Source organism: Gadus chalcogrammus, chromosome 3 (genome assembly GCF_026213295.1).
Source record: "Gadus chalcogrammus isolate NIFS_2021 chromosome 3, NIFS_Gcha_1.0, whole genome shotgun sequence".
In the NCBI taxonomy this organism is placed as follows: Eukaryota; Metazoa; Chordata; class Actinopteri; order Gadiformes; family Gadidae; genus Gadus; species Gadus chalcogrammus.
Genome location: NC_079414.1, coordinates 6,289,184 through 6,433,362, shown reverse-complemented (window position 1 = coordinate 6,433,362; position 144,179 = coordinate 6,289,184). Strand labels below are relative to the sequence as shown.

The 144,179-nt window shown below is 44.8% G+C and overlaps 3 protein-coding genes across 3 annotated transcripts; 2 read left to right on the top strand and 1 right to left on the bottom strand.

Annotated features, from left to right (window-relative positions):
* The first annotated feature begins 65,512 nt into the window (after window positions 1-65,512).
* On the top strand, window positions 65,513-67,648 carry LOC130380016 (uncharacterized). The gene is made up of 5 exons (XM_056587199.1): window positions 65,513-65,812; window positions 65,907-65,960; window positions 66,098-66,175; window positions 66,312-66,662; window positions 66,758-67,648. The coding sequence occupies exons 1-5, from the start codon at window positions 65,800-65,802 to the stop codon at window positions 67,552-67,554; spliced, it is 1,293 nt and encodes a 430-aa protein (XP_056443174.1). The 5' UTR covers window positions 65,513-65,799; the 3' UTR covers window positions 67,555-67,648.
* An 11,935-nt stretch (window positions 67,649-79,583) lies between these two features.
* Window positions 79,584-81,337, bottom strand: LOC130377376 (uncharacterized). Its single transcript, XM_056584479.1, has 2 exons — window positions 80,476-81,337; window positions 79,584-80,254 (listed from the first exon to the last, which is right to left on the bottom strand). The coding sequence occupies exons 1-2, from the start codon at window positions 81,326-81,328 to the stop codon at window positions 79,584-79,586; spliced, it is 1,524 nt and encodes a 507-aa protein (XP_056440454.1). The 5' UTR covers window positions 81,329-81,337.
* A 1,473-nt stretch (window positions 81,338-82,810) lies between these two features.
* On the top strand, window positions 82,811-137,798 carry LOC130378555 (E3 ubiquitin-protein ligase SMURF2-like). Its single transcript, XM_056585297.1, has 12 exons — window positions 82,811-82,821; window positions 83,299-83,516; window positions 86,909-86,992; window positions 88,575-88,734; window positions 98,114-98,318; window positions 104,557-104,660; window positions 104,736-104,850; window positions 106,266-106,444; window positions 136,518-136,655; window positions 136,740-136,860; window positions 137,241-137,454; window positions 137,773-137,798. Exons 1-12 carry the CDS (start codon window positions 82,811-82,813, stop codon window positions 137,796-137,798), a joined length of 1,575 nt encoding a protein of 524 aa, XP_056441272.1.
* The last annotated feature ends 6,381 nt before the right edge of the window (window positions 137,799-144,179 follow it).

Below are 144,179 nucleotides of genomic sequence, written 5' to 3'. Positions count from 1 at the left end.
CTGCTTCCTAAGCCTAGGAATTACAACACTCGCTAACCACCACCAATGTGTAGCACCCACCTGGGTGATGCGCAGGGGCGGACTGGGGGAAAAAAGTGGCCCGGGAGTTTCTGTCAGACCGGCCCACTCAATACACGGCGCGCGGCCCACTAAGTACACGCCGCGTTGCCCACTCAATGGATCGCTCGTATCGAACAGTCAGTGGCCTTCTGGGAAAAATACCCATACACTTAACATTATTTTGGATGATTACAAAGAAATTACATCATATATGTATGTTTGTTTTTTAATAACATTTGGATCCACCAATTTGCCTGGATGGACACATGGAATAAAATGATTATTGGCTATTGTAACACTCCAAGGTAGGTATAGTTTGCTAGATGAATATGCTTAACTCTTGGCTAGTATCAGATGGTTATACAAGTATAACTACAAAGCCTTAAGGAATGAATGTCAGCAGAGAAAGACCACACAATAAAGAAACTGGAATCAGAGGGTAGAATTAGCATGAACAATATATTAGAAATGAACAGAACAGAACATACGATGGGGTGTGAACATCAGTGGTATCAGTAGTGTTGCATGCTGGGTGTGTGATTGTTTGTGTGTGTAGGGGTGCTGAAGGTGCATAACAAAACAGTAAGTTACATAACGACGTTCCCGAAATTCAGCCGTGGTGCAGAGTTATAGCCACTCCGAGCCAGTCGCACATTGAGCTTCCCCCAAATGCGCTGTTTTGGTGGCTGTAGCTATAATGCAAATGAGGAGGAGCGAGGCGGGTCAAGGAGGAGGGTGGGGGTGTGGCCCTGAGCAGCTTGCAGCCACCATGCGCTCTGTTTACAGTGGATGTATCGCAATGGCGAGGCTCACACAGCCTTTAGCCGTGTTCTGTAAATATTCTAGAACACACGGGAGTCCTGGAGCTCTATATCAAAATATTATCATATAGCCTACATAGATATCTATATCATATAATATTATAACGGCCAAAAGATGTGTGAGCCGATATTATGAATCTCAAACGACCGCGTTGGGTTCTCCGACGTTCCTGGTTCTTCAACGTCCTCATCAATGTGAAGTAGACTGAACCACGACAAGGAGGAGAAAGGGATCGTTGCCGGGCAGCGCTTAGGCACCTCCGCCTCCGGCGGTGGTCCCTCAGCGGGTCTCAAGCTGGAGACATTCGCCGCAAACAATCCCTTTCTCCTCATGGGTTGAGCGCATGCGTAGAACTGGGTGCCGCGTTGCGTGTATGTATGCAAATCCAAATTCTCTACCTCAATCCGCACAGCTGAGAACACTTCGGCTGTGTAAGAACCAATTTAGAGGTGTTTATTAATAAGGTGGAGATCTTTTCTTACTTTGGACTTCCGAAGTCTGTAAAACACATATTAGAAGACACTAAAAAAAAAATTGAAAAATAGTCACCATGAGTGTGAAGACCGATTGCGAGTAGCAGTATAAAAGTCAGTCAGTGCGACTGTGATTAGATAGGTATAGCTCTTGGAGAAAATTACGCTTGTGCCGCTGTGATAACCATTGTAGGGCTGATGCGATGATGGGCGTGGGCCGGTACATAATAGTATTTTGGGCCATCGGCCCACCGGGGATGTCCCCGGTATTCCCGATGGCCAGTCCGCCCCTGGTGATGCGGCAACCATTATGTTCCAAAACACTCACCACACACAAGCTTGAGGTGGAGAGTGAGGATCTGAATAAGTCAATTAGAGTGAGGGGATGATTAGGGGGCCAGGTTGGGAATTTAGCCAGGACACTGGGGAACCCCCTACTCTTTGCAATAAGTGCCATGGGATCTTTAATGACCACAGTGAGTCGTGACCTCGGTTTAATGTCTCATCCGAAGGTTAAAGTTTAACTCTGTTAGATTTGAATTGTAATGTAAATTTTAATTTTTACATCTCTTCTCTATCTTTTGTCTCCCTGTGTGTTAGCTAATGGATGAACTCCGGCGGATCCTCGATCAAGGGAACCCCCACTTCCTACCTGAACTAAATACCCGGCGGGCAACCTTTTTTGAGAGGGCACAGTTTTATGGCGTTTTCAAGAAGGTCATGAGGCCTCCACTGTTGGACAAAGGTTATTACAGAACATAACAATTGAGAATCCCACAGAAGTATTAATGTTTGTTTAATAACTGGCTGCAGAAAAACTACTTTTTTAAAAATTACTTTTTTGTCTTGTTTTTTAACAGCACAGCAGTCAATCGCCCTGATGAAGGCATTGCCAGACTTATTTCCATCACCTGTGGCTCCACCCAAGAAGTTGGGACATGCAAGTGAGGCTTTGCTTCACATCCTTAAGGTAAGAAAATGTATATGCATAAGAATTTTCACATTTACTTTACCATACAATACAAAAAGTGCATTGTGGTATTTCTTTTTCTTTTTGTGTTTGTCAGCCTACAGAAGACCCCAACACCTTTCTACGAGCAAGACCACTCTCCAGCCCGGTCGTTGTTGTCAGTGAAACTAACTGCATACTATCTATTGGAACCACCCCTGTGTTGACTTTCCCAAAAGAGGATATCGATGCTAGCGTAATGTATCTCATGGCATGCATCTTTCACCTTACATATCCCAAGTGCGTTGCCACACTCATGTCTGTGCTGCAGACCGAGGTTCTCCTGGATGCCATCCACGACCAGGACATGACTTCCTCATATAGGAAGGCTATAGGCGAGTGGAAGAAATTCTTAGCTTAAAGTGGAAATGAGAGTGGATAATCTTGTTTTGGTTTGTTTTGAGGCTGTGGCTTTTTTTTTTTTTTGCCTTACGTGTTTTTTACTTTTTAGTTTGCTGTTAAGTTCAGCTGCATGACCTTCCCAAAAAAGGATATTGATGTTAGCACAATGTAAAATGGCATGCATTATCTTTCACCTTAGATATCGTAAGTGTGCACACTTCTGTCTGCGCAAGTTCTCTTGGATACTATCCACAGCCAGGACATGACTTCCTCATGTAGATAGATGCATGTTTTTCACTTTTTAGTTTGCTCTTTAAAAAATCTTCATTGAAGATCATGCGCCGAGCTGGAGTGTTTATTTGGAAAAATCTGATGAGTTTTTACATATCTCCATTTCAAGTCAAAGAGTACTGTCGGTACGGAAAAAAACTGTTTGGTTTTACCTAGCTCAGCCAGCAGCTAACGCAGACAGGCAGCTACAGTGCTAAACTCTGGGGGCATGTACATGGAGGCTGCCATGCCCCCAGAGTGAGGAGCTGTAGCTGCCTGTCTGTGTTAGCTGCTGGCTGATGCAACTCGAGCTAGGTAAGACCAAACCGTTTTGTTTTTTTTGTATTGACAGTACTCTGTGACTTGAAATGGAGATCTATGTAAAAACTCGTCGGATTTCTCCAATAAAACAGTCCAGCTCGGCACATGATCTTCAAAACGTATTATTACAGGAAAAATCGGACGATTTTTCATATAGTTCTCCGTTTTGAGGTCAAGGAGTACTGTCGGTACGAAAGCCCCCCAAAAACAATCTGTTTTACCTAGCAAGAGTTGCATGTACATGGAAGCTGCCATGCCCCCAGAGTGAAGAGCTGTAGCTGCCTGTCTGTGTTAGCTGCTGGCTGATGCAACTCTTGCTAGGTAAAACCGATTGTTTTTGGGGGGCTTTCTTACCGACAGTACTCCTTGACCTCAAAACGGAGAACTATATGAAAAATCGTCACATTTTTCCTGTAATGGTAAGTTCAGGCTTTTACTGTTTCTACTGTAAAGGAAAAGTTGTACTTGAAAGGCAATAAAGACTTTGAAAAAAAATTCAGATTCATGTATTTGTTTACCTGTACCAAGCCTGATAAATGTTTTTTCTCCCTTAAGTGTTAGGGAATTTACTCTTATTTAAAGAATTTTACAGTAGCATTGGATACTAAATTTATGTGATTTTGTTCTACATACTAGAATAAATAATTCTTAAATTGTTCTCATTATCTAGGCGAATATACTTGATTGCAGTGTATGTTGCCTAACATAAGTCCTTGTTTGGAGCTGATAATACTAGCATATGTTGAATAAAAGGTATATTTTCCTATATATCAAGAAAACTATTCTTAAATTTGGTTTGCTTATCTAGACAAATGTACTTGTTTGAAGTTTGGCTGTACTGACTTTAAGATATATTTACTTGCATGAAACCTTATTTGAAGATGATGGCACTAGCATATGCTGATTTTAAGCACATTGTCCTACATATTGAGAAAATAATTCTTAAATATTTTCCTTGAACCAATACAAATCTACTTGTTATTAGTCTAAACACACTAGTTTTAAGATATCCCTGGGTTTTTAAGGCTAGATATATTCACTTGTTTTTAAAAATCTTGTTAAGTCAAATCTTCCTGTTCTGTTGGAAGATAATTTTGCTTATTTTAAGTAATATATTCCTCATTTTATTACTTTTTTTTCTTATTTTTTAAAGCCGACTTTTTGCAGTGTGGTCAATGCACCAATCGCCAAGCTTTCCATTGCTGCCCCAGACCAGTACAAGGAAGCTTTGAAAACGTATACCCATTCCACAAAATTGAAAGCATTTGCGGAACACTGTGCCTTGACAATTCTAGGCGATGTAGAAATAGTTGACGCAGTCAACACGCTTAAAGCCAGTGGTAAGCTGCTACCACTGAAAAAGAAATAATTGCATTTTGTATTATGCTTTACATGTGTTCCTGTAAAGTAATTTTTACATTTTCTGTACAATACCACTGTTCATATTTTATCTGTATTTTTTTGTTGTGTGTTCTTTGTTGAAAAGAAGAATTTATGTAGTTTAAAATAAATATTTGTACGTTTTCAGCACTTCAGCACATAGCTTCTTTCCCTTTTCTTAAAATAATATTTTGTTTTAACTTGTGTCTCTTTGGTATCTGCTAGCCAATAATTTATAAATACTTTGTAAAGCATAGCAAGTCCTCACTTTAGATGGGCTCACACCATGTAGTCAACTAATCCGTAGTAACTCATGAGTTAATCATGAATTGAAGTGTTGTTAAGTGCTTGTTAAAGATGCAGTAACACTAACTATCCGTAGGCATAGTTCTGAAGGCATGTCCAAATATAATAATACATATTTGTGTCCAGGTTATGTTTGCAATTCATTTATAAATGCTTTGTAAAGCATAGAAAGTGCTCACTTTAGATGGGCTCACACCATGTAGTCAAATAATCCGTAGTAACTCATGAATTAATCATGGATAACCTAATTGGTAAGTATTTGTAACATATGTATTAACACCCCAGCTATTAGTTGAGGCCTATTTCTAAATCATAACATTTTTTTTAAGGCATGAACAAATGTAGGTCTAGATAGTCTGTTAATCATCAACTTCCAGGTTTTAACCGGCCTTATACATTCCTAAGTACCTAGGCAAGGCAAGGCAAGGCAAGTTAACTTTATTTATATAGCACTTTTCATACACAAGGCAGACTCAAAGTGCTTCACATATAAACATTGTTATGCATTAAAATAAAATAATAGATAAGTAAAAGAAAACATATGCAAAGAAATGAGTAAAATAGAAAGTTAAAAAGGCTTTTTAGTAAGTAAAATTGAAAGTGCAATGTATTTAAGAAAGTGAGAAAATTAAATCGAAAGTAATTTAAGATCAGATCAACAGTCTGGAACCCAAGTCGGGACTACAACCCGACCTAAAGGACAATATTCTAGGACTCTAACCCAGCTTCTAGGACTCTAGCACAGCAACCTTTCTCTCTGGTATCAGATCATGTATTTTTCTGGTAAAAATAGAAAATAAAGGGAAAGTTAAAAAGGCATTTTAGTAAAATAAAGGTAAAGTATTTAAGATTTAGCAGAAAGCTAAAGCAAACATAAAAGTCTTCAATCTTGTTTTGAAGGTGCTCAGAGTTGGGGCAAGTCTTAAATCCTCAGGGAGTTTATTCCAGCTATTTGTTGCATAGTAACTAAATCCTGCTTTCCCATGTTTCGTGTTTACTCTGGGGATAATTAACAGATTGGTCTCAGAAGATCTTAGTGTTCTAGAAGGCTTATGTAGTGGAAGCATATCAGTTAAATATTTTGGGCCTAAACCATGTAGGGATTTATAGGTTAGCAACATGATTTTAAAATCAATTCTCTGACCTACAGGAAGCCAATGTAACGATTTAAGAATTGGTGTAATGTGTTCAAATTGTTTGGTCTTTGTTAAAACTCTAGCAGCAGCATTCTGAACAAGCTGAAGCTTCCTTAGAGTTTGTTTTGGGAGACCTGTAAGGAGACCATTGCAGTAATCAAGCTTACTAGTGATAAAGGCATGTACAAGTTTTTGCAAGTCTTCTGTGGACATGAGCCCTCTAAGTCTTGCTACATTTTTAAGGTGATAATATGCAGATTTTGTAACTGATTTGATGTGACTTTCGAAATGTAAATCAGAATCCATGATAACCCCTAGGTTTCTGGCTTTGATTGAGGTTTTCAGGGACAGAGAGTGAAGGTGTTGGGTTACTTTAAGCCTTTCCGTTTTAGCACCAAATACAATTATCTCTGTTTTATCCTCATTTAGCTGAAGGAAATTTCGGCACATCCAGTCTTTCACTTGCTCAATGCACTGGCACAGCAGATCTATGGGCCGATAGTCATTTGGTGATAGCGATACATAGATTTGCGTGTCATCAGCATAGCAATGATGGTCAATATTGTTATTATGCATGATTTGCCCTAGTGGGAGCATGTAGATGTTGAATAAAGAGGGTCCTAAGATCGAACCTTGTGGGACTCCACACATCACGTTGGTTGATTCTGATACAAAGTCGCCGATGGAAACAAAGTAGTTCCTATTTTGTAGGTAGGATCTGAACCAATTTAAGACTGTGCCTGAAAGCCCCACCCAGTTTTCTAACCTGTCCAAAAGTATTGCACAGTCTACAGTGTCGAATGCAGCACTGAGGTCTAGTAGCATTAGTATTGAGGTTTTGCCAGAGTCTGTGTTAAGACGGATGTCGTTTACAACTTTAATGAGGGCGGTCTCAGTGCTGTGCAGGGGTCGAAATCCTGATTGGAAGGTGTCATAACAACCAGTTGATGCCAGGAAGTGATTAAGTTGCTGGAGGACAACTTTCTCAATGATTTTACTTATGAAGGGCAGATTTGATATTGGTCTGTAGTTGTTAATAATAGAGGTATCTAGGCTCCGCTTTTTTAAAAGGGGTTTAATAACTGCAGTTTTCAGGGCTTTTGGGAAGTTGCCTGACTGGAGAGAGTTGTTAACTATCTGCAATATGTCTATTGCTAGGCAGTCAAAAACATTCTTAAAGAGGTTGGTAGGTAAAGAATCAAGGCAACAGGTGGATGGCTTTAGTTGTGTAACAGTTTCCACAAGAGTTTTAGAGTCAATAACATTAAAGCATGCCATCCCTGCCACGTTACTTTTGCCTGAACAGGGTGGTAGTCCAACATTTTTGTTTGAAGTGGAGATATTGATGGCGTGTCTGATGCCTTCAATTTTATCAGTATAAAAAGCTGCAAACTCATTGCATTTCTGCGTGGAATGGAGATCAGGTGGAATTTGTGTTGGGGGGTTGGTCAGTCGGTCAACAGTTGCAAACAGGGTTTTTGCATTATTAGTGTTGGTTTTAATGATATTGGAGAAAAATGTTTCTCTAGCACTTTTTAAGCCTGAATTGTAGGCACGGAGGCTCTCTTTGTAGATATCATGGTGAATATGAAGTTTTGTTTTACGCCAGATGCGTTCAACCTTCCTGCATTCTTTTTTCTGTGCTGTTACAGAGGCAGCTTTCCTCCAGGGTGCCTTTTGCTTTCCAGAAATCGTTTTAACCTTATAAGGTGCAATGACATCCATGATTTTCAAAATTTTCAAATTAATATTTTCTACAAGATCATCAGCAGAACATGGGTTGAGAGGTGGTAGTAAGGAGATGGCCTTTCTAAAAAGTACATACGATTCTTCATTGATATACCGTTTTTTGACAGTATTTGATTTTGTCTGTATGTCGGGAATAAAAGATATATTAAAGAAAACACAAAAGTGGTCAGACAAGGAAGGATCAGTCACAGAGAGATCAGAAACATTGAGGCCCTTTGTGATAACCAGGTCTAGAGTGTGGCCCTTACAATGAGTAGTCTCTTTCACATGTTGGGACAGTTCAAATGTGTCCAAAATGGTAAAAAGTTTTTTTGCACACTTGTCATTCAAATCATCAGTATGAAAATTGAAGTCACCAGTTATAACTAGACAATCAAAGTCTGTGGAGATGCTAGACAATAATTCTGTGAATTCATCGAAAAAATTTGCAGAGTATGTGGGTGGCCTGTAAATAATTAATAGGAGAACTCTGGGGGAGCATTTCAATACAGCACAAAGGTATTCGAATGATGGAAAATCACCAAATAACATCTGTTTCCCCTGAAAATCATTTTTAAATATAACAGCAACCCCTCCACCTCTTTTTCCAGATCTACATGCATCAAAAAAGTTATAGTTGGGAGGAGCTGTCTATCAGAACGGTTGCACTGTTATTTTGTTCCAGCCATGTTTCAGTTAAAAACATAAAATCCAGTTTAGAGGTGGTAATAAAATCATTAACTAAAAATGATTTGTTATTAAGAGACCTAACATTAAGTAGACCCATCCTGATGGTGTTGTTGATAGGCTTTAAGGTTGTTTTTGGTTTGGAGGAAATATGTATGAGATTTGTGAGGTTAGCAGTGTGTCTAAGTTTCCCTTTGTTTACTCTCTTAGTGGTTACAGCAGGAATGCAAAAGTTGCCATGTTTTGACATAGGCAACCTTGGGTTCAGCAGATTATGCGAAACGTCCTTTATACTTTGTCTACGGCTGAACCCTTTTTTGTCTCAGTAATACTCAGGACTACTATCAGTACAGGGGGCGGGGGGCTGGGGCGCCCTCCGCTTTGGTGTTATCAGCCTGTGGGAATGACCTGGCGATGCTATCATTGACACAGATGCAAGTTTGATGCCTACATATTCCTGTTTCTTAAATTCAGCTGGAAAATCGCAAAGGGAGGAGACAGTGGAGCTGGAGTTGTTGTGGCTATGGGAGAGATGAGGAGGGGGGTGGCCGTTCCTCGCCAAGCCAGCATCAGCGATGGGGAGGGCACGGTGTCCATGGTGTCGGGCAGGCTGTTGTCTCTCTTCAAGGTCTTTGGTCTGTAATGCAGAGGAGGGGGGTGGGCGTTCCTCGTCAAGCCAGCATCAGCGATTGGGGAAGGCACAGTGTTGATGGCGTCGGGCGGGCTGTTGTCTCTCTTCAAGGTCTGTGGGCTGTCTGCTATCTGTGTGTCAGATAGTGGCAGAGTAGATGTGTGGGGGAGGCTGTAGTCTCGCTTCTTCTCAACCTGTGCTCTGATTGTGGCCTGTGCGTCAGACCATGGCAAGATTGTGGCCTGTGCGTAAAGCGAGAAGAGAAGATTGTCCCTCAACAGTTTTGAGCCTAACCTGTTTGGGTGTAGGCCATCTGCCCTGAAAAGATATTTGCGCCCCCAGAATAAGTTGAAATTGTCAATAAAGCCCCTTCCTCTTTCATTGCAGACTCTGGAAAGCCATGTATTCAGTGCAAGTAGACGACTGAATCTGTTTATTCCCCTGTCAACTGCTGGTATGGGTCCACTGATGAATGAGTTGATGTGTATTTTGTCCAGTGTATCCAATAGATCAGTGTAATCCCTCTTCAGAAGTTCTGACTGTTCTCTTTGAATATCATTAAATCCTGCATGCACAATAATCTGTGAGATTTTGGGGTTTTCCAATTTGATTTTGGCTAGTTTATGGTTGATTTCACTAACCATTCCATATGGGAAGTTGCATGTTTTGATCTTCTTACCGGTTATATCCTTGATGGTTGAGTCTCCTATAATCAGAGTGTCTGGTTCATCTGCTTCCTCTGAGATGGGCCCTTGTTGGATGGTGGCAGACACATGCGCAGCCCGCCTCCGTGGCGACTGGTTGTTCCATGTCTGTCCGTACCGTCTGTCCGGACACATTTCAGGGGTGCACAGGTGGCCGAGGCATGCGCAGCTCGCCTCCATGGCGACTGGTTCATGTTCCGTCTCTGTCCGCACTGTCCGTCCGGACGCATCTCGGGGCTCAGGGGTGCATGGGTGGCAGGCTCGTTCGTGGACTCTTGAAGTGGCAGGAACCGGTTCTTCAGTGGCAGGGTTAATTTCAGTGACGGGCTAATCCGGCTGATAACTTTAGCTTTGGGTAGTTTAGCATTTGGCGTTGAGTGATCTTGTTGATTCACTTTGGTATGTTGTTTTGGCTGTTTCTGTCTCTTTCTTGTCCAGCTTCGGGAAGGATACAGTGTAGCTTTGATCATCTTGCTGTATCTAGATAATATCTTGTATCTTGCTGTGACCTAGATAATAATGGTAAAATTACTTTTTTAGAAGGCTTATTTACTATGAACAAACCATTTATAACTGTGTGAAAAAATGCTTTACTAATGATACGTCATGTATGAACAATAAATAACTAATGGTGAACAAACCATTATTTAATAGTTTTTTAGAAGGCTTATTTACTATGAACAAACGCATTTATAACTGTGTGAAGAAATGCTTTACTAATGATACGTTATGTATGAACAATAAATAACTAATGGTGAACAAACCATTACCTAATAGGTAACGAATGCTTAATAAATGATGAATTGTGTGTAGTTATTAGGGGTGTAACGGTACACGTATTTGAACCGAACCGTCACGGTACAGGCACTTCGGTGCGGTTACAGAGGTGTACCGCGGTCCGTAAATGTGGCGTACATAGCGTTAATATGGCGAATGTAAAGGCTTGTTTTGCGGTGCGGAACTTAAAACTTGAAGTCGGAGTTCCCCCCGGACCGTTTAGCCTTATTAGGCTCGGCTCGCACGTGCGCGAACTCAGCGTAGTAGCAGTAGCAGAGCGTGATCGCGACTGTGTGTGGATTGATGTCTACTAGCGAACTGACAGCGAACTGCATGGCGAGCGACAACAGAAAACCGGAGCTTGAAGATGCCCCCCTGTAATTTAAATCCCAAGTGTGGGAGAACTTTGGATTCCAGGTTAATTATCACAATGGGGAAAGACGAGTGGACAAGTCGAAAGCCGTGTGCAGACATTGTTCAACAGCGATCGTCTATGCAAATGGAAACACATCGAACATGCACAAAATTTTCGCCCCCGGTACAATTTTAACGTGACAGCACCATCCAGGTGTTACTGTCACCGCTGCAAAATTAAAAAAAGTTGTTCAAACCGTTCAAACCCAGCTCCCTACACTATTTAATCAAGCCCTACACCTGTCTGGGAATTCAGAACGGGCAAATGCCATCACCAGGTCTATTGGTGTTTTCATTGCCTCTGACCTACGAGAGGCAATGAAAACACCAATAGATTATAAAATACATAAACTGTAATTTAAGTTAAGGCTGCAGTTGCACTTTTATTTATTTAATGATTGATATTTATATTTATGAGAACTTCAGAGCTTTAGAGAGCTGCAGGAATATTTTCTTTAAACCCTTAAGGCGGCTGCATGCTTCAGCGTTGGTGTTACGTTGTTGCGCAAAATTTACTCAAAGCAATTCATGCTCCCTTTTAGGTTGCGCGTGTTGCCAAGCAATTTACCGCCAGAACAGTAGGTGGAGTAATATGTGGAGGAAAGTTTTTCGTTGAAGACGACCTCGAGAATGACGTCTTTGTCTGTGGGAGTCGTTGGTTTGTTTATGTGCCAGATCGTGTTCTCCCCATACACAGTGAATGATGGCAACAGACAGAGGAACAGGGGTGATGAAGTTGTTGATCATTGGGGTTGTATAAATGTGCATATCTCTCTACATTTTAAAACGACATAATGTGTTGGCAGCAAAGTTAACTTCACTTCAGGTTAATGCTTTTGTATATGAGCCTGCCGGGTGATACTCCAGACAGGAAGTAGTAACCAGACCAGCAAACCAATCACAGCCTTGCAGGCTGGGCGGCTCGCGTAAAAGCTTACGTAAAAAATGACGCAAGTCTAGAAAAATCACCCGACGCACGCAAGACGTGAGAAGTCGCGCAAGGGGGGCGCAAGGGCGCGCAAGGGCCTCTTGCGCTTGCGCTTACGCTTACGTAACCGAGCATAAACCAGCCTTTAAAGTTTACATACTCTTTGTTTACATACCAGCTTAAAGAGCCTAGAGTCTAGACTGAGCATTAACACTGGATTTTTCATTCATTTTATGTTAGGGTTATTGGAGAATTGCAGCAGTATTTTTTTTATATTTGTTACACATTTTATTTGTATGTTTCATACTGACAGCTAAAACTTGTGTTTAATTCGTTACTAATTAAACTTATGTTCGTTCTGTCAAACAATCCGTTTTTTCACCATAACTATGAACCGAACCGTCCTGTACCGTACCGTGACTTCAAAACCGAGGTACGTACCGAACCGTGACTGTTGTGTACCGTTACACCCCTAGTAGTTATTATAAAGTGTTACCAAAGGTTTTTACTGTGGGAGGTTCGGTGTAAGTTATAGCCCAAAACGCGTCTTCAGAACATTCCATTGGCCAACAAGAAATGTGCATTTTGCCGGCACAACGCGAAGCATGTGTTCAAAACGCTACCGTGAACCTGTGGATATAAAGGTTTTGATTGTGGGAGGTTCGGTGTGGGAGTTATATCCCCAAACGCGTTTTCAGATCATTCCTTTGGCCAATTAGGAGAAAAACTATTTCCTCGTTCCCCTACTGGCGAAATTTTGTAGAAGATATACAATTTCCTCGTTTATTGCGCAGCCCTAATTGCGAAATTTTCCGAAATTTCTATCGAACGACATTAAGGGTAGCACCAACATGTGTGTAAAATTTGGACTCGAAGTGTAACGTAGCTAATAAACAAATATTCAAAACGCTACCGTTTCGTCATCGACGGTCGAGGCAAAATAGTTTTCTATTATAGATTAGATTTCTTTTCGTGTGCGTCTGAAGATGTTGTGTGCAAAGTTTGGTGGCGATTGGTCAAAAAAAGTGGAAGTAGGGAAAAGGCAGTTTAGCGGTTTTCGAGATTTTGCGAAAAAAATTAATAGACGCAAATGGGCGTGGCCTACGGTTGGACTGTGGGAGGTTCGGTGTCCGCACAGACCTGGATCTAGTCATGCAATTGGCGTGTCTGCACCATTTACGGTTTGGGCTGTGGTACCACTTTGAAGGAGGTAAGTATAATAAACACTACAAAAACAATAGGGATCCAACCTGTTGGCTTGGACCCCTAAAAACACTACAAAAACAATAGGGATCCAACCTGTTGGCTTGGACCCCTAAAAACACTACAAAAACAATAGGGATCCAACCTGTTGGCTTGGACCCCTAAATACTGTTCATGTAATGGTATAGTTAGGTCTGGGACCTGCGTAGCTAAAAAAACTGTTTTGGAAATAGTAATGAACGTGTCCGGGACATGTATAGCTATAAAATAAGTAAAGATAAAACTGGGTTTTACCTTACTTCACTTTGCTAAGACATATGCACGTTTGATGTGGTATGCAAAAGGTGGCGCAATAGGATGTTGTGCAGAGAATAAGGCGTATGCACGTTTGATGTGGTATGCGATGTACATAGGAGTGAATCAAAGTGTGGACAACATCAAATGCGAGCAATAGGTAGAATAAATGAAGATTAGGTCATCCAATATACATAGTTAGTGCAGGACAATCGGGTAGTATGATGAAGGCAACTGTTATTATGAGATACGGTTAACACAGAAGTGATATTGAACATGCACATTTTAACATTGTTATTTCCCTTTTACATCTTTTTGGTTATAGCAACTTGTTTGCACTACGGCGTTGTTAGGTTTGGTTGTCATTCAATGCGCATGGCTGAAGCAATGCGCAAGGAGGGATGTAGTGTGAAATTAAATCAAAGTAGATACTGTAAAACAATTAAAATTAGAATTAATGGAAATATGTTTTTGAACAACTAACTGCTGTACATGAGTTTGTATTTCTGCAATAGAAACAAAAGTTCCAGAACCAGAGGCAGACACACCCGGAGCCTACAAACTACCACCGCCGAGCAAGGACTAACAGTCACATGAGGAGATCAAATAACAGCAGGATTTGAATCGGTTCTGTTTTGGTTGTCCACCATTAGAAAAATATTGTTTGTATAAATAACATATCATAATCAGCAACAGTTCGTAAAGTTTTCCACGAATAAGGTTAAAGGAATATATAAGGTATGGATATGTTATTGACAGAGCAAGGAGAGGTGTATGCGATGACAGACACACAGAGCTGCAAACTTGTCGCTTTTCGGCGACAATCGCCGTTTTCTTGGTCAATTTGGTAATATACGTGGATCGTGTAGAACCGGAGAGTTTTCTTTTGGGGGGGGGGGGGGGGGTCCAGAATTGCAAACAATTATTGGATCATTCTTATAATTGACATTTCTGGGCCAATCGGAATCTCAGCACTTGCTTCAGAATCTTTCTTATAATTGACATTTCTCTGAGCCAATCGGAATCTTGAAGCACACAGCGCCAACTGAGCTCGCCATTGGATGAGAGGGTCGCCTGGCTACCGCGCAAATCAGATGGAAAGTTTTCTCTTTTTTGAAGGAACTATCATCGAGGTAAGTCAAGCTTTTTGGAGCAAAAACAACCGCTATTTGTTTGATTCAATTAACGTTAGCTACTGCTTTTTTTATGTGATATAATTTACAATAATAGGCCTATTACTGCACGAACGTAGACCTTGCATAATGTTAGTAATTTCTAGTGGTGCAACGGATCACGGATTAGGCCCATTCACACCATACGGTAAATACGGATACCTTTTTATATATATATTGTATTTAACGATTTATACTTATATTATACTATATACCTGACCTTTTTATTTTAATGTTCTCCTGCTTTGGCAAGGAGTAGACCTATTAACGCTCACCAACCCGCAAATCGGCGGGTTGGTGAGCGGTGTCACATGTCAGCTCTGCGTAGGCCTACACTTTTTCCGCCTTCTTTGGCTAATTTCGGATGACACAAAGCAAAATCATCTCCTCTACAAATGACATCTTTGCGATTGGGACGAATTTCAAATATAAATATAGCTGCGAGCAGCAATGTGGGTGTCAAGCATAATCGGACTCGGTAGGCTAATTCTGCCGGATGGACGCAATCGGCCAGGGGGCTACATGACGACCGCCTCGGAAATCGGCAATACCGACAGCCGGTGGGATGAGTAAATGGGAAAAGGACCCCACCTAGAGGTAAGGGCACAATGCAGTCTGCCTGACAGAACAAATGTCACAAATACGTAGGGGTATTCGGAACAATATCCCTAAAAGAGACACAATGTAAAGAAGCATCCGTTCTGGAGGTTGTTCGTGAAGCATCTAATCCAGTGGGAAGCATTTAATTCAGTGGGAATTGCAGTTTATATTGTAGGTGGGCGGAATGGTAAATATAGTCATTGTTGCATTATACATTAAGTACCGCTTATCGCCACACGAGTGCAGTGTCTACCCATTAATGAGCGCCGTCATGTTTGATTGGTTGTCACGGCCAAACGGTTTTGAATTTGAGAAAGCTGTTTGATCCACTGTTTGAGCTGTCAAGTTTGATTGGCTGTCACGGCCAAACGGTTTTGAATTTGAGAAAGCGGTTTGATACATTTGTTCAGCTTGGTCGGAAGATCATATATGCCAAGTTCTATGAAGATTGGACATTGTAGTATTCTCGTGCAGTGTGTTGTAACCCTGACTTAACACCGAGTTAAACCGTAGCCAATGAAGACAGAGTCGTAGTAAGGTTGACCATTTACTGTCAAAATTCCTCATTAACAGACGGTGAAAACTGCAAATAAAAGAATACAAAAATATTGAATGTACATTTGACTAAACAGCATGTTGTACATAGTTGTTAATAATAATATAAACTGTCTAACACTGCATGAAGACATTCTGATGCCAGTTGCATTGATTTGAGTTTGTACACAATTGCTAACCAAAACGTTTTTAACAACACATCAAACATTATTTTTAACTAAATCCACTCTAATATATTATCTTAAACATGTCTTGCATTGATTAAACAAACTTACGGCATTGCCTCTTAGATGCTTTCATGTGGAGGCTAGCGGATTACAATCAGAAGATGCACATGTCTGCCATTCCTTCTACAGAGGGAAGATTTTTAACAGGAAATGACGTCACAGGAAGTGACTAAACCGGAAGTGACATAATCACAAACCTAAAACGGCAAAATAATATGAATTTATACATTGGCTTATTTTAACTGTAAAGTAATTATTCACATCCGTTTTTACATATAAATATTTAAGAAATCAATGTAAGAATATTAAATGAGTGCCAGGAGAGACAACACAGACATAATTTGTGGCCTGTGGAAATTTTCAACAGATTTACAACTTTCAACATGGCGGCCAAGTTCTGATGCAATGAGAAATAATTCATAAGCTACATAAGGAGGTCTGGAGGTATCCTCAGACATTAAAAATAAGTTTGAAATGTACTCATGTGAAGAGAGAGAAGTTAAAACACGTCTTCATTAATTATAGCGCCCCCTATAGGTCAATGGTCACCAAATTCATTGAGTGTCCCCCTGATGATGTTATGGGTCTATGTATCAAGTTTGGTTATGATATGTCAAAGGGCTGCTGAGATATTGGCGTGTTTCCGGTTTGGCGTCTTCGCGGTCGAATATCATTGGCTGTCGCGGATATTTCTGCAAGAAATAATATACTAGCTATACGGGGAGGTCTGATAGTATCACTAGACATTGAAAATAAGTTTTAAATGTACTCATGTGAAGAGAGAGGAGTCAAAACACATCGACATTAATAACAGCGCCCCCTAGAAGTCAAATCTCACCAGATTCATTCAGTGTCACCTTTATGGGGTCATGGGTCTATGTACCAAGGTTGGTTATATGTCAAAGGGCTGCTGAGATATTGGCTTACATCCGGTTTTGAATTGAAATTGAATTGAAAAAGTTTTTATTTCAAACAAGTAAATAATAATAAAAAATAATAATAATAAACAATCAAATAAATGAAACAAGTGGACAGTTACAATAAAGTAATGTTTACACACAATGAAAACCACAAAAGAAGAAACTGTCTTACACTTGCTTTACCTGTTCGAAAAGGGGTGAGAAGAAGAAAACTTATTTAATCTCACCCCTTCTTCCTAATTTATTTATCTATAATGATTAGCTTCCTTATATAATAATCATCAAAAAATAATTGTATATTAATATACATTAGTTTACAATATGATACAATTCATTACTACCTGCGTATTTATCTAATAATATTGTCAAGTTATCTTTTAATAATATCTAATTCAACATTCAATATTCTAAAGTGATTGTCCAATATATACATACATGAAAACATATACACTATGTTAGACACCTTCTTCATCCCTTTACCTTGTAAAAATCAATTCTTTGTATTTTATTTTAAACTGATTAATGTTTGGACATTCCTTGATCTCCCCACTCAAACTGTTCCACAGTCTTACACCACATATTGAAATACAAAACATTTTCCTGGTCGTACGGACGCTGTTCACTTTGAAATTTAATTTTCCCCTTAAATTATAACCCCCCCTCACGATCACTGAATAATTTTTGTATGTTTAAGGGTAATATGTTGATTTTAGCCTTAAACATTATCTGTGTGGTTTGAAATTCCACCAGATCTGTGAATTTTAATAATTTTGACCGTATGAATAGTGGGTTAGTGTGATTCAGATATCTCACATTGTGAATAATGCGAATGGCTTTTTTTTGGAGAATAGTAAGTGAATGTAATGAAGTTTTGTACGTGTTGCCCCAGACTTCCGTACAGTAATTGAGGTATGGTAAGACTAGTGAACAGTAGAGAATACGGAGTGATTTTTGATCTAGAACCAATTTTACTTTGTTTAATACATAAATGCTTCTTGATAGTTTTGATTGTACGTGTGTAATGTGTGATTTCCAACTGAATCGTTCGTCGATTATAATCCCAAGAAATTTATTTTCGTAAACTCTTTCAATTTCAACTCCATTTATATTTATATGTATTTCTGTGTTTTTTCTGCAGTTACCAAATAACATTAATTTTGTTTTGCTTAAGTTTAATGATAGTTTGTTTGTATCAAACCATGTAGGGCTATCAAACCATTTGGCTTTGCCGCCAAATTTGATTGACTTTAGCGGGCAAATGGTTTTGAATTTGAAAAATCTATTCAATGTTTTTTATCAAGCATGGCCGGGAGATCATGTTTGCCAAGATTCGAGTTGATTGGCCAAGATTTGTGATAGGAGTAGCATTTTGAAGGTTTTTGACATAAACCAAGATGGCGGAAATATACGTCATGGCGCAATGACGTCATAGGGTGTGCCGAAGTAGGCTTGGTTCAAGGAATCCAATGATACCTGATTTGTGAATATTGGTCAAATGGGTCGAAAGTTATGAACATGAATGCATGTGCAACTTTGACCTATTGGTGGCGCTAGAGCTGTTGGGCTAGTGATCTGAGATTGGCTGGGGGGGCTGTCCTGAACCAGTGTGCCAAATTTCACAACTTTTCACCAAGCGGTTCTATGGGCTGCCATTGACTCCCATGGCAGCGTAATAATAATAAATATAGCTGCGAGCAGCAATGTGGGTGTCAAGCATAATGGGACTCGGTAAGCTAATTCTGCCGGGCGGACGTAATCGGCCAGGGGGCTACATGACGACCGTCTCGGTAATCGGCAATACCGACAGCCGGTGGGATGAGCATTATGTGGGAAAATGACCCCACCTAGAGGTAAGGGCGCAATACAGTCTGCCTGACAGAACAAATGTCACAAATACATAGGGGTATTCGGAACAATATCCCCAAAAGAGACACAATGTAAACAAGCATCCGTTCTGGAGGTGGTTCGTGAAGCATCTAATCCAGTGGGAATTGCAGTTTATATAGTAGGTGGGCGGAATGGTAAATATAGTCATTGTTGCATTATACATTAAGTACCGCTTGTCGCCACACGAGTGCAGTGTCTACCCATTAATGAGCGCCACACGAGTGCAGTGTCTACCCATTAATGAGCAACGTCAAGTTTGATTGGCTGTCACGGCCAAACGGTTTTGAATTTGAGAAAGCTGTTTAATGCATTTGTTCAACTTGGTCTGAAGATCATATTTGCCAAGTTTCATGAAGATTGGACATAATTTGTGGCCTGTGGAAAATTAAAACTGATTTTGACAACTTTCAACATGGCGGCCAAGTTCTGATGTTGCAATGAGAAATAATTCATAGGCGATATGGGGAGGTCCGACAGTATCATCCGACATTGAAAATAAGCTTGAAATGTACTCATGTGAAGAGAGGGGAGTTAAAACACGTCTTCATTAATTATAGCGCCCTCTAGAGGTCAATGGTCACCAAATTCATTGAGTGTCCCCATGATGATGTTATGGGTCTATATATCAAGTTTGGTTATGATATGTCAAAGGGCTGCAGAGATATTGGCGTGTTTCCGGTTTGGCGGCTTCGCGGTCGAATATCATTGGCTGTCGCGGATATTTCTGCAAGAAATAATGTGCTAGCCATACGGGGAGGTCTTATAGTATCACCAGACATTAATAATACGTTTGAAATGTACTCATGTGAAGAGAGAGGAGTCAAAACACATCGACATTAATAACAGCGCCCCCTAGAGGTCAAAGGTCACCAAATTCATTTAGTGTCACCTTTATGGGGTCATAGGTCTACCTACCAAGGTTGGTTATGATATGTCAAAGGGCTGCTGAGATATGGGCTTACATCCGGTTTGGCGGCTTAGCCGCCAAATTTGATTGACTTTAGCGGGCAAATGGTTTTGAATTTGAAAAATCTATTCGATGTTTTTTATCAAGCATGGCCGGGAGATCATGTTTGCCAAGTTTCGAGATGTTTGGACAAGATTTGTGATAGTAGTAGCATTTGGATGGTTTTTTACATAAACCAAGATGGCGGAAATATACCTCATGGCGCAATGACGTCATAGGGTGTGTTGAACTGGGCTTGGTTCAAGGAATCCAATGATACCTGGTTTGTGAATATTGGTCGAATGGGTCAAAAGTTATGAACATGAATGCATGTCCAACTTTGACCTGTTGGTGGCGCTAGAGCTTTTGGGCTAGCGACCTGAGATTGGGTTAATGGGCTAATGGGGCTGTCTTGAACCAGTGTGCCAAATTTCACAACTTTTCGCCAAGCGGTTCTAAGGGCTGCCATTGACTCCCATTGAAGGATAATAATAATAAATATAGCTGCGAGCAGCAATGTGGGTGTCAAGCATAATCGGACTCGGTAGGCTTATTCTGCCGGATGGACGCAATCGGCCAGGGGGCTACATGACGACCGCCTCGGAAATCGGCAATACCGACAGCCGGTGGGATGAGTAAATGGGAAAAGGACCCCACCTAGAGGTAAGGGGGCAATGCAGTCTGCCTGACAGAACAAATGTCACAAATACATAGGGGTATTCGGAACAATATCAACAAAATAATTTACAAGATATATGGGGAGGTCTGACAGTATCATTAAACATTGATAATAAGTTTGAAATGTACTCATGTGAAGAGAGAGGAGTTAAAACACGTCTTCATTAATTATAGCGCCCCCTAGAGGTCAATGGTCACCAAATTCATTGAGTGTCCCCATAATGATGTTATGGGTCTATGTATCAAGTTTGGTTATGATTTGTCCAAGGGATACTGAGATATTGGCGTTTTTCCAGTTTGGCGGCTTCGCGGTTGAATATCATTGGCTGTCGCGGATATTTGTGCAAGTTATAATATACTAGCTATACGGGGAGGTCTGATAGTATCACCAGACATTGAAAATAAGTTGTAAATGTACTCATGTGAAGAGAAAGAGGTCAAAACACATGGACATTAATAACAGCGCCCCCTACAGGTCAAAGGTCACCAAATTAAATCAGTGTCACCTTTATGAGGCCATGGGTCTATATACCAAGTCTGGTTATGATATGTCAAAGGGATGCTGAGAAATCGGCTCACTTCCTGTTTGGCGGCCTCGCCGCCAAATTTGATTGGCTTTAGCGGGCAAACGGTTTTGAATTTGACAAATCTATTCGATGTTTTTCATCAAGGATGGCCAGAAGATCATGTGTGCCAAGTTTCAAGATGATTGGACAAGATTTGTGATAGGAGTAGCATTTTGAAGGTTTTTGACATAAACCAAGATGGCGGACATTTACGTCATGGCGCAATGACGTCATAGGGTTTGTTGAACTGGGCTTGGTTCAAGGAATCCAATGATACCTGGTTTGTGAAAATTGGTCGAATAGGTCAAAAGTTATGAACATGAATGCATGCCCAACTTTGACCTGTTGGTGGCGCTAGAGCTGTTGGGCTAGCGACCTTAGATTGGCTTAATGGGCTAATGGGGCAGTCCTGAACAAGTGTGCCAAATTTCACAACTTTTCGCCAAGCGGTTCTATGGGCTGCCATTGACTCCAATGGCAGCATAATAATAATAATAAATATAGCTGCGAGCAGCAATGTGGGTGTCAAGCATAATGGGACTCGGTAGGCTAATTCTGCCGGATGGACGTAATCGGCCAGGGGGCTACATGACGACCGTCTCGGAAAATCGGCAATACCGACAGCCGGTGGGATGAGGAAATGGGAAAAGGACCCCACCTAGAGGTAAGGGCGCAATACAGTCTGCCTGACAGAACAAATGTCACAAATACATAGGGGTATTCGGAACAATATTCCTAAAAGAGACACAATGTAAACAAGCACCCGTTCTGGAGGTGGTTCGTGAAGCATCTAATCCATCGGGAATTGAAGTTTATATTGTAAATCGGCGTAATGGTAAATATAGTCATTGTTGTAGTATACATTAAGTACCGCTTGTCGCCACACAAGTGCAGTGTCTACCCATTAATCAGCGTCGTCAAGTTTGATTGGCTGTCACGGCCAAACGGTTATGAATTTGAGAAAGCGGTTTGATACATTTGTTCAGCTTGGTCGGAAGATCATATATGCCAAGTTCTATGAAGATTGGACATTGTAGTGTTCTCGTGCAGTGTGTTGTAACCCTGACTTAACACCGAGTTAAACCGTAGCCAATGAAGACAGAGTCGTAGTAAGGTTGACCATTTACTGTCACAATTCCTCATGAACAGACGGTGAAAACTGCAAGTAAAAGAATACAAAAATACTGAATGTACATTTGACTAAACAGCATGTTGTACATAGTTGTAAATAATAATATAAACTGTCTAACACTGCATGAAGACATTCTGATGCCAATTGCATTGATTTTAGTTTGTACACAATTGCTAACCAAAACGTTTTTAACAACACATCAAACATTATTTTTAACTAAATCCACTCTAATATATTATCTTAAACATGTCTTGCATTGATTAAACAAATTTACGGCATTGCCTCTTAGATGCTTTCATGTGGATGCTAGCGGATTACAATCAGAAGATGCACATGTCTGCCATTCCTTCTACAGAGGTACGATTTTTAACAGGAAATGACGTCACAGGAAGTGACTAAACCGGAAGTGAAATAAAAACAAACCTAAAACGGCAAAATAATATGAATTTATACATTGGCTTATTTTAACTGTAAAGTAATTATTCACATCCGTTTTTACATATACATATTTAAGAAATCAATGTAAGAATATTAAATGAGTGCCAGGAGAGACAACACAGACATAATTTGTGGCCTGTGGAAATTTTCAACTGATTTTGACAACTTGCAACATGGCGGCCAAGTTCTGATGCAATGAGAAATAATTCATAAGCTACATAAGGAGGTCTGGCAGTATCCTCAGACATTAAAAATAAGTTTGAAATGTACTCATGTGAAGAGAGAGAAGTTAAAACACGTCTTCAGTAATTATAGCGCCCCCTATAGGTCAATGGTCACCAAATTCATTGAGTGTCCCCCTGATGATGTTATGGATCTATGTATCAAGTTTGGTTATGATATGTCAAAGGGCTGCTGAGATATTGGCGTGTTTCCGGTTTGGCGGCTTCGCGGTCGAATATCATCAGCTGCCGCGGATATTTCTGCAAAATATAATATACTCGCTATACGGGGAGGTCTGATAGTATCACCAGACATTGAAAATAATTTTTAAATGTACTCATGTGAAGAGGGAGGAGTCAAAACACATCGACATTAATAACAGCGCCCCCTAGAGGTCAAAGGTCACCAAATTCATTCAGTGTCAGCTTTATGGGGGCTTGGGTCTATATACCAAGGTTGGTTATGATATGTCAAAGGGCTGTTGAGATATTGGCTTACATCCGGTTTGGCAACTTGGCGGTTAAATTTGATTGGCTTTAGCGGACAAACGGTTTTGAATTTGACAAATCTATTCGATGTTTTTTATCAAGCATGGCCAGAAGATCATGTGTGTCAAGATTCGAGATGATTGGACAAGATTTGTGATAGAAGTAGCATTTTGAAGGTTTTTGACATAAACCAAGATGGCGGAAATATACGTCATGGCACAATGACGTCATAGGGTGTGTTGAACTGGGCTTGGTTCAAGGAATCCAATGATACCTGGTTTGTGAATATTGGTCGAATAGGTCGAAAGTTATGAACATGAATGCATGCCCAACTTTGACCTGTTGGTGGCGCTAGAGCTGTTGGGCTAGCGACCTGAGATTGGCTTAATGGGCTAATGGGGCAGTCCTGAACCAGTGTGCCAAATTTCACAACTTTTCGCCAAGCGGTTCTATGGGCTACCATTGACTCCAATGGCAGCATAATAATAATAATAAATATAGCTGCGAGATGCAATGTGGGTGTCAAGCATAATCGGACTCGGTAGGCTAATTCTGCCTGATGGACGCAATTGGCCAGGGGGCTACATGACGACCGTCTCGGAAATCGGCAATACCGACAGCCGGTGGGATGAGCATTATGTGGGAAAATGACCCCACCTAGAGGTATGGGCGCAATACAGCCTGCCTGACAGAACAAATGTCACAAATACATAGGGGTATTCGGAACAATATCTCTAAAAGAGACACAATGTAATCAAGTATTCGTTCTGGAGGTGGTTCGTGAAGCATCTAATCCAGTGGGTATTGCAGTTTATATCGTAAGCGGGCGGAATGGTTAATAGAGTCATTGTTGCATTATGCATTAAGTACCGCATGTCGCCACACGAGTGCAGTGTCTACCCATTAATGAGCGCCGTCAAGTTTGATTGGCTGTCACGGCCAAACGGTTTAGAATTTGAGAAAGCTGTTTGATACCTTTGTTCAGCTTGGTCTGAAGAACATATATGCCAAGTTCCATGAAGATTGGACATAATTTGTGGCCTTAGGAAATTTTCAACTGATTTTGACAACTTTCAACATGGCGGCCAAGTTCTGATGTTGCAATGAGAAATGATTCATAAGCTATATAAGGAGGTCTGGCAGTATCCTCAGACGTTAAAAATAAGTTTGAAATGTACTCATGTGAAGAGAGAGGAGTTAAAACACATCGTCATTAATAACAGCGCCCCCTATAGGTCAATGGTCACCAAATTCATTGAGTGTCACCTTAATGAGGCCATGGGTCTATGTATCAAGTTTGGTTATGATATGTCAAATGGCTGCTGATATATTGGCGTGTTTCCGGTTTGGCGGCTTCGCGGTCGAATATCATTGGCTGTCGCGGATATTTCTGCAAGAAATAATACACTAGCTATACTGATAGGTCTAAAAGTATCACCAGACATTGAAAATAAGTTTTAAATATACTCATGTGAAGTGAAAGAAGTCAAAACACATCGACATTAATAACAGCGCCCCCTAGAGGTCAAAGGTCACCAAATTCAATCAGTGTCACCTTTATGAGGCCATTGGTCTATATACCAAGCCTGGTTATGATATGTCAAAGGGATGCTGAGAAATTGGCTCACTTCCTGTTTGGCGGCTTCGCCGCCAAATTTGACTGGCTTTAGCGGGCAAACGGTTTTGAATATGACAAATCTATTCAATGTTTTTTATCAAAGATGGCCAGAAGATCATGTGCGCCAAGTTCCGAGATGATTGGACAAGATTTGTGATAGAAGTAGCATTTTGATGGTTTTTGACATAAACCAAGATGGCGGAAATATACGTCATGGCGCAATGAGGTCATAGGGTGTGTTGAACTGGGCTTGTTTCAAGGAATCCATTGATACCTGGTTTGTGAATATTGGTCGAATGGGTCAAAAGTTATGAACATGAATGCATGTCCAACTTTGACCTGTTGGTGGCGCTAGAGCTTTTGGGCTAGCGACCTGAGATTGGGTTAATGGGCTAATGGGGCTGTCTTGAACCAGTGTGCCAAATTTCACAACTTTTCGCCAAGCGGTTCTATGGGCTGCCATTGACTCCCATTGAAGGATAATAATAATAATAATAATAGGAATTCGTACAAAAACAATAGGTTGTCTCGCAACATAGTTGCTTGACACCCAATAATAAATATAGCTGCGAGCAGCAATGTGGGTGTCAAGCATAATCGGACTCGTTAGGCTAATTCTGCCGGATGGACGCAATCGGCCAGGGGGCTACATGACGACCGCCTCGGAAATCGGCAATACCGACAGCCGGTCACCAAGGTTGGTTATGATAGGTCAAAGGGCTTCTGAGATATGGGCTTACTTCCGGTTTGGCAACTTGGCGGTTAAATTTGATTGGCTTTAGCGGACAAACGGTTTTGAATTTGACAAATCTATTCGATGTTTTTTATCAAGCATGGCCAGAAGATCATGTGTGTCAAGATTCGAGATGATTGGACAAGATTTGTGATAGAAGTAGCATTTTAAAGGTTTTTGACATAAACCAAGATGGCGGAAATATACGTCATGGCACAATGACGTCATAGGGTGTGTTGAACTGGGCTTGGTTCAAGGAATCCAATGATACCTGGTTTGTGAATATTGGTCGAATAGCTCGAAAAGTTATGAACATGAATGCATGCCCAACTTTGACCTGTTGGTGGCGCTAGAGCTGTTGGGCTAGCGACCTGAGATTGGCTTAATGGGCTAATGGGGCTGTCCTGAACCAGTGTGCCAAATTTCACAACTTTTCGCCAAGCGGTTCTATGGGCTACCATTGACTCCAATGGCAGCATAATAATAATAATAATAAGAATTCGTACAATAACAATAGGTTGTCTCGCAACATAGTTGCTTGACACCCAATAATAAATATAGCTGCGAGCAGCAATGTGGGTGTCAAGCATAATGGGACTCGGTAGGCTAATTATGCCGGATGGACGTAATCGGCCAGGGGGCTACATGACGACCGTCCCGGAAGTCGGCAATACCGACAGCCGGTGGGATGAGTAAATGGGAATAGGGCCCCACCCAGAGGTAAGGGCGCAATACAGGCTGCCTGACAGAACAAATGTCACAAATACATAGGGGTATTCGGAACAATATCCCTAAAAGAGACACAATGTAAACAAGCATCCCTTCTGGAGGTGGTTCGTGAAGTATCTAATCCAGAGGGAATTGCAGTTTATATTTTAAGTGGGCGGAATGGTAAATATAGTCATTGTTGCATTATACATTAAGTACCGCTTATCGCCTCACGAGTGCAGTGTCTACCCATTAATGAGCGCCACTCGAGTTTGATTGGCTGTCACGGCCAAACGGTTTTGAATCTGAGAAAGCAGTTTGATATATTTGTTCAGCTTGGTCGGAAGATCATATATGCCAAGTTCTATGAAGATTGGACACAATTTGTGGCCTGTGGAAATTTACAACTGATTTTGACAACTTTCAACATGGTGGCCAAGTTCTGATGTTGCAATGAGAAATAATTGATTAGCTATATAAGGAGGTCTGGCAGTATCCTCAGACATTAAAAATCAGTTTGAAATGTACTCATGTGAAGAGAGAGGAGTTAAAACACGCCTTCATTAATTATAGCGCCCCCTAGAGGTCAATGGTCACCAAATTCATTGAGTGTCCCCATGATGATGTTATGGGTCTATTTATCAAGTTTGGTTATTATATGTCAAAGGGCTGCTGAGATATTGGCGTGTTTCCGGTTTGGGGGATTCGCGTTCGAATATCATTTGCTGTCGCGGATATTTCTGCAATAAATAATATACTAGCTATATGGGGAGGTCTAATAGTATCACTAGACATTGAAAATAAGTTTTAAATGTACTCATGTGAAGAGAGAGGAGTCAAAACACATCGACATTATTAACAGCGCCCCCTAGAGGTCAAAGGTCACCAAATTCATTTAGTGTCACCTTTATGGGGTCATAGGTCTACCTAACAAGGTTGGTTATGATATGTCAAAGGGCTGCTGAGATATGGGCTTACATCCGGTTTGGCGGCTTAGCCGCCAAATTTGATTGACTTTAGCAGGCAAATGGTTTTGAATTTGAAAAATCTATTCAATGTTTTTTATCAAGCATGGCCGGGAGATCATGTTTGCCAAGATTCGAGTTGATTGGCCAAGATTTGTGATAGAAGTAGCATTTTGAAGGTTTTTGACATAAACCAAGATGGCGGAAATATACGTCATGGCGCAATGACGTCATAGGGTGTGTCGAAGTAGGCTTGGTTCAAGGAATCCAATGATACCTGATTTGTGAATATTGGTCAAATGGATCGAAAGTTATGAACATGAATGCATGTCCAACTTTGACCTGTTGGTGGCGCTAGAGCTGTAGGGCTAGCGACCTGAGATTGGCTTAATGGGCTAATGGGGCAGTCCTGAACAAGTGTGCCAAATTTCACAACTTTTCGCCAAGCGGTTCTATGGGCTGCCATTGACTCCAATGGCAGCATAATAATAATAATAAATATAGCTGCGAGCAGCAATGTGGGTGTCAAGCATAATCGGACTCGGTAGGCTAATTCTGCCGGATGGACGCAATCGGCCAGGGGGCTACATGACGACCGCCTCGGAAATCGGCAATACCGACAGCCGGTGGGATGAGTAAATGGGAAAAGGACCCCACCTAGAGGTAAGGGCGCAATGCAGTCTGCCTGACAGAAGAAATGTCACAAATACATAGGGGTATTCGGAACAATATCTCTCAAAGAGACACAATGTAAACAAGCATCCGTTCTGGAGGTGGTTCGTGAAGCATCTAATCCAGTGGGAATTGCAGTTTATATCGTAAGTGGGCGGAATGGTGAATATAGTAATTGTTGCATTATACATTAAGTACCGCTTGTCGCCACACGAGTGCAGTGTCTACCCATTAATGAGCGCCACACGAGTGCAGTGTCTACCCATTAATGAGCGCCGTCACGTTTGATTGCCTGTCACGGCCAAACGGTTTTGAATTTGAGAAAGCTGTTGAACACATTTGTTCACCTTGTTCTGAAGATCATATATGCAAAGTTTCATGAAGATTGGAAATAATTTGTGAGCTGTGGAAATTTACAACTGATTTTGACAACTTTCAACATTGTGGCCCAGTTCTGATGTTGCCGTGAGAAATAATTTATAAGCTATATGAGGAGGTCTGACAGTATCATCACACATGGAAAATAAGTTTGAAATGTACTCATGTGAAGAGAGAGGAGTTAAAACACGTCTTCATTAATTATAGCGCCCCCTAGAGGTCAATGGTCACCAAATTGATTGAGTGTCCCCATGATGATGTTATGGGTCTATGTATTAAGTTTGGTTATGATATGTCAAAGGGCTGCTGAGATATTGGCGTGTTTCCGGTTTGGGGGCGTCGCGGTCGAATATCATTGGCTGTCGCGGTTATTTCTGCAAGAAGTAATATACGAGCTATATGGGGAGGTCAGATAGTATCACTAGACATTGAAAATAAGTTTTAAATATACTCATGTGAAGAGAGAGGAGTCAAAACACATCGACATTAATAACAGCGCCCCCTAGAGGTCAAAGGTCACCAAATTCATTCAGTGTAACCTCTATGGGGACTTGGGTCTATGTACCAAGGTTGGTTATGATATGTCAAAGGGCTGCTGAGATATGGGCTCACATCCGGTTTGGCGGCTTTGCCGCCAAATTTGATTGGCTCTAGCGGGCAAACGGTTTTGAATTTGAAAAGTTTATCAGATGTTTTGAATCAATCATGGCCAGGAGATCATGTGTACCAAGTTTCGGGATTATTGGACAAGATTTGTGATAGTAGTAGGATTTTGAAGGTTTTTGACATAAACCAAGATGGCGGAAATATACGTCATGGCGCAATGACGTCATAGGGTTCGTTGAACTGGGCTTGGTTCAAGGAATCCAATGATACCTGGTTTGTGAATATTGGTCGAATAAGTCGAAAGTTATGAATATGAATGCATGTCCAACTTTGACCTGTTGGTGGCGCTAGAGCTGTGGGGCTAGCGACCTGAGATTGGGTTAATGGGCTAATGGGGCTGTCTTGAACCAGTGTGCCAGATTTCACAACTTTTCACCAAGCGGTTCTATGGGCTGCCATTGACTCCAATGGCAGCATAATAATAATAAATATAGCTGCGAGCAGCAATGTGGGTGTCAAGCATAATCGGACTCGGTAGGCTAATTCTGCTGGATGGACGCAATCGGCCAGGGGGCTACATGACGACCGCCTCGGAAATCGGCAATACCAACAGCCGGTGGGATGAGTAAATGGGAAAAGGACCCCACCTAGAGGTAAGGGCGCCATGCAGTCTGCCTGACAGAACAAATGTCACAAATACATAGGGGTACTCGGAACAATATCCCTAAAAGAGACACAATGTAAAGAAGCATCCGTTCTTGAGGTTGTTCGTGAAGCATCTAATCCAGTGGGAATTGCAGTTTATAATGTAGGTGGGCGGAATGGTAAATATATTAATTGTTGCATTATACATTAAGTACCGCTTATCGCCACACGAGTGCAGTGTCTACCCATTAATGAGCGCCGTCACGTTTGATTGGCTGTCACGGCCAAACGGTTTTGAATTTGAGAAAGCGGTTTGAGACATTTGTTCAGCTTCGTCGGAAGATCATATATGCAAAGTTTTATGAAGATTGGACATTATTTGTGGCCTGTGGAAATTGACAACTGATTTTGACAACTTTCAACATGGTGGCCAAGTTCTGATGATGCCATGAGAAATAATTTGTAAGCTATATGGGGAGGTCTGACAGTATCATCAGACATTGAAAATAAGTTTGCAATGTACTCATGTGAAGAGAGAGGAGTTAAAACACGTCTTCATTAATTATAGCGCCCCCTAGAGGTCAATGGTCACCAGATTCAGTGAGTGTCCCCATGATTATGTTATGGGTCTATCTATCAAGTTTGGTTATGATATGTCAAAGGGCTGCAGAGATATTGGCGTGTTTCCGGTTTTCCGGCTTCGCGCTCGAATATCATTGGCCGTCGCGGATATTTCTGCAAGACGTAATATATGAGCTATATGGGGAGGTCTGATAGTATCACCAGACATTGAAAATAAGTTTTAAATGTACTCATGTGAAGAGAGAGGAGTCAAAACACATCGGCATTAATAACAGCGCCACCTAGAGGTCAAGGGTCACCAAATTCATTCAGTGTCACCGTGATGCGGTCATGGGTCTCTCTACCAAGGTTGGTTATGATAGGTCAAAGGGCTTCTGAGATATGGGCTTACTTCCGGTTTGGCAACTTGGCGGTTAAATTTGATTGGCTTTAGCGGACAAACGGTTTTGAATTTGACAAATCTATTCGATGTTTTCTATCAAGCATGGCCAGAAGAACATGTGTGTCAAGATTCGAGATGATTGGACAAGATTTGTGATAGAAGTAGCATTTTGAAGGTTTTTGACATAAACCAAGATGGCGGAAATATACGTCATGGCACAATGACGTCATAGGGTGTGTTGAACTGGGCTTGGTTCAAGGAATCCAATGATACCTGGTTTGTGAATATTGGTCGAATAGGTCGAAAGTTATGAACATGAATGCATGCCCAACTTTGACCTGTTGGTGGCGCTAGAGCTGTTGGGCTAGCGACCTGAGATTGGCTTAATGGGGCTGTCCTGAACCAGTGTGCCAAATTTCACAACTTTTCGCCAAGCGGTTCTATGGGCTACCATTGACTCCAATGGCAGCATAATAATAATAAGAAGAAGAATTCGTACAATAACAATAGGTTGTCTCGCAACATAGTTGCTTGACACCCAATAATAAGAATTCGTACAATAACAATAGGTTGTCTCGCAACATAGTTGCTTGACACCCAAATATAGCTGCGAGCAGCAATGTGGGTGTCAAGCATAATCGGACTCGGTAGGCTAATTCTGCCGGATGGACGCATTTGGCCAGGGGGCTACATGACGACCGCCTCGGAAATCGGCAATACCGACAGCCGGTGGGATGAGTAAATGGGAAAAAGGACCCCACCTAGAGGTAAGGGCGCAATGCAGTCTGCCTGACAGAACAAATGTCACAAATACATAGGGGTATTCGGAACAATATCCCTAAAAGAGACACCATGTAAACAAGCATCCCTTCTGGAGGTGGTTCGTGAAGCATCTGATCCAGTGGGAATTGCAGTTTATATTTTAAGTGGGCGGAATGGTAAATATAGTCATTGTTGCATTATACATTAAGTACCGCTTATCGCCACACGAGTGCAGTGTCTACCCATTAATGAGCGCCGTCAAGTTTGATTGCCTGTCACGGCCAAACGGTTTTGAATTTGAGAAAGCTGTTTAACACATTAGTTCAGCTTGGTCTGAAGATCATATATGCCAAGTTCCATGAAGATTGGGCATAATTTGTGGCCTGTGGAAATTTTCAACTGATTTTGACAACTTTCAACATGGCGGCCAAGTTCTGATGTTACAATGAGAAATAATTCATAAGCTAAATAAGGAGGTCTGGCAGTATCATCAGACATTGAAAATAAGTTTGAAATGTACTCATGTGAAGAGAGAGGAGTTAAAACACGTCTTCATTAATTATAGCGCCCCCTAGAGGTCAATGGTCACCAAATTCATTAAGTGTCCCCATGATGGGGTAATTGGTCTATGTATCAAGTTTGGTTATGATATGTCAAAGGGCTGCTGAGATATTGGCGTGTTTCCAGTTGGGCGGCTTCGCGGTCAAATATCATTGAATGTCGCGGATAATTCGGCAAGTAATAATATACTAGCTAAACAAGGAGGTCTGATAGTATCACCAGACATTGAAAATAAGTTTTAAATTTACTCATGTGAAGAGAGAGGAGTCAAAACACATCGACATTAATAACAGCGCCCCCTACAGGTCAAAGGTCACCAAATTAAATCAGTGTCACCTTTATGAGGCCATGGGTCTATATACCAAGTCTGGTTATGATATGTTAAAGGGATGCTGAGAAATCGGCTCACTTCCTGTTTGGCGGCTCTGCCGCCAAATTTGATTGGCTTTAGCGGGCAAACGGTTTTTAATTTGACAAATCTATTCGATGTTTTTCATCAAGGATGGCCAGAAGATCATGTGTGCCAAGTTTCGAGATGATTGGACAAGATTTGTGATAGAAGTAGCATTTTGATGGTTTTTGACATAAACCAAGATGGCGGAAATATACATCAAGGCGCAATGACGTCATATGGTTTGTTGAACTGGGCTTGGTTCAAGGAATTCAATGATACCTGGTTTGTGAATATTGGTCGAATGGGTCGAAAGTTATGAACATGAATGCATGTCCAACTTTGACCTGTTGGTGGCGCTAGAGCTGTTGGGCTAGCGACCTGAGATTGGCTTAATGGGCTAATGGGGCTGTCCTGAACAAGTTTGCCAAATTTCACAACTTTTCGCCAAGCGGTTCTATGGGCTGTTATTGACTCCCATGTCAGGTAAATAATAATAATAAATATAGCTGCGAGCAGCAATGTGGGTGTCAAGCATAATCGGACTCGGTAGGCTAATTCTGCCAGAGGGACGCAATTGGCCTGGGGGCTACATGACGACCGCCTCGGAAATCGGCAATACCGACAGCCGGTGGGATGAGTAAATGGGAAAAAGGACCCCACCTAGAGGTAAGGGCGCAATGCAGTCTGCCTGACAGAACAAATGTCACAAATACATAGGGGTATTCGGAACAATATCCCTAAAAGAGACACCATGTAAACAAGCATCCCTTCTGGAGGTGGTTCGTGAAGCATCTGATCCAGTGGGAATTGCAGTTTATATTTTAAGTGGGCGGAATGGTAAATATTGTCATTGTTGCATTATACATTAAGTACCGCTTATCGCCACACGAGTGCAGTGTCTACCCATTAATGAGCGCCTTCAAGTTTGATTGCCTGTCACGGCCAAACGGTTTTGAATTTGAGAAAGCTGTTTAACACATTAGTTCAGCTTGGTCTGAAGATCATATATGCAGAGTTTCATGAAGATTGGACATAATTTGTGGCCTGTGGGAATTTACAACTGATTTTGACAACTTTCAACATGGCGGCCAAGTTCTGATGTTGCAATGAGAAATAATTTATAAGCTATATGAGTAGGTCTGACAGTATCATCAGACATTGAAAATAAGTTTGAAATGTACTCATGTGAAGAGAGAGGAGTTAAAACACGTCTTCATTAATTATAGCGCCCCCTAGCGGTCAATGGTCACCAAATTCTTTGAGTGTCCCCATGATTATGTTATGGGTCAATGTATCAAGTTTGGTTATGATATGTCAAAGGGCTGCAGAGATATTGGCGTGTTTCCGGTTTTCCGGCTTCGCGCTCGAATATCATTGGCTGTCGCGGATATTTCTGCAAGACGTAATATATGAGCTATATGGGGAGGTCTGATAGTATCACCAGACATTGAAAATAAGTTTTAAATGTACTCATGTGAAGAGAGAGGAGTCAAAACACATCGACATTAATAACAGCGCCACCTAGAGGTCAAGGGTCACCAAATTCATTCAGTGTCACCGTGATGTGGTCATGGGTCTCTCTACCAAGGTTGGTTATGATAGGTCAAAGGGCTTCTGAGATATGGGCTTACTTCCGGTTTGGCAACTTGGCGGTTAAATTTGATTGGCTTTAGCGGACAAACGGTTTTGAATTTGACAAATCTATTCGATGTTTTTTATCAAGCATGGCCAGAAGATCATGTGTGTCAAGATTCGAGATGATTGGACAAGATTTGTGATAGAAGTAGCATTTTAAAGGTTTTTGACATAAACCAAGATGGCGGAAATATACGTCATGGCACAATGACGTCATAGGGTGTGTTGAACTGGGCTTGGTTCAAGGAATCCAATGATACCTGGTTTGTGAATATTGGTCGAATAGGTCGAAAGTTATGAACATGAATGCATGCCCAACTTTGACCTGTTGGTGGCGCTAGAGCTGTTGGGCTAGCGACCTGAGATTGGCTTAATGGGCTAATGGGGCTGTCTTGAACCAGTCTGCCAAATTTCACAACTTTTCGCCAAGCGGTTCTATGGGCTACCATTGACTCCAATGGCAGCATAATAATAATAATAAATATAGCTGCGAGCAGCAATGTGGGTGTCAAGCATAATGGGACTCGGTAAGCTAATTCTGCCGGGCGGACGTAATCGGCCAGGGGGCTACATGACGACCGTCGCGGTAATCGGCAATACCGACAGCCGGTGGGATGAGCATTATGTGGGAAAATGACCCCACCTAGAGGTAAGGGCGCAATACAGTCTGCCTGACAGAACAAATGTCACAAATACATAGGGGTATTCGGAACAATATCCCCAAAAGAGACACAATGTAAACAAGCATCCGTTCTGGAGGTGGTTCGTGAAGCATCTAATCCAGTGGGAATTGCAGTTTATATAGTAGGTGGGCGGAATGGTAAATATAGTCATTGTTGCATTATACATTAAGTACCGCTTGTCGCCACACGAGTGCAGTGTCTACCCATTAATGAGCGCCACACGAGTGCAGTGTCTACCCATTAATGAGCAACGTCAAGTTTGATTGGCTGTCACGGCCAAACGGTTTTGAATTTGAGAAAGCTGTTTAAGGCATTTGTTCAACTTGGTCTGAAGATCATATTTGCCAAGTTTCATGAAGATTGGACATAATTTGTGGCCTTCGGAAATTTAAAACTGATTTTGACAACTTTCAACATGGCGGCCAAGTTCTGATGTTGCAATGAGAAATAATTCATAGGCGATATGGGGAGGTCCGACAGTATCATCCGACATTGAAAATAAGCTTGAAATGTACTCATGTGAAGAGAGGGAAGTTAAAACACGTCTTCATTAATTATAGCGCCCTCTAGAGGTCAATGGTCACCAAATTCATTGAGTGTCCCCATGATTATGTTATGGGTCTATATATCAAGTTTGGTTATGATTTGTCCAAGGGATACTGAGATATTGGCGTTTTTCCAATTTGGCGGCTTCGCGGTTGAATATCATTGGCTGTCGCGGATATTTGTGCAAGTTATAATATACTAGCTATACGGGGAGGTCTGATAGTATCACCAGACATTGAAAATAAGTTGTAAATGTACTCATGTGAAGAGAAAGAGGTCAAAACACATGGACATTAATAACAGCGCCCCCTACAGGTCAAAGGTCACCAAATTAAATCAGTGTCACCTTTATGAGGCCATGGGTCTATATACCAAGTCTGGTTATGATATGTCAAAGGGATGCTGAGAAATCGGCTCACTTCCTGTTTGGCGGCTTCGCCGCCAAATTTGATTGGCTTTAGCGGGCAAACGGTTTTGAATTTGACAAATCTATTCAATGTTTTTCATCAAGGATGGCCAGAAGATCATGTGTGCCAAGTTTCGAGATGATTGGACAAGATTTGTGATAGGAGTAGCATTTTGAAGGTTTTTGACATAAACCAAGATGGCGGACATATACGTCATGGCGCAATGACGTCATAGGATGTGTTAAACTGGGCTTGGTTCAAGGAATCCAATGATACCTGGTTTGTGAAAATTGGTCGAATAGGTCAAAAGTTATGAACATGAATGCATGCCCAACTTTGACCTGTTGGTGGCGCTAGAGCTGTTGGGCTAGCGACCTTAGATTGGCTTAATGGGCTAATGGGGCAGTCCTGAACAAGTGTGCCAAATTTCACAACTTTTCGCCAAGCGGTTCTATGGGCTGCCATTGACTCCAATGGCAGCATAATAATAATAATAAATATAGCTGCGAGCAGCAATGTGGGTGTCAAGCATAATCGGACTCGGTAGGCTTATTCTGCCGGATGGACGCAATCGGCCAGGGGGCTACATGACGACCGCCTCGGAAATCGGCAATACCGACAGCCGGTGGGATGAGTAAATGGGAAAAGGACCCCACCTAGAGGTAAGGGGGCAATGCAGTCTGCCTGACAGAACAAATGTCACAAATACATAGGGGTATTCGGAACAATATCAACAAAATAATTTACAAGATATATGGGGAGGTCTGACAGTATCATTAAACATTGATAATAAGTTTGAAATGTACTCATGTGAAGAGAGAGGAGTTAAAACACGTCTTCATTAATTATAGCGCCCCCTAGAGGTCAATGGTCACCAAATTCATTGAGTGTCCCCATAATGATGTTATGGGTCTATGTATCAAGTTTGGTTATGATTTGTCCAAGGGATACTGAGATATTGGCGTTTTTCCAGTTTGGCGGCTTCGCGGTTGAATATCATTGGCTGTCGCGGATATTTGTGCAAGTTATAATATACTAGCTATACGGGGAGGTCTGATAGTATCACCAGACATTGAAAATAAGTTGTAAATGTACTCATGTGAAGAGAAAGAGGTCAAAACACATGGACATTAATAACAGCGCCCCCTACAGGTCAAAGGTCACCAAATTAAATCAGTGTCACCTTTATGAGGCCATGGGTCTATATACCAAGTCTGGTTATGATATGTCAAAGGGATGCTGAGAAATCGGCTCACTTCCTGTTTGGCGGCTTCGCCGCCAAATTTGATTGGCTTTAGCGGGCAACCGGTTTTGAATTTGACAAATCTATTCGATGTTTTTCATCAAGGATGGCCAGAAGATCATGTGTGCCAAGTTTCAAGATGATTGGACAAGATTTGTGATAGGAGTAGCATTTTGAAGGTTTTTGACATAAACCAAGATGGCGGACATTTACGTCATGGCGCAATGACGTCATAGGGTTTGTTGAACTGGGCTTGGTTCAAGGAATCCAATGATACCTGGTTTGTGAAAATTGGTCGAATAGGTCAAAAGTTATGAACATGAATGCATGCCCAACTTTGACCTGTTGGTGGCGCTAGAGCTGTTGGGCTAGCGACCTTAGATTGGCTTAATGGGCTAATGGGGCAGTCCTGAACAAGTGTGCCAAATTTCACAACTTTTCGCCAAGCGGTTCTATGGGCTGCCATTGACTCCAATGGCAGCATAATAATAATAATAAATATAGCTGCGAGCAGCAATGTGGGTGTCAAGCATAATCGGACTCGGTAGGCTTATTCTGCCGGATGGACGCAATCGGCCAGGGGGCTACATGACGACCGCCTCGGAAATCGGCAATACCGACAGCCGGTGGGATGAGTAAATGGGAAAAGGACCCCACCTAGAGGTAAGGGGGCAATGCAGTCTGCCTGACAGAACAAATGTCACAAATACATAGGGGTATTCGGAACAATATCAACAAAATAATTTACAAGATATATGGGGAGGTCTGACAGTATCATTAAACATTGATAATAAGTTTGAAATGTACTCATGTGAAGAGAGAGGAGTTAAAACACGTCTTCATTAATTATAGCGCCCCCTAGAGGTCAATGGTCACCAAATTCATTGAGTGTCCCCATAATGATGTTATGGGTCTAGGTATCAAGTTTGGTTATGATTTGTCCAAGGGATACTGAGATATTGGCGTTTTTCCAGTTTGGCGGCTTCGCGGTTGAATATCATTGGCTGTCGCGGATATTTGTGCAAGTTATAATATACTAGCTATACGGGGAGGTCTGATAGTATCACCAGACATTGAAAATAAGTTGTAAATGTACTCATGTGAAGGGAAAGAGGTCAAAACACATGGACATTAATAACAGCGCCCCCTACGGGTCAAAGGTCACCAAATTAAATCAGTGTCACCTTTATGAGGCCATGGGTCTATATACCAAGTCTGGTTATGATATGTCAAAGGGATGCTGAGAAATCGGCTCACTTCCTGTTTGGCGGCTTCGCCGCCAAATTTGATTGGCTTTAGCGGGCAAACGGTTTTGAATTTGACAAATCTATTCGATGTTTTTCATCAAGGATGGCCAGAAGATCATGTGTGCCAAGTTTCGAGATGATTGGACAAGATTTGTGATAGGAGTAGCATTTTGAAGGTTTTTGACATAAACCAAGATGGCGGACATATACGTCATGGCGCAATGACGTCATAGGGTTTGTTGAACTGGGCTTGGTTCAAGGAATCCAATGATACCTGGTTTGTGAAAATTGGTCGAATAGGTCAAAAGTTATGAACATGAATGCATGCCCAACTTTGACCTGTTGGTGGCGCTAGAGCTGTTGGGCTAGCGACCTTAGATTGGCTTAATGGGCTAATGGGGCAGTCCTGAACAAGTGTGCCAAATTTCACAACTTTTCGCCAAGCGGTTCTATGGGCTGCCATTGACTCCAATGGCAGCATAATAATAATAATAATAATAAGAATTCGTACAATAACAATAGGTTGTCTCGCAACATAGTTGCTTGACACCCAATAATAAGAATTCGTACAATAACAATAGGTTGTCTCGCAACATAGTTGCTTGACACCCAAATATAGCTGCGAGCAGCAATGTGGGTGTCAAGCATAATCGGACTCGGTAGGCTTATTCTGCCGGATGGACGCAATCGGCCAGGGGGCTACATGACGACCGCCTCGGAAATCGGCAATACCGACAGCCGGTGGGATGAGTAAATGGGAAAAGGACCCCACCTAGAGGTAAGGGGGCAATGCAGTCTGCCTGACAGAACAAATGTCACAAATACATAGGGGTATTCGGAACAATATCAACAAAATAATTTACAAGATATATGGGGAGGTCTGACAGTATCATTAAACATTGATAATAAGTTTGAAATGTACTCATGTGAAGAGAGAGGAGTTAAAACACGTCTTCATTAATTATAGCGCCCCCTAGAGGTCAATGGTCACCAAATTCATTGAGTGTCCCCATAATGATGTTATGGGTCTATGTATCAAGTTTGGTTATGATTTGTCCAAGGGATACTGAGATATTGGCGTTTTTCCAGTTTGGCGGCTTCGCGGTTGAATATCATTGGCTGTCGCGGATATTTGTGCAAGTTATAATATACTAGCTATACGGGGAGGTCTGATAGTATCACCAGACATTGAAAATAAGTTGTAAATGTACTCATGTGAAGAGAAAGAGGTCAAAACACATGGACATTAATAACAGCGCCCCCTACAGGTCAAAGGTCACCAAATTAAATCAGTGTCACCTTTATGAGGCCATGGGTCTATATACCAAGTCTGGTTATGATATGTCAAAGGGATGCTGAGAAATCGGCTCACTTCCTGTTTGGCGGCTTCGCCGCCAAATTTGATTGGCTTTAGCGGGCAAACGGTTTTGAATTTGACAAATCTATTCGATGTTTTTCATCAAGGATGGCCAGAAGATCATGTGTGCCAAGTTTCGAGATGATTGGACAAGATTTGTGATAGGAGTAGCATTTTGAAGGTTTTTGAAATAAACCAAGATGGCGGACATATACGTCATGGCGCAATGACGTCATAGGATGTGTTGAACTGGGCTTGGTTCAAGGAATCCAATGATACCTGGTTTGTGAAAATTGGTCGAATAGGTCAAAAGTTATGAACATGAATGCATGCCCAACTTTGACCTGTTGGTGGCGCTAGAGCTGTTGGGCTAGCGACCTTAGATTGGCTTAATGGGCTAATGGGGCAGTCCTGAACAAGTGTGCCAAATTTCACAACTTTTCGCCAAGCGGTTCTATGGGCTGCCATTGACTCCAATGGCAGCATAATAATAATAATAATAATAAGAATTCGTACAATAACAATAGGTTGTCTCGCAACATAGTTGCTTGACACCCAAATATAGCTGCGAGCAGCAATGTGGGTGTCAAGCATAATCGGACTCGGTAGGCTTATTCTGCCGGATGGACGCAATCGGCCAGGGGGCTACATGACGACCGCCTCGGAAATCGGCAATACCGACAGCCGGTGGGATGAGTAAATGGGAAAAGGACCCCACCTAGAGGTAAGGGGGCAATGCAGTCTGCCTGACAGAACAAATGTCACAAATACATAGGGGTATTCGGAACAATATCAACAAAATAATTTACAAGATATATGGGGAGGTCTGACAGTATCATTAAACATTGATAATAAGTTTGAAATGTACTCATGTGAAGAGAGAGGAGTTAAAACACGTCTTCATTAATTATAGCGCCCCCTAGAGGTCAATGGTCACCAAATTCATTGAGTGTCCCCATAATGATGTTATGGGTCTAGGTATCAAGTTTGGTTATGATTTGTCCAAGGGATACTGAGATATTGGCGTTTTTCCAGTTTGGCGGCTTCGCGGTTGAATATCATTGGCTGTCGCGGATATTTGTGCAAGTTATAATATACTAGCTATACGGGGAGGTCTGATAGTATCACCAGACATTGAAAATAAGTTGTAAATGTACTCATGTGAAGGGAAAGAGGTCAAAACACATGGACATTAATAACAGCGCCCCCTACAGGTCAAAGGTCACCAAATTAAATCAGTGTCACCTTTATGAGGCCATGGGTCTATATACCAAGTCTGGTTATGATATGTCAAAGGGATGCTGAGAAATCGGCTCACTTCCTGTTTGGCGGCTTCGCCGCCAAATTTGATTGGCTTTAGCGGGCAAACGGTTTTGAATTTGACAAATCTATTCGATGTTTTTCATCAAGGATGGCCAGAAGATCATGTGTGCCAAGTTTCAAGATGATTGGACAAGATTTGTGATAGGAGTAGCATTTTGAAGGTTTTTGACATAAACCAAGATGGCGGACATATACGTCATGGCGCAATGACGTCATAGGGTTTGTTGAACTGGGCTTGGTTCAAGGAATCCAATGATACCTGGTTTGTGAAAATTGGTCGAATAGGTCAAAAGTTATGAACATGAATGCATGCCCAACTTTGACCTGTTGGTGGCGCTAGAGCTGTTGGGCTAGCGACCTTAGATTGGCTTAATGGGCTAATGGGGCAGTCCTGAACAAGTGTGCCAAATTTCACAACTTTTCGCCAAGCGGTTCTATGGGCTGCCATTGACTCCAATGGCAGCATAATAATAATAATAATAAGAAGAATTCGTACAATAACAATAGGTTGTCTCGCAACATAGTTGCTTGACACCCAAATATAGCTGCGAGCAGCAATGTGGGTGTCAAGCATAATCGGACTCGGTAGGCTTATTCTGCCGGATGGACGCAATCGGCCAGGGGGCTACATGACGACCGCCTCGGAAATCGGCAATACCGACAGCCGGTGGGATGAGTAAATGGGAAAAGGACCCCACCTAGAGGTAAGGGGGCAATGCAGTCTGCCTGACAGAACAAATGTCACAAATACATAGGGGTATTCGGAACAATATCAACAAAATAATTTACAAGATATATGGGGAGGTCTGACAGTATCATTAAACATTGATAATAAGTTTGAAATGTACTCATGTGAAGAGAGAGGAGTTAAAACACGTCTTCATTAATTATAGCGCCCCCTAGAGGTCAATGGTCACCAAATTCATTGAGTGTCCCCATAATGATGTTATGGGTCTAGGTATCAAGTTTGGTTATGATTTGTCCAAGGGATACTGAGATATTGGCGTTTTTCCAGTTTGGCGGCTTCGCGGTTGAATATCATTGGCTGTCGCGGATATTTGTGCAAGTTATAATATACTAGCTATACGGGGAGGTCTGATAGTATCACCAGACATTGAAAATAAGTTGTAAATGTACTCATGTGAAGGGAAAGAGGTCAAAACACATGGACATTAATAACAGCGCCCCCTACGGGTCAAAGGTCACCAAATTAAATCAGTGTCACCTTTATGAGGCCATGGGTCTATATACCAAGTCTGGTTATGATATGTCAAAGGGATGCTGAGAAATCGGCTCACTTCCTGTTTGGCGGCTTCGCCGCCAAATTTGATTGGCTTTAGCGGGCAAACGGTTTTGAATTTGACAAATCTATTCGATGTTTTTCATCAAGGATGGCCAGAAGATCATGTGTGCCAAGTTTCGAGATGATTGGACAAGATTTGTGATAGGAGTAGCATTTTGAAGGTTTTTGACATAAACCAAGATGGCGGACATATACGTCATGGCGCAATGACGTCATAGGGTTTGTTGAACTGGGCTTGGTTCAAGGAATCCAATGATACCTGGTTTGTGAAAATTGGTCGAATAGGTCAAAAGTTATGAACATGAATGCATGCCCAACTTTGACCTGTTGGTGGCGCTAGAGCTGTTGGGCTAGCGACCTTAGATTGGCTTAATGGGCTAATGGGGCAGTCCTGAACAAGTGTGCCAAATTTCACAACTTTTCGCCAAGCGGTTCTATGGGCTGCCATTGACTCCAATGGCAGCATAATAATAATAATAATAATAAGAATTCGTACAATAACAATAGGTTGTCTCGCAACATAGTTGCTTGACACCCAATAATAAGAATTCGTACAATAACAATAGGTTGTCTCGCAACATAGTTGCTTGACACCCAAATATAGCTGCGAGCAGCAATGTGGGTGTCAAGCATAATCGGACTCGGTAGGCTTATTCTGCCGGATGGACGCAATCGGCCAGGGGGCTACATGACGACCGCCTCGGAAATCGGCAATACCGACAGCCGGTGGGATGAGTAAATGGGAAAAGGACCCCACCTAGAGGTAAGGGGGCAATGCAGTCTGCCTAACAGAACAAATGTCACAAATACATAGGGGTATTCGGAACAATATCAACAAAATAATTTACAAGATATATGGGGAGGTCTGACAGTATCATTAAACATTGATAATAAGTTTGAAATGTACTCATGTGAAGAGAGAGGAGTTAAAACACGTCTTCATTAATTATAGCGCCCCCTAGAGGTCAATGGTCACCAAATTCATTGAGTGTCCCCATAATGATGTTATGGGTCTATGTATCAAGTTTGGTTATGATTTGTCCAAGGGATACTGAGATATTGGCGTTTTTCCAGTTTGGCGGCTTCGCGGTTGAATATCATTGGCTGTCGCGGATATTTGTGCAAGTTATAATATACTAGCTATACGGGGAGGTCTGATAGTATCACCAGACATTGAAAATAAGTTGTAAATGTACTCATGTGAAGAGAAAGAGGTCAAAACACATGGACATTAATAACAGCGCCCCCTACAGGTCAAAGGTCACCAAATTAAATCAGTGTCACCTTTATGAGGCCATGGGTCTATATACCAAGTCTGGTTATGATATGTCAAAGGGATGCTGAGAAATCGGCTCACTTCCTGTTTGGCGGCTTCGCCGCCAAATTTGATTGGCTTTAGCGGGCAAACGGTTTTGAATTTGACAAATCTATTCGATGTTTTTCATCAAGGATGGCCAGAAGATCATGTGTGCCAAGTTTCGAGATGATTGGACAAGATTTGTGATAGGAGTAGCATTTTGAAGGTTTTTGACATAAACCAAGATGGCGGACATATACGTCATGGCGCAATGACGTCATAGGATGTGTTGAACTGGGCTTGGTTCAAGGAATCCAATGATACCTGGTTTGTGAAAATTAGTCGAATAGGTCAAAAGTTATGAACATGAATGCATGCCCAACTTTGACCTGTTGGTGGCGCTAGAGCTGTTGGGCTAGCGACCTTAGATTGGCTTAATGGGCTAATGGGGCAGTCCTGAACAAGTTTGCCAAATTTCACAACTTTTCGCCAAGCGGTTCTATGGGCTGCCATTGACTCCAATGACAGCATAATAATAATAATAAATATAGCTGCGAGCAGCAATGTGGGTGTCAAGCATAATCGGACTCGGTAGGCTTATTCTGCCGGATGGACGCAATCGGCCAGGGGGCTACATGACGACCGCCTCGGAAATCGGCAATACCGACAGCCGGTGGGATGAGTAAATGGGAAAAGGACCCCACCTAGAGGTAAGGGGGCAATGCAGTCTGCCTGACAGAACAAATGTCACAAATACATAGGGGTATTCGGAACAATATCAACAAAATAATTTACAAGATATATGGGGAGGTCTGACAGTATCATTAAACATTGATAATAAGTTTGAAATGTACTCATGTGAAGAGAGAGGAGTTAAAACACGTCTTCATTAATTATAGCGCCCCCTAGAGGTCAATGGTCACCAAATTCATTGAGTGTCCCCATAATGATGTTATGGGTCTATGTATCAAGTTTGGTTATGATTTGTCCAAGGGATACTGAGATATTGGCGTTTTTCCAGTTTGGCGGCTTCGCGGTTGAATATCATTGGCTGTCGCGGATATTTGTGCAAGTTATAATATACTATTTATACGGGGAGGTCTGATAGTATCACCAGACATTGAAAATAAGTTGTAAATGTACTCATGTGAAGAGAAAGAGGTCAAAACACATGGACATTAATAACAGCGCCCCCTACAGGTCAAAGGTCACCAAATTAAATCAGTGTCACCTTTATGAGGCCATGGGTCTATATACCAAGTCTGGTTATGATATGTCAAAGGGATGCTGAGAAATCGGCTCACTTCCTGTTTGGCGGCTTCGCCGCCAAATTTGATTGGCTTTAGCGGGCAAACGGTTTTGAATTTGACAAATCTATTCGATGTTTTTTATCAAGGATGGCCAGAAGATCATGTGTGCCAAGTTTCGAGATGATTGGACAAGATTTGTGATAGGAGTGGCATTTTGAAGGTTTTTGACATAAACCAAGATGGCGGACATATACGTCATGGCGCAATGACGTCATAGGATGTGTTAAACTGGGCTTGGTTCAAGGAATCCAATGATACCTGGTTTGTGAAAATTGGTCGAATAGGTCAAAAGTTATGAACATGAATGCATGCCCAACTTTGACCTGTTGGTGGCGCTAGAGCTGTTGGGCTAGCGACCTTAGATTGGCTTAATGGGCTAATGGGGCAGTCCTGAACAAGTGTGCCAAATTTCACAACTTTTCGCCAAGCGGTTCTATGGGCTGCCATTGACTCCAATGGCAGCATAATAATAATAATAATAATAAGAATTCGTACAATAACAATAGGTTGTCTCGCAACATAGTTGCTTGACACCCAATAATAAGAATTCGTACAATAACAATAGGTTGTCTCGCAACATAGTTGCTTGACACCCAATAATAATAGGAATTCGTACAAAAACAATAGGTTGTCTCGCAACATAGTTGCTTGACACCCAAATATAGCTGCGAGCAGCAATGTGGGTGTCAAGCATAATCGGACTCGGTAGGCTAATTCTGCCTGATGGACGCAATTGGCCAGGGGGCTACATGACGACCGTCTCGGAAATCGGCAATACCGACAGCCGGTGGGATGAGCATTATGTGGGAAAATGACCCCACCTAGAGGTATGGGCGCAATACAGCCTGCCTGACAGAACAAATGTCACAAATACATAGGGGTATTCGGAACAATATCTCTAAAAGAGACACAATGTAAACAAGTATCCGTTCTGGAGGTGGTTCGTGAAGCATCTAATCCAGTGGGTATTGCAGTTTATATCGTAAGCGGGCGGAATGGTTAATAGAGTCATTGTTTGATTATGCATTAAGTACCGCATGTCGTCACACGAGTGCAGTGTCTACCCATTAATGAGCGCCGTCAAGTTTGATTGGCTGTCACGGCCAAACGGTTTTGAATTTGAGAAAGCTGTTTGATACCTTTGTTCAGCTTGGTCTGAAGAACATATATGCCAAGTTCCATGAAGATTGGACATAATTTGTGGCCTTAGGAAATTTTCAACTGATTTTGACAACTTTCAACATGGCGGCCAAGTTCTGATGTTGCAATGAGAAATGATTCACAAGCTATATAAGGAGGTCTGGCAGTATCCTCAGATGTTAAAAATAAGTTTGAAATGTACTCATGTGAAGAGAGAGGAGTTAAAACACATCGTCATTAATAACAGCGCCCCCTATAGGTCAATGGTCACCAAATTCATTGAGTGTCACCTTAATGAGGCCATGGGTCTATGTATCAAGTTTGGTTATGATATGTCAAATGGCTGCTGATATATTGGCGTGTTTCCGGTTTGGCGGCTTCGCGGTCGAATATCATTGGCTGTCGCGGATATTTCTGCAAGAAATAATACACTAGCTATACTGATAGGTCTAATAGTATCACCAGACATTGAAAATAAGTTTTAAATATACTCATGAGAAGTGAAAGGAGTCAAAACACATCGACATTAATAACAGCGCCCCCTAGAGGTGAAAGGTCACCAAATTCAATCAGTGTCACCTTTATGAGGCCATTGGTCTATATACACCAAGCCTGGTTATGATATGTCAAAGGGATGCTGAGAAATTGGCTCACTTCCGGTTTGGCAACTTGGCGGTTAAATTTGACTGGCTTTAGCGGACAAACGGTTTTGAATTTGACAAATCTATTCGATGTTTTTTATCAAGCATGGCCAGAAGATCATGTGTGTCAAGATTCGAGATGATTGGACAAGATTTGTGATAGTAGTAGCATTTTGAAGGTTTTTGACATAAACCAAGATGGCGGAAATATACGTCATGGCACAATGACGTCATAGGGTGTGTTGAACTGGGCTTGGTTCAAGGAATCCAATGATACCTGGTTTGTGAATATTGGTCGAATAGGTCGAAAGTTATGAGCATGAATGCATGCCCAACTTTGACCTGTTGGTGGCGCTAGAGCTGTTGGGCTAGCGACCTGAGATTGGCTTAATGGGCTAATGGGGCTGTCCTGAACCAGTGTGCCAAATTTCACAACTTTTCGCCAAGCGGTTCTATGGGCTACCATTGACTCCAATGGCAGCATAATAATAAATATAGCTGCGAGCAGCAATGTGGGTGTCAAGCATAATCGGACTCGGTAGGCTAATTCTGCCGGATGGACGCATTTGGCCAGGGGGCTACATGACGACCGCCTCGGAAATCGGCAATACCGACAGCCGGTGGGATGAGTAAATGGGAAAAAGGACCCCACCTAGAGGTAAGGGCGCAATGCAGTCTTCCTGACAGAACAAATGTCACAAATACATAGGGGTATTCGGAACAATATCCCTAAAAGAGACACCATGTAAACAAGCATCCCTTCTGGAGGTGGTTCGTGAAGCATCTGATCCAGTGGGAATTGCAGTTTATATTTTAAGTGGGCGGAATGGTAAATATAGTCATTGTTGCATTATACATTAAGTACCGCTTATCGCCACACGAGTGCAGTGTCTGCCCATTAATGAGCGCCGTCAAGTTTGATTGCCTGTCACGGCCAAACGGTTTTGAATTTGAGAAAGCTGTTTAACACATTAGTTCAGCTTGGTCTGAAGATCATATATGCAGAGTTTCATGAAGATTGGACATAATTTGTGGCCTGTGGGAATTTACAACTGATTTTGACAACTTTCAACATGGCGGCCAAGTTCTGATGTTGCAATGAGAAATAATTTATAAGCTATATGAGTAGGTCTGACAGTATCATCAGACATTGAAAATAAGTTTGAAATGTACTCATGTGAAGAGAGAGGAGTTAAAACACGTCTTCATTAATTATAGCGCCCCCTAGCGGTCAATGGTCACCAAATTCTTTGATTGTCCCCATGATTATGTTATGGGTCAATGTATCAAGTTTGGTTATGATATGTCAAAGGGCTGCAGAGATATTGGCGTGTTTCCGGTTTTCCGGCTTCGCGCTCGAATATCATTGGCTGTCGCGGATATTTCTGCAAGACGTAATATATGAGCTATATGGGGAGGTCTGATGGTATCACCAGACATTGAAAATAAGTTTTAAATGTACTCATGTGAAGAGAGAGGAGTCAAAACACATCGACATTAATAACAGCGCCACCTAGAGGTCAAGGGTCACCAAATTCATTCAGTGTCACCGTGATGCGGTCATGGGTCTCTCTACCAAGGTTGGTTATGATAGGTCAAAGGGCTTCTGAGATATGGGCTTACTTCCGGTTTGGCAACTTGGCGGTTAAATTTGATTGGCTTTAGCGGACAAACGGTTTTGAATTTGACAAATCTATTCGATGTTTTTTATCAAGCATGGCCACAAGATCATGTGTGCCAAGATTCGAGATGATTGGACAAGATTTGTGATAGAAGTAGCATTTTGAAGGTTTTTGACATAAACCAAGATGGCGGAAATATACGTCATGGCACAATGACGTCATAGGGTGTGTTGAACTGGGCTTGGTTCAAGGAATCCAATGATACCTGGTTTGTGAATATTGGTCGAATAGGTCGAAAGTTATGAACATGAATGCATGCCCAACTTTGACCTGTTGGTGGCGCTAGAGCTGTTGGGCTAGCGACCTGAGATTGGCTTAATGGGCTAATGGGGCTGTCCTGAACCAGTGTGCCAAATTTCACAACTTTTCGCCAAGCGGTTCTATGGGCTACCATTGACTCCAATGGCAGCATAATAATAATAAATATAGCTGCGAGCAGCAATGTGGGTGTCAAGCATAATCGGACTCGGTAGGCTTATTCTGCCGGATGGACGCAATCGGCCAGGGGGCTACATGACGACCGCCTCGGAAATCGGCAATACCGACAGCCGGTGGGATGAGTAAATGGGAAAAGGACCCCACCTAGAGGTAAGGGGGCAATGCAGTCTGCCTGACAGAACAAATGTCACAAATACATAGGGGTATTCGGAACAATATCAACAAAATAATTTACAAGATATATGGGGAGGTCTGACAGTATCATTAAACATTGAAAATAAGTTTGAAATGTACTCATGTGAAGAGAGAGGAGTTAAAACACGTCTTCATTAATTATAGCGCCCCCTAGAGGTCAATGGTCACCAAATTCATTGAGTGTCCCCATAATGATGTTATGGGTCTATGTATCAAGTTTGGTTATGATTTGTCCAAGGGATGCTGAGATATTGGCGTTTTTCCAGTTTGGCGGCTTCGCGGTTGAATATCATTGGCTGTCGCGGATATTTGTGCAAGTTATAATATACTAGCTATACGGGGAGGTCTGATAGTATCACCAGACATTGAAAATAAGTTGTAAATGTACTCATGTGAAGAGAAAGAGGTCAAAACACATGGACATTAATAACAGCGCCCCCTACAGGTCAAAGGTCACCAAATTAAATCAGTGTCACCTTTATGAGGCCATGGGTCTATATACCAAGTCTGGTTATGATATGTCAAAGGGATGCTGAGAAATCGGCTCACTTCCTGTTTGGCGGCTTCGCCGCCAAATTTGATTGGCTTTAGCGGGCAAACGGTTTTGAATTTGACAAATCTATTCGATGTTTTTCATCAAGCATGGCCAGAAGATCATGTGTACCAAGTTTCGAGATGATTGGACAAGATTTGTGATAGAAGTAGCATTTTGAGGGTTTTTGACATAAACCAAGATGGCGGACTTATACGTCATAACGCAATGACGTTATAGGGTGTGTTGAACTGGGCTTGGTTCAAGGAATCCAATGATACCTGGTTTGTGAAAATTGGTCGAATAGGTCGAAAGTTATGAACATGAATGCATGCCCAACTTTGACCTGTTGGTGGCGCTAGAGCTGTTGGGCTAGCGACCTGAGATTGGCTTAATGGGCTAATGGGGCAGTCCTGAACAAGTGTGCCAAATTTCACAACTTTTCGCCAAGCGGTTCTATGGGCTGCCATTGACTCCAATGGCAGCATAATAATAATAATAATAATAATAAGAATTCGTACAATAACAATAGGTTGTCTCGCAACATAGTTGCTTGACACCCAATAATAATAAGAATTCGTACAATAACAATAGGTTGTCTCGCAACATAGTTGCTTGACACCCAAATATAGCTGCGAGCAGCAATGTGGGTGTCAAGCGTAATGGGACTCGGTAAGCTAATTCTGCCAGACGGACGCAATCTGCAAGGGGGCTACATGACGACCATCTCGGAAATCGGCAATACCGACAGCCGGTGGGATGAGTAAATGGGAAAAGGACCCCACCTAGAGGTAAGGGCGTAATACAGGCTGCCTGACAGAACAAATGTCACAAATACATAGGGGTATTCAGAACAATATCCCTAAAAGAGACACAATGTAAACAAGCATCCGTTCTGGAGGTAGTTCGTGAAGCATCTAATCCAGTGGGAAGCATTTAATCCAGTGGGAATTGCAGTTTATATTGTAGGTGGGCGGAATGGTAAATATAGTCATTGTTGCATTATACATTAAGTACCGCTTATCGCCACACGAGTGCAGTGTCTACCCATTAATGAGCGCCGTCATGTTTGATTGGTTGTCACGGCCAAACGGATTTGAATTTGAGAAAGCTGTTTGATCTATTTGTTCAGGTTGGTCTGAAGATCATATATGCCAAGTTTCATGAATATTGGACATAATTTGTGGCCTGTGGAAATTTACAACTGATTTTGACAACTTTCAACATGGCGGCCAAGTTCTGATGTTGCAATGAGAAATAATTCATAAGCTATATAAGAAGATCTGGCAGTATCCTCAGACATTAAAAATAAGTTTGAAATGTACTCATGTGAAGAGAGAGGAGTTAAAACACGTCTTCATTAATTATAGCGCCCCCTACGGGTCAATGGTCACCAAATTCATTGAGTGTCCCCATGAGGATGTTATGGGTCTATGTATCAAGTTTGGTTATGATATGTCAAAGGGCTGCTGAGATATTGGCGTGTTTCCGGTTTGGCGGCTTTGCGGTCGAATATCATCGGCTATCGCGGATATTTCTGCAATAAATAATATACTAGCTATACGGGGAGGTCTAATAGTATCACTAGACATTGAAAATAAGTTTTAAATGTACTCATGTGAAGAGAGAGGAGTCAAAACACATCGACATTAATAACAGCGCCCCCTAGAGGTCAAAGGTCACCAAATTAATTTAGTGTCACCTTTATGGGGTCATGGGTCTATGTACCAAGGTTGGTTATGATATGTCAAAGAACTGCTGAGATATGGGCTTACTTCCGGTTTGGCCGCTGCGCTGCAAAATTTGATTGGCTTTAGCGGGCAAACGGTTTTGAATTTGACAAATCTATTCGATGTTTTTCATCAAGGATGGCCAGAAGATCATGTGTGCCAGGTTTCGAGATGATTGGACAAGATTTGTGATAGAAGTAGCATTTTGAAGGTTTTTGACATAAACCAAGATGGCGGATTTATACGTCATGGCGCAATGACGTCATAGGGTTTGTTGAACTGGGCTTGGTTCAAGGAATCCAATGATACCTGGTTTGTGAATATTGGTCGAATAAGTCGAAAGTTATGAACATGAATGCATGTCCAACTTTGACCTGTTGGTGGCGCTAGAGCTGTTGGGCTAGCGACCTGAGATTTGGTTAATGGGCTAATGGGGCTGTCCTGAACCAGTGTGCCAAATTTCACAACTTTTCGCCAAGCGGTTCTATGGGCTGCCATTGACTCCCATTGAAGGATAATAATAATAAATATAGCTGCGAGCAGCAATGTGGGTGTCAAGCATAATCGGACTCGGTAGGCTTATTCTGCCGGATGGACGCAATCGGCCAGGGGGCTACATGACGACCGCCTCGGAAATCGGCAATACCGACAGCCGGTGGGATGAGTAAATGGGAAAAGGACCCCACCTAGAGGTAAGGGGGCAATGCAGTCTGCCTGACAGAACAAATGTCACAAATACATAGGGGTATTCGGAACAATATTCCTAAAAGAGACACAATGTAAACAAGCACCCGTTCTGGAGGTGGTTCGTGAAGCATCTAATCCATCGGGAATTGAAGTTTATATTGTAAATCGGCGTAATGGTAAATATAGTCATTGTTGTAGTATACATTAAGTACCGCTTGTCGCCACACAAGTGCAGTGTCTACCCATTAATCAGCGTCGTCAAGTTTGATTGCCTGTCACGGCCAAACGGTTTTGAATTTGAGAAAGCGGTTTGATACATTTGTTCAGCTTGGTCGGAAGATCATATATGCCAAGTTCTATGAAGATTGGACATTGTAGTGTTCTCGTGCAGTGTGTTGTAACCCTGACTTAACACTGAGTTAAACCGTAGCCAATGAAGACAGAGTCGTAGTAAGGTTGACCATTTACTGTCACAATTCCTCATGAACAGACGGTGAAAACTGCAAATAAAAGAATACAAAAATACTGAATGTACATTTGACTAAACAGCATGTTGTACATAGTTGTAAATAATAATATAAACTGTCTAACACTGCATGAAGACATTCTGATGCCAATTGCATTGATTTTAGTTTGTACACAATTGCTAACCAAAACGTTTTTAACAACACATCAAACATTATTTTTAACTAAATCCACTCTAATATATTATCTTAAACATGTCTTGCATTGATTAAACAAACTTACGGCATTGCCTCTTAGATGCTTTCATGTGGATGCTAGCGGATTACAATCAGAAGATGCACATGTCTGCCATTCCTTCTACAGAGGTACGATTTTTAACAGGAAATGACGTCACAGGAAGTGACTAAACCGGAAGTGAAATAATAACAAACCTAAAACGGCAAATAATATGAATTTATACATTGGCTTATTTTAACTGTAAAGTAATTATTTACATCCGTTTTTACATATACATATTTAAGAAATCAATGTAAGAATATTAAATGAGTGCCAGGAGAGACAACACAGACATAATTTGTGGCCTGTGGAAATTTTCAACTGATTTTGACAACTTGCAACATGGCGGCCAAGTTCTGATGCAATGAGAAATAATTCATAAGCTACATAAGGAGGTCTGGCAGTATCCTCAGACATTAAAAATAAGTTTGAAATGTACTCATGTGAAGAGAGAGAAGTTAAAACACGTCTTCAGTAATTATAGCGCCCCCTATAGGTCAATGGTCACCAAATTCATTGAGTGTCCCCCTGATGATGTTATGGGTCTATGTATCAAGTTTGGTTATGATATGTCAAAGGGCTGCTGAGATATTGGCGTGTTTCCGGTTTGGCGGCTTCGCGGTCGAATACCTGGTTTGTGAAAATTGGTCGAATAGGTCAAAAGTTATGAACATGAATGCATGCCCAACTTTGACCTGTTGGTGGCGCTAGAGCTGTTGGGCTAGCGACCTTAGATTGGCTTAATGGGCTAATGGGGCAGTCCTGAACAAGCGCCCCCTACAGGTCAAAGGTCACCAAATTAAATCAGTGTCACCTTTATGAGGCCATGGGTCTATATACCAAGTCTGGTTATGATATGTCAAAGGGATGCTGAGAAATCGGCTCACTTCCTGTTTGGCGGCTTCGCCGCCAAATTTGATTGGCTTTAGCGGGCAAACGGTTTTGAATTTGACAAATCTATTCGATGTTTTTCATCAAGGATGGCCAGAAGATCATGTGTGCCAAGTTTCGAGATGATTGGACAAGATTTGTGATAGGAGTAGCATTTTGAAGGTTTTTGACATAAACCAAGATGGCGGACATATACGTCATGGCGCAATGACGTCATAGGGTTTGTTGAACTGGGCTTGGTTCAAGGAATCCAATGATACCTGGTTTGTGAAAATTGGTCGAATAGGTCAAAAGTTATGAACATGAATGCATGCCCAACTTTGACCTGTTGGTGGCGCTAGAGCTGTTGGGCTAGCGACCTTAGATTGGCTTAATGGGCTAATGGGGCAGTCCTGAACAAGTGTGCCAAATTTCACAACTTTTCGCCAAGCGGTTCTATGGGCTGCCATTGACTCCAATGGCAGCATAATAATAATAATAATAATAAGAATTCGTACAATAACAATAGGTTGTCTCGCAACATAGTTGCTTGACACCCAATAATAATAAGAATTCGTACAATAACAATAGGTTGTCTCGCAACATAGTTGCTTGACACCCAATAATAAGAATTCGTACAATAACAATAGGTTGTCTCGCAACATAGTTGCTTGACACCCAATAATAAGAATTCGTACGAAAACAATAGGTTGTCTCGCAACATAGTTGCTTGACACCCAATAATAGGAATTCGTACAATAACAATAGGTTGTCTCGCAACATAGTTGCTTGACACCCAAATATAGCTGCGAGCAGCAATGTGGGTGTCAAGCATAATGGGACTCGGAAGGCAAATTCTGCCGGACGGACGTAATCGGCCAGGGGGCTACATGACGACCGTCTCGGTAATCGGCAATACCGACAGCCGGTGGGATGAGCGCTATGCAAGTATGCGTCAATGTTTACCAATTGGGAAAATGACCCCACCTAGAGGTAAGGGCGCAGTACAGTCTGCCTGACAGAACAAATGTCACAAATACATAGGGGTATTCGGAACAATATCCCTAAAAGAGACACAATGTAAACAAGCATCCGTTCTGCCGGTGGTTCGTGAAGCATCTAATCCAGTGGGAATTGCAGTTTATATTGTAAGTGGGCGGAATGGTAAATATAGTCATTGTTGCATTATACATTAAGTACCGCTTATCGCCACACTAGTGCAGTGTCTACCCATTAATGAGCGCCGTCATGTTTGATTGCCTGTCACGGCCAAACGGTTTTGAATTTGAGAAAGCTGTTTAATGTATTTGTTCAGCTTGGTCTGAAGATCATATATGCCAAGTTTTATGAAGATTGGACATCATTTGTGGCCTGTGGAACTTTACAACTGATTTTGACAACTTTCAACATGGCGGCCAAGTTCTGATGTTGCAATGAGAAATCATTTATAAGCTATATAAGGAGGTCTGGCAGTATCCTCAGACATTAAAAATAAGTTTGAAATGTACTCATGTGAAGAGAGAGGAGTTAAAACACGCCTTCATTAATTATAGCGCCCCCTAGAGGTCAATGGTCAATGGTGACCTTGGGTGTTTTGAAAGGCGCCTCTAAATTAAATGTATTATTATTATTATTATTATTAAATTCATTGAGTGTCCCCATGATGATGTTATGGGTCTATGTATCAAGTTTGGTTATGATATGTCAAAGGGCTGCTGAGATATTGGCGTGTTTCCAGTTTAGGGGCTTCGCGGTCGAATATCATTTGCTGTCGCGGATATTTCTGCAAGAAATAATATACTAGCTATACGGGGAGGTCTGAGAGTATCACAATACATTGAAAATAAGTTTTAAATGTACTCATGTGAGGAGAAAGGAGTCAAAACACATCAACATTAATAACAGCGCATCCTAGAGGTCAAAGGTCACCAAATTCATTAAGTGTCACCTTTATGGGGTCTTAGGTCTATATACCAAGGTTGGTTATGATATGTCAAAGGGCTGCTGAGATATGGGCTTACATCCCGTTTGGCGGCTTCGCCGCCAAATTTGATTGGCTTTAGCGGCCAAACGGTTTAGAATTTGAAAAATCTATTCAATGTTTTTTATCAAACATGGCCGGAAGATCATATGTGCCAAGTTTCGAGATGATTGGACAAGATTTGTGATAGGAGTAGCACTTTGAAGGTTTTTGACATAAACCAAGATGGCGGGAATATGCGTCATGGCGCAATGACGTCATAGGGTGTGTTGAACTGGGCTTGGTTCAAGGAATCCAATGATACCTGGTTTGTGAATATTGGTCAAATAAGTCGAAAGTTATGAACATGAATGCATGTCCAACTTTGACCTGTTGGTGGCGCTAGAGCTGTTGGGCAGGCGACCTGAGATTGGCCTAATGGGCTAATGGAGCTGTCCTGAACCAGTGTGCCAAATTTCACAACTTTTCGCCAAGCGGTGCTATGGGCTGCCATTGACTCCCATGGCAGTATAATAATAGGAATTCATACAAAAACAATAGGTTGTCTCGCAACATAGTTGCTTGACACCCAATAATAATAATAGGAATTCGTACAATAGCAATAGGTTGTCTCGCAACATAGTTGCTTGACACCCAATAATAATAATAATAGGAATTCGTACGAAAACAATAGGTTGTCTCGCAACATAGTTGCTTGACACCCAATAATAGGAATTCGTACAAAAACAATAGGTTGTCTCGCAACATAGTTGCTTGACACCCAATAATAATAATAGGAATTCGTACAAAAACAATAGGTTGTCTCGCAACATAGTTGCTTGACACCCAATAATAGGAATTCGTACAAAAACAATAGGTTGTCTCGCAACATAGTTGCTTGACACCCAAACATAGCTGCGAGCAGCAATGTGGGTGTCAAGCGTAATGGGACTCGGTAAGCTAATTCTGCCGGACGGACGTAATCGGCAAGGGGGCTACATGACGACCGTCTCGGAAATCGGCAATACCGACAGCCGGTGGGTAGTGATGTTACGTTTTGTGTCGAGGCATCGAGGCGTGTGTCGAGTATCTCGGCTCCTCCCCCAGCGAAGCTCCGCTTTGAGTAGGATTCACGTTGGCGAAATGACGTAGGGTGTGACGTTCGAGGCTTCGCCTCGGACTTCTGCTTCGAAATATGGGTTCAGTATTGGCGGGAGATTTCGACTATAAAGATGTCCCGTATACGATCACAACCTTGTGGTATATTCAATATACCACTGGTCTGTGATCGTAGTAGTTTGAGCATTGCATTTTCTGTAGTATCAATCGAAACATCACGTTCATTATTCATCATGGAGTTTGCCAAAAAGAGATGGTTTTCCCCTGTTTGGGAGCATTTTCATCTAGTTGCTCCCAATAAGGTTTCAATAACCACTGTCCAGAACACTTTAATGGCTATTAAATTAATCAGTCCTTCTCAGTTATCATTCAGTGTGGGTCGGCTTAGCTCAGGAGGTAGAGCAGTTGACTTGTAACCAGTAGGTTGCTAGTTCAATCCCCAGCTCCTCCTAGCTCAGTGTTGTTGTGACCCTGTCACTTTGCTCCTGACAGCTGACTGTCGCCTTGCATGGTTGACTCTGCCGTCGGTGTGTCAATGTGTGTATTTACCGAAGTAAGTCGCTTTGGATAAAAGCGTCTGTTAAGACACACTTTTGCCAAATGATTTATTTTCTAGCATGAGCTCTGTGCCATTTTATGAATGTCACACTCACACACATGTATCATTGCAATGACTTCAATTCTCAAATGATTTAATGTTGTATCGGCACACGAAGCAAAAATCACATTTTGGGTTGGGTTGTCATAATTTCATTCACCACTAGATGTCCCTAGCGTACTCATTTGAAGCTTCGAGCACGAACCACTTTGGTGGTTCATCTGGCTTTGAGGCTTTGACGTTTCATGAGGCATCATCTCGGCACCACTACCGGTGGGATAAGTAAATGGGAAAAGGACCCCACCTAGAGGTAAGGGCGCAATACAGTCTGCCTGACAGAACAAATGTCACAAATACATAGGGGTATTCGGAACAATATCCCTAAAAGAGACACAATGTAAACAAGCATCCGTTCTGGAGGTTGTTCGTGAAGCATCTAATCCAGTGGGAATTGCAGTTTATATTGTAGGCGGGCGGAATGGTGAATATAGTCATTGTTGCATTATACATTAAGTACCGCTTGTCGCCACACGAGTGCAGTGTCTACCCATTAATGAGCGCCACACGAGTGCAGTTTCTACTCATTAATGAGCGCCGTCACGTTTGATTGCCTGTCACGGCCAAACGGTTTTGAATTTGAGAAAGCTGTTTAACACATTTGTTCAACTTGTTCTGAAGATCATATCTGCAAAGTTTTATGAAGATTGGACATTATTTGTGTTCTGTGGAAATTTACAACTGATTTTGACAACTTTCAACATGGTGGCCAAGTTCTGAGGTTGCAAGGAGAAATAATTTGTAAGCTATATGGGGAGGTCTGACAGTATCATCAGACATTGAAAATAAGTTTGAAATGTACTCATGTGAAGAGAAAGGAGTTAAAACACGTCTTCATTAATTATAGCACCCCCTAGAGGTCAATGGTCACCAAATTCAAGCAGTGTCCCCATGATGATGCTATGGGTCTATGTATCAAGTTTGGTTATGATATGTCAAAGGGCTGCTGAGATATTGGCGTGTTTCCGGTTTGGGGGGTTCGCGGTCAAATATCATTGGCTGTCGCGGTTATTTCTGCAAGACGTAATATATGAGCTATATGGGGAGGTCTGATAGTATCACCCGACATTGAAAAAGAGTTTAAAATGTACTCATGTGAAGAGAAAGGAGTCAAAACACATCAACATTAATAACAGCGCCCCCTAGAGGTCAAAGGTCACCAACTTCAATCAGTGTCACCTTTATGAGGCCATGGGTCTTTATACCAAGTCTGGTTATGATATGTCAAAGGGATGCTGAGAAATCGGCTCACTTCCTGTTTGGCGGCTTTGCCGCCAAATTTGATTGGCTTTAGCGGGCAAACGGTTTTGAATTTGACAAATCTATTCGATGTTTTTCATCAAAGATGGCCAGAAGATTATGTCTGCCAAGTTTCGAGATCATTGGACAAGATTTGTGATAGGAGTAGCATTTTGAAGGTTTTTGACATAAACCAAGATGGCGGCAATATAGGTCATGGCGCAATGACGTCATAGGGTGTGTTGAACTGGGCTTGGTTCAAGGAATCCAATGATACCAGGTTTGTGAATATTGGTCGAATGGGTCAAAAGTTATGAACATGAATGCATGTCCAACTTTGACCTGTTGGTGGCGCTAGAGCTGTTGGGCTAGCGACCTGAGTTTGGGTTAATGGGCTAATGGGCCTGTCTTGAAACAGTGTGCCAAATTTCACAACTTTTCGCCAAGCGGTTCTATGGGCTGCCATTGACTCCCACTGAAGGATAATAATAACTAGAACTGCAAGCAGTTATGCAGGGGTCCAAGAAGTGTGCATTTCGCCGGCACAACGCGACAAGAAATGTGCATTTCGCCGGAAAAACGCGAAGCATGTGTTCAAAACGCTACCCTGAACCTGTGGAGTAGCGAGAAGTCAGTGTAGCGTTTTCGCAGCGAAATTTTTGTAGAAGATATACAATTTCCTCGTTTATTGCGCCCCCTAATGGCGAAATTTTCCGAAATTTTTATCGAAGGTCATTAAGGTTAGCACCAACATGTGTCTAAAATTTGGACTCGATCCGATGTCTAATTTTGGAATTTTTTGTTTTTTTAATTTTCCACGTCTAATTTAGCTAATAAAAGAATATTCAAAACTCTACCGTTTCGTCGTCGAAGGTCGGATCAAAAAACTGTATATGATTTCTCTGCGTGTGGGTCTGAAGATGCCGTGTGCAAAGTTTGGTGTCGATTGGTCAAGAAATGTGGGAGGAGTAGGGAAAAATCATTTTTGCGGTTTTCGCGATTTAGCGAAAAATATTCATAGACGCAAATGGGCGTGGCCTAGGCCAAAAGATGCAGCAGACTCCAGTGCATCTGTGTGTACAAGTTTTTGGACTGTGGGAGGTTCGGTGTGGGAGTTATAGCCCCAAACGCGTATTCCTTGGTATAGCGCCACCTAGGGACCGGCGTGTCTGGATTTTGTTATCTGAGTAGCGGTGCCGATTCTGGATCTAGTCATGTAATTGGCGCGTGTGCACCATTTACGGTTTGGGCTGCAGTTCCACTTTCACCGCGGGAAGAATAAGAAGAATCGCTACAAAAACAATAGGGATCCAACCTGTTGGCTTGGACCCCTAATAAGAACTCATACAAAAACAATAGGTTGTCTCGAAACGTAGTTGCTTGACACCCAATAAATATAGCTGCGAGCAGCAATGTGGGTGTCAAGCATAATGGGACTCGGTAAACTAATTCTGCAGGATGGACGTAATCGGCCAGGGGGCTACATGACGACCGTCTCGGAAATCGGCAATACCGACAGCCGGTGGGGTGAGCATTATTTTACCAAATGGGAAAAGGACCCCACCTAGAGGTAAGGGCGCAATACAGTCTGCCTGGCAGAACAAAGGTCACAAATACATAGGGGTATTCGGAACAATATCCCTAAAAGAGACACAATGTAAACAAGCATCCGTTCTGGAGGTTGTTCGTGAAGCATCTAATCCAGTGGGAATTGCAGTTTATATTGTAGGCGGGCGGAATGGTGAATATAGTCATTGTTGCATTATACATTAAGTACCGCTTGTCGCCACACGAGTGCAGTGTCTACCCATTAATGAGCGCCACACGAGTGCAGTTTCTACTCATTAATGAGCGCCGTCACGTTTGATTGCCTGTCACGGCCAAACGGTTTTGAATTTGAGAAAGCTGTTTAACACATTTGTTCAACTTGTTCTGAAGATCATATCTGCAAAGTTTTATGAAGATTGGACATTATTTGTGTTCTGTGGAAATTTACAACTGATTTTGACAACTTTCAACATGGTGGCCAAGTTCTGAGGTTGCAAGGAGAAATAATTTGTAAGCTATATGGGGAGGTCTGACAGTATCATCAGACATTGAAAATAAGTTTGAAATGTACTCATGTGAAGAGAAAGGAGTTAAAACACGTCTTCATTAATTATAGCACCCCCTAGAGGTCAATGGTCACCAAATTCAAGCAGTGTCCCCATGATGATGCTATGGGTCTATGTATCAAGTTTGGTTATGATATGTCAAAGGGCTGCTGAGATATTGGCGTGTTTCCGGTTTGGGGGGTTCGCGGTCAAATATCATTGGCTGTCGCGGTTATTTCTGCAAGACGTAATATATGAGCTATATGGGGAGGTCTGATAGTATCACCCGACATTGAAAAAGAGTTTAAAATGTACTCATGTGAAGAGAAAGGAGTCAAAACACATCAACATTAATAACAGCGCCCCCTAGAGGTCAAAGGTCACCAACTTCAATCAGTGTCACCTTTATGAGGCCATGGGTCTTTATACCAAGTCTGGTTATGATATGTCAAAGGGATGCTGAGAAATCGGCTCACTTCCTGTTTGGCGGCTTTGCCGCCAAATTTGATTGGCTTTAGCGGGCAAACGGTTTTGAATTTGACAAATCTATTCGATGTTTTTCATCAAAGATGGCCAGAAGATTATGTCTGCCAAGTTTCGAGATCATTGGACAAGATTTGTGATAGGAGTAGCATTTTGAAGGTTTTTGACATAAACCAAGATGGCGGCAATATAGGTCATGGCGCAATGACGTCATAGGGTGTGTTGAACTGGGCTTGGTTCAAGGAATCCAATGATACCAGGTTTGTGAATATTGGTCGAATGGGTCAAAAGTTATGAACATGAATGCATGTCCAACTTTGACCTGTTGGTGGCGCTAGAGCTGTTGGGCTAGCGACCTGAGTTTGGGTTAATGGGCTAATGGGCCTGTCTTGAAACAGTGTGCCAAATTTCACAACTTTTCGCCAAGCGGTTCTATGGGCTGCCATTGACTCCCACTGAAGGATAATAATAACTAGAACTGCAAGCAGTTATGCAGGGGTCCAAGAAGTGTGCATTTCGCCGGCACAACGCGACAAGAAATGTGCGTTTCGCCGGAAAAACGCGAAGCATGTGTTCAAAACGCTACCCTGAACCTGTGGAGTAGCGAGAAGTCAGTGTAGCGTTTTCGCAGCGAAATTTTTGTAGAAGATATACAATTTCCTCGTTTATTGCGCCCCCTAATGGCGAAATTTTCCGAAATTTTTATCGAAGGTCATTAAGGTTAGCACCAACATGTGTCTAAAATTTGGACTCGATCCGATGTCTAATTTTGGAATTTTTTGTTTTTTTAATTTTCCACGTCTAATTTAGCTAATAAAAGAATATTCAAAACTCTACCGTTTCGTCGTCGAAGGTCGGATCAAAAAACTGTATATGATTTCTCTGCGTGTGGGTCTGAAGATGCCGTGTGCAAAGTTTGGTGTCGATTGGTCAAGAAATGTGGGAGGAGTAGGGAAAAATCATTTTTGCGGTTTTCGCGATTTAGCGAAAAATATTCATAGACGCAAATGGGCGTGGCCTAGGCCAAAAGATGCAGCAGACTCCAGTGCATCTGTGTGTACAAGTTTTTGGACTGTGGGAGGTTCGGTGTGGGAGTTATAGCCCCAAACGCGTATTCCTTGGTATAGCGCCACCTAGGGACCGGCGTGTCTGGATTTTGTTATCTGAGTAGCGGTGCCGATTCTGGATCTAGTCATGTAATTGGCGCGTGTGCACCATTTACGGTTTGGGCTGCAGTTCCACTTTCACCGCGGGAAGAATAAGAAGAATCGCTACAAAAACAATAGGGATCCAACCTGTTGGCTTGGACCCCTAATAAGAACTCATACAAAAACAATAGGTTGTCTCGAAACGTAGTTGCTTGACACCCAATAAATATAGCTGCGAGCAGCAATGTGGGTGTCAAGCATAATGGGACTCGGTAAACTAATTCTGCAGGATGGACGTAATCGGCCAGGGGGCTACATGACGACCGTCTCGGAAATCGGCAATACCGACAGCCGGTGGGGTGAGCATTATTTTACCAAATGGGAAAAGGACCCCACCTAGAGGTAAGGGCGCAATACAGTCTGCCTGGCAGAACAAAGGTCACAAATACATAGGGGTATTCGGAACAATATCCCTAAAAGAGACACAATGTAAACAAGCATCCGTTCTGGAGGTTGTTCGTGAAGCATCTAATCCAGTGGGAATTGCAGTTTAAATTTTAGGTGGGCGGAATGGTGAATATAGTCATTGTTGCACTAAACATTAAGTACCGCTTGTCGCCACATGAGTGCAGTGTCTACCCATTAATGAGCGCCACACGAGTTCAGTGTCTACTCATTAATGAGCGCCGTCACGTTTGATTGCCTGTCACGGCCAACCGGTTTTGAATTTGAGAAAGCTGTTTAACACATTTGTTCAACTTGTTCTGAAGATCATATCTGCAAAGTTTTATGAAGATTGGACATTATTTGTGGCCTGTGGAAATTTACAACTGATTTTTACAACTTTCAACATGGTGGCCAAGTTCTGAGGTTGCAATGAGAAATAATTTGTAAGCTATATGGGGAGGTCTGACAGTATCATCAGACATTGAAAATAAGTTTGAAATGTACTCATGTGAAGAGAAAGGAGTTAAAACACGTCTTCATTAATTATAGCGCCCCCTAGAGGTCAATGGTCACCAAATTCAAGCAGTGTCCCCATGATGATGCTATGGGTCTATGTATCAAGTCTGGTTATGATATGTCAAAGGGCTGCTGAGTAGGGATGGGAATTTATAAGAATTTTCCGATTCCGATTCCGATTCCGATTCTGCTTATCGATCCGATTCCTTATCGATTCTCTTGTCGATTCTCATTGGGTGAGAAAATAAGTATAAATGTGTTTGTTTGCATTACATCTCTTTAATATCTGATCAGAAGTGCTACTAGTATTAGGAAATTGTACATTTTCAAATCAATTGGTCTAGACGAAAAGATATATGTTTCGCTTTTTAAGCCCAAATGCCATCATTATGTGCCATACAACTAAAAACACAGACTGAAAACAGCCAAGTAAGAGCTTGTGCCTTTTGGAATTCTAACAGTGCTCATTTGCATTAAACTTGTAACAAAATTAAACTGACATAAACAAAATGAAGCATTGATTAGACAGAGATTTATTAGATGGGCCTACCTAATAAACCGTTGGAACACACAAGACCGGAAACCATAGCAATGCCGGTAAACAAACCCCGAGAAGCCCAATCCCTATGAGAGCTCCCCACGCTACGGCCATCCGGAGGCGACAGAGCTGTTGGCCGTGATATTATATATACAATTATAATATAGTATATAATATATTATATACTATTATATATAGAGCTCCGGGAGTCGCAAACTGCAACAATCACTTTCTCCTCCATTCCGCGGTTCACCCGGACTGCACTGCACTGAGTTTGACGGCTGAACGCGGATTGGCTGTTACGTTACACATGTCACTCAGTTATCACGCTGTTGAACGCTGATTGGCTGTCATCACGACAAAAACTTGTCATCGGTTTTCTCCCGCGAAAAAACTCGCCCTTATACGCGTCTCTTCGTTCACTTTGTATGGGATCTTGTCGCCCCGTCGCGTTTGGTGTGAACGCACAATGCGATTCTTCCTCGGCGGCGACGCGACTTTCCATCTCGTAAACGGTCGTTGCCATTTGAAACGGTCGATGCCATTTCCGAACATTTCCGATTGCGTCCGCTCTCCGATCTTGAATTGATTAGCCGCGTTGCCCAATCAGCGTTGAGCTTGACCCGACGTCACTGGCAGAGAGTAGTGAGCTTGGACAGAAGCATACGGCCGACATCTTTCTTTATTCTGTGTGGAAATAGTAACATAGTTACGCCATTAAATGCTTTTATGGAAACATTTTTAACGAGAAATGTGCATTTTACTTTCATAATAGTAGTCTATATAAAGTGCTATTGGGATCCATTCCTATCTGAACTCACTTCCGGTTTGGGGAGGGGGTGGGGGTGAAGGGGGGACCCCTATTCACAGAGGTACTTCCTGTTTATGTTTTATGACGGGTCATAAACCATAAAACCCTTCGTGTAGGGATGATCCGTGTAATGCCAGTGGTGAACCTGTAGGGGTCGCTGGGGTGCGGGATCTGTATAGACAGAGGTGTGATTTGTGTGTGTGTGTGTGTGTGTGTGTGTGTGTGTGTGTGTGTGTGTGTGTGTGTGTGTGTGTGTGTGTGTGTGTGTGTGTGTGTGTGTGTGTGTGTGTGTGTGTGTGTGTGTGTGTGTGTGTGTGTGTGTGAGGGGTGTGCTAGGGATATGCGTAGCCGAATCGGCTGAGCTGTAGGGGTGTTAAAAGGAAGATCACCGGGCGTTGGAAGGACAGCCGGTCGTCTAGGTGGACTGCGGCGTGAGACCCTTGATGGAGGAAGGGATGCAGAGTCGTTGGCACTGGAAGACACAGGCTGTTTGATGTATGTAGAGTGATTTGATGTGTGGGTGAGTGTGTGTGTGTGTGTGTGTGTGTGTGTGTGTGTGTGTGTGTGTGTGTGTGTGTGTGTGTGTGTGTGTGTGTGTGTGTGTGTGTCTGTGTGTGTGTGTGTGTGAGAGTGTGTCAACAGATGTTTCATGGGCTATGATTCTATTAACAATATGTGGACAGCAGTAGCATTATATGATACAATTCTTATAACAGATGTGTTTGTAAGTAGTGTAGGATAAAAGTGTAATTCAATGCCTTTGAACAATGAGGGGTTGTATATTTAGTGGCCTTAATGTCTGGAGGAAATGCAAAAGCTGCGATTGTTACACATGCTTGACGACAACACATCCCCCATGCTGATTACGGGGAGAGTCGTTGGTACTGGAAAACAAGTGCTGTTTGATGTATGTAGAGTGATTTGATGTGTGTGTGTGTGTGTGTGTGTGTGTGTGTGTGTGTGTGTGTGTGTGTGTGTGTGTGTGTGTGTGTGTGTGTGTGTGTGTGTGTGTGTGTGTGTGTGTGTGTGTGTGTGTGTGTGTGAGTGAGACGTAATAATGTGCTTTTTATATTCTATCCCACTATATTACGAAACCGACTTTGGGTCACATTGACAATATATTAGGTGATATCATGATACTATTAAGATAGTTTAGTAATTTTTCATCCGTATTTGGATTAACTTTATTTATCAGTATAAGGTCGGGCGAGTGGGCGTAGGTCCGCGGTACCGAAGTATGTGTGTGATCAGAGCCTATTGGTAGGGAGTCTATGACGTCGGGGGGCCTAGGTGCGAATGATACAGATGGGCGTTTATCAGGCATAAATATGTGGGTCCCATTGACACGGGAGAGATCGGCCTATGACCCCAGACGTTAGACGTGCTATTCTAAGCTAGTAAAACGCGTCGTAGCAGCCGGAAGAAAAAAACAACAACAACAACGAACCGTCCTGCAGTACTATGCCGACTGACTGTAAGTATTCATATGAGTGTATCATGATTATATTATGTCTATGTCTATGTGAATCAGCTGTTTATATCTGACCGAAGCAGCGATTACTTCACAGCGATTTGCGGTCCCGGCGGTGAGAGCGTGAGCCAGCCGCAGGGTCCACGTGGAAGTATGTTTGTTTGTTTTTATAGTAGTGCGTTATATATATAGATCCATAACACTCTCTCTAGCATTATTATTATTAGTTACTATGGTATATTCATGTAGAACAACTATTAAATTTGTGTTTTTCCCAATGTGTAACAGGGTTGCAGGATATTCGGCTCAACATTGAAAGACCGATTCTAGCCGATCAGACTAATGCACTGACAAGCGGTAGTTTTGGTAAGTTGTTAATACATCCGCCATTAGTATATCTATATGTGTATCATCAAAATAAAATATCTATTAATTTAACATCTGAAACAAACAAAACTAACCCCTGAATACTTTTTGTATTTTGTTGTTGATCCACGTTTAGTACCTATCGTTGCAAAAGTCAATCAGCGAACCCCCGGACCAACTCCAAGTCGGCTATCCAAGAAGAATTTGAAAAGGGCGGCGGGAATAGGCGGGGCTATACCCTGCTCACCGCAGACCATAGAACAGCTACAAATTCCTTATAAAAAGGCCCGCAAGGACACCACCCACGGCGGTCTAGCTCCGGAGAATTATAATCAGGTTATTCAGGCCGTTATAAACCCACAAATTGTGCAACATGGTGCTGTAAGGGCTGATACCAACCACCAAGTGATTGGGGAAGTGGATGTGCATGTGTCGGCGTCGCCTACAGAGACCGTCACAGTGCAACCGGATGGGACTATACAACACGGTAGGAAATTAAATGAAAAAAAAAAGTATGTGTATATTCTATAGAGTGTGATGGGAATGATACTGATTTCTTTTCTTTTTTCTATTACAAATTAGCCCATGGAGATCCCCAGTGTGCGTCACTAGCAGGGCTGAATGATTGGGCTGGTCTTGACGACGTCCTGGGCTCGTCCTGGGATTCATCGCTGCTGGAACATATCGACTTCACTCCATCTCTGTGGGTCGACGCACCAGCTACATCCGTAGAGGCTACCACCAGTGCAGAGCCTGTACAACACCACCAGTCTGCAGATCCTGCATCTGGATCCCTACACACCATTCAAGACCCTATCCACAACCCTCCGTGTATCGTGAGTCCCATCGCTCATGAGGTAGCGGGGTCGCAGCTACCAGCCGGTCCCGCAATTGCTAGTGCTGAATACCTTGCAGCGGTGCGAGATTCTAAATTGCGTAAAGAATTTGCTGATAAATTAGCCGTGTTAGCTGCAACGGTGACTGTAAACTCCTTAGCCATTGGTCGTCAGAGTAAACGTGGTGACGATAGATATCAGGCTCTCGAAGAACAGACGAAGCAGTCCTTCATCGCTATCAGGGAAGAAAATGCGCGTGATCGTATGACTGATGTAGTCCCAAACGCTGAGACCAGTAATGGACGTGCAATTGTGGTCCTTCAACGTAAGCATTCGGCGGTCGAGGCAGCTGTGCGTGGCAACACGCAGGACATAGCGAGAATTAGCTCAGAAGCGCTGTTAAGAGCTTCTAAAACCCGTCGAAAATTATGGTTATTGGGATCTGCTAGCGAAGCTAACGTCAATTCCAATCGGGCAATGTGTACCGAGATGGGTGTGATGAATGACACACTAGCAAAGCTTACGGTGAATGCTAATATTTGATTTGTGTTTTTGTTTTTGTTTTTTCTTTTATCTTGTGGAGAGGGTATTTTTTTTGTTTTAAACTGCATGTAATAAAACTTTTTTTCTTTTAATACCTGACTAATTAACGTTTTTTTTATATAATTTTTATATATATATATTTTATTTTATTTTATTTATTTTATATCTATCGGCATTAAAAACTATAGCCGTACACTATGCATAACGCCATTAGTCCTAGAAAAAGGAAATTCAAATCTATAGATGGTAATCCCAAGAGACGGCGTAGATCTGATAGTGGGGGTAGCATTATGGATTTAGAACTTGAAGAGATGGCAATGAGGTATGATGCATCCGGCGATACGGCCGTAGGACATACTAGACAGGTGTTAATTACAGCTGATGCAGGGGGGCGTAGTATAGCTAATGCTCTATATCAGACAGCACAGATAAATGTTTCGAACGAACCATGTCTAGATGACGTGGTGGGGCTAGAGGCGTCAGGAGATTTAGACACAAGGGGTGTGTTGTATGCGGGGGCAAACACACGAGATGTACTTAACGCTGTCGGGGGGTGGTTGGATAGTGCACAAGAGAGTCTATACATATCCACACAGATCGATGTATCGCATGGGTCGCAACATGATGAAGGGATTGGCGAGGGTTTTCAGGACCCCCCGGCTGCGGCAGGGGTCCCTATAGAGTCGAGGGGTGTGTTGTATGCGGGGGCAAACACGCGAGATGTACTTAACGCTGTCGGGGGGTGGTTGGATAGTGCACAAGAGAGTCTATACATATCCACACAGATCGATGTATCGCGTGGGTCGCAACGTAATGAAGGGATTGGCGAGGGTTTTCAGGACCCCCCGGCTGCGGCAGGGGTCCCTATAGAGTCGAGGGGTGTGTTGTATGCGGGGGCAAACACGCGAGATGTACTTAACGCTGTCGGGGGGTGGTTGGATAGTGCACAAGAGAGTCTATACATATCCACACAGATCGATGTATCGCATGGGTCGCAACGTGATGAAGGGATTGGCGAGGGTTTTCAGGACCCCCCGGCTGTGGCAGGGGTCCCTATAGAGTCGAATATACAGGTCGGTGGTGGTGGTGGTGGTGGTGGTTGTGGTGATGGTGGCGTGGGGGGTGGTGGTGATGGTGGTGGCGATGATGGCGATGATGGCGATGTTGTTGTTGACGATGATGACAGTGGTGACGGTAGCGGTGGGGGATGGAGGTGCTGGTGATGGTGCTGCTTATGATGGTACACAGATGCCTGCTGTAACGGGGGAAGATAATGACGAGTTGCATACCAGATTATTTCCCCGGTTTAACGGCTTTGAGGTTAGACAGTCCATTGATCTGAGAAGTATATCCCTTGCAAATTTACAGGAGGTCCCTGATTTGATCAGGGAGAGGCTGTCGGATGTCGTAACAAGCTGCTCGCAAAGTGCAGCCGATGGTAGTGTCTTAAACGTGGTGCTGAGAGGCCCTTCATTGGCCTCTGATGTACAGGCGGTGCTCGTAACGGGTGACGATTACAATGCGGATTTGTTTATGGAGCATATTAGCCAAGTCATACAGAGCAACGACACAGGTCTGACGGATGATGTGCTAGAGTTGGTGGTCACTGGGGTCCACAACAAACGGGGTGGGGGGCGTTTGAAGTTAAAAAACATTCCCTATGATGAAATCATACACAAGAAGAAGCTAAGTCTCTACACACCGAGTAATACTCACGACAATTTGTGCTTCTCACTATGCATGACACATTTTCTGCATGAGGGGGTAACCGGGGGCGACACAGCGGCCAAAGAGACTAATTTGGAGGCGGCTCGCAAATTACACAGTGATCTGGGGTTTGCCCCAGATCACCCTGTGGGTTTCTCGGATGTTTCCAAATTTGAGAGACATCTAGATGTTAAAATCCTGATATTTCATCATAATGATGCATTCAGGAAGCTGGAGATGTTCCAGACACATACGGGACAACATCCAAAAACAGTATGGCTATACCTTCATGATAGTCACTATCATTGCATAGAGAACAGAACGGCATTCTTTGGTACGGGGTATGTGTGTGAATATTGCTACAAGGCCCATGAGGGAATTCTATTACACAAATGCCCGATCCATTGCAATGTGTGTCTGACAGTGTGCGATAGACTATCAGGTCGCACGATAAAGTGCAAGGACTGTAGACGTATATGTCGCTCGCTGGTCTGCTACAACACACACAAGAGGCATTCGGCCAAACACAACATGATACCTTGTGAAAAGCTCAAATACTGCGATCGTTGTTGTAGACAGTATATCATATCGGAGAAGAAGAAGAAGAAGGGGGTGAGGGAGGGGGATGAGGCGGATGAGGAGGAGGATGAGGAGGAGGGTGACGATAATGGTCACGTATGCAGCGAGGCAAAGTGTCGTAACTGTGGGGAGCCGAGGCCCGATGATGGAATACATGATTGCTATATCCAGCCATACAAAAAGAAAAAGAAAAAGAAACGCAGGGGTGTTCGCCGGGGTCCATCGGATGACTCTGATGACGACGCTCCGCCTAATAAATACATATACTATGATTTCGAAACGCGCATGCATGACGGTCGTCACGAAGCAAACTGTGTGGCAGCTACAACGTCTGAAGGCATAGAATGGTATGCTACAGGTCTAGGTTGTGTAAGCGAGTTTGTGAAACGCTACAGAAGAGGGGCGTATTCGTTGCATACATTTGTTGCACACAACGCGTCGGGCTTTGATAACTATATCGTCCTGGATTACATGACCAAGCAGGGTATTAAACCCTCTTTAGTCATGAAGGGTAGCAGAGTCATTTTGATGCGTGATGACGCATACCATCAGAGATGGGTCGACTCATTTAGCTTCTTGCCCATGCGTTTGGCTAATGCCCCGGCGGCGTTGGATTTTGACGATATGGCAAAAGGTAATTTTCCGCATAAATTCAACACACGGGCCAACGAGTCTTATGTCGGCGCCTACCCTGAGATCTCATATTATGGATATGATTCCATGACTAGCGATCAAAAGACAGATTTCGCTATTTGGTACCGATCTGTACGACACAAAAAATTTGACTTTCAGAAACAGCTGCGTCTCTACTGTGTCAACGACGTGAGGATCCTATACACTGCGTGTAGGATCTACAGGGAAAATTTCATAGAGTGTGCCTCTATAGACCCCTTGTCCTATGCCACTCTGGCTTCGGCGTGCATGGCCACCTTCAAAAAGTCGTTCTTGAAGAAAAACGTCCTGGCACTGACCTATGAGGGTGTCTATCAGAAAAAGCAAAAGTCGTTCTCATGCGCATCCATCCAGTGGCTTGAATATCTATCCCACTCCAATAACATGGAGATTCGGCATGCTCTCAACCATGGAGAGGCTAAATATGGACCATTCTTCCTAGACGGACATGCACCGTCTATAAACACAGCCTATGAATTTGCAGGATGCTTTTATCATGGGTGTGAACAGTGCTACAACGCTGGCCACCAGAACCCTGTCCTCAGGAAGACCTATGGCGAATTGTGGGTGCAGTTTCACCTCAAAGTCAAGGCTCTCAAAAGAGATCATGGTTTAAGAGTCGTGGTCATGTGGGAGTGTGAGTGGCACCGTCTGAAAAAGACCAATGCTGCAGTGCAGGCATTCATGGCTACTCTGAAGATACAACCTAGGATTGATCCTCGCGACTCTCTCTATGGGGGTCGCACCAACGCCATCAAAATGTATCACAAGGCCGAGCCCGGTGAGAAAATACGCTACTATGACTTTACCTCTCTCTACCCCACAGTACAGGCTCGCTGTCCTTATCCTGTAGAGCACCCCCAGATCATTTTCAGGAATTTTGGTCCTTTGGATGGGTATTTCGGCATCATCAAATGCACCGTGTTGCCCCCCAGAGGTCTTTACCATCCTGTGCTCCCCTACAGGTGTCATGGAAAGCTGATGTTCCCCCTCTGTGGTACATGTGCCACTGAGCTCAATCAGACAGACGCGTGTCATCACAGCAACGATGAACGGGCTCTGACAGGCACCTGGGTGACTTTTGAACTACAAAAAGCGGTCGAAATGGGTTACGAGTTAATCCAAATGCATGAGGTGTGGCACTACCCCAAACGGTCAGAGACTCTGTTTAAAGGGTATGTCAAAACGTTTCTCAAGCGTAAACAGGAGGCTTCAGGATACCCCAGCACAGTGGACACTGTGGAGAAACAGCGAGAGTATGTGCAAAACTATCTGGCAAAGGAGGGTATACAGTTGGATCACAACAACATGTGTGTGAACAAGGCCATGCGTAACTTGCAACAAGTTGATTCTAAACAGTCTGTGGGGTCGCTTTTCACTACGCCCAGACCTACCCACTTGTGAGCTAATTTCTGACCCTGAAAGGTTCACTCAGCTCATGTTTAGCGATAGCTATCACATTAGTCACTTCTGCTTTATCTCTGATGAAGTAGCCCTTGTACAATGGAAACATGTAGATGCACGTCTCGCGAGGGCGCGGGATGTCAACGTGATTGTGGGGGCTGTGACTACCGCCCATGCCAGGCTCATGCTCTACGATCTTCTAGACAAACTACAGGAACGTGTCCTCTACTGCGACACAGACAGCATCATTTTTGTTTCTAAGGAGGGTGATTGGGTACCCCCTTTAGGCCCTTATCTGGGCGACTTGACCGATGAGATAAATGATGGTGATCTGTATGGTACCGAACAGGAGGATTACATTAGCGAATATGTCTCAACAGGTCCTAAAAGCTATGCATACCACACCCGTCACCACAAGTCTGTCGTCAAATGCAAAGGGGTGACTTTAAATGCAGCAAATGCTAAAGTGGTCACCCAGCAGACCCTGAAATGTCTATTGGATGATTTTGTCAGCCATCGGCCTCAAACCCTCGACATCACCACCACTGTAGATACCATCCAGCGAGATAAGACTAGGTTTCTGCTTAAAAACGCTACTGTAGTTAAACGGCTTAGGGTGGTTTACAACAAGCGCAGGGTCTTCCCCGACTACACCACGCTTCCTTACGGTTATTAACCATTTTGTTTATTGTTTTTCTCTTTTTCACATGATCCATGTTTTTTCTTCTTCTTCTTTTTACATATCGTTTTCAAATGATCCATGTTTTTATTCATTCTATATTTCTGATGGGGGATATGCATATTGTGTTAAGAATTGTTTCATGTTCATGTTATTAACTATTTTGTTTTTTTATTGTTTTCAAATGATCCATGTTCTCTTCTTTCATCTTTTTTATTTTAATCATTTTTTTTTATGCATCATGTATTAATGATGAATGACTGTGCTAATAATCATGTTGGTGTTAATAAAGAATGTTAACTGTCAAATGTTTCACGGTTCTATGGTCACAATACTTCCGTCCATCAGAGGGGATGCACACAGACCGCAGAGATGGCTGCTGTACACACAACGTTCGACCCTAGACTTCAACACCCGTTCAGCATGGTAGTATCGGGACCTTCAAACAGCGGCAAAACCTACTTTGTTAAAACAGTCATTGAAAATATGGATCGGTTATTCTCAGAAAAGATTGAGAATATAGTATATGTTTATTCATGCTGGCAGCCCATATATGATGATTTACTTAAAATAAGGAACATTCACTTTATAGAAGGGATCCCCAAATCTCTATGTGATGATGCAATCTTACCAGTCCATACTAGAAATCTGCTCATTATTGACGACTTGATGAACGATGCATGCAATAATATAGAGGTTCAGTACGTTTTTACCAAATATGTACACCATCGTAATCTCAGTTGTATGTATCTGGTCCAGAATTTATTTATGCAGGGTAAAACCAGCCGTACAATTAGTCTAAATACCAATTACATGGTTTTGTTTAAGAACCCCCGTGACAAATATCAGATTATGCTGATAGCCAAACAGATGTTTCCATGCAAGACAAAATATTTTCTAGAAGCCTTTAACGATGCTACCGACATGCCTTACGGCTATCTACTTGTAGACTTTAAAGCCATGACCCCAGACAACATGAGACTTAGAACAGATATATTGTCAGACCGGCATGTTGTATACACTCAGAGAGCCAAAGTGATTAGCCCAAAAGACCATGTCCTCACGTATAAGTAGAAATCGCGAGCGTCTTAAGCAACTATATAGCGCGCCTCCGGCCCAACGTAAAGTTATCCTCAGGACAGCCAACACCGACTTTATCAACTCTCTGTGTGAAATAGCCTTGAACATTTTACAAGGCAAAATACCTCTGACTCCACGCCAGCATACGAAATTGCGTAGACGAAAGAAGGACCTCAGAATACTCGCCAATAAAAATGTACTAATATCTAGAAAGAAAAGACTAATCAATCAGACTGGTGGATTTCTACTACCCCTGCTGTCTGTGGCCATACCGCTGTTTACAAGCCTGTTCTCAAGAGGAGGGTGATTATAATGGATCATACGCACAAGATGTATCTAGTTCCTCAACACCAACTCGATGCCTTAAAACATACCCCGCCCAGGGATTCTGTTAGACAGACTGCTGAAAATGAGCTGGATAAAGCCATTACGATGGTGTTGAACACTCCCGATACAGACCTATATGAAAAAGCGGCCAGGTACGGAGCTGTCCTGCAGCGTTATCTATCCATGGTAAAGCAAGGGCAGCGCGAGCATGGAGAATTAACTCTGTCGCTTGCTGAGGGGGACCCTGTTCATACGCCTATGGTGGCACAAAATAGTATTGATGACGATGACGGCACCGGCGATCATATCTATAAGGATATAATGAAACATATACCCGTCAGAAGCAAGAGCAATACCCGACATATCCTGGACTCTTTAAAGAAATCTAAAAATGTTTCATGGTCGGACAAGGGGGAGATCATATTACATGGCGAAACTGTTAAGGGGTCCCATATGTTTGATTTGTTAAAGAATGTTACCGCCCCTTACCATGTTGTCGAATCTGTCAGACCACAGGGTTGGAATGTATTTCTGAAATCTTTAGCCAGTAATAATATCCCCCTATCGGCTATCCCTAATAAACAACTCAGACAAACTGTAGACATGTATAAGCATAGCCCCGGCACTATGGACTCCAATGCGATGGCCTCCACCCCTGGCTCATCCGATAAAAGGAGGAAACGCAAGCAGACCTTGTCATCTATTACTCCCCCTGGAATGCATGTGACCGAGTGGTTGCCATTTTAAATTATGTATCTATATGTATGTTTTATCCGTAAAAATAAAAGAAGACAGTACTACTAAAATGTAATCAAATTATTGTACTTTTATTATCAATACAGAAAACAATCATAACAACAACAGCACATGCTACATGTTACATCCGCATACACATGACTGCACACACATCATATCATGCTCATTACAGACATTAGGTTGTACACGCTTAACAAAGTCATAAACCTTTTCATCATTACGGGGTAAATTATCCCCATACATTTTCAAAAACTTTTGATAGGATACCCCTTTTTGCATATTAAACAAGAAAAAACACAATGATTCCCACATGCTGTACTTGACGGATCCTGGACCTGTTGTGTAGAATGTTCAACATCTATACAGTGCTGATCAAGAAAACGCTGTATGGTCTCAGGAAACTCAGAGTATGAGGGCGGATTGCCGTAGGAGTCGAAAAAGTAACCCTTTCTCTCATCAGTAATATAGATGGCTAGCCAATGCGCACCGGCCATATGTGAAGGTTCGGTGTTGACCACCATCATAGCAGGCCTCTGATGAATTTCCCGGGGTAGGTGATTACACGGTAGCGCACCGAGAAAATATGCCTTGTGTGCCATTTTCTGACACACGGCTGTTAGCTCTATAGTATTCATATCGCACCGCCTTTTTCAGTAATAGTCCAACAGCACCTGTCGTCTATTTGATATTTCTATAACAGAATCATAAACTGCATAGCATATCAAATTGACCGTTGTAGCCAATGCTGCTCTGAACCGTGCTTCTAGCCTCACATTCCCTGTTCTGACTAGCGATACATGTTGTCCACAGCCCTCATCGGCCTCAAGGTTGAAACAAAATAATGCATACCCTCCCCCGAATTCCTTATGATTAATGGCTATTTCTCTATCTTTGAGCTGTCGACCTGTAGCCTGAATGAGCTGGAAATATTCGCGTGTATAGAGACCGTTTCTAAAGTCAGGCTGAAAGGGTTTAGAGGGATATGGCTGACCGTCGCAATATAGGGATAAGAACTCGATGCCGAAATGCTGGAATCGGAAAGGATTCCTGGCATAGCTCCCTGTGAATGCTTCGTTATTCACAAAACCTATAATAACCATCTTGGGTATTTGGCCTAGAAATAGATTATCCTGTGTGCATATACGGCTGCCCGCAGCGATGGATACATTCTTTAGACATACCCTATCAACAGGGTATTTAACGTTAGCTTGGTTTAGCGCACGGGCATGTGCCAGCTTGACACCTGGTGCTACCGATACCTTTTTAATGAAAACATTTGCAGACGCTATAGAGACCCGATATTCCACAGCCCCATCGGACATGAGACAGAAATCATTTTTTGCTCTAATGAATCTCATGCGGAGATCAACTCCGTTAATCAACAGTTTCTCCTGAAAAAACATATCGACGTGTATAGGGGATATCAGCTCCACTATACGACTTCGCCCTGTATATTCACTCCTAGTCGTTAAGCCTAGATTGAGACCTCCAGGAAGAATCTCGTCCATATGTCCATGTGTGTCTTTATGGAATAGACCACAGCCAAATTGGGTGTCTAATGTTCCGTTTCCATAGTTTAGCAGGCATTCTATTATGCCTCTGTATGGATAGGTGTTTGACGACTGGGTGATAAGCCTATCACCCAGAGTAATATCTACTTGGGAGAATAACGTGCATCCTGGATAGTTAATCAGCCCCACGGGTGCCGCCGGAGCCAGGTCTGTTCCATCAGGATTAGTAATCTTGATCCTCAGATGTAGATACGTGTTGTTGAGATCTATATAGTCTTCGCTACTGGCCGATACAAAGAACTCTATGGGTCCACCATCTGTTAGCGCCGATAGCGGGGGTATTTCAATATATGTACTTTTTTCTATCGATGTCTGCGTCATCGGCAGGGAGAAGAGATCCAGCTCGCTCTTAATGCATTCGTCTGACAAGTTATGTAGCAACGCCATTGTTATTCAACCCTCCTGCTATACTAGATGAATATATCGCTAGCTGCCCCTCTAAAACGACGGGATGCCACCTTCCTGCTCCTTTTAGGTTTGGATCTCTTTTTGATAGACGCCAATCTTTTATTCTGTTTACGACGTCGTGCCGGTGCACGGGTACGCCCACATCCTATAGGAGGATACTTTGTTGCTCTTCGGGCATATACCCTCATGCCTGCCCCCTGCTGTTTGGGCGTAGATGCAGCATGGGCTATGTTGGTCATAACGTCGCCTATAATATGTTTAGCAGCAGTCTTCAGATGAGGCTTTGCTATGCTAACCCCTCGTCTAAATAACGGAATAGCCATTCTAAAGAGGCTACGGAACATCCCTCCGATGCCAGCTCCATATTGCTGTGCTGCTACCCTCATAGCCTGGTAGCCCACTCCCTGCTTGGTTTAAATAATACTGAACATATTTGTTCTCGTCGTAAGGTGGTCTATACCCCCTCATCCCTATAGACGGTACTACGGATTCTACTGTTTTACAGGTCTAAAATGCAGCTTGAGTATCACTTTGCCGTATGTGAATTTTATATTTGTATTCTGGTCAGACTTTAGATCGATTTCAATATCTCCAAGAGGGTCTCGAGCTACGTGTACGTAATGCGGCTTGTCGAACATGTGAATGCAGTGTCTCCTGCTGGTGTCGGTTATATTAATACTCCTTAGCAGGGGGACATAACTATCTCCGACCAGCTGATGGTCAACGATGTCGCTATATATGAACATGTTGTAACACCCGCCGTGAATATCGGCGGGATGGGGCGCGTATGCTGGATACGATTTATGGGCTGATAGTTTGACCCCTGCGTCGAAGCCCAGCATAGCGGCCAGTTTTCCTCTAAAGACGATAGATAGGTGAGCGTCTCCTTCTACATAAACGCGGTTTCTAATACCTTCATGATGTAGTATAACTCTACCGCTAGGATCATATTTGGCCCAGGTCTTGTTGATTTGTAGTAATAACGAACCGATACTCTCATAAAGCCCGCCAACTAATAGACATGATGTCCTATGACCCGTTTTACCATCGTGAATGGTCATCGTAGCGTCCTCGGCAGGAAAACTATGCCAGCTGCATGGGTACTGCGCTTCAATTAGGCCTACTTCATAGGGGTGCTTGGTGTGTATAGATTTTGCTAATTTAGTTCTAAAATTCCATATCTTATTTTGTGGGTAGATCCCTGCCGATGCATTACTCGCTAGAGTCACATAGAACCCTCCAGACACCTCCTTATCCATCGTACACTCTGGTTATAATGGAATGTATGTCTCTTGTATGTCTCTTTATGCATCGACTAGTGTCTTTTCAGCTATCCATGAATTGAATGCCTCCGGCCAGCCCAACCATTTGACATATACCAGATTCTTAGACCCCTCCCTTTTTCTATCTATAATCTTTTCTATTTTATACACCTTGTTTTTAGACACTATAACTTTTTGTAACTCTTTCTCATAAAATGTTCCATGGACAGGGGCACCTGCATAGTCTTGCAGCTTATAGACTGGAGGACACCTTGCTATGCGCTGCGATATTACAAAATATTCATCCGTAAATGTCTGCTCATAGCCCTTTCGAAATGTAGCTCTGACTTTTGAAATTCTAACCGTGTCACCAACATCGTATCTAAACACCACCATCGGCTCTTGAGTGGTTTTGTATAGCGTATTAAACACTGTTTTCTCATTATCTTTATCAACGTTGACCGGGGTCATTTTTATCGATCTATGATATGAATGGTTATAAGCATGGACCATGTCCTGTAGCTTATCCACATATCGTTTGGAGTTGGCAGCTGTTAAATATCTCCACATGCGGGTTTTCAGAGTCCTGTTGAAGCGTTCCACTATACTGGCCTTGGTCTCGTTAGATGTAGAGAAATGTTTGACGTTGTACCGCTCCATCAAACGCTGAAAGATCTTGTTATAAAATTCTTTGCCGGCGTCGGTCTGCAGTTTATCGGGGGTACGCCCTTCACCGAGAATATCATCAAAAGCTTTAGCGACGTCGATAGCCCTCTTGGATGGTAACGGACGAACCCATGCATGTTTTGAGAATACATCGATACACGTCAACAGAAAATGCACACCATCATTTTCGGATGCATACTCTGCCATATCCACTAAATCAGCCTGGAACTGTCTATCTATTCCACTAACCAATACTCTATTTCTGCGGAAATGTATCGGTGCAGGTACATGCAGGGTGTAGGGATCCTGCTTCAGCAGCCATTTCTTGATATATTTTAGTGGAGGTACTGCCCCCTCACTATGCTCAAGGGCCGTTCTTAGTTTATTGATGCCGCCGTAACCCCCTGGTCCGGAGGGATCATAATAAGTCTTATGCAGCCGTTTATCCATGTCGTATGTCTGCGACAAAAACGAATACTGAAACACTGCTCAGAGTTATCCATCCTTTTATTTAAAATGTCTGTCCGCTCAAAACAAATCTCAGATAACGTTTACATGAAGTTTTATTTTTCTGCACCATTTTACAAGCCATCATTCTAGCAGTTCTAATACCCTCGGCGTTTGAGGCATTATTGAGCTTCAAGACATCCGATACAAAAGCACATATACACATGACATGGCCGACGGTAAAACAGTCACCATCGGGGAAATGGGTAAATACTTCAGCTAACATTTGATCAGTAGGTTTATCATACAAGAATTTCATGACCAGATCATTCCAACCCTTATACGTACATTTGATATAAGCATTATGTTGGGCATACGTATCATTTTCTATGTCAGCATACATCAAAACGGATAGTCTATCTGATACAATCTTGCTATCCGCATCATAGGCATAAGAAAACAACACCCCCATTATAAACGCCACCCACCACCACCAGGCTTTGGTTTGCCAAATGACAATGTAGGACGCCACATTTGTATGGCTTCATGTATCAGAAGCAGATGTTCATCGGACACTTCTACGGCAGCCAGTGAATCCAGTTTTTCGGTATCATAGGTATTGCCTATTAAATCACATAGAAAAGATTCGACCACGCCATAGATTTTTCCGGGGGACACAGTCAACCCTGTAGTCTTCTTTAAAACAGTTTCTAAAAGTAACAGGAAGGGGTGTCTGTCCAGGATAACACAAATGTCCTGGTAGTGGGATTCGTAGTGATGACGTGACGCTCCCTGCAGGCATGAATGGCGTCGTTGACTTGGACAATCACACTGGCATCCCCAGCAGACCGCTTGCTTCTGATGGCTGATGATGGCTACCACACAGAGCCCCGTGGTAAATCGCAGAACAGCCAGCGATGGAGGGTTTAAACGGATCTGTGTTGATACAGGCCATCCGTCATCTCTCATAGCTGTGTCCACCTCCAGCTCACTGTCCTCGCCGGTGTGTAGGAAGGTCAGATTCAATCCGGTCAGATAGACGGCATACTCGTGAAGCCAGTGGGGTCCGGGTTGTACAGCCTTTAAATCAGCAGTCTCCATAGCCACACCCCCACCTTCCACATGTTCATCATTGACCTGTGCTGCATAGCGTATCAAAAATATACCATTAGAATATGAAAATAAAAAAAACACACACAACACCCACATATTAAAATAATGTATAGTCTATCAAAAACACATTTAAAAAAAAAAAAGAAGGAAAATAAAACACCCTTAATACTACTAGTATGTACACTCCACCTTCGTATACATTGCTGACATTTTCTAATGCTATCATAACCCTAAACATACTCAAACACACCATGTGCCCCCTCATCAAACCCAGACGACTCAAACAGGCACATTCGGCATTCATCAGCAGTTGTGTTCCATGGTTCTTCATCCGTCTTAGCCATAGAATCAATCTCTGCAAAAATTCCACGTAGTGCAGACAGATCAGCCCACTGCATGAAAAAGACATTATCAAAATAAACAGCAGCTTCTAAAACACTGGTGCGTAGAGGAGAGCAACCGATGCAATGCATATCACCGCACGGTGGTAGCGCGTGTGTATCAACGCCGCATCTGAAAAAAATGAAATCCTGTGGGTTCTTCGTATGATAGTTTGCCCCCATGCAATGAATCCTCGATTCATGCTGAAAGGCGCATTCCAAACGATGTTGAATCCTCGGTTCATACTGAAAGGTCCAATTGTATACATGGGGTCCCCCATGCCATGTACCCTCGTCACCGTCTAGCATGGGGCATAAATTCTCAAAGAAAAAATTCCACTCGTGAACGTTCATCCGCCACTCTGTAGCACAATCTTTAGCTTTCAAAATAACACAGCCATCGACCCATGATATTACATACTCCAAGCCGTATTCGCCAACGTGGGTGAATGAATCCCCGGCACTCCGGTCCCTCAAGCCTAAAACAGGCCTCGTTCTTTTGAGTGGAGCATTAAGCAGTACCGCATCTCCACAACTATCGACATAGTTAGACACTGGCGTACTAGCGTTGGACATACCATCAGGCATCTGGTTTTCAATGTCCTCATTGCTCGACACAGAGTCGTCCATGGCGGGGGAAGACGATGGCGACGGGGTACTAGGGCCCCTATACACCCAATAAGGACTATCTGATCTATGGGTTTCTTCTGATGAGCAGTCCATGTCGAATGAAAAGAACACTGCAACACAACTTGATGAATGCGGGGAACCCTACAGCAGCCGTCGCCTCCTTTTTAAACTATGTTTATGACCCATCATAAAAACGTAAACAGGAAGAGGTATCTGTGAATAGGGACCCCCCTTCACCCCACCCCCTCCCAAACCGGACACACACACCCACACACACGCACACACACACACACACACACACACACACACACACACACACACACTAATCACACCTCGGTCTATACAGATCCCGCACCCCAGCGACCCCTACAGGTTCACCACTGGCATTACACGGATCATCCCTACACGAAGGGTTTTATGGTTTATGACCCGTCATAAAACATAAACAGGAAGTACCTCTGTGAATAGGGGTCCCCCCTTCACCCCCACCCCCTCCCCAAACCGGAAGTGAGTTCAGATAGGAATGGATCCCAATAGCACTTTATATAGACTACTCATAATGTTCGCTCAGTGAATGTGAAGGATGTTTGGTTTGATAGTTATGGCGAAGAGGGAACGCTCCGTTCACTTGCATGGACAGAGTCTCTGCTTGCTAAGCAACCTCAACGTCTTGGCGGACTATATATCTGCTGATCAACACTACGAATGCTGGAAACACACCAGACACACCATGTGAAGTTATTTAACCCGATTATTGTTATTTATATCCGAGCATATCAGTCTTTATCATGGGTGTCTTTACGGGGACAGTTGCTGTTGGCATCTTACATTCAAAGGCCAAATGTGAATAATGTACTTAAGGTAATCATCCTTAAATTTTATTGATGAATAGCTGACAGATAAGTTTATTTTATTCAAATATCATCCCTTAAATTCAAATTGTTGCTAAGCAAAAGAGCCATTATAGCAAAAAGTGTTGCAACTGTCCCAGGTCTCCTCTATTCAATCAATCATTATGTATGACTGGCATAGATAGTTTCATAATTACTCACGGCAACTGAGCGGAAAAAAACATTCTACCCTGTGCTGTTTTTAACTGACTCCAAGAGCGGACGCAATCGGACATGGTCGGAAATGGCATCGACCGTTTCACGAAGCATTCGGAATTCAAGATCGGAGAGCGGACGCAATCGGAAATGTTCGGAAATGGCATCGACCGTTTCAAATGGCAACGACCGTTTACGAGACGGAAAGTCGCGGCGGCGACATGTTTGCTGCGTTCTGAACCAAATCAAAGCAGCGTGTGTGTGACGTCACGACGCATGTGCCGCGACCGGAACCGATAAGCGGAATCGTTAAGCAGGCTTGCTAACGATTCCAAGGAATCGGTTGACTCGGAACCGGTTCTGAACAAGAAACGGTTCTCGATTCCCATCCCTAGTCGTGTCTGACCCGCGGGCCTTGATATTGACATATGTGGGTTAGGGAGTGAGAGGGAGAGGAGAGGGGTGGGTTAGGGACTGAGATGGAGGCGTGGGTTAGGGTTAGGAAGTGAGATGAGAGGAGGGGTGGGTCATGGTTAAGAAGTGAGTAGGGTTGGGTTAGGGGTTAGGGTGGGGGGCCTCTCTGGGTGTGAGGTCAACAGGAAGGCGGAGCAGTGGGTGACTGCGATATGGATCATTCCATTTGAAATGATGGGTCGATCGGGGATGTGAATAAGGCAGCGTGGAAGAGGCTGAACCAGGAGTGCACTGAGTGCTTGACGCTGCCTTTGGTAATGGATCATTTTTGGCTCAGATCTTTATTTATTTATTTTGTATGTACGTTAGATGAGCTATTAAACATTTTGCTTAAACAGTGTTGTAACTAGTTCCTCCAGGGTGGTTTAACTTGCCATCATTCTGCCATCTTAACCCTAACAGACCACTGACGGGGGAATCCAGTGGCACCTTAAGTGTTTACAGTTAACTAGAACATCTTCCAGTTCCATCACTCACTCACTCACTCACTCAATCACACTCATCTACAGTCCATACCCATAAACCCCCCTCTTTGCGTCCCAGACTGGCCTCGGAGTACTCCAGTCCGTCTGGGCGGCCCTTGAGCTGCGTGGTGGACGAGAACACCCCCGTTGTGACCCCTGTCAATGGGGCCCTTGCCGTGACCGGCGGGCCCCCGGGGGAGCAGCGGGCCCCTGAGAGGCGGGTCCGCTCCCAACGGCACCGCAACTACATGAGCAGAACCCACCTGCACACCCCTCCAGTTCTCCCTGAGGGATACGGTGAGGCACATATACGCAACCCGCACCTAGGCACGCAGGCGCCCATGCAGGCACATACACACATATGCACGCGTCGCACGCACATGCATACATATGCATGTTCATACATGCATATAAACTTGCACATACACACGCACATACAAACGCACATGCACCTACGCAGGCACACACATACGCACACACACAAACACACACAATTCATTCATTAATACACAGGATCAGATGTTATAATCCCTTGTGCCAAAATCCAAGGAAAACACATATTCCGAAGCCCCTGTCCAAACCAACCTTATAAGCACGCTGGCTACTGAGCTACCAACCAAAGGTGAAAAAAAAACACGAGACAACTAGCCCAATTAACAGCAGTAAATACAGCAGTAAGCAGTAAGCAGAATATCATTGGGGTTATCAAGTGGGCACCCTCTTTCACAGATGTTTCGTTTAAGTTAGGCCCACGACACCTCCTGAAGGCTTAACAATGAAACCAGCGTCCTGGATTCACCCCCCTCAATGCTGCCACCACATTGCCACATTTAAAGCATCTAAACACTCTTTCCTGCATCGTACCCCTAGCCCTACCCCTAACCCTGACCACACAAACACGTTGGCATATTAGCTCACGTTAGCACAGCTGGCTTACCTCAGCTTGCACCCCAGGAAGTAAGTTTTCTCCTTACCCACAGCCATTCACTCGCTCGTTCTGCTGCCACGGACATGTTACTAACCGCCTGCCTCAGACATCGTCCACAAATACCCAGTTCAGTCAGCAAGCTAATAGCAGATCTAGCCACAAACCCCCGTGCACCGATTTCAATAGGCCTTAGTCGCGAACTCCAGCCTCTCTGTGCTGCCTCTTCAGCCATCTCAGCATACTTCGCTTTCTTAAGCTCATTAGCTACTTCAACTCTGTCTTCCCAAGGAACTGTAAGTTCAATAAAATAAACAATCTTCTCTAAGTCTGACCACAATAGCATATCTGGTCTTAGCCGAGTGCTAACAATGTGTGGAGGCACAACAACCTGCTGAATAAGATCCGCCTTCAATTCCCATGCTCCTCCATTACTTAGCTGCCCGACTCTGTGCCTGCCTCTAAATGGTCTAGCCTTTTCCCCCTGATGCACAAAGTTAATTTGCCTACCCTCTTTACTAGCGGCTGATGAATTAGCTTCTCCCCGTTTAGCATCAACAGCCTCTGCCAAACATTTCAATACCTGGTTGTGACGCCACGTATACCGCCCCTGGTAGAGACTTACCTTGCACCCTGATAGGATATGGCGGAGGCTGCATACACAGGAACATAGTGTGCATGTCTCATCCTCACCATACCACTGATTTAAGTTCTGGGGAGATGGGAGCACATCATAAGTGGCACCTATCATAAATCTGATCCTGCTAGCCTCCATGCTCCATAGATCTCTCCACTTTATCTTCTTCTTCTCCACTCCCTCCCAATTCACCCACTGCCCTTGTTTTGCCTGTGACACTGCCTTAGTACATCTTACAATCTCCTCCTGCCTATGTATTTCCTCCACTACCATTTTTCTCCTTTCCCCTGCAGAAGCCTTACCCCACGAGGGTTTACCTACGTCCCTCCCTAAGCCCCCCCGCCCCATAATTACACAAATGTGTAATTATGGGGGGGTGTAATGATTCTTTCACGTTATTGGTTAGGGTTACATCATGACGCTCCTCTCATTCCTCTGCAGAGCAACGCACCACTCTGCAGGGTCAAGTGTACTTCCTGGACACCCAGACCGGGGTCAGCACCTGGCACGACCCACGAGTGCCCAGGTAACACGCACACACGCACACACAAGGTGGTAGTTCATCACTGAGGTGCTGGTTTGTCACTGAGGTGCTGGTTCATCACTGAGGTGCTGGTTCATCACTGAGGTGAGGGTTCATCACTGAGGTGCTGGTTCTTCACTGAGGTGCTGGTTCATCACTGAGGTGCTGGTTCACCACTGAGGGGCTGTTTCATCACTGAGGTGCTGGTTCATCACTGAGGTGCTGGTGCACCACTGAGCTGCTGGTTTATCACTGAGGTGCTGGTTCTCCAGTCGTCTCACTCTCTGGACACTGGAGACTCTTGTTTTAGGGTCTTGTTAATCCTAATCCGAGCCATAACTGGGTTTTGTGTTGATAATTCATCTCTGTAATGAATAGTAAATGCTGGGGATGTGTCTGTGGTAATTGAGCTGCTGGTTTATCAATGAGTTCATAAATGTTGATTTCGGAATTTCAATTTCACAGTCATCTGCAGGATTGTGATGAAATCAATATATATAATGAATAGGGGTGTGACGATACACTCAGCTCACGAGACGAGACGAGACACGATATTCGGTTCACGAGATCGAGACGAGACGAGATTTAAAAAAAACTACAATGATAAAATATATGACTGGAGCAACAGACTTTTATTAAACCGAGTTGCACATGCATTTTGAAATGTTTTATTACAACTCTTAACATTCATGAAATTGAAACTAAAACTAAAATTTATAAAAAGAAAAGTTGCTCAAAAGTTGAAGTAAAATAAATTAAATTAAATAATTCTCTTTTTTTTCAAGTTCAAACAATATTATGTGCAAAACCAAATCAAAGTTCTACTCCATCAATACAGAGTGCAAATAGTGCGAACAGACTCTGGCCAAGTATGTCACTGACAACTTGGTATTGTCCGTGTCTTATCAGTCACTCTACTGCCATTCATAATTTCCGCCGGGTACCCAAAATGCTGCCAAACAAATCATTTAAAAGTGGCGAGGGCATCTTCGACGGTAATACGGGTATTTTCCGACGTCATTCTGGCTGCCTATGGCTGCTTCCCCTGCTTCCCCTCCTTCTCCTCCTCTTCTTCTTTTCCATCTCCTTCGTAAGGTTCTGGCAGGCAAGACGTATCTAAGGTGCATTACTGCCCCTACAGGCCACAAATAGAAGTTTGGATAGCTCAGAAATCTCGCGAGACAGATTTTTAACGCGACGGGTAATATCGTCAAGTTGGGAGCAGCGGGCCCCTGAGAGGCGGGTCCGCTCCCAACGGCACCGCAACTACATGAGCAGAACCCACCTGCACACCCCTCCAGTTCTCCCTGAGGGATACGGTGAGGCACATATACGCAACCCGCACCTAGGCACGCAGGCGCCCATGCAGGCACATACACACATATGCACGCGTCGCACGCACATGCATACATATGCATGTTCATACATGCATATAAACTTGCACATACACACGCACATACAAACGCACATGCACCTACGCAGGCACACACATACGCACACACACAAACACACACACACAAATGTGTAATTATGGGGGGGGTGTAATGATTCTTTCACGTTATTGGTTAGGGTTACATCATGACGCTCCTCTCATTCCTCTGCAGAGCAACGCACCACTCTGCAGGGTCAAGTGTACTTCCTGCACACCCAGACCGGGGTCAGCACCTGGCACGACCCACGAGTGCCCAGGTAACACGCACACCAACAAGGTGGTAGTTCATCACTGAGGTGCTGGTTTGTCACTGAGGTGCTGGTTCATCACTGAGGTGCTGGTTCATCACTGAGGTGAGGGTTCATCACTGAGGTGCTGGTTCTTCACTGAGGTGCTGGTTCATCACTGAGGTGCTGGTTCACCACTGAGGGGCTGTTTCATCACTGAGGTGCTGGTTCATCACTGAGGTGCTGGTGCACCACTGAGCTGCTGGTTTATCACTGAGGTGCTGGTTCTCCAGTCGTCTCACTCTCTGGACACTGGAGACTCTTGTTTTAGGGTCTTGTTAATCCTAATCCGAGCCATAACTGGGTTTTGTGTTGATAATTCATCTCTGTAATGAATAGTAAATGCTGGGGATGTGTCTGTGGTAATTGAGCTGCTGGTTTATCAATGAGTTCATAAATGTTGATTTCGGAATTTCAATTTCACAGTCATCTGCAGGATTGTGATGAAATCAATTCAGTGAGCTGTTGGGACACACATTTTTCTTACTTGCCTATTTACCTACCTACCCTATTTATAAACATATGGATGAGAGGGAAGATAGAGTGATAGAGTTATAGATGGATGGAGTGATAGATAAGCTTCTTTTACACATATATGCAAGTCCTGCTATTTGCCCGCTATTCTCCCGACCGGCCGTATATGTGAACAACATATCCTGACATTGGTATGCTGTACACATCCTGAAAAAAGACTACGCCTGGGTTAATATTTTAGCTGGCGGATATGTTAATTACCTTGTATGTGAATGAGGAGTAGAATGTCGGCATTTCACACTTTCACACAAAATCCGCCTGTTGCTTTTTTGTTCGCTGAATTGTCAAAACTCTTTAAATGTTTGCACTGCTTTTCATTCGTGGTGAACTCTAAAAGATAGGTCTTATCAAAGCCCTAAATGTACCATGCAATAAATTACAATACATGAATTTACAGCTGCACGCGTTGGAGAAAAAGAAAAAACAGAATATATGATGCATCGCTGCAGCAACATTTAAGACGATCGCGATGAGTTCTGCCCGTTCTGCCTCCGTGCTGTCTGCGGTCAAACCAAAACAAACTAGAGTGACAGTCCTATTCCCGCCTCTTGCGAACCTCGACCCTACGTCATATCCAGCCCCTTGCAAGCCGGCCCACCTAAACCCCCCGTTGGTTTTACTGATGTCAGCGCGACACCGATGTCCGCATATCAAGCATCAAGTGTGAATAAGTGTGAATGACCCTCAGGGTCGAACCTCCTGATAGTCAAATGTGTCGAAAAGACGGAGGACATGTGTGAAAACGGCTATAGAGTGATCGATGGGTGGATAGAGTGATAGATCGTAAAGGGATGGATAGAGTGATGGATAAATTATAGATGGATGGAAGGACAGATAGAGTGATGGATAGATAATAGATGTCTTCTTTGGTGATGTAATGAAATGTATCTACACATTATCCTTCGCCAGGATGGTGTTGTGATGTCATGTCAGATGTCATGTCATGTCCCCAGTCTGTGTCCATGTGTGTGTGCTGTAATTTACCGGATTGTGCATTGAACTTGCTTGTGTGTTTCGGGGACCTGAGTAATGTGAACTGTGATGAGCTGGGCCCACTTCCCCCTGGCTGGGAGATCCGGAACACCGCCACGGGACGGGTCTACTTTGTGGACCACAACAACCGCACTACGCAGTTCACCGACCCGCGCCTCTCCGCAAACCTGCACCTCGTCCTCAAGTGAGTCCCCGCATGGGAGGGTGGAGGAAGAACTGATCAGGAGGGTGGAGGAAGAGCTTATCAGAAGCGTGGAGGAAGTCTGTCGTTTGCTGATATATATAATGAATAGGGGTGTGACGATACACTCAGCTCACGAGACGAGACGAGACACGATATTCGGTTCACGAGATCGAGACGAGACGAGATTTTAAAAAAACTACAATGACAAAATATATGACTGGAGCAACAGACTTTTATTAAACCGAGTTGCACATGCATTTTGAAATGTTTTATTACAACTCTTAACATTCATGAAATTGAAACTAAAACTAAAATTTATAAAAAGAAAAGTTGCTCAAAAGTTGAAGTAAAATAAATTAAATTAAATAATTCTCTTTTTTTTCAAGTTCAAACAATATTATGTGCAAAACCAAATCAAAGTTCTACTCCATCAATACAGAGTGCAAATAGTGCGAACAGAGTCTGGCCAAGTATGTCACTGACAACTTGGTATTGTCCGTGTCTTATCAGTCACTCTACTGCCATTCATAATTTCCGACGGTAATACGGGTATTTTCCGACGTCATTCTGGCTGCCTATGGCTGCTTCCCCTGCTTCCCCTCCTTCTCCTCCTCTTCTTCTTTTCCATCTCCTTCGTAAGGTTCTGGCAGGCAAGACGTATCTAAGGCGCATTACTGCCCCTACAGGCCACAAATAGAAGTTTGGATAGCTCAGAAATCTCGCGAGACAGATTTTTAACGCGACGGGTAATATCGTCAAGTTTAATCTCGTGGTAATATCGTCAAGTTTAATCTTGATCTGATGTTTCCTATGGATGGCTCCGTATATCGTGGCAGAAGACGCAGCATCAGCACTGTAAGTTCAGAAGTGGAGGGAATGTGTTATGAGGTGACGTTGTCACGTCACATTGGTGACATGTAGTCTTTCTCGTTACGTCTTTTTCACAGCCGTTAGCCGAAGAATCATACAATATACCTTCAAACTCTTGAAGGTATATTCAAAACACAAAAAACATATGTGTAATCCAAGGCATTTAATGACTGGGACCAGAAAATAATAAATTACTTTACATTGAATCCCATTCATTTTCTCCTAGCCTAGAGGTCCGATGGGCGCTAGCGGAAGGGGTGTGACTTACGAGCTCTATATTACTTTCTTATGCTGCTACCTAGTTATTACGTAACTATCTGATGCTGATCCCTTGCTAATCGTTATCGTTACCTAACAATCTGATACTCCCTAGCTATCCAATGTTGTAACATTGCTAAACATTGTTACTTGTTGTTACATCCAGTTCTTCTTTCTAGCTAATTGGTATTGTTGTGTAGCTATCTGATGCTGTTCCCTTGCTGGTATTACCGTAGTTAACAGATGTACGTTTATAGTGAACTAATCTCCAACCGTAGCCAGCTTCCGACTAGCACATTACCAACCTCTCTCTGGGGAGGAGGAGGAGTCTGCTCAGTACCCGCCTCTCTCTGGGGAGGAGGAGTCTGCTCAGGGCCAGCCTCTCTGGGTAGGAGGAGGTGTCTGCTCAGTGCCAGCCTCTCTCTGCGGAGGAGGAGGAGGAGCCTGCTCAGTGCCAGCCTCTCTCTTGGGAGGTGGAGGAGTCTGCTCAGTGCCACTCTCTCTCTGGGTAGGAGAAAGAGTCTGCTCAGTGCCAGCCTCTCTCTTGGGAAAGGAAGAATCTGCTCAGTACAAGCCTCTCTCTGGGGAGGAGGAGTCAGCTGAGTCTGCGGTGCCATGGTACGGCAGACTGATGAGTGTGCTGCCAGACAAACGCAGACCACATTGCTGTGGTGTGCCGCTCTCTCAGACACTCACCTCCCCTTCCTGCTGCCAACTGTACGCCTCACAAGCTTGCAAGGCGAACCCCAGAATATGTCTGCCCTATTTTATTTTTATGTTTATGTCAACCTCTGCACAGATGATAATGTCATTATTTTAATGCTTTTGGACCTATTTTATTTGTGTGAGCTCTATCTAAATGATAATACACGCATTTGAGTGTGTACACCCTGCCTGTTCACATAGATGTTGCAGAAAGGGATTCCGTTTCAATGGATGGGAGTCACTGGCAGTGCCAGTCCTCACCCTCTGGGTTCACATTCTGAACGCTTGGACTTCACACATACACACAACACGGGAAACGGCAGCATCCACACAACACACACAGTGAAACAACACCATCCACACAACACTCACGGTGAAACAACACCACCCACACAACACACGTTGAAACAACAACATCCCCACAACCCACAGCACACACGGCAACCCGGTATCACGCAATTGCGTGCTCCTGCGCACGAACGTTAATCTATTGAAGCGTGTTCCCGAGCACGATAGTCCGACTTTTTGCGTGTTACACAAAACGAAATGTAAACCAATGCATTCTGAATGGGAGTGTTCTAAGACAATTAACGTGCTCCACAAAACGGTACGAGAGAGAGAGAAAGAGAGAGCGGGAGGGACAGAGAGAGAGAGAGAGCGAGAGAGAGGCTTCAGAAAGGGTGTGCGCAGATAGTACAGTGCACCCTAGTTATGTTTATGCCAAAACCTATATATATAATTAGGCTGTGGAAATTGCAATAAGTTAAGAACACAACTTCGCACGTTGAGCACACAGCCGTGTGACTCGTTTATTTTGTAAAAAAGAAAACCGGAAAACAAAGCGTGCTGAAGGTAAACAAATCCAGCATGGTCTGTGACGTCATGAGACGCACGTACTCCTTAGGGACCGCGATCCCTGAACCACCAAGAACGTAAATGACATGCAGTAAACAACAACACAATTGAAAGAACAACACATAACGAAATACTGTAGGTGAATTATGTTACGGTCACTACAAGGCTATAATTATATTATTTAGCGTGTAATGAGACAATCTATAGCCAAATTGTCGAAGATGCCCGAGAATCTTCGGGGATATCAGCATGGGAAATCGGCGAATCAGACCCATGAAGGGGGGGGGGGGGGGGGGGGACACGTTAGTTGAAGGGGGGGGGGGGGGGGGACGACGACACGTTTGTTGAGGGGGGGGGGAGACACGTTTGTAGGGGGGGGCACGCTCGACAACGAGAGTTGGTTTTTATTGAACGAGACTTCAACACGGAACAGCTGCACGAAACGATGGTCACGTCACTCTCGGTGACGGTGTCGAAAATAATGAACACACGAACAATGTTAATAGAACAACACACAACCACATAACATCCCGAACCCATTAACCTCACTTAATCCTAACAACAAAACAAGTTAACAAAAGCCCCATTTGTCAACTGAGAACCCCAATTCCCAGAATCCCCCGCGGCTCCGGAACACGGCGTAGCTTATATTAATCTTTATTATCTGAATGGGAAATGCAATATTTTAGGACAGATACACCATTAAACGCGTTTCTAATGACATTTCTAGCGAGAAATGTACATTTTCCTTACATAATCTTCAGTCAGTGAATGTGTATGATCTTTATTAATCTTTATTATCTGAATGGGAAATGCAATATTTTAGGACAGATACACCATTAAACGCGTTTCTAATGACTTTTCTAGCGAGAAATGTACATTTTCCTTACATAATCTTCAGTCAGTGAATGTGTATGATCTTTATTAATCTTTATTATCTGAATGGGAAATGCAATATTTTAGGACCGATTCACCGTTAAACGTGTTTCTAATAACATTTCTAGCGAGAAATATACTTTTTACTTGCATAATCTTCAGTCAGTGATTGTGTCTGATCTTTAGTTTTATAGTAATTAGGATTTGATCGGCTCGCTCGCATGTTTCAACGACGTCAGGTTGCTTTCGCTAAACTAGCAGCTCACGTGCTTCCTGCGTTTGTGTTATTAAACTGTTACTTTATGTAACTTTTAATGATATCATCTTGTTAGAAACACGTATATCTGAGAGCCAACCCAGTCGGCAAAAGCATACGTTGACAGTGTACTTTTCGTGAACACTAGATTACGTCGCATTTCAACATAAAATAGCGTGTTATACACACACACACACGCACGCACACGCACAGACACACACACACAAGCACACACAAGCACACACACGCACGCACAGACACACACACACACACACACACACACACACACACACACACACACACACACGCACACACGCACACGGTGCATTTCGCTGCTAAAACAACAACAAAAAAATATTCCCTCAAATATTATTACTTTCAAAACGTTGGCCAAAATGGCCAATAATATCATTTTTTATTTGGGATGCTTCTAGGACATTTTGGGTGGATTTTGAACGGTATGTGGGGGGCACGTTTTTTTGCAGGACCTGGCAACCCTGCGCTGTTGCCCGAGATCTGGATCCACCCCGGCGTGGTGCCGTCTCCTTTTGACCTTTTGACCCCAGACTTCTGGGGGAAAAAACGTGGCCACAGGCCAGCTGTGTCTACACACCTTTAGCCACAAATGTACACCTCCATCCCACAAAAAATGGGGACTAGAAACTAACCTCTGTCTTATGTACATTTACTGTACTGTTGGAGGTCACGCCCCTTTGCCGACCTTTTCGAGATAGCTAGGGATGCTAAAATGTTTACACACATTTCCCGGGGTCCCGTGTACGACATATCCGAGATTTGGAGTTCTAGCAGCCCTTAGAGAAAAAAAGTTTTCCCAAATGGAGTGTCATTTGGACAAAGCCCCTCAGAAGTGTAGCCTGCAAGGCCTAATGGTTCAGAATGTGGTGGAAAAACAGTTTTTGAGATAGGAAGGTCCTACCGCCCTGAAATTTGAATACCTTATTCTAGGGCCTAACTGGGACCTCCGCACCGAAACTTGGCCCGGTCGGACCCCGAGGGCAGGAAGGGGGGGCCCTTCCTGCCCGAGACTTGGCCCGGTCAGACCCCGAGGGCAGGCCCCCCCTTCCTGCCCTCGGGGTTCGACCGGGCCAAGTTTCGGTGCGGAGGTCCCAGTTAGGCCCTAGAATAAGGTATTCAAATTTCAGGGCGGTAGGACCTTCCTATCTCAAAAACTGTTTTTCCACCACATTCTGAACCATTAGGTCTTGCAGGCTACACTTCTGAGGGGCTTTGTCCAAATGACACTCCATTTGGGAAAACTTTTTTTCTCTCAGGGCTAGAATTCCAAATCTCGGATATGTCGTACACGGGGCCCCGGGAAATGTGTGTAAACATTTTAGCATCCCTAGCTATCTCGAAAAGGTCGGCAAAGGGGCGTGACCTCCAACAGTACAGTAAGACAGAGGTTAGTTTCTAGTCCCCATTTTTTGTGGGATGGAGGTGTACATTTGTGGCTAAAGGTGTGTAGACACAGCTGGCCTGTGGCCACGTTTTTGAAGTCGGGGGTCAAAAGGTCAAAAGGAGCCGGCACCACGCCGCTTATGAGATAACAAAAAGTTAATGTGTGTTTCTCTCATAACTTTTTGTCATTATTAAAGAGAGGCCTGATTCTCAGATATGCATGTTGGATGGCTAGGGTGTTGGTCTGGGAAGAACTTCAGGCCAAAATCTTGCAAGCGAGCCGCTGGGTGCAGGTGCAATGAGATGGAGCACTTGCTGAGCCTGGACTTTCATAATCTTCGCTCTGTGAATGTAAAGGATGTTTGGTCGGATGTTACGACGAAGAATCATAATGTGAATGGGAATATTCTATAAATCTCTTGATATAATCTTTCGTCTCAACACTTCTGCTGCAGCCACTTAAAGTCTCACTCCGAGAACCTTAAAATATGAATCAATCCATTAGAAGTATGAAAATATCTTCCCGGTGGTGCAACAGAGCAAACAAGGTGTCCTTTGACATCTACGTTTCGAGACGATTGCAACAGTGCCACACATGATCATATTTGAATATGTTTCGGGGTAGTAATTAGCTGTCGATTTTGGAGGCCTTTATCAAAAATGACCAGCTATAGATTTGCTTCCCGACGGAGATTTTTGACAAATGACATGTTAATTAGCATCTACACGTTAAGCTGAGTCCAATGAGATCAAGCTCGGCCTCTTGCTACACCGAGATCATGTCCTAGACATAGGTGTACCATGTAAAACACATGTTACCATTAGCTAGAGTGTCGTTCTTGGTGTCATTGGACTCAGCTCAACGTGTAGATGCTAAATAACATGTCATTTGTGAAAAAATCTTTATCGGGAAGCAAATCAATAGCTGCTCAGTATTGATTAAGGCCTCCAATTTCGACAGCTAATTACTACCATTAAACATGTTCGAATATGCTCATGTGTGGCACCGTTGCAATCTCCTGGAAGCGTAGATGTTGAAGGACACCTTGTTCGTCCTCTTACGCCACCGGGACGATATTTACATGCTTCTGATTGACTAATGAATTGATTCAGCTATTCCCCCAGAAGTCTGGGGTCAAAAGGTCAAAAGGAGACGGCACCACGCCGGGGTGGATCCAGATCTCGGGCAACAGCGCAGGGTTGCCAGGTCCTGCAAAAAACGTGCCCCCCACATACCGTTCAAAATCCACCCAAAATGTCCTAGAAGCATCCCAAATAAAAAATGATATTATTGGCCATTTTGCCCAACGTTTTGAAAGTAATAATATTTGAGGGAATATTTTTTTGTTGTTGTTTTAGCAGCGAAATGCACCGTGTGCGTGTGTGCGTGTGTGTGTGTGTGTGTGTGTGTGTGTGTGTGTGTGTGTGTGTGTGTGTGTCTGTGTCTGTGTGTCTGTGCGTGCGTGTGTGTGCTTGTGTGTGCTTGTGTGTGTGTGTCTGTGCGTGCGTGTGTGTGTGTGTATAACACGCTATTTTATGTTGAAATGCGACGTAATCCAGTGTTCACGAAAAGTACACTGTCAACGTATGCTTTTGGCGACTGGGTTGGCTCTCAGATATACGTGTTTCTAACAAGATGATATCATTAAAAGTTACATAAAGTAACAGTTTAATAACACAAACGCAGGAAGCACGTGAGCTGCTAGTTTAGCGAAAGCAACCTGACGTCGTTGAAACATGGGAGCGAGCCGATCAAATCCTAATTACTATAAAACTAAAGATCAGACACAATCACTGACTGAAGATTATTCAAGTAAAAAGTATATTTCTCGCTAGAAATGTTATTAGAAACACGTTAAACGGTGAATCGGTCCTAAAATATTGCATTTCCCATTCAGATAATAAAGATTAATAAAGATCATACACATTCACTGACTGAAGATTATGTAAGGAAAATGTACATTTCTCGCTAGAAAAGTCATTAGAAACGCGTTTAATGGTGTATCTGTCCTAAAATATTGCATTTCCCATTCAGATAATAAAGATTAATAAAGATCATACACATTCACTGACTGAAGATTATGTAAGGAAAATGTACATTTCTCGCTAGAAATGTCATTAGAAACGCGTTTAATGGTGTATCTGTCCTAAAATATTGCATTTCCCATTCAGATAATAAAGATTAATATAAGCTACGCCGTGTTCCGGAGCCGCGGGGGATTCTGGGAATTGGGGTTCTCAGTTGACAAATGGGGCTTTTGTTAACTTGTTTTGTTGTTAGGATTAAGTGGGGTTAATGGGTTCGGGATGTTATGTGGTTGTGTGTTGTTCTATTAACATTGTTCGTGTGTTCATTATTGTCGACACCGTCACCGAGAGTGACGTGACCATCGTTTCGTGCAGCTGTTCCGTGTTGAAGTCTCGTTCAATAAAAACCAACTCTCGTTGTCGAGCGTTCAATAAAAACCAACTCTCGTTGTCGAGCGTGCCCCCCCCCCTACAAACGTGTCTCCCCCCCCCTCAACAAACGTGTCCCCCCCCCCCCCCCACCTTCAACTAACGTGTCCCCCCCCCCCCCCTTCATGGGTCTGATTCGACGTTTTCCCATGCTGATATCCCCGAAGATTCTCGGGCATCTTCGACAATTTGGCTATAGATTGTCTCATTACACGCTAAATAATATAATTATAGCCTTGTAGTGACCGTAACATAATTCACCTACAGTATTTCGTTATGTGTTGTTCTTTCAATTGTGTTGTTGTTTACTGCATGTCATTTACGTTCTTGGTGGTTCAGGGATCGTGGTCCCTAAGGATTACGTGCGTCTCATGACGTCACAGACCATGCTGGATTTGTTTACCTTCAGCACGCTTTGTTTTCCGGTTTTCTTTTTTACAAAATAAACGAGTCACACGGCTGTGTGCTCAACGTGCGAAGTTGTGTTCTTAACTTATTGCAATTTCCACAGCCTAATTATATATATAGGTTTTGGCATAAACATAACTAGGGTGCACTGTACTATCTGCGCACACCCTTTCTGAAGCCTCTCTCTCGCTCTCTCTCTCTCTCTGTCCCTCCCGCTCTCTCTTTCTCTCTCTCTCGTACCGTTTTGTGGAGCACGTTAATTGTCTTAGAACACTCCCATTCAGAATGCATTGGTTTACATTTCGTTTTGTGTGACACGCAAAAAGTCGGACTATCGTGCTCGGGAACACGCTTCAATAGATTAACGTTTGTGCGCAGGAGCACGCAATTGCGTGATACCGGGTTGCACACGGTGATACAACACCATCCACACAACACACAACAACACACACAGTGAGAGAGCTTCTTATGGGTGTCTTCTAATGTGTCCTTGGCCTCCATTGGTGTTAGCGTCTGCCACGTGATTGGCCGTCTGGGGGAAATAAATAGCTCTGAGCATGATTATACAGGGACAGGTTCAATGTGCAACCCCAACTCTGGAATGAGTGGGCAGAGGGTTTCTGCCTCACATGATCCTGTCAGTCTCTGTCTGTCTCTCTCTGTCTGTCTCTTTCTGTCCCTGTCTCTCTGTCTCTGTGTTCCTGTCTCTCTGCCTGTTTTCTCACTCTCTCTCTCTCTCTCTCTCTCTCTCTCTCTCTCTCTCTCTCTCTCTTGGTCTCTCTCTCTCTCTCTTGGTCTCTCTCTCTCAGTCTCTCTTGGTCTCTCTCTCTTTCTCTCTCTGTCTCACTTGGTCTCTCTCTCTCTCTCTCTCTCTCTCTCTCTCTCTCTCTCTCTCTCTCTCTCTCTCTCTCTCTCTCTCTCTCTCTCTCTCTCTCTCTCTCTCTCTCTCTCTCGCATGAGGAATGTAGTCATAGAGCCCCCGCAGCTTCCCTCCCATCAGGGACCGGGCAGGGCCCACCGACCCGCACACCTCCTTGGGGGGGATTTAGGACATGTTTGCACTAAACGAGGGGTTTTCAAAGTGTTTGAGAGTGAGTCCCCCCTCACATTTGAAACATATTTTTTAACCATTTTATGTATCTTTGTGTGTTTTTAAAGATATTTTAATTTTTTACTGGTTTATTTTTTCTCACGTCCCCCCTGATGAACTCACTGCACTTAACCATTAGCTTCCCTTAGTTAAGTAAAAATGAACCTCTGTCCCGAGTCGTCCAGGACAGCTGAAGGAGCCGGCAGCCCCGGGTGGCCCCCCCAGGCCCTGTCCCCAGCCCAGCTGCCCGAGGAGGCGGAGTGCCTGACGGTCCCGCGCTACAAGAGGGACCTGGTGCAGAAGCTGAAGGTGCTGCGCCAGGAGCTTACCCAGCAGCAGCCGCAGGCCGGGCACTGCCGCATAGAGGTATCCCGCGAAGAGATCTTTGAGGTACACACACAAACACACACACACACACTGTGGCAACCCGGGCCCAGGAATGTCTCGGATATACAGGGAATCACCACACTTCACGGCTGGTTCAAAGCCCGGGAGGGCATTTATTCGGGATCACCCAAAAGAAAACGAGAGATAATAAGCTGACTCCGTAAGCCAGGGAAAAGAGGGGGTCAATGTTCGGCTCTCGGGGAGCAGGGGGTCGATTCCGTCGGCGTTCCAAATCACGGCGATCGGGCCTTGGCCGGGGTGCGTCCTCCTTGGGGCCTGTTGGGAACGGCTCGGTTTACCTTCCGTCTGCTTGTCCGTCCGTAGTTCGGGGGTACTCCTGTTTCTCCCGGCTCCAACTCTGCTTGGGGACAGGGGAAATGCACAATTTTAAATGGTACCTCGTTCCCTGACGCAGGTATTCCCTATCTCGAATTAGTGTGACGGAAGGGACGTCCTCTGGCTCCGCCTGCTGGGTATTGCCGGTACACGCCCTCCACTACCTCTTCCCTGGGCCATCGAGCCCGAGGGGTTGGGAACGGGTTTCCACAACACACACACACACACACACACACACACACACACACACACACACACACACACACACACACACAAACCTGCAGACGCACACACCTGCAGACACACATGTGCACAGACACACCTGCAGACACACACACCTGCAGACACGCACACCCACCTTCAGACCAGAGCTGTAGTCAAGACCACCTCTGTCAATTCCAAGTCAAGTTCGAGGCCAACACACACTCATACACAGTCATGTACATTCATACACACACACACACACACACACACACACACACACACACACACACACACACACACACACACACACACACTCATGTACATTCATACACACTCACACACACACACACACACACACACACACACACACACACACACACACACACATACACACTAACACACACACACCTGCAGACATACAGTAACACACACACACACACACATACCCGTAGGCATACGCACACAGACTCATACACTCAAACACACAAACTTGCAGACACACACAAACACTCATACACACTCAGACACACGCACATAGACACACCTGCAGACACGCACACACATCTGCAGACACGCACACACACTTTCAGACCACAGCTGTATTCAAGACCACCTCTGTCGTGTCCAAGTCAAGTTCGAGGTCAAATGATAGAAATAGCAAATCTTCAAGACAACTTACTCATCTGTTCATCATTTTGTGTGATGCTAAAGACACACACACAAATATCTTCTATTTTAAGATTTTCATTTTGCACTATTATTTGTGATTATCAAAAAGCAAGTGCAGTGCAACAACACTGTAGGATCAAATTAGGTCATATCGTTTACTTAAAGTAGAGCCTTTTCACTTAAGTCACATAAAGCTGAAGTGAATGAGAACTAGGGATGTACGATTTGGGAAAATAATAAAATTGCAATTTTTTTAGACCACTATTCCCATTGTGATGCAGTATGCATTTTGCTTTTTAAAGTTCCATATCTTCTGTTATTCACTAAACACAAGCAATAAATCCTTCTACAGTATAGTATGACCCACACAACATTGGAAGCAGTCAACATATGAAATGCTCTTTCCTTGTAGGCCAGGCCTAATTGAGATTAATTGGTATATGATTTGAGATCATAACATCTTTATTTCACTATTGAATTGTAAAAAAAAAAAAAAAAAAGAAGAATCTTACTGATCTCTAATCAGTGTCAGTAACAATAACAAATCACACAAACTAAAGTGCAGAAATTTGTGGCCATGAAGTACCAAATTATTGGAGAGACCAATGGCCTGGACGGAGACAAGTCTGAGTGCAAAGGAGAAGGACTAGGAGACACGTCCGCATGTCTCTCACACACACACACACGCGCGCGCACGCACACACATACACACATACACACACACACACACACACACACACACACACACACACACACACACACACACACACACACACACACACACATACACACACACACACACACACACACAGGGCCCTATCTTGCATCCAGCGCAATTTACTTTCTACACCGTGTCGTTGCTAGTTTGCAACTGGCTAAATTAGGGAATGATCTTGGGGCGGTTCAGCGAAAGGAGGAGTCGTGTTCTGGCGCAAACTTAAGGCCTGATTCCACCAGACGCGTTACGGCAACGTTACGGCTGCGGCACGTCTTGGCCGCGGTCACCGCAGCAGATAGGTTCCACTCTAATCAATGAGACCATTTCCACCGGGCGCGGCTGCGGAACGTCTCAGCAACGTCCCAGGAGCGGCTCACCGTGCCGCAGCGCTATCCTTCCGTAGCATTTCTATTTTTGTCGCAAGCCGTTGCTGAACCGCGTCAATTTCAACAGAGCAGATTGAGCAGGGCAGGAAGTGAAAAAGTAAAAGCCATAGAGCATCCGGTCAATTTTCAAAATAAAACACAATAATCAGCTCATGTAGCCTATCACAACGTCATTTATATACCAAATCATCCTTTTTATAAGGGCAATGGCCGGAAGGACAAAGCGTGGCATTTAATTGCAGTCGTTTTGGGAGTGGAAGTTGAGTACATTAGGTTTAGGATTATCGCGTGATCTCGCGTGAATACGGCTGGCTCGCAACGCACGTTGCGCTGCCGTAACGCGCCCGGTGGAAATGCAAGCAGGGCAGAGTCGCAGCCGTACCGTGCCGCAGCCGTAACGTTGCCGTAACGCGTCCGGTGGAATCCCCGGATCACCCTGGTTCTCATTTGCAGTTTCAGAAAACAATTCCACCAGAATCTGGTTTAAGTACCTGGTTTTGGCGCGTTGTTCAGATGCTATTTTAAGGGCGCATGCATAATGTTGCTTTTGCACTTTGCACACACGCTTTGCTTCTCTCATCTACCTAGCCACACATTCTTGGTAAATTATTTGGGAAAGAATAGCTGATACAGCGGTGATAAGTTGTACTTTTATATCAATGCATCTGCAAACACCGTAGAGCAAACACATATTTTCTTAACACAGACATCGTGTACAAGCCCATAACTTTTAGGATTGATGAGTATTTGATCTTGAGAAAACATTGTTTTACCGCGAGTGAGTGTTAAAAAAAATGAATGAATGCGGGCGCGCATGTGTGTATGTGTAAAATAATGCTTGTATGTGCATCCAACTGTTTAAACACACGCAAACTAAACACGTAACGCATAATGCAGTCCATTGCAATGTATATTAACAGGGGGACACATACATATTAGGAACACAAGTCGATAACGATAATGCATACAATAATGGTAAAAAACTATGTTTGTTAATGTATTACGTGTATCATTGAATAGAACCACAGTTACCGCATATGTGTGTTAAGTTTTCTTTGCCGAAATGTATTTGTGGACTCAGTATTTCGGAAGTTGTGGAAGAAAACGCTATTCCATGTGTGAATTAGGCCATATTATTTGGCCATAAACTGAGCCATTTGAAGTTTAAAATTCATGTGGTCAGTGGCGTTTCTACATGTAAAAAACAGGTGGGGCTAGGCTAATATTTTTTATTCTTTTAAATGAAGAACCAGTGTTCGTGACGTCTCCCGTTTATTTTCACTGTCGTGGAGATCTTTGTAGACGTTGACTCTGCCTGCTCCCGGCTATCCTGCACAACACAGGACTGTATGTAAAAATTGAATGGCCTGTCTTGGTTTAAAGCCCACTCGCCACCACGACAAGGCGCAGGCCAGCAGTGGGAACATATAAGACTGGAAAAACATAAATAGACGGAAGAGCACAAGACATAAGGCGTTTTACCTCTAATTTTTCCTCCAGACTAAGGGTCTCAAATATGTGCTCTACCACATTCATGTTGTCGATACGTTTTCGTTTGTGTGCCTCCGGCATGTTTGTTAGCAAAGTTATCCTTCTCCTTCTCTTCTTCGCTACCGGACTTTTGCGCGCGGCACGTGAGGTGAGGTGGGCGGTCACTCGAGTCATGACTCATCACGTGCCTCACCCTACAGCCAATGAACTGTGAAAAACGAAATTACACTGTAGTGGAACGAACCATATATTTCCATGGCGGTCCGGAAGTAAAATAATCTCTGTCCACTTCAACAGAGAAACACGCTGAGCATGCGCATTTCAGTTTTTCAAGTCCAATACACATTACATTGGGCTGGTGGGGCTAGCCCCTCCAGACGAACTCATCCGGAAGAAGCAAGCCAGGGTCGACTAAGAATGAAATAAAAGCGCCAAACTTATTATTTTACATTACTTTCTGGGGAGATTATTTTTTAAATATATATATACATATAAAAAAAGTTATAATATATTTCATTTTTTTCATTTTCATTTTCTGTTCTTTTTTTCTTGTAAGAGTAGGTGGGGCCGAGCCCCACTTGCCCCTAATGACCAGTCGCCACTGGTCTTGCGTTTGCAGTCTCATCGGAGACTGCAAATGCGTTGTCAAAATATCAACTTGTCAGATTCAAATAGCTCTTAAAAGGGATAGGAGATGGCACTCTCATTGGTTTATTGCACATTACGCCCAAACCACACCTACGGGTAATTAGACTACTTCTAACCTACTAAAAATCGACCTTTTCAGATTTGCGTCGGGCGCATGAGTAACGTATCAGCCGGTATAATAGCAACTTCGCCATAGAACCGCCCACAAAGCTACTTGCGTTTGGCGATTCCCACTTGCGTTTCAGACTGTTAAAATAGGGCCCATACTCAGACACACACACACACATACTCAGACACACACACACACACACCTGCAAACACACACACACCTGCAGACACACACACGCACACACACACACACACACACACACATACACACACACCTTCAGACTGAAGGTGACACACACGCAGCCAATGGCAGTGACTACGGCTGTCGATGTTGCCAGCGTTGTACAGCCACTTCAGTCAAAAGCACAACATTATTTTGCACACTATAGCTTTCCCTCACCTCCCTCTCTCCTAGTGGTTCACAGACGCACCGTCGTCTTCCACAGCAAGGCATTCTTCCAGTGGGATTGTTTGTGTGAGCGGCAGTTTTTTTTTTAAACCAGACCAAACTAAACTAAAAACTAAAAACTCCAAGCTGAGCTTCATAAACAAAGACGACAGATTTGGTTCCCCTTAGCAACCGGTCAACGCTCAGTGTGTCTCTGAGCCGGCTCCAGGCTAGGTTATTGGGACACGTGTAGACTCAGTCCCCGCTGTCTTTGTTCCCTCATCCCTTTGATGGAGCTGCTTCAACAGACGCACAGACACACAAGTGGAATAACTTGTCAACTGCACCCACACAAGTTGTCAACTGCCTACAGGAACTAAAATCATGGATGACCAGAAACATGCTCAAATTAAACAGCAACAAGGCAGAGCTCATGGTGGTGGCTCTTACAGTACTGCTAAAGAAAGTTGGAGACCTGGCCCTGATTGTGGATGGCTGCTCCATTTCCCCATCTCCTGAGGTGCGCAACCTTGGCGTCATCCTGGACTCCACTCTCTCCTTCTGGTCCCACATCAAGAACATCTCACAACTCCGGCCTTCACTCACACGTTCAGTAACTGAGACACTCATCCACGCCTTCATCCCCTCCCGTCTGAACTACTGCAACGGTGTCCTGTCTTGACTGCCCACCAAGGCAGACTCCAAAATGTACAGAACTCAGCTGCCAGGATTTTAACCCACACAGAGCTCTGGCAGCATATCACTCCCATCCTCCAACAGGATGGATCCTCAACTGGTTACCAGTCAAGTCATGCATCATCTACAAAAATCTCTCCATGGACTCTCACCCCAATACCGCACAGATCCTCTCCACCCCTACTCTCAATCACGCTCTCTGCGGTCCTCTGACAAGGACCTGGTGGCCATCCCCCACACTAGATTGGGGACCTTTGGAGACAGGGCATTCTCTGCCAATGCTCCATGGAACAGCCTAACACTCAACATCCACTCTCCCCCATCCCTGCCCATGTTTAAAAAACACCTCAAAGTATTCCTCTTCACTAAGTCCTTTGACCCTTAACCCCCCCTTCCCCTCTCCCTTTTTTGTTAAGCGACCTTAGGTATCTTGAAAGGCGCTATAAAAAGAAACATATTATTATTGTGGGGGCCGCCGTCGAACCAGGGACTTCAAAACCATCAAATCTGTGGTCTATAGTGCTTAGAAAGTTTGACAAATGAAACGCTGGGGACACTGCGCCTGTCCGTGTTTTAACATGCTAATCTCTGTGTTAGGAATCGTACCGCCAGGTGATGAAGATGCGTCCCAAATACCTCTGGAAGAGGCTGATGGTGAAGTTCAGAGCAGAGGAAGGGCTGGACTACGGAGGGGTGGCCAGGTGAGTGGACACCGCAGGCGTCTCGTCCGCTCTGAAATGTGTCAATGATTTGGGCGTAATGTGTGTGTACCTCAGGGAGTGGCTGTACCTGCTGTCTCATGAGATGCTGAACCCGTACTACGGCCTGTTCCAGTACTCCAGAGATGACATCTTCACGCTCCAGATCAACCCAGACTCGGCGGTCAACCTGGTCAGTTAAAAGTAGCGCGCTCTCTTTTTTACCTGCTTTACACCTAGTTTGGATCAGGGTTTATACTTGGTTTATGTCTAGTTAGACATGGTTATTACAGATGGTTTACACTTAGTTTGGATTGTCGTAGCAAATTATAACCTAATTATTTATCGCTTCAACTAACTATAATTATAAGGAATCGGGGAGTCCGGAACAAGTATTGACAGAGACTTTAATGCTACCCACAAATAAGCAACGACAAAGCCGAGTGAGGTTTTGCAAAGACACTGCCGAGTGATACGATCCCGGTCTTTCTTACTCTTTCATACCGCCCTCGGTACATGCTCAGAATTGCCTCATTGATAAGGACGGTCAGCCATACATTCCTTTAAGCATGTGGTTATCGCATGCAGTCAATCTAAACGACGGGAGGACGTCAATACGCCTTAGCCCCAGACTGCCTGGCTCTGTATGAGGCCCAGCTCTGAGTCCAGAGGTGGTTTCTCTGCTTTCCACCATTAAATATTTATGCCTAATAATAATCATGGTTTACCTGAGAATACAATCATTAATTTCTTCCATAGGATCAGGTCTATACCTGGTTTATATCTAGCTTACAAATGGTTATTACACATGGTTTACACTTAATTTTGATCAGGTTTATGTCTAGTTTATACATGGTTATTACACATAGTTTACACTTAGTTTGGATCAGGATTATACCTGGTTAATGTCTAGTTTACACATGGTGCACACATAGTTTGGATCAGGTTCATACCAGGTTTATGTTTAGTTTACACACGGTTATTACACATGGTTTACACTTAGTTTGGATTATGTTTATGTCTAGTTTACACATGGCTTACACTTAGTTTGGATCAGGTATATACCTGGTTTATGTATAGTTTACACATGGTTATAAAACATGGTTTACACTTAGTTTATGTCTTACTTGTAGAGTAATGTGATGAGAATAATTCAGCTGAACGGTGGTACTTACCAAGGACAAAGTGCATCATGGGACGCCCAAGAATTGATTTATTCTGCCTATAAATTCTGTTATCACTGATTAGATATTAGTTACTTTCATTTCTACTGGCTCTTTATCTACTTAATCAGCTGAAAGTTAAATATAGTTCTGTGCTGCTTTGACCATATTGTTTTCGTGTTGTCAAAGAAACATCTAGTTGAGAGTTCTATTTGAAAGTTAATGTTAATGTTGAATTTCTAATGTTTACATGTGATTGATATCAAGTTTAGACATGGTTTATATCGAGTTCATACATGGTTTGTGTTCAGTTCACACATGGTTGATATCCAGTTAAAACAAGGTCATATCCAGTTCATACATGGTTTACATCAAGTTTACACATGGTTTACATCCAGTTCACCCAGTCGGGCTCAGCGCGTGATGCTGTGTTGCTTCCCTACAGGCGCACCTGTCCTACTTCCACTTCGTGGGGCGCATCATGGGCATGGCAGTGTTCCACGGCCACTACATAGACGGCGGCTTCACGCTGCCCTTCTACAAACAGCTGCTGGGGAAGCCGATCACCCTGGAGGACATGGAGGCTGTGGACCCTGACCTGCACAACAGCCTAATCTGGATCCTGTATGAAAACCCATCATGCACATCATTATACACACACACATACCCAAATACACACACGCACCATCTCTGGGGGGACACAAGGTTTCTTGCACCCCCAAAGATAAGGTTGGGGGTGCAAAAAACCCTCAATATTGAAACGAAGTGAAACGACACGTTTTTGTTGTCTGTCCCTTTGAATAAAGCAAGCGTGATAGAACACTGCGCTGAGCGATTGAACGCTGTGCTGCACTGTGATTAGCACCCCGCCACCTCCCTCTCCCTTAATCTCCCCAACCAATCATTCTAAAGCATCTCTGGCAACATTCCTGACATACCAATGGTTGGCAGAGTGCCAAATGATTGACAGGTCAAATATGTCAGGGAGCAGGTCGGGGATAAAACCTTTTAAGATGCTGTTTAAAAAGTAAAAAAGTAGTGAGCAGTGTGAAGTCATGCATACTATGAAAGCCTGGCGGTTTTCCATAAAAATTACTATATATGTATGCATGTATGCATACACATATATATATATACATATATATACAGTGGGGAGAACAAGTATTTGATACACTGCCGATTTTGCAGGTTTTCCCACTAACAAAGCATGTAGAGGTCTCTAATTTTCATCATAGGTACACTTCAACTGTGAGAGACGGAATCTAAAAATCCAGAAAATCACATTGATTTTTAAGTAATTAATTAGCATTTTATTGCATGACATAAGTATTTGATCACCTACCAACCAGTAAGAATTCCGGCTCTCACACACCTGTTAGTTATTCTTTAAGAAGCCCTCCTGGTCTCCACTCATTACCTGTATTGACTGCACCTGTTTGAACTTGTTACCTGTATAAAAGACCCCTGTCCACACACTCAAACAGACTCCAACCTCTCCACAATGGCCAATACCAGAGACCTGTGTAAGGACATCAGGGATACAATTGTAGACCTACACAAGGCTGGGATGGGCTAGAGGACAATAGGCAAGCAGCTTGGTGAGAAGACAACAACTGTTGGCGAAATTCAAGATGACGGTCATTCTCCCTCGGTCTGGGGCTCCATGCAAGATCTTACCTCATGGGGCATCAATGATCATGAGGAAGGTGAGGGATCATCCCAGAACTACACGGCAGGACCTGGTCAATGACCTGAAAAGAGCTGGGACCAAAGTCTCAAAGAAAACCATTAGTAACACACTACGCCGTCATGGATTAAAATCCTGCAGCGCACGCAAGGTCCCCCTGCTCAAGCCAGCGCATGTCCAGGCTCGTCTGAAGTTTTCCAATGACCATCTGGATGATCAAGAGGAGGAATGGGAGAAGGTCATTGTTATGGCCGCATGGCTCAAGCATGACATAACAAATTGGGAAACACGCAGTGATCAATCTACTATATATTTATTCAAAATATAGTCCCTAACAAGGAAATTAAGTATCAGTGTAGATGGCAGCTTAACTCTGTGTAATGTGTTATGGACTGGTGTAGTGAGAATGTGCAACAAAACCAAAATAAGGAAGAAAAGGATTTGACAGCAGCAGCTGCTGTCACCATGGCAGCGAGAGACCGAAAGGCTCCGCCACCACACCTGTGTGGTGGCGGACCGCAATGGTAAGAGTTATCAGGGGGACGTAACAGTCATGTTGTCTGATGAGACAAAAATAAAAAAATTTGGTCTAAACTCCACTCGCCTTGTTTGGAGGAAGACGAAGGATGAGTACAACCCCAAGAACACCATCCCAACCGTGAAGCATGGAGTCGGAAACTGCAAAGGGGTCAGGACGACTGCACCGTATTGAGGGGAGGATGGATGGGGCCACGTATCATGAGATCTTGGCCAACAACCTCCTTCCCTCAGTAAGAGCATTGAAGGTGGGTCGTGGCTTGCAGCATGACAACAACCCGAAACACACAACCAGGGCAACTAAGGAGTGGCTCCGTAAGAAGCATTTCAAGGTCCTGGAGTGGCCTAGCCAATCTCCAGACCTGAACCAAATAGAAAATCATTGGAGGGAGCTGAAAGTCTGTATTGCGCCGCGAGAGCACCGAAACCTGAAGGATCTGGAGGGTATGGAGGTCTGTATGGAGGAGTGGGCCAAAATCCCTGCTGCAGTGTGTGCAAACCTGGTCAAGAACTACAGGAAAAGTATGATCTCTGTAATTGCAAGCAAAGGTTTCTGTACCAAATACTGAGTTCTGCTTTTCTGATGTATCAAATACTTCATGCAATAAAATGCAAATGAATTACTGTCGTGGCAATTTCTCTATCAGATATTGCGTCTAAGGACCTAAGCACACCGGCGCCGAAGCGGCGCGTCAAAAAGTCAGCCACCATTATCCCGGATGTACTAGTCCACACCGGTGCTGACTAGCCGCGCAGCAGCGCCCTGCGCCGCACCGCCCAACGCGCCCAACTAGTCTTCACGCCAATGTTCTATTCCCTAGCGTCGCCGCCCCTGAAAAAGCGCTTTTTAAAAGCTGGTTTGTACATCCCGGGTCCCGTAGGCACCTCTATATCTACTCCTCACCACTGGATGTCGCCCTCTTTCGTTTGTGAGAAACAATTACTAGAATGGATGATGAGAGACTGGTCGTCGAGGTGGAGAAATATGCCGAATTGTATGACCAAAGTTCCCGTCATTACAAAGACAACTCCAAAAAAGACATTGCCTGGCAAGCCATGGCTCTGGAGATTGGCTCTTCAGATGAGAAATCAACAATGGTGGACTAAGTACCCAAACCTTCAACCATAATGGGAAATAGACAAAATCAAGTCACATAATATATGGCTAATCACCAGACATGGGGGACTCGAGTCACATGACTTGACTCGAGTCAGACTCGAGTCGCAAATTTGAGGACTTGAGACTTGCTTGACTAACACCGATAAAAGACTCGACTTGACTTTTGACTTGAGACTTGACTTAGACTTAGACTACATGGACGCGCAATCACGCACAAGCGCGAACACAGATGCGCGAAAGTGTGCCAGGCTAGCTAGGTTGGAGTTTAGGGTTGTCTTCTGGTGCTAGGTCCAAATGTGTATTAGCCCAACGGAGTCGGTCGTGCTGGGCGGATGGCCAGAACACAAAGAGGAGAGCCCCATGGCCATCAGAGATTACTGGGCCATCAGAGATGAGATAAGCGCACAGGACGGTGTACTTTTTAGGAGCCAGCGAGTCATCATTCCGAAATCTATGCGCCCAGAGATGCTGAGACGGATCCACTACAACCACGTGGGGGGTGAGGCTTGTTTCACCCCCCAGTAGATACTCTCTACTGGCCAAACATGCAGGGAGAAATCAAAGACTATGTCCAACAGTTTTCAGTGTGTAACGAGTATGCACACGAGCAACAGAAGGAGACTATGATGTCACACGCGCTCCCCACACGTCCCTGGCAGCTGGTGAGCATGGACCTTTTCAGCTACGCAAGGCAGGATTTCCTGCTCATGGTCGATCACTATTCTGACTTCTGGGAGATAGATCCACTTCTAGACCTGTCTGCTGGTACGGCCATCAGAAGGTGCAAAGCGCAGTTTGCAAGGTACGGCATCCCTGACCGGGTCATTTCAGACTGTGGAGGTCAGTTTGACTGTGGAGAGTTTCGGGCGTTTGCGAGGGAGTGGGGCTCCGAACATGTCATGTCCTCCCCGAGACACCCAAAGGCTAATGGCAAGGCAGAGTCTGCAGTGAAGATTGCGAAGAGCCTATGCAGAAAAGCAGACCGTGCCGACGAGGACCCCTGGAAGGCCTTTCTGCACTGGAGGAACACGCCCACTGAGGGCATGCACAGCAGCCCAGCACAGCGACTGATGTCACGGAGGCTGAGAACTCTTCTCCCTGTGGCCGACCAGCTGCTAGAGCCTCAGGTCACCACTGGGGTCACAGACAAGCTGAGAGTGAAGCGTCAAGCAACGAAGCTGACTTACGACAGATCTGCGAGGGATCTGCCGGAGCTGAACGTCGGCCAGCCCATCAGGATGTAACCACTCCCGGGTGACAGGACGGGCCGATGGAGGAGAGGTGTATGCTTACAGCAGGTGGGACCGCGGTCCTATCTCGTCAACGTGGAGGGAACCGCGTATCGTTGCAACAGGATCGATCTCCGACCAGCAGAGGTTGCCCCTCCACAGCCAGCAGTTCACGAAGAACGGCCACCTGAGCAGCCTGTGGACGCGGGTGCAGCTGACGGGGGCCATGCAGGCGGGGGCAATGCAGAGGAAGTTGTCAGCAGCCCTGCGACGCCTCCAAGGTTATCAGCCCTGAGGTCACCGACATCTCCCTCACGGGCTGTGTCCACACCATGCCGTGCGTTACAGGGCCGGAGCGGGAGGCATATTAAGCCTCCGGACAAACTTGACCTTTAGGTCATACACTGAGCTGAGACTGACACACACACACACACACACACACACATGCGGGACAGTGGTTTATTGTTTTAAAAAAAAAAAAAAAGAGAGAAGATGGTTACTTCAAATGTTCTTATTAGGTTGTTTTGTGCATGCTTTGATACTGCTATTTTTTGGTTATAGTTCTGCAAAGGTCCTGGTTCATATTGACTTACTGTCTCTTCTTTATACACTATTTCTATTGCACTATTTTGATATGTGGATATGAGCACTAATGTTCTAATGACTGATACTATCCATGTTATTGTTTTGTATTTTGTTATACTAAAGGAAGGGAGATGTTGTAGGCTAATGTTATGCAAGCCGACAGCTCCACCTAGTGGGCTTGTGTGTGTATGGACTCGGGCAGTCAACACGTGCCAGTCTTGTTATGTGACAACGCGTTAAATACATGCGACTAAGAGACTCAGCCTGACTCCGTGTATTCTTCCATGCACATACACTTGCAACAGGGGTCACTCGCAGGGAGCAGGGGAGGGGGAGTGCAGTACGACCGTTTGATTGACGTACTTACTGTCCAATGCCACGCTAATCGAGTTTTTCGAGCCCTGCCCGTTCCACAGATGATTGACTTGTTTAATTTTTATGACAGTAGGCTACTTCTAACTCAGTGGCTGTAAGTGGGTTATGATAAGGATTTCAAGTAATTTTCAAGTAAAATTACACCGTCAGAGCCAGAGCGTCAGACTGGGCTGCTAGCTGATTGCTAGCAATCAAATTGCATGAGGGTACACCGAAGACTAGTTGGTAGGTAGATAGGGACTTCTACTTCCAGTTAGATACAGGGCAGTTCTGATAATTATCCCCCTTATGCTTTTTGGTGATATATCACGCTACTCACCGTTCTGAGTCGAGGCATTATAGCTGATAGCTAAGTTATTGGTTACCGTTATTGGATATTATGGGTCGATCTAAGGAAAAGGAGGTGTTTGCTGCAGTACATATGGGGTTAATTTATGCAGCCGGAGACGGCGCAGGACTTGAGACTTGCTTGACTAACACCGATAAAAGACTCGACTTGACTTTGACTTGGTCTTCATGACTTGAGACTTGACTTAGACTTAGACTACATGGACGCGCAATCACGCACAAGCGCGAACACAGATGCGCGAAAGTGTGCCACGCTAGCTAGGTTGGAGTTTAGGGTTGTCTTCTGGTGCTAGGTCCAAATGTGTATTAGCTAGTTAGCTAGCTCCAGTAGCTACCACAGGATAACAACAAACAGAAGCTTGCTCTGGGTCACGAGCTTTGAGTACGTGCACGTGCACGAAGGGGTCACTCGCATGGAGCAGGGGAGGGGGAGTGCAGTACGACCGTTTGATTGACGTACTTACTGTCCAATGCCACGCTAATCGAGTTTTTCGAGCCCTGCCCGTTCCACAGACGATTGACTTGTTTAATTTTTATGACAGTAGGCTACTTCTAACTCAGTGGCTGTAAGTGGGTTATGATAAGGATTTCAAGTAATTTTCAAGTAAAATTACACCGTCAGAGCCAGAGCGTCAGACTGGGCTGTTCTCAGCATACCGCAAAAAAATTAAGAGGGTGAAAGTTCCAGTCTACAAATTCAGTTGAACCACTACCTGGACATTTGTGATGGACAGAGCTGCCTTCAGTTTTGGGCCATGAACAGGCGCACCCTCCCCTCTTTGTTCAAGGTGGAGGTAAGAGTTATGGCAGTCCCTGCATCAAGTGCACCTGTTGAACGTATGTTCAGCCATCGTGGGGTGATAATGTGACCCCATCATTCACAACTCAGTGACAAAGTACTGTCAAATAATTTTTTTTGCAAATGCAATGCATTGTAATTCGAAGTATGTTGCGAGGCAGCAAGATTGCTACCAGCTTTCAGGCTTGTGTAGTAATATTTCCCCTTCCTACAGTATGTGTATGTGATATTACTTTTGAAATATTCTTTTTTTTCATGTCTGATGCCATGTGTTGCAAATAATATTCTACAACATGTAGGGAGATTGAGTGATTGACTTGAACTGTTCTCGTATACAGCCACCTAGAGGTTCTATTTGATTCTGTTCATAGTTTGGAGGTATTGATCATAATTTTTTTTTTTAAACTATTCACATAATGGTTTTGGAATGTTTTGAATAGTTTGAGTTATTGTTAATGTTAAGACATTGTTATTGTTAATGTTGAATTAAAACTCAAATCATGAACCACTCTCTTTACCGATTTTTAAATGTGGAGACTGGGTTAGATCATCAGATTTTTGTATGACTTGACTTGTGATTTGCTTGATTCTCACCACAGTGACTTGGGACTTGCTTGAGACTTGAAGGTTATGACTTGAGACTTGCGTGTGACTTGCACATGAGTGACTTACCCCCACCTCTGCTAATCACACCATGTAGGTAGAAACCAGATTACTTGTAATATATATATATTTTTATTTTAGGCAAGGCAACTTCATTTATATAGCACTTTTCACTTTTCTGCTTTTCATTGAACAGACTCAAAGTGCTTCACATAGAAACATTTTCATACAATAAAATAGATAATAAAATAAAACATAGGCAAAGTTAAAAAATGCATTGCCATGTATTAAACTGTCTCTCTGGTATCAGATCATGTGTTAACTGTCTGGATTTAAGGAAACATTAAGGGCCCTATCTTGCATCCGGCGCAAGTGACTTAGTCATTGGCGCATGTGTCGTTGCTAGTTTACAACTGGCGCAGAGCGCTCTTTTGCCACCTGCGCCACTCGCCGGTAAATTAGGGAATGATCTTGAGCCCCAAGGGGCGGTTCGGCAGAAGGAGGAGGCGTGTTCTGGCGCAAACGGTATTTTGACGTTTCTGAAAACCATTGCGCTACTGACCAGGAAATACCTGGTTTAAAGTCAGTGGCGCGTTGTTCAGACGCTATTTTAAGGGCGCATGCCTACATGCGCATGCGATGCATACGGATTGCTTGTGCACCTCGCGCATACACTTTGCTTCTCTCATCTACACGGACAGCAGTTCCCATTTTTGCAAACCATACATAATTACAAGGACAATAAAATATTACCACACAAGGAAAATCATTGAGGTGTCCATAAAGATAAAATAAATAGGCATAAATCTAGCGTACACATTTACCCAAATTATTCACGCGAATAGTAGCAGGCGTAATGACGGATCAAATTAACCTGGTTGACCAATAGTGGCAAGAGACACATGTATATAAGGAATGGACACCTGTCAAAGTGGGTTGTCCGTCAAGAATCAGGAACCACAATTCTGAAGACTGCGAAATCACCTTCTGTAAGTCCATTTAAAACCTTACTCTGCAACTTACCAGTTAAGTTGAGGTTACACATAATTTTTCTATTGCACAGTGGAATGGAATACGTCTTGGGACAGAGGATCAGATGCCAAAGGGAGAGGGTCTACCGGCCCAGACACACCTATCTCTCCCTGAGTGAGGAGGAATGCAGGCGTAAGCTACGCCTGACCCGTCAGGCTGTCACCGACATCTGTCATCTCCTGGTAGATGAGCTGGGGACTGATGCACGCTGTCCCTATGCCCTCCCCGTTGCAGTGAAAATTACAGCGGCACTGCATTTCTATGCATCTGGGTCGTTCCAGCATCCCCTTAGTTGTATTGGACGCATTTCACAATCGGCAGTAAGTTCGGCTATACATGCAGTTACGTCAGGTCTAGTCCAACATGCTGGGGAATACATCAAATTCCCCGTTACACCTGACAGCCAGGAAAGAACTAAGCAGGAGTTTGGGACCAAGTATGGGTTCCCTGGCGTCCTTGGTGCTATAGACTGCACCCATGTGCAGCTACGTGCCCCATCACTAAACGCACTCACATACATAAACCGGAAGGGAACTCATTCAATTAACATCAAAGTAATTTCCGATGCTAATTGTCGAATAAATCATGTCTTTGCCAATTACCCTGGCTCAAGCCATGACTCCTTCATATTGGCAAACTCGACCATTCCTGCCATATTCGAGGGGAATCCTCCCTTGGATGGGTGGCTGTTGGGGGACAACGGCTATCCGTTGAAGACATGGCTCATGACCCCATTTCTTATGCCAGCAACAGTGCGCGAAATGGCATTCAACAGGAAACACACACAAACACGCAGTGTAATTGAACGTACTTTCGGGATTCTGAAAATGCGCTTCAGGTGTTTGGATAGGTCAGGTGGTACTTTACAGTGTGGTCCTCAAAAAGTCGCAGCATTCTTTGTGGCATGTTGTGTTTTACACAACATTGCCATGAATCATGGATGTGTCGATGACATTAATGAGGATAGATTAGAGGACTTAATGAGACGTGATGCTGAACTGCATGTGCCGATGCCATTACGTCCAAATGCCCCAGCAGCAGCACGGGAGAGGAGAGCTCATCTGTCAGAGGAGCTGCATCATATATAGTGAGGTAAGCAAACTAATGACATCTCCGCTCTATTGTTTAGCATTGTACAAATATTACCATGCATTCATAACCTTGTGAGTCAGAGAAAGTGAGCCCAAAACATCGGAAAGTATAGTATGTCCTTGAGACATTTTTTATTCGGCTTGTCCAAATGTTAGGCGTAAATGAAAAAAAAAAATACAAAACGAAAAATGAAAAGTTGCAAAGATTTGAAGGAAAAAATATTTATTTTCTCCCTCCTCTGTAAGGCCTTTTACGCGGCCTGCCTCGGCGGGATCCAACAAATGAGGGTCCGGGAGTGGCGACGCTGGATGTGCTCCTGCAGGAGCAGGTGGACGGAGATGGAATGGGGGGAGGAAGGGGCACAACAGGGGGAGGAAGGGGCACAACAGGGGGAGGAAGGGGCACAACAGGGGGAGGAAGGGGCACAACAGGGGGAGGAAGGGGCACAACAGGGGGAGGAGGTGGGTCGTTTGGGGGCCATGCACGTTCCATTGCTGTCGCAATCCGGTCCAAACTTGAGGCGATGCGCCCGAGAGGCCGCAGCAACATCGCCACCCGGTCCAGACGGGTGTTGGTGTTTCGCCGCATCCCGGCCAGCTCCCGCTCCAGCATGTCGAACCCGGTTTGCTGGAGCTGCAGGAACGGGTGGTCCTGCGGTCTCATGCTGCTGCTGCTGCCACGGCGTCTTGCTTGAGGGCGCCGCGCGGCTCCCTCAGCTGCCCCGTGCGCGCTGGTCCCGAGGCCAGGGTCTTCTTCCTGAGAAGCTACGTGACATTGTTTTGATTTATTTTATGGCTGTGTTACATTTATTAAATGTCAAAAATGATTAAAAAGATTTTCACGAGACATCTCTATTTATGTGAACTTTATTTATGTACCTTGGGGTTGGACAGCTGGTGCATCGGGTTGAGTGCCGACCTCTAAGCCCCCAAAACCCTCAACACCCTCAACACTTTCAGCGGTCAGTGTTGACGCAGCGATATCCTCTGCTGGCGTGAGGTCCTGGTAACTGCCAGATCCTCCTCCAGTCTTTTGACGTGCTTTCAAGTTGGCCGCAAGCTTGGCCTTTCCTCTTCTCCTGACGTCGTTGTATCGCTTACGGCAATTGTGAGATGTCCTATTTTGTCCAGCTGCTGAAACAATTACGGCGATTTCCTCCCAAGCCGCTTTCACGGAAGCAATTTTGGGTGGGTTTCTCCCATCCCCATATAAAGCCAACTCGCGTTCTTTGACTGCTCTGACAAGCACATCGGTATCTTCTGTGGTGAACCTTTCATTGCGTGCGTCTGGCAAACCCGCCATCATAATAGCAATCCGCCATGGAACATGCGCCGATCGTTCTTAAAGGGGATGCGAGAAAACGCTCTGATTGGTTCATTGCACGTTACGCCCAAACCACACCTACGGGTAATTAGGCAGCTTCAGACCAACCCTTTTGACACTTGCGCCGCGGCGGAAGTGTACTTTATCCGCCTGTAAAATAGCGATAGCGCCGTAGAACCGCCCACAAAGCTACTTGCGCTTTGCGCTTTCCCACTTGCGTTTCAGACCGTTAAAATAGGGCCCTAAGTGTCTCGAGGCGAGCACTCAAATAAAATAGACTGGCTACTGAGTCCAGCACAGCAATAACATCACTGTATTTATCCTGAGGGATAAAAAAAAAAGTATATAGGTTATATATATATATATATATATATATATATATACATATATATATATATATGCAAAAGAGTATTTATACCAGAGAGGGATAATAACTAAATTATAGGTCATCATGACTAGGCTACACCATACGGTACTGCCATTGCACACTATAGTGGCGAATTGAAATATTGGCGGTGCCTCTCAGGATCTGCACGGAGCTCCTAGACCAGATTGTGGTATACCCCCTGTTCTTGTCTCCGTTCATTGATGGGGTGCACCCAAACCCTTCGACTTCTCCTTGCCCGCCTACGGCGCAGCAGAAGAAGGGCAGCCACCCTTTGTCTGGCAACAATTGTTCTGTTGAAATAAAAAAAACTCAATAAAATGTAAAATAGCTTGTGTTCAATTAAAATGGATAACTACTGGCTGCATACATGTAAATGTGTGGCTATGTTAAGGCTATATAGATGGATAGATAGCTACTTTATTGGACCCAATGGGGACCAATACATTTTTATTTTGTGTATTTATTGTATTGACCAATACATTTTTATTTTGTGTATTTATTGTATTGAGCTACTGGATGGCTTTATTGGTCCCAATGGGGACCAATAAAGCGATCCAGTAGCTCAATACAATAAATACACAAAATAAAAATTGGCCTTAAAGGTGACTGCACTATATACTAAAAAGGCTTAATAGAAGGTCCTGCACTTATTGAGATTGTTGTTCAGTAGATGAATAATTGCAAAATATAAAATAAATAAGAAATGACAGTTATAAAAACGATAAAGTGCCCTACAAACTAAGTTGGTAGATCGGCTGCTTGAAAACATACTTTCACTGCGCAGATTATACATTTTTCAAATTATTCAGCGAAAAAAGATGGAAAATAAATAAACTAGGCTACAATAGGCTACTCACCCATTGCGTTTCGTCTCTTTGTTGCGGTTGATCGACAGGTGACTTCCTGATTTTATATTGCAGCGCGACCATCGCGCCGCTTCCAGTTAGTGCTAGGGGCGGCTTTTGACGCGCGTGAAATGCGCGCCGCTGCGCGTGGGCGCCGGTGTGTTTAGGCCCTAAGACAGATGAGATATTTAGATGCGAAAAGCACACAATACAATACTTTACACACAATATATATATGACCAGGCAATTGCTGGTCATATATATTTGTAATAAAAGTACGAACAATACATACATACACAAAACGATACATCACAACATGCATCAACAAACAACATAACAAGCATACCCTACAATAATCTGAGGCCTCAGATGGGAGTTCGCCCTGCGTCTTACTTCATACTCTAAAGGTACGCTAGGAGAAGTCCACCGAGTGTTCAAAGTCATGAGTTCTTATTCACTTGGGTTGGGTTCTGGAGGGGGTCTGAACCCCAATAAACCAAAAGCCTTTGTTTACCAGATGGTAATCTTTACAATTGAAGCTCCCCAGGATGTCATAATAAGGGGCTCGCGGCCGTGCCATGTTACCCTTTGCTTTCTCGACCCTCCCCAGGGAGTCGAGGAACAGGCCCACACATCAAAGGATTGCACGGTGTGGTATCCGGGAATGAAGAATGCGCCGGGATTCAGTGAAACACGTGGCAACGGATGGTTTAAGCCGACTTTCGGCGTTTATTTCAATAAGCAAAGAGGATAAGGGTGCGCTTGGGTCTCCGTGAGCCTCAAGCCTCTGCAGTCCATGCGTCTCTCTGCTTCTCCCGTCCATGCTTGTCTCTGCCTCTCTTGTAGTGGCTCCGGGCCTTTCTCCTCCCCGCCGCCAGGTGTCCCCCATCCCGCTGATTGGGGGGAAGGACCCGGTGCTCTCCGTCGCCGGCTGGTGGGTGGGGGTGGTACACCCCGTCCTTCACGGTTCCGCGGGCCCGTTCAGGCCGAGGCTTCAGGGGCGGGATGCCACACTCCCCCCCCGTTTGCTCAAGCCCCTGGTCTCCGGGAAACCCGCCCAGACAGGCATCCCGACGTGACAGGGCGTCGGCGTTGGCATGCTCCCGGCCCGGTCGGTGGTCCACCCGGAACCGGAAATCCTGGAGAGCCAGGAACCACCGTGTCACCCGGGCGTTTGTGTTCTTGGCCCCCGCCATCCACTTCAGGGGGGCGTGGTCGGTGACCAAGGTGAACTCCCTCCCCAGGAGGTAGTAGCGCAACTTCTCCAGGCACCATTTAATGGCCAGGGCCTCCTTCTCTACGGTGGAGTAATTGCGCTCGTTGGGGAGGAGCTTCCGGCTGACGTAGGTTATCGGGTGCTCCTCTCCGGCCCGGACCTGGGACAAGACCCCCCCAAGTCCCACCTCCGAGGCGTCTGTGTGAACAATCACAGGGAGGTTAAAGTCAGGTGTGATTAGTACCGGTTCTGAGCACAGAGCCTCCCGGAGCGTCTTGAACGCCCGGTCCGCCGCCTCTGACCAGGTAACCCGGTCTGGTAAGGCCTTACGGGTTAGGTCGTTCATGGGGCTGGCCAGCGTGGCGTACCCGGGAATGAAGCGCTGATAGTAGCCCACCAGCCCCAAGAACGCCTTTACCTGCTTCTTAGTCCTGGGTTGCGGCCAGGCCCGTATGGCGGCTACCTTGCCTTCCTGCGGCCGCACTGTCCCTCTCCCGACCCGGTACCCCAGGTACGTCGTCTCCTCTCTCCCGAGGCGACATTTGGCCGGGTTAGCGGTGAGGCCCGCCCTCCGCAGCTCTCCCAGCACGGCCCTTAGCTGGCGGACGTGGATATCCCAGCTGGGGCTGTAGATGATGATGTCATCGATGTATGCCGCCGCGTAATCCTGGTGGGGCCTCAGGAGCTGGTCCATCATCCGCTGGAATGTGGCTGGGGCGCCGTGTACCCCGAAGGGGAGGACGGTGTACTGGTACAGTCCCCCCGGGGTGGAGAACGCCGTCTTTTCCCGGGCCGCCCGGGTCAACGGCACCTGCCAGTACCCCTTGGTCAGGTCCAGGGTCGACAGGTACCGTGCCGGACCCAGGCGCTCGATAAGTTCGTCGACCCGGGGCATGGGGTAGGCGTCGAACTCCGATGCCTCGTTCAGCCGCCTGAAGTCATTACAGAACCTAAAGGTTCCATCCGGCTTGGGCACCAGGACCACCGGGCTGCACCAGGCGCTGCGTGACTCCTCTATCACGCCGAGCTGCAGCATTCGGCGCACCTCGGCCCGTATGGCCTCCCTCCGGGCCTCTGGGATCCTGTAGGGCGGAACCCTTACCCTTATGCCTGGTGCCGTCCGGATGTCGTGGTGGGTGGCGGCAGTCCTCCCCGGCAGGTCGGAGAACACGTCCCGATGCTGGAGGACGATCTCGTCCAGGTCGTGTCTCTGGGCCGGGCTGAGGTCCTCCCCCACCGGGACCTCCGGGATCTCCTGCCGGGCCGCCAGGGACAAGGGAGCGGGGTCGGCGGGTGTCGGCTCCCCCCCCCTCCACTGCTTCAGGAGATTGATATGATATAGCTGCGTCGGCTTCCGCCTCCCTGGCTGGCGGACCCGGTAGTTCACCTCGCCCACGCGTTCCACCACCTCGTAGGGTCCCTGCCACTTTGCCAGGAACCGGCACTCCGCCGTGGGGACCAGGACCAGGACCAGTTCCCCTGGCTGAAAGGTCCTCAGCTGGGCTCCTCGATTATAGACCCTCGCCTGGGCCTGCTGCGCTTGCTGGAGGTGCCTCCGGACGATGGGCCACACCCGGGCCATGCGGTCACGCACCTGCTCCACGTGGTCCACGGTGGTGCGGTGGGGGGACGGCTGGCTCTCCCAGGCCTCCTTGGCGATGTCCAGGATCCCGCGGGGCCTCCGCCCGTACAGCAGCTCGAAGGGGGAGAACCCGGTGGACGCCTGGGGGACCTCCCGTACCGCGAACAGTACGTGGGGTAGTAGTTGGTCCCAATTCTTCCCGTCGGCCTGCATGGTCTTCTTGAGCATCTGCTTAAGGGTCTTGTTGAACCGCTCGACCAGGCCGTCCGTCTGGGGGTGGTACACCGAGGTCCGGAGCTGCTTCACCTGCAGGAGCCTGAGGACCTCCTTCATCACCCGTGACATGAAGCACGACCCCTGATCGGTGAGCACCTCCTTTGCTATCCCCACCCGGCTGAAGAGGAGCATAAGTTCACGGGCGACCGCCTTGGTGGTGGCGGCGCGCAGGGGAAGGGCCTCGGGGTACCGGGTGGCGTAGTCAACTAGCACCAGGATATAGCGGTGGCCCCGGCTGGTCTTGGGAAGGGGGCCCACGATGTCTAAGGCCAAACGCTCGAAGGGGGTCTCGATGATGGGCATGGGAATGAGGGGGTGTCTAGCGATGGCCCGGGGGGCTACCCGCTGGCACTCGGGGCATCCCTGGCAGTGGCGCTCAACATCCCGCTTAACCCCCGGCCAATAGAACCTGGCTAGGACCCGCTCCCGGGTCTTGTCCATGCCCAGGTGGGCCCCCAGGAGGTGGGTGTGGGCCATAAAAAGCACTTTACTGACGTAGGAACGGGGCACCACTAGCTGTTCCCTCACTCCCCCCTCCCTGGAGGCTACTCGATACAACAGACCCCCCCTGGTGCTGAAGTGCGGGTGTGGTGTGTGACTCACCGAGTCTCGGGCCTGCCCGTCATGAACCAGGACGTGGCTCCAGGCGTGCTTGAGGGCCTCATCCTGGAGCTGTGCGGTGGCGAACTGGCCGGGTCGGGACGAGCCTTCCCCCCCCTCTGGTAAGAAGTCCGAGAACTCAGTAAGGGGGGAGCTCTCCGGGTCTTCCGGTGGGTCTGGTTGCTCGGAGGCTGTGAGGGTCTCCGGGGTGTCGGGGGTAGGTTCCGGTGTCTCGCTCCGGACGGGTCCTCTCGCCGTGCGCGCCGGGGTCCCCGGTGGGGAAGGTCCGTTCCCCTCCGATCCCTCGTCCTCCGCCGTCAGCTCCCCCGGGGACGATGGGCGCCGGGTGGCCCCGTAGGCCTGCCGAACCCCCCGCGCCCCTCTGCGGGGAGGGCCTCTCCAGCTCCGTAGCTCCCGCGTCGGGTCCCACAGCCGGTGGAAAATCGGGCAGTCCCTGCCGATTAACACGGGGACCGGTAGGTGGGGGACAATCCCCGCCCGGATCGTGAATACCCCATGGGTGGTGCGGACTACCACGTGGCATGTGGGGTATGTCCGGGTGTCCCCGTGGACGCAGGCCACCTCCATCGGATCCCCGGCCTTCCCGCCCGCCAGGTCGGGGCGAAGGAGGGTAACCGCACTGCCGGTGTCCAAGAGGGCCTGCGTGTCCTGGTTCATTACCCGCGCCGGGATGGTCGGACTCCCAGATGTTCCCTGCGTCCAGCAGGTCGCCAACATGCACGTGTGGTCCGCCCCCGGGTCCGCGTATGCTGACGGCATCGACACATCACGTCCCCTCGGGGCTTGGCCGGTCACGGCGCGCCGTGGGGCTGGGGCGGACCCGGCGTTCAGGAGCTGGGCCACCTGCCAGTTCTCCAGCTGGAGGACCAGGTCGTCCACGGTGGCAGGGTGATGGTGGGCCAGCACGCGGCGGGCGTCCGGCGGGAGTCGCCGCAGGGTGTGGTCAATGATCACCCGGTCGATCGGGCTGGGGCCCTCTCCCGCTGTCAGCCACCGCTTCACCAGCCGGCTGTGCTGGGCGATCTGGGTGCGCACAGCTCCCTGCGCGTCAAACCGCCAATCCTGCGCGCGTTGCGCGCGCGCCGCGAGGTTGTGGCCGTAGTAGGCCAGTATGGCCTGTTTGAGCGCCGGGTACTGGCGGGCGATGTCCGCCGGCAGGTCCTGGCTCGCCTGCTGGGCGGGTCCGGTGAGGAACGGCGCCACAATGTGCGCCCACTGCTCCTCTGGCCAGCCTTCCCTCTGTGTGGCCCGCTCGAAGACCTCGAGGTAAGCCTCCACGTCGTCTTCCGGTCCCAGCTTCGTGAGGCGGCTGGTCGGGGCGGCGGTCGGCGCAGCACGGACGGCGTGCTGAGTCAGCCGCAGAACAGCTTCGCGGAGCAGGGCGAGGCTCTCGGTGGTCTCCCGCTGGTGTTGCTGGGCAGCCAGCGCCGCGGCTCCGTCCGGGTTCTGCATGGTGGGGTAGTAGTAGTGGGAACGCTCAAGATGCCTGCATTCTCCACCATATGTGGTATCCGGGAATGAAGAATGCGCCGGGATTCAGTGAAACACGTGGCAACGGATGGTTTAAGCCGACTTTCGGCGTTTATTTCAATAAGCAAAGAGGATAAGGGTGCGCTTGGGTCTCCGTGAGCCTCAAGCCTCTGCAGTCCATGCGTCTCTCTGCTTCTCCCGTCCATGCTTGTCTCTGCCTCTCTTGTAGTGGCTCCGGGCCTTTCTCCTCCCCGCCGCCAGGTGTCCCCCATCCCGCTGATTGGGGGGAAGGACCCGGTGCTCTCCGTCGCCGGCTGGTGGGTGGGGGTGGTACACCCCGTCCTTCACGGTTCCGCGGGCCCGTTCAGGCCGAGGCTTCAGGGGCGGGATGCCACACTGGTCACAGAATGTGTCAATGGATTACATCACACGAAAGGAGAGGAACAGGCAGGCAATAAACGCATCACACGAAACTCAAAGGTTTACACTACGTGACCATTCTTCCTCTACTGTCCCACCACTCCGAGGGTGGTACGCACAATGGTTGCGTGTGTCAATTCTGTTGGATGACTTTTAAAAACATTTCTTTAACCTTCAACTTTTCTAATTGTCTCTGATCCTTCAAACCACTTTTCTTAATAACTTTCAAACCTTTTTATTACTTCTTAGAAACTATCACACAATGTATACACAGCCCTAGTAACACTATGATCTAGTCTCTTTTAATTTGCGTGAATGCTGTGTCTAGTGCGATACTTTCCGTACACTGCTCTTCTCTCCATCTGCCTGGACACGCCTCCACCTCTCTCTCTGCTGCCTGCCTCTCATCCGAATCACGGGCTGTCCTTTGAAGTGCCTGTACCTACGTCTCTCCCTTCTCTGAGACCCTCCTTTGTCTCTTTGTTCAGGCCACTTCCTTGTGGCTACACAGGAACCATGGAGGCCACCGCTCTGGTGCTGTTGATCCTGCTGGACTGTCTCTTTGTGTCGTCCAGCAGACCGTCCCGTAGCTCTTCAGGTGGGCCTCCCATGGTCTGTAACTTCATAACGTCTGATGTAGAGGAGTCATGACATGGGGTATTTGCACTGGATTGGGCCACTGGTCGGGCTGTAAGCAGAAGGAGGAGGAGCGTTGTCCAGGTCCAGATCTTTTTGAACAAAACTAGATGCAGATGGGTTATCTTTCTCCCCACCCCTTTCCTTATCTTGTCTTGCCTTATGTTCTCATCTATCTGCCTTCTCCTTCCATAACACATACTTCTTCCAATCTTTCTCATACATTCGTTGATTCACCTTCTTGCCATTTTGCCATAAAACATTAACAAAATATCATAAGACATTCTGGCAGTAAAATGCAAATCATCTGTGGGCATGTATTGTATTTCTGTCTGGTTCTGCATGCAGTGGTGTGTGTTTGTTATCAGTGTGTCAGCTATTGACCCCGGTCCCTCTTGCAGCAGGTCCCGTGAATAAAAGAACCCTGATGCGCGTAAAACACACGAGTATGCTTGTATCTTGGGGCTTGCATCGGAGGTAGCCTATGTCGATGCAAATGGCACTCAGCCCAAGGCGACACATTAAATCTAGCTGATCAGGTCGAGTAAGGCTGGTGAGAACCACACATCAATCATTTGTGTGTGATGCTTGTGTGCGTTGTGACGCTGAGCCTACCATTTCGCGTGTTTGTTGTGTTTTTGTTATGGTGCTCATACCTCCTCCTTGGACCTAGCCTGCTCCTGCGTCCCGTCAATGTGAATGCCCCTTTCCACCTCTGCCGCTTGGATGATTCACAGTCACTTCACAGGAAGGTGTGAACTGCCAGCCGGCCCATTCCATTGTCTTTGTCAATTTATTTTGGGAAAATCATTGAACCAATGATCCATGGCGCCACAACGAAAGCAGGCCTGCTTTCGTCTGTGCTTCCCCACTTTCCTGTGGTCATCCTTGCCGTCCGGCGCCTCCACGAACATTATATCAGCTTGGTCTCTCCCGGGAATGTCGCCTTGAATGCGACCCCACTGTAGGCCCAGTTTGACTTGGCATACTTCGCCGATGGGTGATGGGCCATTTACAGAATGGCTGTAGCGAGGGATTACCCTCCCACTGCAGATGGGTCCAGGAGACATTCTGCTATGTCCTTAATGTCACTGGGTCTCCATGCACAGAAAACGTATGCCAAACTGCCATAACCCCCGTTGCGTTTTTTGCGGGTGCTTCCTCCTTTGCTGTGAGGTCTGGATAGAGGTTGAATGATGGAGCGGCGGCCTGGGCGTTGTCGTCACACGGTGGAGGTGAAGGGGGATTCGCACTCGCTCCGCCGGTGTAGTCCGGGTTTACATCTCGGGTGAAATTGAGATAAAAAATCACTACATTCTCTACGCTCTCTGTCCCTGGCTGATTTGTTTTTCTATCCTGGCCCTCTCTTTCCCAGCAATAAAATGCACACCAACATAATTTAAAACTTTTCTTTTCCTTCTCTGACTCCAACAACCGTTTCAAGCTAAAACTCCCCATCTCAGGAAAGCCCGGTTTATACCAATATTTTAAACTCTCCAGAGCCGCTCCATGTTTCTCCCAATCTATTATCTATTTTTAGATCCATACATGCTAGTTACTATTATCTAATATCACTGTAACCTCCTTGTCACTACACATATATACATATTTATTAACGAATGTATACCTATTATTATTATTTATTCATATATATGACCCCAACAGCGCTTAACGGGTTTCCCTTTACCGTTTTGACAGACCCTAGCTGCCCTTACTGTTACATATATAACCATATATATATTGACGGAACCGAAGTTGCTTTACCGTATGTTCCTTTAACAGAGTTCCTCGAACGCGGCCGATCGTTCGGATATACGTTCCCAAAACAGTATATATCGTTCCCGTAACGGATTTCCTGTCGCTTAAACAGGTATTGTGATCTCATCTGCTCAAATTCTTTTTTCTCTGGATACCGTACTGAAGAACCCTTAGTTTATCCCCCACAGGCACCCCCTCCTCGACCCAATTAATCTGGTTGCAGTCACCTGGAGGCGAGGTAGAGCTTTGGGACCGCCTCGGACCTGTCTATGAGCGATATTTCGTCAAATCTTCAGGTTAGGTATCCCGGACGAGCCCCCAAATTGTCGTGGCAATTTCTCTATCAGATATTGCGTCTAAGACAGATGAGATATTTAGATGCAAAAAACACACAATACTTGCAGGCAATTACTGGCTGGTCATATATATTTGTAATAAAAGTACGAACAAAGATACATCACAACATGCATCAACAAACAACAAAACAGGCATACAATACAATAATCTTAGGCCTCAGATGGAAGTTCGCTTACTTCATACTCGAAAGGTACGCTAAGAGAAGTCCACCAAGTGTTCCAAGTCATGAGTTCTTATTCACTTGGGTTGGGTTCTGGAGGGGGTCTGTCCTTTGCTTACCAGATGGTAATCTTTACAATTGAAGCTCCCCAGGATGTCATAAAAGGGGGTCGCGGCCGTGCCATGTAACCCTTTGCTTTGTCAACGCTCCCCATGGAGTCAAGGAACAGGCCCACACATCAAAGGAAACAGAATGCACGGAAACAGAATGTTTCAATAGATTACATCACACGAAAGGAGAGGAACCAGCAGGCAATAAATGCATCACACGAAACTCAAGGGTTTACACTTTATATGACCCACAAAGAGAGTAGAAGGCAAGCAATATATGCATCACACAAAATAGTAACAAAACTCAAGTTCATAGATAGACGAAAACGTAACAACATGTAGATTTTCCATCACATTACTTAAAAATCATACACTGTGATTTTCTGGATTTTTGGTTTAGATTCCATCACTCACAGTTGAAGAGTACCTATGATAAAAATTACAGACTTGCTTTGAAAGTGGGAAAACCTGCGAAATCGAATAATCGGTGTATCAAATACATGTAGATTTTCCATCACATCATACAATGTGATTTTCTGGATTTTTGAGGGAGTGCCATTTATGCTCTCCAAAGAAGCACAGAGGGCCCTCATCAGCTGGGAGCCCATACATTCAAGAATCCTCACTGCAAGATTCCAAACCACCCATAAAATAATCAACCTTCAAATCATACAGTGCTATGCACCCACCAACAATACTGATGAGGAACTAAAGGACAATTTCTACAACCAGCTACAACGTCTACTCCAGACCAGAAAAGAAAAAGACCTTCTCTTACTCATGGGCGACATGAATGCCAAAGTGGGAAATAACAACAATGGATACGAACTGGCTATGGGAAAGCATGGACTTGGCACCATGAACGAAAATGGGGAGAGATTTGCAGATGTATGTGCTGACAACAATCTGGTTATAGGAGGGACTGTTTTCCCCCATAAACTCATCCACAAAGCCACCTGGATATCATCTGATCACACTACCGAAAACCAACTCGACCACATATGTATAAACAGGAAGTTTAGGCACTCTCTCCTGGATGTACGAGTGAAGAGGGGGGCAGACGCCGGGACAGACCACCACTTACTTGCTGCAAAACTCCAACTTAAGCTAAAGCGCTGCAACAACCCCTCTGACAGCAGAACAAAATTCAACCTACAGCTCTTCCAGGACATTGGAACAACTGAACTGTATCAAACCACCCTACAGAACAGGTTTCAAGCCCGGCAAGATCTCCAACAATCAGTGGAAGAGTGCTGGAACAGCCTGAAAAACATATGGAAGGAAACATGCCTAGAAGTGGTGGGGAAAAAGACAACAAAACACAAACCCTGGTTGTCAATGTGGTAGAAATGAACATTACATTTTATGTCAAACTATGATTATTATTAGGCCTACATATCATATACATACTTTAATAGTGGAAAAGAGCTGATCACCTTTAGCCTAGATGTTATGAGTCCAGTCCCATCTGATGTGCCATGTGGCACACCACTCTCTGAAGACAATGCTTACATTCACACGTGTGCATCATCTCTGTATGTATAAGGATAATATATGTTCTAAGGTCACATTGGGATTCAGAAGACATGAGAGTATGCTGACATCCACACAGTATGACCCAGATGGGAAATTCTATGCACATCAATATTTGATGAAAGTCCAACTTTGTATTGTGTAAGGATTGGGGATATAAGGAGCTGTACGGGATTCATTCGGCAGTGTGTATTTATTCGCGAATACCATTCGGCTTTGTTGTCTCTCGTTTGCGGGTGGCAATAAACTCTCCATCTATACTTGACCTGGACTCTCCGATTCCTCTTGCCTATAGCTAGTTGAAGTGAATTAGATAAGTCGTTATTAGAAATCCCACCACATCAACAGAAACACTGAAAAGAATAGAAGAGAGGAGGGCAAAAAAGGACACACTAAACAAATGCAAAACCCGAGCAAGAAAGGCAGCAGCCCACAAAGACTACGAGTTAGCAAACAAGGAGGTGAAGGAAAGCGCTAAATGTCATAAACAGAATTACATCGAGGCCTTGGCACGAGAAGCACAGGAAGCAGCTGGAAAAAACAACCTCAAGGACCTATAAATGACCACCAAGAAACTGTCCGGAAAGTTCAGACAGACGAACACACAAATCCGTGATAAACAGTGACGACTCCTTACCACCAAGGAAGAACAACACCAAAGATGGACAGAGCATTTCAGGGATGTGGTCAAAAAAATAGAGATTCCAACATCAACTGTGCCCCCCCAACAAGATCTGAGGTAAGGAAGGCCATTAAGGCACTACGACGTGGCAAAGCAGCAGGGCCAGATGACATCCCAGCGGAGGCCCAACATGCTGATGTTGAAACCTCAACCACCATGCTATACCAGCTGATCAAGGAAATATGGGAAGATGAGGAAAATATAACAGCAGACTGGAAGGACGGGCTTATTGCAATCATTCCTAAGAAAGGAGACCTCAGGGATTGCAATAACTACCGAGGAATCATGTTGCTATCAACACCAGGCAAAGTGCTCAGTCGCATCATTTTAGAGAGACTGCGAAAGGGGGTTGACGATGAGCTGAGAGAGAACCAAGCTGGTTTCAGAAATGGAAGATCATGCAGTGACCAAATTGCTACCCTCAGGATCATCAATGAACAATCTATATAAAGGAACACACCGGTTTACGTCAATTTCATTTACTTTGAAAAAGCATTTGACAGTATACCGAAAGCGGCTATGGAATTTAATGGCACACTACTGAATCCCCCCCAAATACATAAACATCATCAAGAACACATACCAGGACATGCAATGCCAAGTGCTCCACAAAGGATAGGCTCAAGAAACATTCACAGTGCTCACCGGGGTGAAATAGGGCTGCCTGCTTTCCCCTTTCCTTTTCCTCTTGTGCATTGACTGGACCATGAAGCAAACTACCCACAATAAAAATACTAGCATCCAATGGAGTCTGACAGAACAGCTAGATGACCTCGACTTTGCAAATGACATTGCACTACTCTCACATAGCCACCAGCAGATGCGAGAGAAATCCCCAACTGCTAGAAACAACAGCAGCAGGACTGGCGCTTAATATAAACGGAGCAAAAACCAAAATAATGTGGATAAACAACAAAAGCATGAGTCCTATAAACATCGGGGACCAAATACTGGAAGAGGTCATCAAATGTACATATCTGGGAAGTGTGGTAGCTGTGGACGGTGGGACAGAGGAAGATGTGAAGTCAAGAATTGGGAAAGCAAGAACATCATTCAACATATTAAATAAGATCTGGAAAACTAAAAACATCTCACTCAATACTAAAAATACTCTCGCAGCGTCGACGACCGCATCCCTTGCCGCGAAGGCGACCGCATCTCTTGCCGCGACGGCGACCGCATCACTCCTGCCCCGGGATTCTCGTGCCGGGTCCCAAAGCCGGCGAAACATCGGGCAATCCCTCCCAATCAGGAGCGGCACGGGGAGGTTGGGTACAATCCCCGCCCGAGCCGTGAACACCCCGTGTGGGGTCCGGATGACCACGTGGCAGGTCTCGTAGGTCCGGGTCCCCCCGTGCACGCAGGCCACCTCCATGGGTCCCCCCTCCCTTCCTCCCGCCAAGTCGGGGCGGAGGAGGGTGACCACGCTGCCTCCAGCAGGGCCTGCGTGTCCTTTGCCATGACCCGTGCTGGTACGGTCGGGCTCCCGGACGTCCCCTGCGCCCAACAGGTCGCCAGCATGCAGGGCCGGCCCGTCCCCACGTCCGCGTAGGCCGACGGCAACGTCCCGTCCCGGTTTCGCTCTGCGGCCTCTTCTCGCTCTGCGGCCTCGTCCCGCTCTGCGGCCTCGTCTCCTGCTGCGGCAGCAGCGTCCCTTGCGGCGGCGGCGGCGTCTCTTGCGGCGGCTGCGGCGTCTCTTGCGGCGGCTGCGGCGTCTCTTGCGGCGGCGGCGGCGGCGTCCCTTGCGGCGGCGGCGGCGTCCCCAGCGGCGGCGTCCCCTGCGGCGGCGGCGGCGGCGTCCCTTGCGGCGGCGGCGGCGTCCCTTGCGGCGGCGTCCCTTGCGGCGGCGGCGGCATCCCTTGCGGCGGCGGCGTCCCTTGCGGCGGCGGCGTCTCTTGCGGCGGCGGCGTCTGTCCCGTCCGGATTCTGCATTCTTAATTGGTGGGGTACTTTACCGGGGGGTTGTAGAGGGTTCTTCATGCCTGCATTCTCCACCATGTGTGGCAACCCGGTACTCGATTGGGGCGGGTTCCACGGATAAACGACACGTTTAGCGAGGGTTAAAGGGTTTCAACAAACAAGGTACTTGCGGTCTCTAGGGCCTCCGTGGGCCTCTAGCTGCTCGCGGACCCGAGCGCATCCTCCTTCCTCCCTCTCCTCCCTGGTCTGCCCAAATGTCAGTCATTTTATATTGCCTCCTCGGCTTTCGGCCAGGTGTCCCCCAATCACACTGATTGGGGAGGCGAAAGGGCTGCTCTCGGTCGCCGTCTGATGGGTGACTGATTGGTCCTGGATGGCGGTACACGCCGTCCAGGACCAACCCTCGGGCTGGTCCGGGCCGAGGCTTACGGGGCGGGATGCCACAGTATCCTCAGGATCTTCTGGCCAAACCGTATCAGTAACACCAACCTGTGGGAACGCACCAATCAAGAGCCAATAGAGATACAGCTGATAAGGAGAAAGTGGAGCTGGATAGGTCACACACTAAGAAAAGGCAAAACAGCAATAACCAAACAGGCACTAACATGGAACCCACAAGGCAAACGGAGAAGAGGGAGGCCCAAAAAAACCTGGAGAAGGAGCACAGAGCTAGATGTGAAAAAGAAGGGAATGACATGGAAATACCTGGAGAGGATGGAACAAGACGGGGGTGGAAACGATTCATCAATGGCCTATGTTCCGAAAGGAATACAAAGGGGCCTAACTAACTAACTAAAGCAATGTTATACTTAAAAGGAGCAAGTAAGACTAAGTTAAATATTAATTTAGTCTTTCGACCTGTAGCATATAAACAAAATGAAGCAACTGTCCCATATTTCTAACTGCATTTGAAGTAGACATTGAGACTCACAAAAATTGGACACTATAGGACAGTGATCATGATTTGTCTCAATATCAGAATAACAATGATGGGTAATGGCCATAAAGTAGGTCTGTATATGCAGTGTAAGCTTCTCCAGGCCCTGCAAGTCAGGATTTAGGCTATGAATCTCAATGAATAGTAGGTAAATAGGTAGTGGCCATCCCGAAAATGCACCAGAATACAGGTAATCAAATCTATTAAATTAAAAAAAAATTATGGGGGGGGGAACCCCAGACCACAGACCCCCTGTTTATTACTGTGCGCCACCAACATTTTTGATCACCAGCCGCCACTGATATATATACATATATCTATACATATGTAAAAATATATGTATATGTATGTGTGTATGTATATATATGTGGGTATTTGTCTTGCAAGGGGAATTTGTATTGCATTTGGGAACTTTTAAAAACATAAGCACAAACAGCACAGCAGTACAAGTACATACAGACTCAGACAATGATATACACAATTACAGACTAATACAACAGACAATAAAAATAAACAAAAAACATTCAAAGTGCATATTGCATACTTTAGGATGGCACTCTACCTGAATTCAACCTGTTAATCAACTGAATACTCCTTGCAACAAACAGAGCACTGACAAAAGATGACAAGGCATTCTGTAGCTCAGACCTGAGGGGAGAAGGGAGTACTCAGGGAAGAGGGGGTGAAGTGGATTGTCTAGTATCCTCAAGGCCAAATTGATTGTATATTCCTCAGCAATCTTCGTAATGCTTTTCACCACCATTCCAGTTATTTTCCATCCTGATTTTGTAACCTTGTCCAGCATATTCCTGTTCTGGACAGACAGGCCACCCCCCAACACTGAATCGCAAAGGTCACAACAATTTGTATACACGTTAAATAAAATAATCTCAAGTTGGTTGTATCAGCCTTAAAACTACACAGCTTTCTTAAGAAATAAAGTCTTTGTTGTGCCTTTGAGTATTAGCCTTCCATGTCAGTTTGTTATCTATGATAGTAGCGAGGTACTTATACTCTTCCACCATGTCTATGTCATCCCCCTGTAAAGTTCTAAAATGTGTTACCGTTTCTTTGGTTTTCAGAGTATTTAAAATCAAGGAATTAGCTTTGCACCATTCATGGAACTGTTCAATTTCCTGTCTGTAGCTAATCTCATTACCTGTTAAGAAACCCACTAAGGCAGTGTCGTCAGCAAACTTGATAAGAGAACATTCAGGGGTTTGGCTCACAGTCATTTGTGTACAGTATGAGACACAGCTCATGATACAGCCCGTGCATTTTATTCCGGTGGAAATGCACGCAGGGCAGGAGTCGCAGCCGGTCAGTGCCGCAGCCATAACGCGGCCGTAATGCGTGCGGTGGAATCCCGGCGTAACGCGTCGGGTGGAAACGGGCCGTTAGGGAAACGGAGAGGAGTTCTAGGTTTGGGGAACCAACAGTGTGTCTGATTACAAATTGTTTGCACTATTGTGTGGTTATGTACAGAGACCGCCACCAATCGATTTCCCAGTGGTTTGTTGGTCTCTGTCGATTCTTATTGGTGTCCCAAACCCCGGAAGGGAAATACTGTCATAATTAACCGTGTCCTTTAACCCTGTTTCACTGAAGCACAAAATGCAACTATCCCTGTATTTAAACAGGTGTTCTGTGGCATGTAGTTCGTCAATTTTGTTCCTCAGTGCCCTCACGTAAGACAGGATGATGGTTTGGAGTCAAGGTTTAAATCCCCTTCCTCGAACTTGCCGGCGGATACCTCCTCTCGATCCCCGCTTCCTCCGAGTGAATGGTGTAGACCTTAGGCATTCCAGAGGGATATCTGATGCTGGAATCCAATGCTGTTGCGGTGTAAGGTCCAACTGGAGTAGCTCCCCTCTCCCGTAGGTGTTCTTGGAGGATTCAGTGCTTATCAGTAGAAACCAGAGCAGAGTGATCACCAATAAAAGTCTGAAACAAGCCATGTTTTGACCACTGTCCGCATCAAAATATAGCGTTCTTATTTATAAAGCGCAAGCACGCGCACATTTAACACCGAAAGAAAAACATGGACAAACAGAGCTCCCGCATTCGTATCAGCCGCTGAGCAGCGCCACGTCAGCCGCTGAGCTAACCCTAACTACAGCTTACACATATATATATGTGTATATATATATGTATGTGCATATATATTTGTGTGTTTGTGTATACATATATATTTATATGTATGTATATATCTGTGGCGGCTGGTGGTTTTTAAAGTGAGGGAGGAAGGACATTGGCCTGCTTGCACTGTTGGTGTATGGTGGCATAAGAATGTGAGACTCAAGTTGTTTCAGTGTGTTTTGGTGAACTACAAAATAGAAAGGAGGGATAGTTATGTGAATGAAATTGATACAAAGCCACCAGTGGCATCACTGTTAATTGAAAGCTGATGGGCAGCATGTTTTTGAAATGGTGTACAAGAGCAGAATGAAAGGATGCAAAGCCCATTAGTCAGTCAGGCCTACTCTTGATTTGTAAAAGTAAATAAAAAAATCTGGTCCTATCATTGGGCCTATTTTTGCCCTCAATGACTGAAGTTTTTGCTTGTTATTTAGCAATGTTTATTTTCAGTTAGAATTGTTTTAAGAAAAGACACAAGACCAAAAGTGATGCCATTTAAAATGCTTCATGCTCTGAATCATTCGTTTGAGATTGACATTATTCATTAGCAAACAGGGCCAGCAATTCAGTCGATTGTTAGTAATGCTACCAGTAAGCCATGAGTACCTAGCAAACCATGTAGCACTCACAACACTGACGTTGCCATTACTTTTGGTGATCTCGATTTTGTGTGGTCTAACTTTTTCTTTGGTCGCTAACTTAGCACTGTAACTCAATGAATGGAATGCTGTGTAATAAAACATGAACAATGTCCTCTGTTGCCAATGTTTCCATTGTACACATTATTTGCAAATGTTAGAATCTCGCTATCGTTCAGATGATTTCACCTGCTTTGCGTCTCTTACGCCGGGATTCCACCGGACCTGCCGCGGCGTGGAACGGCTGCGACTTCTGCCCTGCGTGCATTTCCACCGGGCGCGCTACGGCAGCGCAGCGCTGCCTTGCGAGCGTGCCGTATTCACACAAGAACACGAGATCATGCGATAATCCTAAACCTAATGTACTCACCTTCCACTCGGATGATTTGGTACATAAATGACTTCATGTTGCTGAACTTCGACAATGAGTCTCTCGTCGTCCATGTTGCCGACCCTCTGACACCCTTTGATTGATTGACTGTTGACCTGGTGCCACCAGTCATAACATAATAATGTTGATGTGAAGTTGTGATAGGCTACATGAGCTGAGTATTGTGTTTTATTTTGAAAATTGACCGGATGCTCTATGGCTTTTACTTTTTGACTTCCTGCCCGGCTCGATCTGCTCTGTTGAAATTGACGCGGTTCAGCAACGGCTAGCGTCAAAAATAGAAGTGCTACGGAATGATAGCGCTGCGGCGTGGCGAGCCGCTCCTGGGACGCTGCTGAGACGTTCCGCAGCGCGCCCGGTGGAAATGGTCTCATTGATTGTGACCGCGGCGCAGCCGTTCCGCAGCCATAACGCTGAGCGGAGACTAGACTGAGCGGTAATGCAGAGCTGGTTTGTTATCGCAGCGTTGCCAGATTGGGCAGATTTCCCGCCTTATGAAAAAATGTCCAGCCTAATTTGGTTAAAAGTAGCCCAATTGGGTGGGATACAGTATCTGCCAAATCTGGCAACACTGCTCAACAGCCAGGGATCCTGCTTATTGGTTCATAGCGCAGCGCAAATAGATTTTTGCGCGAATCAGACCCCTTAAGGTCACACCCACTCAGAGGAGGACTTTCCTCCTCTCTCCAATAGAACTCTGAAGAATAAGTCCCGCCTCCGAGGCTCTTGGTTCCATGTTAAAATGTCTATTGAAAATAACATGGGGTTTTTGAATGATCGTACGTGACAAACTCTGTAGGTGGCGAAGAAGTAAAATGCTGCTCAGGTTTTGAGCTACACACTTTTTCCATCTAGATTCAACTTGGGTTTTGGATTGTCGGGGCCGTTAAAGTAGTTAACTATTATTAATACTAACCGGGAGCTAGTTCTGATCTGCGCAGACTTTATACGTTATACTTGTTAGGGAAGCGGGAGTTGCTTGCAACCATTCACAACCTAACATTATTGTAATTTCACGCGTGAATGGACGAGCAGCGTTGGTGCCACCTCCTCCATAGGCGGGCTCTGGTGCCATTTCGATGAAGACAAACTATGAAACATTGCCGTTGCTATGCAACCTTGACTGGGAGAGTCATGACGTCCTAAGTCAGCGCAGATCCGTGTTAGCATAATGCCTCTTCATAATAGTTAACTACTTTAAAGGCACCGACAATCCAAAACCAAAGTTGAAAAAGCTGTTCAAAACCTGAGCAGCTTTTACTTCTTCGCCACCTACAGAGTTTGTCACGTACGATCATTCAAAACCCCAATGTAATCTTCCATAGACATTTTAAACAAGGAACCAAGAGCCTCGGAGGCGGGACTTATTCTTCAGAGGTCTATTGAAACCCATGTTATTCACCGGCCGCCAGTACTTTCGGGGAAATTAATGGGAGTCACTGGAGGCTGAGGGAGGAACGTCCTCCCTGAAGTAATTGTCAGTAGGCGATAGGGGGTGCTAATGTCCCTTTACCCAGGGAAACAAACATTACATATTCCAAGGCATTAAAGTAGTCATATTTAAGGGCATTAATTCATTACAGTAGTCTGGGCAATCTACATTTTTTATTCTCAACAATGTTAAGGAGGATCTTCCTCCCTCTCCTCCACTGATATACATGTACTCCCTGAACCAGAAGAGGAACCACCAGACAGGGAGAGTTATATAAATATGCCATATAACAGAGACTGATATCGTCTAACTGAAGTCCCTCTCTGGCGGTAAAACCATGAAACTGTAAACTGATATCGCGCCTTTCTTATTCCCCAGGTCCAAGAAATCTGTAGGTCGAACCGCCTGAGAACCTATTGAGCATGAAGTATTGATTTTAGATCTGGTGTCCCTCAGGGAGAATGACATCACAGGCGTCCTGGATCACACCTTCTGTGTGGAGCACAACGCCTACGGGGAGATCATCCAACACAAGCTCAAACCCAGCGGCAAGAGTGTTCAGGTCACCGAGGACACCAAGAAGGAATACGTCAGGTCAGCACACACGCACTCACAGCCCTAGCACCCTCACAGCCCTAGCCATCTTCCAGTGTAGATGTCTAAGGCATGTGTCTCCAGGCTGTACGTGAACTGGAGAGTCCTGCATGGGATCGAGGCCCAGTTCCTGGCCCTTCAGAAAGGCTTCAACGAGGTCATCCCTCAGCACCTGCTCAAGGCCTTTGATGAAAAGGAGCTGGAGGTACGTCTATGTGCGTCTGTGTTTCCCTGTGTCTGTGTGTCCCTGTGTTTGTGTGTCCCTGAGTCTGTGAATCCGGGTGTGTCCCTGTGTCCATGTGTGTCTGTGTGTGTCCTTGTGTGTCTGTGCTTGATAAAACACATTCACCTGTGTAGTTTCCATTTGGACACCTCTGTGTGTGTGTGTGTGTGTGTTTGCTTGATAAAACACATTCACCTGTGTAGTTTCCATTTGAACATTGTGTGTGTGTGTGTGTGTGTGTGTGTGTGTGTGTGTGTGTGTGTGTGTGTGTGTGTGTGTGTGTGTGTGTGTGTGTGTGTTTCTGTGTGTGCTTGATAAACACATTTACCTATATGTTTCATTGAACCCCTTGCTGTGTGCAGCTTATCGTGTGCGGCCTGGGGAAGATCGACATCGTCGACTGGAGGTCCAACACACGTCTGAAGCACTGCAGCGTGGACAGCAGCGTGGACAGCAGCGTGGTACGCTGGTTCTGGAAAGCGGTGGAGTCGTATGACGAGGAGCGCCGCGCCCGCCTGCTGCAGTTCGTCACCGGCTCCTCAAGGGTCCCTCTGCAGGGGTTCAAGGCCCTCCAGGGTGCGTGCGTGTTTGTGCTCGTCTGTTTTATTGTGTGTCGGAGCGCGTCTGTTCCCAGCTCTCCTATACAGCATCATTGCATTCATTCCAGTTTCACAAACAATTCAGCCCTCAACCAACTAGCCCTTAAACTAGTTTTGTCAATCGATTGAAAAATATGACCTAATTAATCGCACGTGTGGAGCTCTGTCTGGACGGTGTGTGTGTAGAAAATAATTTTTTAAAAGAATGTACAGTTTGGAGCAGATTTAATTTCTGTTGGTAGTTGGTTCCTACAGTGGACAGCATAATGGCTAAATGCCATTTCACCCTGCTTAGACCTGACCCTAGACACAACCAGCTGACCAGTGTCATTAGATCAAAGTGACCTGTTAGGTTTGGATAGACTAGCATATCTGAGATGTATTTTGGCCCCAGGCCATTGAGTGTCCTAAAGATGATAAGGACATTCAACTTAATTCGGAATTGTAATGGAAGCCAATGCAAAGACCTGAGGATTGGTGTGATGTGTTTTCTTTTTTTGGATTTTGTTAATATTCTGGCATTTTTAATTAATTGCAGCCGCCTGATTGACTTGGGGGAGGCCAGTGAAGAGGGCATTGCAATAGTGAAGCCTAGATGATACAAATGCCTGCATAAGTCCTGCTAAGATACAAAATCTCTGATCATAACTATATTTCTTAGGTGCCAGAATGCTGTTTTAGTTGTGGCTTTTATATGATCACAAAAACTAAGATCCACATCCAAGATAACACCAAGATTCTTTACATGTTTTTTTGTCTGAAGACTTTTAGACTCCAAATAGGCACTGAGTTTCAGTCTCCCTTCTTTATTTCCAAATACAACTATCTCAGTTTTATCTTTATTTAATTGTAAGAAACTATTTTGCATCGAGCTATTCACTTTTTCATTACACATGCATAAAGAGTCAATAGGACCAGAGTCAGTAAGTTATAATGCAAGGTAAATCTGGGTGTTATCTGCATAGCTGTGGCATGTAATGTTATACTCTATAATAGGAAATAGTTGGCCTAGGGGGAGCATGTAGAGGTCAAATAACCCAAGAATGGACCCATTTACATTTAGGGCATTTAGCAGAAGCTTTTATCCAAAGCAAAGTACATTTGTCATAAGAAGTGCAACAATATATCGCTGTCGGTACAGTAAGGATGTTCATAGAACCAAGTGCAAGTACAACAATCGCTAGGCTAACCAATTCCCTGTGTTACAGCATTGATAGCAGCTACTGCAGTTGCTACACAGTTAAGTACTATAATACAATACAATACAACACAATACAATGTTGCTACACAACATTGCTACACAGTTAAGTACTATAATACAATACAACACAATACAATGTACAATGGTGGCCAGAAGGGGGAGGGTGGCTATGCAGATTGAGCGGAGGTAGTTGAGCGGAGGGATCGAGCTGGGGTGTGTGGCTTTACCAATGCTTGGAGGTAGGCAGGGGCAGTTCCATCGACTGCCTTGTATGCCAGTACCATCGTTTTAAATTTGTGCAAATCTGCAGGATCGGGCCACCGCAGTGATGTTTGCGGTGCAGCATAACTGATTGTCCAATACCATACCGAGGTTTCTGGCAGTAGGAGAAGGAGATACAGTGATGTTCTCAATGGTGACCAGTAAGTCCATGTGTGGGCTATCTTTCCCTGGGATTAGGAGGAGCTCGGTTTTGTTGAGGTTAAGCCTCAGGTGATGGGCAGTTGTCCAGGTGCTGACGTCCGCCAGACATTCTGATATGCGTGTTGCAATCAGGGCATTATCAGATGAGGGGAAAGAGAAAAAAAGCGTAGTGTAGTCAGCATAGCAGTGATAGGAAAAGCCGTGTGATGTAATTACAGAGCCCAGAGATCTGGTATAGAGGGAGAACAGAAGAGGCCCCAGTACAGAGCCATGAGGGAAACCAGTTTCAAGCGTGCAAGGTTTGGACAAGGAGCCATTCCATGTTACTTGATAGGTGCGGTACGTCAGGTAGGATGTGAACCAGGAAAGAGCAGATTCAGGAATGCCAAGTTCAGCAAGAGTGGCAAGGAGGATCTGGTGGTTCACCGTGTCAAATGCTGCGGACAGGTCGAGGAGAATGAGAACCGAAGAGAGGGTCGAGGCTCTGGCAGCACGGAGGGACTCAGTCACCGCGAGGAGAGCCGTCTCAGTGGAGTGTGCCTTCTTGAAGCCTGACTGGTGAGGGTCAAGCGATTTGTTAGATGAGAGATAGGAGGACAGGGTTAGCAATGGCACGTTCCAGTGTTTTAGAGAGGAATGAAAGAAGAGATACCGGTCTGTAGTTCTGGATGTCGGTGGTATTAAGAGTTAGTTTTTTGAGGAGAGGCTTTATTCTGGCAGTCTTGAAAGACGCCTGAACAATGCCTGAGGTGAGGGAGGAGTTGATAAGTGTGGTGAGAAATGGCAGGATGTCGCTTGAGACATCCTGGAGGAGAGAGGAGGTGATAGGGTCAAGGGTGCAGGTGGCATGGTTAGATGTTATTATTCTGTTGACCTCGTCAGAGGTGAGAGGGATAAATTGGTAAAGACAGAGGAGGGGATTGATTTGAACTAGGGCTGCCACTAACGATTATTTTAATAATCGATTAATCGGATAAATAAAAAATAAACATTTGTAATTGCCGCATCTTTATTCAAAAACTGAACATTACTTCAAATTCGGAGTGCAGGCTGAAGTGTAAAAACACTAGGTTATTGCTCCAACTTCCCGGAACTATTAAAAGTAATATTAAATTATAAAAAATAAAAAAAACATAAATGGGATAGCACAAAAAAAACATAAAATGTATGATATACATTTATAAATATACAGTATATAAGGGATGTCCATGGTTAACCGGTTAACCGATAAGATCTTTAACCGGTAAATTCTAACGGTTAAAAAGAGATTAAAGCATCTTAATTTCTCTCAGATGACAGATCATTTGTCAGATTTTTTTTGTGTTGCATTTGAACACATCAATCATATTACTGAGCCGACCTGAACACATCACATTTGACACTGTTTGCAACTTTTTTTTTAAGCTAATTAGCTCTATATCCTGCCGACATGGATTTAAAAACTGGATTACTATTTTTAACTGACGGGACTTTCTACACTGTCCGGTTGAGCGATTAATACCGCTGCTTTGAAAGACTGTTGATGCACGCGGTGCCGACTACGAGCCCGTCTGCACATCGTCTGCAGCAGGAGCAGCAGCTGACAGAGTTTTCGGTTGGACTAGACGGATACTGAGTTGAAGGAGTTTTTTTAACGCAAAGACAGTGTAGGCCTTTATATAGGCCTACAGTCCAGTGTTAAGATATGACCAAAATACAAGCTGTGGTCGCTCACACTAAAGCTCGCTGTGGGCGTGCATGAACCACCTGTCGGCGGTGACGTAGTGACGTATTAATCGCGCGACTGAACGAATCGATAACCAAATTCGTTGCCAACGCTTTTAGCAATCGATTTTTATCGATTTTATCGATTCGTTGTTGCAGCCCTAGATTGAACATCTGTGCGTATCATCAGCATAGCGGATGAGCAGACAGCAGTCTGCTCCTGTCTTTGACGGTAGCAGCAGCGTACCAGATAGTGATGGAGGAGGTGAGGATGGACTCTATGATAGAGGTGTAGAAGTGCACAATCATGGCCTTTGGCAGGTTGAACTTTTTCAGCTGCTGCAGGAAGTACATCCTCTGCTGTGCCTTTTTGGTGATGCAGCTGAGGAATGGAGGCAGGGTTAAAAGAGGAGCTAATGTCCTTTACTTTCTGGGTAAAGTAGGTAACAAAGTGATCAGCAGTGAGGCAGGAAGGAGGTGGGGGTGAGGGAGGGTTGAGAAGGTACGAGAACAGGGAAAACAGTTTCCTGGGGTTCGAGGCGGAGGAGTTGATTTTGGTCCGGTAGAAGGCAGATTTGGTTGTTGACACAGTGGAGGTGAAATCAGAGAGAAGGAAAAGATAGTGGAATACATCATTAGGACAGTCTGATCTCTTCCATTTCCTCTCAGCTGGACCCCTGAGGAACTCCATAGGGCATGGTGGTTTTCTCTGATGCCTAGGTTACTACTAGAGAGTCAGTGGCAGCTCGGAGGGACGGCAACCGGTGCAGAACGGGCTGGCAAACCAGTCTGTGTTCTCTGAGAGGAGGACTCCCAACAAATCTACGATGAACCTTATGGAAAAATACCCAAAGGGGTGCCGGAGAGGGGGGGAGGATGAGCACCCCAGTCAGACGGACACAACGGCAACAGACCTAAGCAATGGAGAAACGACTATGAGCAAGCAGTGTACATGCGGTAAAATCTGCAAGAACATCCACGGCCTAAAGATCCACCGAGCGAGGATGTGTGCCCGTTGGGAGCAGAAGCAACACCACGCACAAATCCTGCAAGTCTTCTGGAGAGTAGCTGAAGGGGTGTGTATCCTGAAGGAGGAAAACTCCACCAAACTAGACCAGTTCCGCATCATCTCCCTACTTTGTGTCGAGGGAAAGATCTTCCTCAGCACTGCTTCCAAACGGCTGTGTACCTACCTTGAACAGAACACCTATGTCTGTCCAGAAGGGCGGCGTTTCGGGAATTCCAGGCTTTCTGGAGCACGATGGTGTGGTGACACAGCTGATAAGGAAGGCAAGAGAGACCAAGGGCAACCTGTCTGTGCTGTGGCTTGACCTGGCAAATGCTTTGGCTCCATTCCACACAAGTTGGTTCACCTCACATTGACAAAACATCATGTCCCCAGCAAGTGTAGAGACCTCATTGCTGATTACTACACCAATTTCAGGATGAGGGATTCCTCCGGAGCAATAACATCACATTGGCACAAGGTGGAGATCGGTATCATCACAGGTTGCACTATCTCTGTGACACTATTCTCCCTAGCCATGAACCAGGTCTGCTGAACCAGACTGCAGAGGGCCATCAGGGCATTCATGGGTGACCTCACATTCATGACAGAATTGGTCCCAGGCTGCCTGTGGATTCTGAAGCGACTCGAAAAGGTGATGGACTGGGCCCGGATGCGTCTATCCAGTCGACCTGCACTGAGTTGGATGGTTGGTTGAAATCCGTGGCCAAGTCTGTCTACTTAGAAAGTTCAAAGCATGGATATACCAACATGGTATTCTATGCAGTCCCCATCACAACAGTGGAGACCTTAGAGAGGAGGGTATGTAGCTACCTTCGGAGATGGCTTGGATTACCGAGGAGCCTGAGCAGCCTCGCACTTTATGGGAACACCAATAAACTGCAACTGCCCTTCAAATCCTTAGAGGAGGAGTTTAAGGTTACAAGAGCCAGAGAAGGGGTTCACTTGATCCGAGGGTGACTAAAGCAGGGTTCCAAATGAGGACTGGAAAGAAGTGGAGGGCAGAGGTCGCAGTTCAAGAGGCTGAGGCAAGGATGCTTCAAAGGTACATGGTGGGAGTGGTCACACGTGGCAGAGCTGGGCAAGGCTCCTTTCCATCTCTCCAAATGAACAGCAGCGGGAAGGTAGGGCGCCGCCTTGTTCAGAAGGAGGTGAGAGCTGCAGTGGAAGGAACAAGAACCGTCAAGGCAGTGGGAATGAAGCAACAGGGAGCTTGGACAAGATGGGAGAACGCGGTTGAGAGGAAAGTAACCTGGGCTGTGGAAAGCCGAGCCTCACCGTATTAAATTCCTCATCTAGGCAGTATATAATGTGCTTCCAAGCCCATCAAACCTGCACACATGGGGCTTAGCCGAGATACCAGCATGCCCGTTGTGTTCCGAGGGAGGAACCCTGGAACACATCCTCAGCTGCTGAACCAAGGCACTGGGAGATGGACGGTACCGCTGGAGGCATGATCAAGTTTTTGAGAATTGTGTGGGCGAAGCGGTTCCGACCTTCCATAGCCTTTGTGGGAACTGAGGAGCAGTCAACCCCTGCCGGAAAAGCATGTGCGGGAATCGTAACCTCTGTAAAAGACTGGCAGCTGTTGGTGGATCATGAGCATCAGCTGAAGTTTCTTCAGCCACATTGCAGTCACCACCCTTACGACCAGACATTGTCCTTGTGTCTGAGTCCAGCAAGCAAGTAGGAAGAAGAAGCCTTTGAGAGGAAGCTCTCCAAGTACACAGGACTGGTCAGTCTCTGTAAGTAGGCTGGTTGGAGAGCAAGGTGTCTCCCGGTGGAGGTCGGATGCAGGGGTTTTGAAGCGCGTTCCCTGACCAGAGCCTTCAGCAGTTTGGGTATCAAGGGAGAGAGAAGGAGGAGAAGGATGAGGAGTGCCGCATCACTGATGCAGCAGAGAGGGCCTCAATATGGCTGTGGCTCAAAAGAGGAGAGCCATGGAGTCATGGTAGGTAGCTAACCATCTGGACACAAGCTGGGGTCTGATCAGCCCCGACTGGGTCACCTGGAGGAAGCGTGTTATGTTGAAAGACCCGAATAGTCTGATGATTCCAGGCACATCAATGATGATTCTTCCAGAGGCATCAGTAGATGTATGTACACAGCAATAGACAAAGTAATTTTGGTCTTCAAGGTAGGATTTGAACCATTTAAGGATATTTCCTGATAGTTCGACAAAGATTTCTAGTCTGTTCAGCAGTATTTTTATGATCAACTGTGTCAAAGGCTGCACCAAGATCTAGTAGTATCAGGACAGTTATTTTGCATGAGTCAGTATTTAAGCAGAAATTGGATTGTCTTGGCGTTTGAGATGTAGAGCTTTGTGAGTGTATGTGGAGAAACA

Bases quoted from the DNA above. Each gene is read 5' to 3' on its own strand.
- LOC130380016 (XM_056587199.1), top strand. The intron at 66,176-66,311 runs GTAAGTTGTTAA...ATCCACGTTTAG, and splicing joins ACTGACAAGCGGTAGTTTTG to TACCTATCGTTGCAAAAGTC. The intron at 66,663-66,757 runs GTAGGAAATTAA...ATTACAAATTAG, and splicing joins GGATGGGACTATACAACACG to CCCATGGAGATCCCCAGTGT.
- LOC130377376 (XM_056584479.1), bottom strand. From the start codon at position 81,328: ATGGACTGCTCATCAGAAGAAACCCATAGATCAGATAGTCCTTATTGG. The intron at 80,255-80,475 runs GTGTGTTTGAGT...TACGCTATGCAG, and splicing joins GTTTGATGAGGGGGCACATG to CACAGGTCAATGATGAACAT.
- LOC130378555 (XM_056585297.1), top strand. The intron at 86,993-88,574 runs GGTAACACGCAC...TTGTGTGTTTCG, and splicing joins GCACGACCCACGAGTGCCCA to GGGACCTGAGTAATGTGAAC. The intron at 136,656-136,739 runs GTCAGCACACAC...ATGTGTCTCCAG, and splicing joins ACCAAGAAGGAATACGTCAG to GCTGTACGTGAACTGGAGAG.